The following is a 144,179-nucleotide window of genomic DNA, read 5'->3' as shown; positions in this document are numbered from 1 at the left end:
TAGTTTCATAGTATGTTGCTTATAGGATGTTTTCATTAGTTCCCCGAACAAAATATTCTGCATTTAACTCCCAAAAATATGGCTATAACTAACATTTCATCAATACTCTTCTTCATGCTTAATACAGTATTAGTCACAAATGAGCACTTGATAAATTTTTGTTCAACATTTTGAATATAGATTGTTTTCATGAGCCTTGGCTTTGCAATGTGAGACTTCCCAAAGATATAAAAGGAATTGAGATGGTATAAAAAACCTGGATCTCGAATTTTGTTAGCCTGGAACTTTGAGTTAGTCTAACTCTAAATAAGGTCACTCCTCTGTAAAGTGGGTAAATTAGTGTCTACCTTGAGGCATAGTTTGCATAAATGTATGTAATTAACTGATTGATAAGTTAATATTATAAAGAAAAGGTAATATTGTCATCATCATTATCATTATCATCATTATAATCTACATCTTTGTGTGCTCATCATCTACCATTAACAGGACACAGAGAAAACAAACTCAAAATAGGATCAGAAACACATAAAACTTATCTAAATTTAAAAATATGCATTACTCCTAGTGTATAGTGCCAACATTCAGAAGAGAATTCTGAATTATGCAAAGCTCTTTGAAGGAGGATCTGCAAATCTATTACTCACACTACTTGATATTCTAAAAGTAAATGACCCTTACGGTTGGTCTCAGCTAATTTTAAATCTATGTGTATTTAATAGCTCTCATTGTTCCCCAAGGTTTCTGATGGAAGGTACCAATCACAGACCAGACTTTGGCTAAAATCGAGCTAGTTTTGTGCATCAAGGGTGGGTAGCGTTTGACCTTGAGCATATTTATTGGGGTAATCTCGGTATTAACTTGAATCTATGGTTATGTATTAGGTACTCTATGGCTGCAGTGTGGAAAGTGACACTTCAGATACCATTTCTGACCTTTGGTGAAGAAAATTAATCAAAAACACATGATTTTTTTTTTAAAAAAAACTTTTTAATAAGGCCTACTACTAATAGAGAGGGGGAATCATTGTGTGCAATTGTGCAAATCAAAATGAATGAAAATGTTGTACGATTTTGAAAGGCATTTGTCAGGCATTTGGCTTTGGAAATAAAATTGATAGGAGAAAGGATGGAGAAATACAGCAGAACAGCTTTACAAATAGCTGGCTGCAGTTCCTTATTGCTGTTACCCAAAGTCAGAGGTACCAGGCCAAGTTTTAAAATGACCCTACATTTTTTTTTTCATTTGAGGTGGGCAATTTGTCAAAATTGAATGTATAAATGAACCAGGCTCAGCACATGATTTATATGAAAGTATGTGTGCATACATTGTATGTTTTTAAACTTTCAAGTTTATGCTTTTAAGAAGTTAGGTTGGTAGTCAGCATGCTCTAATATAGCAGTCACCAACCTTTTTCGCACTGGGGACTGACCAGTTTTGTGGAAGACAATTTTTTCCACAGACTGGGGGAGGGTGGGAAGGTTTTGAAATGATTCAAGTGCATTACATTTATTGCACACTTTATTTCCATTATTCTTATATTACAATATATAATGAAATGATTATACAACTCACCATGATGTAGAATCAGTGGGAACCCTGAGTTTGTTTTCTGAACTAGATGGTCCTATCTGGAGTGATGGGAGGCAGTGACGGCTGAAGCATGTGCTTATGACTAGTCTACTCCATAATGTCTTTTTGGTTGCTGCCACTGCAGAGAACCTTAATTTACAAAGATAGAGGTTGTTGGAAATGGAAGCAGGCTTTTCACTGCTTTTGTGGCAGTCTCAGGATATTGCACCTTTTCTTTAGCCTAGAATGCATGGATATTTGAAGTTGTCTCAAACATACTTTTAAAGCTACCAGCATTTGTGATCTCGTGCAGGTGATCTTCTTCTAGCATAGACAAAGTTGATTAACCTGGCTTATTCACAAATGGGTCCTGGATCCATTCCTTCCCAGTTTGGGTGTCTTTTGTGGTTGCGAAGTAATTTGAAAGCTGAGATGGCTGATCATGCACCAGCTGGAAGAAAGAAGGCCCTGGCTCAGTCTCTTTCAAAATCTCTGCTAATGTTTGAAACGTCAGAAATCCCAGTATTCACTCGTCACCCCCCATAATTCCAGTTTGGCTTTGAATGCAGCCACTTCATCTGCCAATTTGAACACAGCTGTCATTCTTCCCTGAAGTGATAGATTGAGTTTGCTGAGCAGGTTGAATATGTCATACAGGTAAGCAAGTTTTGTGATCCATTTTGTGTCACTGAAATGTGAGGCCAGTGGTGACTGTTTTTCTAAAAGAAATCATTGAGGTGGTTCCTGTAACTCAAAAACTCCGGCCAGTGATCCACCTTCAGAAAGCCATCTTACTTCTGTGTATAAGAGAAGATGTGTATGTTCTGTGTCCATCTCCTCACAGAGCTGCATGAATGGACATGTTAAGGGCATGCACTTTAATGTATTTGATAATTTTAATCACATCCTGAAAAATGTTATTAAGCTCAGATGACATTTTTCGGCTAGCCAGCATTTCTCTGTGGATGACACAGTGGGTAGACTCACATTCAGAAGTGACCTTTTGACCTGTGTAGTGAAACCAAAAAGCCATCCAGTCATGGCAGCTGCTCCATCATGAATACGCCAACAAAAAGTGACCAGTTCAGTTTTCCTTACATGTAATAATTCAAAGACTTGAACAGTTCTGCAGCTGTGGTGTTGGCTGGCAACAAAAGTGGACTTAACATATACTCATGGACATTCTCTTGAAAAACATATTGCACAACAACAAACATTGTTGCCTTGTTGTAAAGATTGGTAGACTCATTGACCTGGATTGCGTACCACAGTGACTCATTAATCCTCTCTAACAATCGTGGCTCAATATCCTCTGCTATTTCACCAATTAGTTTAGTTATGGTGCTAGCCAAAAGATGTACCATCTTTTGAACTGCAGCCTCTCCTAAAAGTTCATGACAAATATCCTTAGCAGCAGGCAGGATTAACTCTTCACCAGTAGTAATGGTCGACTTAACTTTAGCAATACAGTTAGCCACTAAGAATGATGCTCTCAGTGCAGACGTATTTGATGCAGCGGTGACCTTCAATAATTGCTTTTGTTGTTCGTGGTCACATTCATTTTCTTTTGAAAAACTCCAAAGGTTTGTTTTTTAATGCAGGATACTTGGTCCCCATATGGCCAAGCTGTTTTGAAGATTTCATGGCTTTGTTGAACTGCCACGTATTATACAAGGCAGACCTGGAGAATGTGAATCCCTTGCTGCAATGAACCCATAATTTTAACAGAACTTTTGATATTTTCTTTTAAATGCAACTTTAATTTTGTTGGCCGTCTCAGAGTTTTCTGCTGTCTCATCATTGCGTCTTTCCCCCTTTTCAAAGAAGCTATCCAAGGATGTTTGTTTTTTTCTCATTTTGGCTAGGGTTAGCTTGTGAGCTAAACCAAAACTGTGACTGAGACAAACGCACAGCATGGGAAAGAGGCACAAGTGGCAGTGGTAAATAAAATAATGGGCTGGCCATGCATGGACTAAAATATGTGTCAGATTCTGACTTAAACCCTGCTACCAGATGCAGCTGCACAGTTGAAGTACATCAACTCACTTGCCACCATAAAGCCTATGACCAGATGCAGCTTGTCACTTGCCACTCATTGTAGGGTTTTGATATGAGTCTGCAAGCAATTGATTGATTATGGTCTGTGTGCAGTCAAAGCTCTCTGCTAATGTTAATCTGTATTTACAGCTGCTCCCCAGCTCACTGCCTCAGCTCCACCTCAGATCGTCAGGCATTAGATTCTCATAAGGAGTGCATAACTTAGATTCTTCACATGTGCAGTTCATGGTAGGATTCACACTCCTGTGAAAATCTAATGGCACCACTGATTTGCTAGAAGGGAGACCTCAGGCGGTAATGCACACAAAGGACAGCAGCTGTAAATATGGATGAAGCTTTGCTCACTTTCCCTGTGCTCACCTCCTGCTGTGCAGCCTGGTTTCTAACAGGCCACAGGCCTCTATTAGATTGGGGACCCCTCTTCTGATAAATTTTAAAAAAGTATTTTTTGCTGGGCGCAGTAGCTCATGCCTGTAATCCCAGCACTTTGGGAGGCTGAGGCAGGCGGATCACGAGGTCAGGAGTTCAAGACCAGCCTGGCCAACATGGTGAAACCCCATCTCTACTCAAAATACAAAAATTAGCCAGCTGTGGTGGCATACGCCTGTAGTCCCAGCTACTCGGGAGGCTAAGACAGGAGAATCACTTGAAGTCAGGAGGTGGAGTTTGCAGTGAGCCAAGACTGTGCCACCGCACTCCAGCCTGGGCAACAGAGAGAGACTCCATCTCCAAAAAAAGAAAAAAAGTATTTTTATTGTTAAAGAGTGTCAAATGTGTCAAATATATAGTGGCTTATAAGAAGAAAAAGTAAAGGAAGATATGCTTAATGTTGGCTGATCATTTTTTAAATCCATTGATATACAGAAAATTTGAAAATTAGTAATAGAGATGTGTATTAGGAGAATTGTCTGTTTATACCTACACTAGTGGGACAGTTTTACACACTTAGGTAGACCCTACCTGTTTTTATTTTAAATACTTAATATTATCATTTAAGAATTTTATCAAATAGTTGCATGCAAGTTCATGTTGAATTCAGTAATCGTGCATGTACTAAGTAAAATGTATAAGAAAGAAAACAGCTCTCATAATTTGTAAGCCTTTTTTTTTATTAGAGAGGTGTCTCAGTAGTTATTTACTTTTCAAGATGTACTACTGTAAGTCACACTGACGAAAAGAAACAAGGCTCTATAAAAAGCATTAAGGGGGAATCAATTCTCTGCCAGAACATCTTGGATGCTGGATAGTTCACTATGTCAATAAAAATATAACTACATTTCAAAGGATTTTCTTTTGTTATCATGGTCCACAAATCTATGTGAAAGGCTTACATAGAGAACAGAAAACATGCCTGCTGTGTTTCTGTATTACCAAACTGTGAGCTCTAAAAATGTTTTTTACTCTAATTACTATAGAACAATAGGCAGTGTTAGGCTTAAGTTTAACTTCTACGAGTGTGATTTTCATTGTTATTTTGACCCTGAAATGTCCATTATGCCATGTGGAAACAGATTTGAGAGAATAAGGACTTTACAGCTGTAGGGTGCCTAATCTTTAAATCTTCTCTCTTCACCCTGTTTATTGCTGTTGTAAATTCACATTCTATGGCTATAACTGATTTCACAGCATTTGAAAAGAGGAAAATGCTCATATGAGATGTCAGTTTGATTCTCCCCCAATCTGGGCTGGGGATAATAAGACTTGTTTAAATACACTTTGAGAGAACCTAAGAGTTATGTATAAGCAATAGTAATGGAAAAAGCTGTTTTGAGTTTATACCAATAGCTAAATTTTGTGCTGTCAGACTCTTAAGAGAAACACTCTCATTGAATACACTGGCACAGACTAATAGAAAAAGGAAGGGAGCACCATGAGGGGATTAGATATGTAGTCAAGAGACTACATGAGAAACTTTATGTGTACAGCATATCTTGAATAAATTATCATATCCCAGAATATCATTTTATTTCCCAAATGTAAAATGAGGAATGACTATTTTGACTACCAAGTTCATCTCAGGTTTGTGTTGGGAACAGACCCCCAAATCTGGCCATAAACTGGCCCCAAAACTAGCCATAAACAAAAATCTCTGCAGCACTGTGACATGCTCGTGATGACCATGATGCCCACGCTGAAGGTTGTTGGTTTATTGGAAGGAGGGCAAGGAACACCTGGCCCACCCAGGGTGGAAAACCGCTTAAAGGTGTTTCTGAACCACAAACAATAGCATGAGCGATCTGCACCTTAAGGACATGCTCCTGCTGCAGATAACTAGCTGACTCCATCCCTTTATTTTGGCCCATCCCTTTGTTTCCTGTAAGGAATACTTTTAGTTAATCTATAATCTATAAAAATAATGCTTATCACTGGCTTGCTGTCAATAAATATGTGCGTCAAACTCTGTTGGGGGCTCTCAGCTCTGAAGGCTGTCAGCCCCCTGATTTCCCACTCCACACTCTGTATTTCTGTGTGTGTGTGTCTTTAATTCCTCTAGCGCCACTGGGTTAGGGTCTCCATGACCGAGCTGGTCTCGGCAGGTTTGTAGCGAACATTAACTTTTTTAAAAAATTCAAAATGGATTTATTATTGCTAGCCTTCAAATACTACCTGTGTTTCTGTTGTTACAATTATACCTCAGGGAAAATATCTTCACAAATTTTGTGGGATGATAAAAATTACCACTTATTGATTAAAATATAATTATGATAGTTCTAGTATATATTAATCCCAGAAAAAATTGACCATTGCACTCAGTGTTCTCTATTTGCCTCTCTCTTTCATTCTCTTTTGCTCTCTTCTTACCTCTCTCTCCTTCTTTGTTAATAAAACTTTGCTAAGCTCTTGACTCATCAGATTTTTAACAGGATGTTAGAAGAACATGAAATTAGAAAATTTGTGTATTGACCATTTATGACACACCAGGATAACATCTAAACATTTGCAAGAATAATCTCATTTAATTTTGAATGGAACCTATATGCAAGGGACCTATATGGAACCTATATGCAAGGGAAAATTAGTTCAATTTTCCAGGTGAGAAAGCTGAGGTTTAAAGAGGTCACATAATTCACTCAAAGTTGTACAGCTAATGTATACAGCAGATTTTTTTAATATATAATTGGGCTAAGAGATGCATAGTATGAGAAAAACCCTAAATTGTACTTTAGTCTATAGTGTTTTTAAGTTTATATTCGTTTGAGGTGAGGTACTTGAGTAAGAGGGCAAAATAGAATAAGTCAACATATAATGCATCATTACTTAAAAAATTAAGTGATATAATTCATATTAGATTGAAATTTCAGTTGTTGAAGACTGCAATAAACAAGTGAACTAGTTAAACAGTACAGAAATTGATAGGCAACATTTCTCAAATGCAAAGATTTGAAACTTGATTTACTACTACAAACATAAACATATTGTACAAATAATATTATTGAAGTAAAATTTATTTAGTTTCCTTAATTATTTATATTATTATATATATAATATAATATATATTATATATATATATTAATTATATATATACTTCTATATAATATAGTAATTACACAATCTGAAAAAATTAAAAATTAGAATATCAAAAACATGATTTGAAAAGTAAACGTTAAAAATACAAAAATAGTATGAGTGCTTAAAGTGTTAAAATACAAAAATGAATAGGTGAAAAGTTATGTTCCTTTTTCTTCTCACCACATAACTAAAACAAAATGTTAACAATTTAATATTTGTTATGCCAAAGCATCAAATATGCACATTGAAATATTTTATATACATAATTATTTTTACAAACAGTGAAGTATAGTATACCATATCTCTAATTTTAAATGAAAACAATCATAGATATTTTTCCTTTTCAGTGCATATGAACACAGATTATTCTTTTTCATAGTTCATAGTGTTTCAGGAAATGGTTGTGTTAAAATCAATTTAGCTATTCTTGCATTGATAGCTGTTTAGGTAGTTTGTAATGCTATAATGGACATCCTTGAACATGTTTTACTTTGTAATCTTTGCCAAAGAAATGGATTTGCTCAATCAAAAATAAATAAATAATTAATTAACAGGTACATGACACAGACCTTGAAAATCTTTGGCTGATTTATATCTATTAGTATTGTTGGAGAATATCATGTTCCCCACATATTTATTAATGCTAAATGTAAATCATTTTGTATTTTACAGTCTTATAAGCTACAAATGCTATCCCATTGTTTTAGTTTGAACTTTTCTATTCACTATGGACTTTATGAACTTATATCCATTCTTCAGAGTCATTTGTATCCTTTTCTCAAGAACTTCCTTTCGATAACTTTAATCTACTTTTCTCTTTGTTTATTTGCATTTTTCTTATTTATATGGGATATTTTAATATGGGAAATATTGACCTTTGTTTGTTTTTATAATTTTACCCTATTGGACCTTTAGTCTTTTGTTACTTACTTTAATTTTTGTGTACAAATTATATTGAATTTATATATATATATTTTTTTCTGTTCACACTTGGTAATTTTTAAATGATTTTTATTCTTGTCATAATAAACAAAACCTTCCACAGTTCTAGATAATAAAGACCAACTTTTCTATTTATCTTCACATACATTAATAATTTTATATATTTATATTTTGATGTTGAATACATTTGTATTTTTGTACATCAAACCTCTCTAAATACCCAACTGACCCTGTTCCATTTATTGAAGGCTCTATTTATTAAAATATTGAAATTATTATTTTACAATATACTTTTTATATATGTGTGTATATACATACATACACACATATGTATAGTAAGTTTATTTGACTGATATAGGTATATATGTACCTTTATCTGTATTTATTTATTTTTATTTATTTTTGAGACAGAGCCTCTCTCTGTCACCCAGGTTGGAATGCAGTGGCACAATCTCGGCTCACTACAACATTTGCCTTTGGGGTTAAAGCAATTCTCCTGCCTCAGCCTACCCAGTAGCTGGGATTACAGGCACCCACCACCAAGACAGGCTAATTTTTGTATTTTTAGTAGAGATGAGTTTCCCCCATGTTGGCCAGGCTGGTCTCGAACTCCTGACCTCAAGTGCTCTGCCTGCCTCCGCATTCCAAAGTGCTGCAATTACAAGCATGAGCCACCATGCCCAGCCTTTTCCTGTATTAAAAAAATATATATATTTTTATACCATTGTATCTGCTAAAAATCTCACTACAAAATTTTCCTTTTCTTCTCCCAACATAGTTCAGTAAACTTACACCATTACTATTCTAAATGACATCAGCTTAACAAATATAAATTCTTTTTAAAAATGCTGCTTTTTTTACTACAAGAGAATTTAATTCATAAATAAATTTGGGAGAATACTGACTCTTTCCATTCAATAATATGAAAGAGAGTTCCCCTATTTCTGTTCATGTTTAGCCAAAATTATTTTTCTTCATTTTTATACTGCTATACAATATAGGAATATTTTGTTTAGTTTAGCATTTGCACATGAAAAAGAATTACTTTGAAATACTTATCTTGTAACTGGATATTTTTCAAGTTGTTTTACTAGTTGTAAAAATATTTGTTCTCCTGGGATATCATTATATGCTTTTATGCTATTTTAATAATAAATAATATTTCCCTTTTCAATATTTATAATTTTTATTTCTTAATTCTTATTATATTGAATAGATTCTTCAAACATTGGTGAATATTGCTAAACACTATTATGTTTCTTGGTTAAATAAAATTTTCTTTTATTTTTGTTTTATATTTCTTTAATTTCTAGCAAATTCATTCAGTAGTAATTTCTGAATTATGATCTTATATTTTTCTTCTAAATGTACTAACACAGTAAATCAAAGTAATAGATTGTCAAATTTCAAACTATCCTCCATTTTCTAAAATAAATTCTAGCTTAATAATGGCATATTTTTATATATGTGTGTGTATATATATATATATATATACATATATATCTGCATTTTTTGCATATGTTATTCTTCAAATTTGCAATGTATAATTAAACTGCATTACCTTCATAAATTTTCCAGGTCATAATTTTCTTATTTTGAAATTAGCATTATACTACCATTGCAGAATATATTTTAAATGTTCTACCTTTATTGATGCTATGAAATATTTTATACAATAGAAAATATTAGCCCTTGAATATTTTATATCCCATTCTTCTTAAGTGAATTTCTATTCACTTTTGTCTCTATGTTATTTATTTATTTATTTATTTATTTATTTATTTTTATTATCCTTTAAGTTCTAGGGTACATGTGCACAACGTGCAGGTTTGTTACCTAGGTATACATGTGCCATGTTGGTTTGCTGCACCAATTAGCTCGTCATTTACATTAGGCATTTCTCCTAATGCTATTCCTCCTGTCCCCCAGCCCATGACAGGCCCCAGTGTGTGATGTTCCCCGCCCTGTTACCAAGTGTTCTCATTGTTCAATTCCCACCTATGAGTGAGAACATGTGGTGTTTGCTTTTCTGTCCTTGCAATAGTTTGGTCGGAATGATGGTTTCCAGCTTCATCCATGTCCCTGCAAAGGACATGAACTCATCCTTTTTTATGGCTGCATAATATTCCATAGTGTATATGTGCCACATTTTCTTAATCCAGTCTATCATTGATGGACATTTGGGTTGATTCCAAGTCTTTGCTATTGTGAATAGTGCCGCAATAAACATATGTGTGCATGCGTCTTTATAGTAGCATGATTTATAATCCTTTGGGTACATACCCAGTAATGGGATCTCTGGGTCAAATGGTATTTCTAGTTCTAGATCCTTGAGGAATTGCCACACTGTCTTCCGCAATGGTTGAACTAGTTTACACTCCCACCAACAGTGTAAAAGCCTTCCTATTTCTCCACATCCTCTCCAGCATCTGTTGTTTCCTGACTTTTTAATGATCGCCATTCTAACTGATGTGAGATGGTATCTCATTGTGGTTTTGATTTGCATTTCTCTGATGGCCAGTGATGATGAGCATTTTTTCATGTGTCTTTTGGCTGCATAAATGTCTTCTTTTGAGAAGTGTCTGTTCATATCCTGTGCCCACTTGTTGATGGGATTGTTTGCTTTTTTCTTGTAAATATGTTTGAGTTCTTTGTAGATTCTGGATATTAGCCCTTTGTCAGATGGGTAGATTGCAATAATTTTCTCCCATTCTGTAGGTTGTCTGTTCACTCTGATGGTAGTTTCCTTTGCTGTGCAGAAGCTCTTTAGTTTAACTAGATCCCATTTGTCTATTTTGGCTTTTGTTGCCATTGAATCCTCCCTAACTTATTTTATGAGGCCAGCATCATCCTAATATCAAAGCCTGACAGAGACACAGCAAAAAACGAGAATTTTACACTAATATCCCTGATGAACATCGATGCGAAAATCCTCAATAAAATACTGGCAAACCGAATCCAGCAGCACATCAAAAAGCTTACCCACCACAATCAAGTCAGCTTCATCCCTGGGATGCAAGGCTGGTTCAACACATGCAAATCAATAAACATAATCCATCACATAAACAGAACCAATGACAAAAACCACATGATTATCTCAATAGATGCAGAAAAGGCCTTTGACAAAATTCAACAGCCCTTCATGCTAAAAACTCTCAATAAACTAGGTATTGATGGAACGTATCTCAAAATAGTAAGAGCTATTTATGACAAACCCACAGCCAATATCATACTGAATGGGCAAAAACTGGGAGCATTCCCTTTGAAAACTGGCACAAGACAGGGATGCCCTATCTCACCACACCTATACAATATAATGTTGGAAGTTCTGGCCAGGGCAATCAGGGAAGAGAAAGAAATAAAGGGTATTCAATTAGGAAAAGAGGAAGTCAAATTGTCCCTGTTTGCAGATGACATGATTGTATTATTTAGAAAACTCCATCGTCTCAGACCAAAATCTCCTTAAGCTGATAAGCAACTTCAGCAAAGTCTCAGGATACAAAATCAATATGCAAAAATCACAAGCATTCCTATACACCAATAACAGACAAACAGTGAGCCAAATTGTGAGTGAACTCCCATTCACAATTGCTACACAGAGAATAAAATACCTAGGAATCCAACTTACAAGGGATATGAAGGACCTCTTCAAGGAGAACTACAAACCACTGCTCAATGAAATAAAAGAGGACACAAACAAATGGAAGAACATTCCATGCTCATGGATAGGAAGCATCCTTATTGTCAAAATGGCCTTAGTGCCCAAGATAATTTATATATTCAATGTCATCCCCATCAATCTACCAATGACTTTCTTCACAGAATTGGAAAAAAACTACTTTAAAGTTCATATGGAACCAAAAAAGAGCCCACATTGCCAAGACAACCCTAAGCAAAAAGAAAAAAGCTGGAGACATCATGCTACCTGACTTCAAACTATACTACAAGGCTACAGTAATCAAAACAGCATGGTTCTGGTACCAAAACAGAGATATAGACCAATGGAACAGAACAGAGGCCTCAGGAATAACACCACACATCTGCCACCATCTGATCTTTGACAAACCTGACAAAAACAAGAACTGGGGAAAAGATTCCCTATTTAATAAATGGTGCTGGGAAAACTGGCTAGCCATATGTAGAAAGCTAAAACTGGATCCCTTCCTTACACCTTATACAAAAATTAATTCAAGATGGATTAAAGACTTAAATGTTAGACCTAAAACCATAAAAACCCTAGAAGAAAACCTAAGAAATGCCATTCAGGACATAGGCATAGGCAAGGACTTCTCTTTCCTTTTTAAAGTTCCTTTATGGTTTCTTGGGCTGATTTCTGGGGTCTGTTCTACTCTTCTCAACTATTTTTTAAAAGATGATTTTACCTAGACCACATTGCTTAAATTTTTATAAGCCCTATTCATCAGATATATCTATGTGCTTTGTTTTAAATTATAGAAAATCCAATTCAAAATGGCTTAAAGAATAAGAGATTTATTGTTTTGATGGAATGATTAGGGACTGGCCCAATTTCTCACCTTAATGCTACCCTGTTCTTTGTGTTAACTTCATTATAGACTCACTTCCCTTTCAGCTGCCTGAGAGCTCTACACCCCCAGGCTTTCTGTCACAAAACTAAATACCAGAATATACTAATACCAATAACACAACAGATTACTGGTTGACTTGGGGCCATTTTAATCAGTCCAACAATATGGATGCCTCACTTTGGGATAGAGAAAGTGATAAAATGGCAAAAGAATAGAAAAATTAAATGATTGAAAGAAGTGACCAAAATATAACATTTATGTTTGAAGTATATTTTGATAGCTGGTAGAGCATGAGGGCTCCCTTTGCTGTTGTATAACATTTTAATTTAAAAAGTCTTTATACATTCTTGTGAATTTTGTTTCAACTTGTTATAAAAAATTATTTTAAAATGGTTGGAAAATTGACTTAGTAATTATAGTAATTAAGTGATAAGACCTGGACATCACAATCATAGCTTTGCTGAAATATCTCAGTTCTAGATTCCTGCACATAACTACATTAAGCATCTCTCACAAGAAACATTTGGGAAGTAAATAGGCATTTCTGAAGCATATAATTAACTAGTTTTGAATATTGTACCCTTTGTAGTATTTAATAAAGAAAGCAAAAATTATAAGTAATTGAGAATTGCTGATTTAGTAGTTTTTTTAATAACAAAGATCCTATGAGGGTTTTGATGCTTGTTTCATTCTGAAGGCTTAGAAAATTATAACTAGTAGTAAGAATGGTAACAGAATTTCGGACACACTCAAAATTGCATATGATTTGACTATTTATTGGCCTTCTGAATAATATGCGTGTGTGTGTTTTATACAAATTAATGATTTATTGCCTTAACAGGTACTGCAGATATAAAGAAATCTATAGATGATAGTAATGCCCTTAAATTTTGCCTCATAGATGAAAGCCTATCAGTATCTACTTAGAGCTCAGAGCATAATTGTTTTGCTTTGTTTTTCTTTTATTTAAAAATAGGAAGTATAGGGCCAAAAACTTGTAAATAATATTCCAGATGGTAGCAGCTTATTTTTATATTTTCAAAAGTATTTCACTGTGGTTTCCTTATACTGATCCTATTTTTAAGGACGTAATTATGTGATCAAATTCTGTTTGGGAATATCTTAGTCTGAAATTAAAGTCAATGACCATAAAAGTGTCTCTCTGTACCATCACTCAGCCCACCTTCCACCCAGCAAAAGAATGATTCTCATAAGACAACGTTAAACTCTAAATCTAATAAGAATATTCAGCCAATTTTTCTGCCAAATAAGTCAGAAAAAATACTGATTTATGAATTCATTCATAAGACATTTATTGTGAGAAGGTGGTAAACAAGGGACTCTTTAATGACAACAAAAAACCTTCAGGCATGCTAAGCAAAGAGCTAGCAGTCTGTGGTGATGGGCATGCATGTCTGACACTTTAATAAATGGTATGCAACAAGAAAAATGTGTGGTGGATCAGATTAGCTATACTTTTTCTCTTGCTAGTACTTTCAAGTGCTAAAAATTTATCCCAAGATGTTTTCAGGGAGTGGTGTTGGATGTTAGGATTAGACAATGAATCAGATTAGATCAATCAATGTCTTCATCCACTTAGACTCACAGACTAATTTAAGTCAGACTAATTAGAGCCCCTAGTGGGTCATTTACTCTGGTAGCAGGGAACATGGTTTCTTTCTATTGTTGCTAAGCTGATTGAATGTAAGTCTAGATCTGCTAGAAACCATATTTTCTACCTATAAAAAATTTTCCTGAAAATAAGATGACTCAATGGGAAGCAGAACTGAAAGTTGAAGAGAAAAGCAGTAATTCTGGTATCCTGATGCTATTTTAAATACTTGTTTCTGCCATTTCTGAAGGTTAGTCCGTGGGTGTTTATTGCATGTGTTAATATCTCTTCTAGTTTTAATTTGTGTTGGGTTTCTTTTCCTTGCAATCAGGGCCCAGCAATTTTATTATTACTTAGAGAAGAGACTTAATTGGCTCACGCCTGTAATCCCTGCACTTTGGGAGGCCGAGGTGGCAGATCACGAGGTCAGGAGATCGAGACCATCCTGGCTAACATGGTGAAGCCCCGTCTCTACTAAAAAGTACAAAAAATTAGCCGGGTGTGGTGGCGGGTGCCTGTAGTCCCAGCTACTTGGGAGGCTGAGGCAGGAGAATGGCGTGAACCCAGGAGGCGAAGCTTGCAGTGAGCCGAGATCGTGCCACTGCACTCCAGCCTGGGCAACAGAGCAAGACTCCGTCTCAAAAAAGGAAAAAAAAAATAAGAAAGAAAGGGTAATTCTACAATAAAGGATCAAAGGATACTCCATGAAATATATATATTTTAATGTACTTATGTATGTGAGAAATATTAATTGAGCATCTCCTCTGTGCCTGGCAATGTCTTACTTGCTAAATATGGAACATGCAAGAGGTAGGATTTGCCTACATCTACTTATAGTTGTGGCAGGAAAAAGTCATAAAGACACATTTTTTTAAGTAACATATTCAGACATGAGCCTTGAAGGAAACAAACAAGAAGCTGAGATGGAGAATAAGCAGGGCAAAACTTTCTCGATAAGGTAATGGAGAAAGGCTTCTCAGAAAAGGTGGCATTTATACTCAACCTGAAGGATGAAAAGGGACTGTCCATGTGGAGATTATGGTGAAAAGAGAGAGCGCGTATGTGAATTCATATGGGGAAGATTTGCAGATAATTATGTCAAACAAGATGCAAGAGATGTTTATTGCAACAGGGTCAAATTTTATGGGATCGTGTTTCTGAAAAAAAAAATGTTTACTGGAGGCCATAGTTAGTTTTCCAGAACGCTGGGCAATTTGCCTCTGCTTGGAGATTTTAGGTTAGTTACATTAGAATGTTCTCAGCTGTATCTGAACTAATCTGTTGACACACTTCAGTAAGTTCTCATTGTTTATGGGATTAAGATTTTTGTGGTGGATAAAGGCTATTTCTGGTGGGGGGTACTTTGATAGTCAAAGTCTTGAGGGATTCTCTTTAATATAGACAACTATGTAGTTTTAAATTTCAAGTAGCTGTAATACTCTCCTACCTAACTTGGCAGCTTAGAGCCATTCCAGGCAAATTTTGGTAAAATGATTTCACTTAGCCATTTCACACTTTACCTGATTTCTCTGGGTCACTATATTCTGTCAAATTTGTTGCTGACTGCATTGTTTGTGCTCTGCAACAATGGCTGAAGAAAATTATTGGGGAAAGAGAATGACAAAGCAAACCTGATACATTTGAAGCACATCCTTGGTCAAACGTCTACCAACGTTTTGTCTCTTACGTGTTTCTGCAGAGTAAGCAAGTTAACTCCTGCCTTGAAATAATTTTGTGAGAGGTTTACATCTTGACAGCTGCTGAGTCATAAAGTTAAAATGATCTTTCCATGTTGATTGTAAGATAAATCAGGTACACTCTTTGGTAGTGGTATTGATTCTGCATTAATCATTCAATTCCCTCGACATCATAGCAACTTTTCTAAGTTGTATGAGCCTATTATTTCTTCCAGAAATATGAAATAGAGATGTGTGCTTATGTAGATACAAATATAAATCTAAGTTATCTCTAAATTACAAATTTAATGCATAATATATTGTTATTTTTGTTGGTTGGTTTGCTTTTTTTTAATTTGCACTGATTGATCTAGTCTTTAAAATGCTAGAAAATTTATTTGTTGAAATACAACACATCACACATTACTAAATACCTGCAACTCTCAGTTGATTCTCCAAGTTAATTATGTATATGGAGGTGAAAATATCCTCTTTCGGCCGTTGTGTTTTTACACACTGTTGTTTCTTTAGAGTTTCAAACATCATCGAGGAGGATAAACCCAGAATTTTATTGTAAATTTGGCACTTATCAAAGTAAAAAGAGGCAAAATAATAGAATACATTTGTGTTCAACAAGTAAACTATCTCTTAATATAAAGAAAGTGCCATTTCTTTTAAGGCCTAACATTTAATGTTATATTCCTTTGAGGAAGGGGGAACACCTGATTATTTTTACCCTATTTACTTACTCTATTATTATAAATAAAGCAGTATATGCTAATTTGGAATAATATTTGAAAATAAAGTGCAAGACATAACTTCTTACTAGGATGTGCAACATCACAAGAGAATGTTTCTTTTTCCATAAAAACTAAAACAAGCAAAATATACTACAAAACCATTGTTTTTCTGAGACTCTCAGAAAGTGCTATATGCAAATAAACGATGATCTAAATTCTAGAAAGTTGAGTCTTTTTTCAAGCGAGAATTTGGATGTACCTTTGATAGAATGATCAGAGCATGAATAATTTGCTATTTGCTATTAATGGGAGTAGAAAGAAACAAGGGGAAATGATGAAATACTTTTAAGAACCTCATCATGGCTTATATGACAAATTAGAATTCCATGGAACTTCATACATAAAACAATTCTAGACTCATTCACTGATTATTCCATGAGTCTTCACCAATTGCATTGGGGTAATATTACACAGGCTGGGATGCAGAACAGGAAAGCTAAAAAAGATATCTCCAGGTTTTCATGGCCTCCCACAACTACAAAGAAACTGCCTTTCTGAAGATGTGGACAGAGCTGGATTCCTGAGATAATAAATCCAACCACACTGAAATAGGCACACTGAAATTAACCTGGCAAGGACTAGAGCTAAAACTACTTTTTCCTAGTTTGGAAAGTTTGAAGGAGGCTTTGAGACCAAATAAAATTTCCCAGAAACTGAAAAACCCATTTGTCTTGGTAGAAGGCAGAGAGAAGTATTCCACAAATTGGAAAGCTGATAGCTCAGCTATAAAGCACAAAGGTGTCTCTAGAACCTCACAAGTTCTCAGAGGTGAAGCTTCACAGAACAGAGATACCTGAGCTCAATCTCTAAATATATAAAACCAGTAATGAACTGAGAGAAATTAAAGCCACTCTAACAATGCATGCTACAAATCCCAGGCCTACATCAATACGGATCAGATTTAATGGGCTCCCAGTTATAGCAGCCTATTACAAAATGCCATATTCTTTATTCTAAGTGTAAATATAATTTATTTTTGCCTATACTATTACACAAATGATCAGCATATAATAAATTGATAAAACACATAAAAAGGAAAAAGAGAGAAAGTGTGTGTGAGAGAGAGAGAAAACAAGGTGAGCACTAAGTCAACAGAGAACACAGTTGATAGAAGTAGATACAGAGATGCCTCAAAGATTAGAATTATTATTATAATTATAAAACTATAATATTATTTAAAGTAACTGATAAAAATGCCAAAGTACCTAGTTCAAAATGTGTACAACATATATAAATATATGAAAAATTTTAGCAGAGACATGGAAACTTCAGTAATTTATAAAGAAAAGAAGTTTAATTTACTCACAGTTCAGCATTGCTCGGAGGACCTCAGGAAACTTACACATGGTGGAAGGCAAAGGGAAAGTAGGTGCCTTCTTCACAGGGCAGCAGGATGGAGTGAGTGCAAGCAGGAAAAATGCCAAACACTTATAAAACCATCAGATGTTATGAAAACTCAAACACTATCATGAGAATAGGATTGGGGAAACCACCCCCATGATTCAATTACCTCTCATGGGGTCCCTCCCATGACGATATGCGGGGATGATGAGGATTACAATTCAGGATGAGATTTGGGTGGGGACACAGCCAAACCATATCACTAAGCATATAAAATAATTACAGAATTTGAATACAGAGCAATACAAACTATCAAATAACAGCTAAAAGAAAAAATATGAAAAAATAGAACAGAAAGTCTAAGGTCTGTGGGAAATCAAATAGTCTCACATGTATGTAATTGAATCCTCAGAAGGAAAGTACAATGAAAATGGAGCACACACACATTCCAACAAATAATGTCCATAAACTTTCCAAGTTACTGTAATTGACACTAAGGATAAATTCCCAAGTCATTTTCTTCATATAAAAAGGATATTGATTATTGGTTCTGGAGAGAAGGCTGTAGTAACTTGCTGTTATGTTGTGAATTAATGGTTTCCCAATATCTACATGATTTGATGTGAAACTTTGTATTCTCCATCCATACCCTGACTCAGATGGTCTTTCAACCTGTTTTGGCTAATGGAACATAGCAGATATGACTGTGTATGAGTTCTGAGCCTAAGGGTCAAAAGCATTTGCCTGCTTAGCATGTCTTCTTATATCTTTAGACTGCCTTGCATTTACATTGAAGCCTGGCCATGAGAACATGCCAAGGTAGGCTCCTGGAAGGATCTAAGCGACACTCAGAAATAAGATGAAGGAATGAGAAGCAAGATGATCCAGTGGATAGCCAGCCATCCCAGAAAGCGAACTGCCTATCTGACTCACGACTCATTAAAGTTTTATGAGGGAGTCAAGCCAAACCAAGAAGCACCTAATCTGCTGACCCTAAAGAATCAAGCACTAAAACATGGATATTGTTTGAGGATATTAAATTCTTGTATGGTTGATTATTCACAATCCTCATAGAGATTGCCCCAAATTCTTCCTTATTATATTTTACCTTTCATTTACAGAAGCCATAGCTCACTGGCATAGTTACTTCATATCCCAATTTAAAATTACCAAAGATACAAATATTACTGATTTTCTTTTATCCATTAATTAGTTCACGTTGATTGAGATGTCCATCTATTGAAATGTAGGATATGCTGGGTGCGGCACATCAGGTAGTAAACACTACATGACTGCCTTTTAAACTGTAGGAAAATTGTGTTCCACAAAAGGGCAGATAATTGAGGGAAAAATGTATGCTCATTTTTTTCAACAATATTATATTAAAACTACCCTCTCACTGTTTTCCTACCAAAAAGTAAAGCTAACAATTTCAAAATTATTTAATAGCTCATATTCTTTGAGCACAATGCAAAAGCTAAATAAGCAAGCTATATTATAAGAATATTTCAGTTAAAAATATTTAGTTGCATAGACTATAATGTGGAAAATGCTACTATATCATTATTTTGTTAAACACAAATTCAAACTGTAATAAGATACTTTGAAAAGGGAATAATAATAAGACAGTACCTCCAAATGAATAGAATATAGATCATTTCTCATGGGCACTTGTTAGTGTTAAATATTTAGCTATTTAAGAAAATGAATTAAAAATAAAGTAAGCATTGAAATTTAAAAGATCAAAAAAAAAAAAAAACCTAACCTAACGGAACTGAATTTATGGAGAAAATAATGAAGATAAAATATCAGAAGTCATTAAATGTAAAGTGGTGAGGAGTCAGGGTTCAACAGTGTACAGGAAAACATACAAATATTTCTAAAACCTGGAACATTGCAAAACAACAGATATGTCTTTAACAACTATAATATAAAAAGGGGGAAATACAAAGATACTAAAATAGAAATAGGAAAGAAGCGTAAAATAAATAGATACTGATGAAGCTATTCAATGGATTATATAGACCTGCAGGTGTAAGTTCGCAGAGTGAACATTCCCCTTCTCAGTTCTGAAAGCAAAAAGAAAGAAAAAAGCAAAAATAGATTGAAATTTCATCTTCAATGGTAATAGAAAACACTCGAAAACAAAATCTACACGAAGCATAAAGTGTAGCAAACTGTAGTAAAAGACTGGGGAAAACAAAGAAAGCAGTACAATGAAACATTTAAAGTGATGAAGGGAGCCACAAAGATGGCACTTGTTCAAGGGAACAGAGATCTCCAAAGTGGGTAGTACATAAAGGCAGGGTCCCTCGGTGCTTATGCAGGCCCAGTGTGAGTTACCCAGGTGTGGAGGCTCCTGTTCCCTGTTTGACCCCACAGTCAGCCAAGGGAGGTCATGCTGAAGGATAAATGGCCTCGGAGGAAGACCTTTACACATGTTATCTGGGCAAATGTGTCACACACGTCACATAGAAACTTTGTGAGTGGAAAGTGGCACTGCAGATAGGGTTGTCAGAAAAAATACAGAATTTCCAGTTACATTTGAATTTCAAATTTAGATTTACACTTGTTTCAACGTAAGTACATTCAAAATATTGCATGAGACATATGCATACCAAAATGCTGTTTGTTGTTTATCTGAAATTCAAATATAACTGGGTTTTGTGTATTTTTATTTGATAAATCTGGCAACCCTACGTATAGCTACTCACCTTTGTCAAAGGAAACATTGAGTAACCTGTCTAATACTTATGCAGGAGCCCCTGAATCAAAAAAGAATTTGTTTGTGAGCCAGAAAGACTTTTCACTAGGGGGGGATATTGTCTTGGCTCTTCCTTAATACAATATATTCACAAATACCACTTATTTGGGAAAAAATCATCTTATTTAAAAATAGGCCAGGGGTAGTGGCTCATGCCTGTAATTCCTGAACTTTGGGAGGCCCAGGAGGGAGCATAGCTTGATCCTAGGAATTTGAGACCTGCCAGGGCAACATGATGAAACCCTTTTTCTATAAAAAATAAAAGAGAAATTAGCCAGGTGTGATGGCACCTGCCTGTAGTCCCAGCTACTCTGGAGGCTGAAATATGAGAATCACTTGAATCAAGGGAATGTCGAGGCTGCAGTGAGCCATGGTCTCACTACTGCACTCCAGCCTGGGTGACAGAGGGAGATCCTTACTAAAAAAAAAAAAAAAAAAAAAAAGAAAGAAAGAAAGAAAAGAAAAGAGAAAAGAAGAAAAAAACATGAAATAGTAATATATACGCACAAAAAACTTGGCTCTCCACAAAAATACAATTAGAAAAAGTACAAAAGGAACATAAGGACAATAGGAAATAAAGGTTACATAGCAATAAGATTTTACCAGAATGTTAAAAAGCAGGAAATATTTTTCCAACTCATTTAAAGAGGCCATCTCACCAGACAGAAACCTATTAACAAAAGAAATGGAAAACTGATATGTCTTATAAATACTGGTGAAAAATATCTAAACAAAATTTTAGTTAATCAAAACCAACAAGATGCAAAATGAGTATTACATCATGACAAAATGACGTTTATCTCAAAAGTGCAAAGTTAGTTTAGCATACATAAATCAATAATGTAATTCACCTTAGTAAGAAGTTAAAAATTATCATTTAAATAAACACCCACAAAACGCATTGTCAAAATCCAGCATCCATTTCTCACGATATCTTTCCGGAAACTAGGTATACAGGATACTTCTTCAATCTGATTGAAGTTTATCTATGAAAAACTTACAGCTGTCATCTTACTTATTGGTGACAGACTGGATGCTTTGCCTAAGAGTTAGAGTAAGTCTGGGAATCTCTTTCTACCATTTATTCAGTATTGTACTAAAAGATCTAGTCAGTGCAATAAGGCAAGAACAGAAATAAAAACATATATTGGAAAAGACGAAGTGAATGAGTTTTTAGTTTTAGCTTCTAATTTTATTTGCAGATTGCATAATCATCTATATACAAACGTTAAATAAATGTATAGATCTGTAAACATTTATGTCATTACATCATGGCAAATTTAATACATCACTCATATTTTAATTGATTAAAAATGAGACTTATTAATTCAAAAAGATTTACTAAGCACCTACAATGCATTAGATGCTCTTCTAAACATTGTGCCTTTTGAAAAACAGATGATAAAATTCTTGCTGTCTTGGAAGATACATTCTTTGGGTTTGGGGGAAGGAAGGACGAAAGGCAAATTACATATGTAAAAGTAAAATAGAAGAGGATAGCATAAAGTAGACAAGAGGGCTAGATTACGAGGAGTGGAGATAGTTGTAACTTCATAGTGTGACTAGAGATACCCTTCCTGAGCAGACAGAAAGGAGTTTAGGGAACAGATCTGCATCTGCTTGGTGGAAGTGTGGCTATCTCCTCTCTGCTGTTCTCCTTCAGTTTAAAAGCTGCTGGGCAGGAATTGGTTGGGAGAGAAGTTGAATATTACGTATGTGGAATTTCTCCATTATCTTTCATTTTTGGTTTTTATTCACTGGAGATCATTGAGAAGTTGAATTATGGTTAAGGTGGGAAAAATTTTGAAGCTCAATTTTCATTATGTAAGAATATGGATATTGTCAGGAGTTTATTCAGTTCCCTCTCTGTGTTCTCTCTCATGCTTACTAACCTCAAAAACTGCTGCCAATTTTTTTAAAAAAAAGAAAGAAAGTAAAGCAAAAAACGCTTTTCAGGAGTAAAAAACTAGTTTATTTCCTAAATCATAAAGACTACAAGGTAAGCATGCAGGCAAGTAAGTTGTTTTGTTTGTTTGTTTATTTCTTTTACAACAGCTAATTGAAAAATTCATCATCTGTTCTGTCAAGCTGGGCTCGATCCACAAGTATGTCAGTCTCGGAAATAACAACAAACCACGCTCTTCAACCTCTGGCCCTAAACAGATCATCAGTGCTCTTGTTAACTGTACCATGATGTTTTTTGTAGAAGTCCAGTGGGGATGATAGAATATTCTTGCTTCCTGAATGGCTCCAGACAGACTGAAGCATCACACTATTATTATTATTATTATTATTATTAATTTTTTTTGGAGACAGAGTCTCTCTGTCACCCAGGCTGGAGTGCAGTGGTGCAATCTCGGCTCCCTGCAACCTCCACCTCCCAGGTTCAAGCTATTCTCCTGCCTCAGCCTCCCAAGTAGCTGGGATTACAGGTGTGTGCCCACACCCAGCTAATTTTTGTATTTTTAGTAGAGACAGGGTTTCACCGTGATGGCCAGGCTGGTCTCGAACTCCTGACCTCAGGTGATACACTCACCTCAGCCTCCCAAAGTGCTGGGATTACAGGCGTGAGACACCATGCCAGACAGCATCACATTATTTATGTGACCTGCGGCACAGGATAACCAACTCCTTCAGGGACAAAGGAGACATTTCAGGAAAGCAAAACAAAGTATTTCTGATATCTGGAATGTATAATACAATATAAACTTTGCTTTATTGCTCCAGCTCCATAAATCTAAGTTATATTTGATTACCATTCAGTTCAAGTTTAAGCTCCTTTTTGTAGTTTATAAGATTCTACAATAGGGGGTAAAAAATGACTAGAATGAGAAAATTGTGAATAGTGGAGCTTTTGGAGGTTTGAAAATATGTGTACTTGGTTTTATTCCTTTCCACATTACTGTGTTGTGCAGACTTTCAATAGCAATTATGTATTACTTTTGTAATGGAAGTATTATTTATTAACATATTTTACATTCACATAACACTCCCATCTTGTTCAAATTATGAATACAAATTTTATCAATCATTTCTATCCAGTCACCTTGAATGGTTGATGACTGTAATTCCTGGCACTTCTGTTTTGTAATATTATTTTAATTGTTTCACAATGCCTGCTAACCATCTTCAACTCCTACTACCTTGCCCTTATTACTGAAAGTGAACACTATAGATCACCACTGAGACCTCACACAGAAGTTGTGTAAGAATGATGAATCTTGGTTCCCACACCAACACTGCTAAATTGGTCTCTGAATTGAGCAAAATTTCCAGGTGGTTCATGTGCACATTAACATTTTGGTGGGGCCTGACGTTCTGCCTTTCTCAGGAGCTCCCAGGTGGTACTGACGTTGCTTGTCTGTAGATCACGACATCCTCCTGTGGTGTCTCAGCTAACCTCTGACTGTAATTCTTTCCCTGTCCCAAACCATTTCGTACATTATTACCAATTGTCATATTAAAACAACGCATCTGTTAGTAAATATCAAACATATAAAAACAATTTTGTGGGCTCCATATCCTTCATGATAAAAAAATCTCAACTTCTCTACATATAATCTAAGGCCCTTCACAAGTTAGCCTCCAAATATCTATCCAGCTATACCTTTAACTGTTCCTCTTCCACGGCTTCTAATCACCCTAAATTTTTAGCTGTTCTCAAATATGTCTTTGAGCCCCTTCCTGTTACATATGATGAACTTCATGCTTAAAATTTCTTTCTTCTTATCTTTTTGATGAGCTCCTATTCATATCTTAAAGCTGTACTTCTGTGAAGGCTTTTGTTATTAATTTCCACCACTGACACTAGTAATTGAATACTTCCTTGTATATTCTCCCATGGTAATCTATATTTGTCTTATGTATTATACACATACATACATATATAACACACACGTATGTGTCTGCATATATATACACATGTATATCAGCATATATGTGTGTATGTGTATATACTGATATGTATATTTATTGAGTCTTTATCTCTGACAAAGTATGAGCTCTTACAAGATATGGACTTAGAAGCCATAGCTATTTTTGTAACTGAATTTGTTATTTGAACAGAAGTAACTCATACCAGAAACCCAGCCAGTGTTTCTCACCACCTCCTCCTCATGACACATATGCACACACTTATACACACAATTTTTATTTTTTTTTTTGTGAAAGAAAAATGAATTTAAAGTCACACAAAAATTTTGGCTTCAGCCATTCACATTACTTGTGTAAATCCACCACTGCTACAATTATTACAACTATTTATAAATGTTTGAGACTCGTTTTATAGCTTAAAATCCAGTCTATCTTTGTGAATGTTTTGTGTGGCCTTAAAAAGAATGTGTATTTTACTGTTGGATGGACTGTTCCATAATTGTCTTTTAGGTTGGTAAAATAATTTGGTTAATATTGTTACTCACGTTTTCTATAACTTTACTGATTTTCTATTTGTTCTACCAATTAATAAGTATTAAAATTCTCAGAAATAATTGTAGAGTCTATTTTTTTCTAGGAGTTCTTTTAGCTACCATATAAATAGGTAGCTATAAATAAATATTGCAGTAATAAAATGCCTCTAATTTCACTGCTCATGCTAGATTTGGTAATTCTCAATTTCAGCACTACAGAATATAAAATATTATAGCATCTTTGAATCAGTGTAATCACATCACAGCAGTGGTAATCTACCCGTGCTGCCAAGGTCATATGTAAGACCTACATAAGGTCTGATGTGGGATGTAATGGTTAGGATTCATTCAAATAATCAGAACTATTATCATCAATATGAAATAAGAGATTTATTGTGGAGATTAGCCCTTATGCAATTGTGCGAACTGGTGAAGAAATTTAGGGAAAGCTGTTGCATCTTTGTCTAATGGAGGGTCTGACGTTTCTAAAGGTCAAGAAAATCAGTCACAGGAAGAAATGGTGTACATGAGCCACAGAAGTGTGAGGACAAACTGATTGGTGTGAGGATAAACTCAAAGCCTCATTTGTCTTCATGGTCTCCCCTGCAGATACTGGTGGTGATGAACAGAAGCTAGTACCCTTGGCTGTAGAGGTACACATGAGCCTATCCTAGGTTCCTAAAAGTTAAATGGGATATCTTGGAATGTGAGGAGCTACAGGGACAGTTGCTGCACTATCCCTAGAAAGCAAACCAACAGTGGAGAACTTATTCTCTGTAAGCTGCAATAGTGTATGGTTCCCCATTCTGACCTTCAGTGTATAAGGGGTTCTGCTGCACTTTAGCCATAAAAAGGCTCATGCTAATTTCGCATGAACCAATCGTAACCTGGAATCAAATAGAGAAGGAATTTCTAGGAAACAGTTCCAGCTTAGATAAGTTCACTTAGTTGAAGACTACCTCTGATATATGGAGGATAATGGATTTTAAACAATGAATGTGGAAACAACTTTAAAAAATAAGATTAATGACTCAAATGTATACTAGTATCAATATTTATTTTTTATTAAAATAAAATTTTGAAAAACTTTTGGAGCTCAACATTTAGGCATCAATCAATTCATGGAATGCTATTATTCAATATGGACAATTTGAATAATTTCACATCAGGTTTTTTTTTTAATGCAGTTACTCCAAAAAGTCATTAATCTGAAATTTCTAAGTCCATTTATTCATAGACTTATCATTCATTCAACTCATCAAGGACCTACTTGAATAAATTACTCTAGCTGTATTTCCAAATATTCTTTCATTTTATGCTTCTTTTACTAGAAAAAAAGCCTAGCACAATATCTGGCACCTTGTAATTCCTTGGTAATGGAATCTCTTTGAAACTCTACATAAGATGATAAATTTAAGATGTGGAACATTAAGCAACCATATTCCTGTGGAATATTCAAAAGTAGATGCAGAAGACAGAATTCAAAATGCAAGTTTACATGATCTGTATCTTACTTGACCTCAATTAAAATAACTATTTTGTCAAAGATAGAGAGATGAAAAAGAAACCTAGAAGAATGTCCTTAGTCAATGTGGAACATTTGAGAAAGATATAGTGATGACAACAACAGTAAAAAACTATCATTTATTAAGAGGGAGACAGAGAGAATTGGTAAATTTTAACAATCAGAAAAGCTATGAATAGAATAATTTATCTTAATTTAAGATTTTAATATTAATGGCTATCTATTTCAGACAGAGTATTTTTGGAGTTTCCCTTAGAGATTTATGAATTTATGGAATTATCCTTTGAAAATTTTAGTCAGAGTTAGCTGTACTGAAAGACAACATGTCAAAAAACGTGAAACTTTATGTTAGTTATTGCTTATTTTCTTCAGATTTCAACTGGGATTCAGAGTCCAGATGATTGCCAGCATGCCTAGAATGCCAATATATTACTGACAGTGACAATCTCCAGTGAAGAAATATCTCTTTGCATCTTTTTACATGTCCATTAATTTACAGAATAAGTGTAGATGGGGGCCTATCTTGTTCTAGACCCCAGACAGGTGTTGGATACAAAAAGCCAGGTACAGTAGGGCTCCTGTCCTTAAGGGGCTTACAATTTAGCAGAAGCATGCAAATTGATCAGTAATCACCGACTGGTAAATGTTAAGGTAGACAAAGTCATAGCATATGGTAGAAAAAGATGTCTCTAACCCAGGCTGTGGGATCAATAACTATTTTCTAAGTGAAGTCATCATGAAACTGAGATTTGAAGTATCAGCAGGCTGAAGATGGCAACCCTAGACAGAGTATCCAGCATGTAGGAAGAATAAACTGTGAAACAATAAACAGAAGGTGTGGTGAGGTTAAAGGGGCTAAATAAGCAGTGGTGGTGGCAGTGGTGTCTAGGGCAAGATTCTAAAAGCTACTCTACACTAAAACCCGTGGAGCATTTGTTGACATGCAATAATTTTGGATTTAATAAATGCTTCATGAGGACATGTATCCCTGACTGAGAAACACAATTTAATTAATGTCACCAATGAAGTGTACACTGTGGCTATTATTCCTGTTTTTCTGTCCCTATTCTTCCCCATAACAGGTACAATAGCTTTAAAAGCATCTAAAATGATATAATGGGCAGAGAAGATAAAATTACTGTCCTGAAGGGCCTTATAATCCAGTCTGGAAGATAAAGCATATATGAAAATTACCTGAAGACAAGAAGACTAGATCAGAGGGAGAAGTGGTGTTGATGGTGTCATTGGTTCTCTGTAAGCCCCAAAGTGTTTTCTAATGAAATGTCTCCTGAAGACATTTTCCAGCAGTAAAGGACAGTGGCCCCTTATTTCTTTATCCTCTACAATCTTAGGGAGATACACTGTGTGGCAATTAGTCTATTTTTTAAGATAGGTTAAAGATTATGTTCATGGTAAGGAACTGAATGTAAATCACACAAGGATTACTCTGTCGACATGTCACCCCCTGCTTTTACTTCATTACCGGTGTGGACTTAATGTTATTTCTTAAGGGCTTCTCAAGTGCAGTAGGGCATAAGGGTGGGCTACATTTCTCCAAGAAAATAAAGTAATGATCATCAAATAGGGTGCTTAAAATGGGCCAGTTTTTAAGTACTTTTACACAGCTGAGTCTTTAGAGGCTACAAGGCATTTGTAAGTTGGCAGCAAACTTCACGAAGTAGAGACTTGGAAATTCTATTGTTTCAAGCCTCATCATGCATTGAAGAAGCCTCAAATAAAAATCTTGGAAAGAAGCTACAAAGAATCTGTAAACTAAAAATCCAGTGAGAGACTACAGGCCTCTTGGCAATGTTCACTTTATTCTCTGCTGAGAAACATTGCATTGAGTTTAAAATTGGGGGACCTAAAAAAAGCAAATAACAACAACAACAAAAACAACCCTAAAAACTATCTCCCTCCCTGCCTCTTGTTTACATTTTACCCCTGCGTGAATGATACTGGTTAAAAGATAAAACCAAGAACATAATTTCTTTATGTATAAAGTTAAATTAGAATGAAATAAGGCAAAGCAGATGAAAACTCTAAAATGATACTCAGAATAGGAGATGGTGTCGTAGTTTAGAAGTATTTTGAGCAAACCTTCCATCCTGCTCGCTTACCTCCATAGAAGTATACTTCCCCATCTTTGACTTGGAGAGAAGTCAATAGAATATTAGTAGACAGGATGAGAACAGAGGACTGATACATACTTGCATTCTTGGGCTGTGCCAAAGCCAGCTAACACTGAAGGATAAGTTTTCAGAGATTTTGCAAGCCAGTTGTCAAAAAAGCCATATTAAAAAATCAATAAAAATAAAAACAAAGGTAATACTCAAAACATATCACTTCTAACTATTTTACTACCTTTTACCAGTCTACTCTTAAGGTTACTTACATGTATTAAATCTATATCAGTGTATCTCTTCCTAATTCTGCCTTTGGACACATAACTTGCATTATCAAGATGAAAATCATTTTAAGTGATATGGCAGATATACAAATAATTTCGAAGAAGTTATACCTAAGGTAGCAGCAGAAAAGAGCAACATCAAAAGTCCTGCTTATAAGATTGGCCCTTGGCTAGTATCTAGGAACTTGGATTCCAGGAAACTTCTCACCATTTCTAGAAATTGAGACTAGTGGCTCACTATGCCTGAACTGTACAGTGTGGTTTATGCTGAACACCAGCTTTCCCTCTGGGAATTTGGAATTTTGGTACGTGCTAGGCAGAAGTTATGTGCATGAATTGCCTCCAATAAACACCTTGGCACTGAGTCTCAAATAAGCTTTCCTGGTAGACAACACTTCACATGTGTTATCACTATTTAATGCTGGATAAATTAAGTGCTGTACATTCTACGTGTGACTCCACTGGAAAAAGACTCTTGGAAGCTTGTGTCTGGTTTCTCTGGACTTCTCTCCTTGCACCTTTACTCTTTGATAAATTTACTTTGTATTTTTTACTTTCTGCTGTAATAAATCTCATGCTGATTCTTGTGAGTTTTTATAGCCAATGGCTGAACCTAGCAGTGGTCGTGAGCTTCCCAAAACAGCATTACATAAACTTAGTGAGAAAAGAATGTACAAACATAAAAGGGACTTTGTCTTCAGTAAACTCTTACCTTGAATTTCTTGATTCTGGTTCTGAAGATCTAAGACTGCTTTCCTATTTCATACGTGCAATGTTTAAACTTTATGAATTTAGTCCATAGATCCTAAACTAATTTACAGTGTTTGGGGGCTATATATACTGGAGATTTCAGTAAATCTTTTGATTATGTCATTGACTTTTGATGGTGAGTCACCATTGGGAGATTTTGGTTACATACTAATGCATGTAAATATGACCCTCCTCAGGACTTTTTTGTTATTTTCAATCAAGGACACAATCTACTTCTTTTAATATATTTACAGTGTAATGAGTTTATGAGAATCCCGCTATAAATATGCTTAAAGGCTAAACATAAAAATAGGGTGAGTATAGAAACTGACATGCATAATTCATTGGGTAAGGTATTATGCAAGTTTCAAGCTCTAGAGAATGGTTACATAAAATTTTAATGAAGGTTTTGCCAACCCAAAATTCATCTATGCTCTTGAATAGCACAGGGGAATATTACTTTTCTCAAAGGTAGATCTAGGCAGTTAAACCATAAACTGTCAAGAAGATGAGTTCATTAAAGTTCTTATAGACCTGCCCAAAAATTGGACTAAGTTTCCATGTTCTTGTTGTTCCAGCTATCTTTTTTAATACCTGTGTTGTTTAAAAGAATACAAACACCATTTCCCAAAGAGGCCAATTGAATGTATTATATTAATATTATTGCCAAAATTATTATTAATAATAATACAATACAAAGTATCTGACACTGGCTGGATTCTATGTATAAACCATCTAGGCTGAAGGCAACAAATTATGAGTTTAGGGTGATTATTCTTTAAATGGTGCCTAAGAGCTTGGCACATGCCATTAGCAAGCATAGGTAGGAGTCAATAATAGTTCATTAGCAACAAGGCTTACTGGTGAGACTTATCCTTTAACATCCACAACTGAAAAATATAGTTTTTAAATTAATAGAAGACAAAGATTGCATATGGAACTCAATACACAGCTGCCCGAATATTATACGTATGAAATGCATATATATTTAATACATTTTGATTTTCAAATAAATATTTTGTTTATTTTCTTATATTTGGATGGGTTTGGAGTTTGAGTGGCAAAGATCTGAAAAGTCGTAGGACACCATAAGATTCACACCATTGATGAGTTACTCTAGGCAGAGCTGCAGCTGCTGCAAACATAGGTTCAGTGAGAAACAAGGATATCAAGCCAAAGGTAAAAGTAAAAAAGTACAGTTTCTTTTTTTTGCCTTCTCCCCCTTGCTTTTATCCGAAAACTTAATTTTAAAGTGAAAAGTTTTTTGATCCCGATATTTTTCTTTGATGTGAATTGGTTAGCTGAAGGTTGACTGATTAAGATCACAAACTATGAGATTTTCAGAGATATTGGAAAGAGAGAAAAATGCCTTCATAGGCTAAAAAATGAAACTTTCTTGCATAGAGACTGAAATTCTATTATGTACGTAAGAAACCACTGGTTATGTTAAGTGAGAAAAGTGACCAACTTATTCTATAAGGCATGCTCTACCATTGTAAAACAGTATGCACCTGAAGGAAGAGAAGCCTTATAATTACAAACAATGACCACCTCTGGGTGTCGAGAGTCCATAGTCTTCAGAGTTCAGCAAATTTTAGCAAAGGAACATGTATTATTTTATAATCTGAAACAATATATTCCTTATATACCAAAACGCGTGGCAGTGTCTTTGTCTAGAACAAATATGCAGATAGGCATACCTCAGGGCATGCTCACTCCTACCATACTGCTCTTTCTGACTTGTCTGTCTTGTGGTTGAAACTAATGAGCTCCTACTGTTGACATCTGACCGCCACTTGTACAACTAACTTTAGCTTTAGACCCTACTTAACTATAAGGCTCTTGTTTTTGATTTTGCTGACCTTTTATAGAAAACGTTTGTTGAAGATTTTAAAACATCTCTGCATTCACCGTACCAATTGACTCTGGAATTATTTGGGGGTAATTACCTGGTCTCCCATGCACTAAAGCACATCTTCATTACCCCTTCATTATCCCAAGTCATGCTTATACAAACACATTTTTTTGTGAACATCCTTGAACTCCTTCTTTCCCAGACTTTAGAATTACTTCTTAGTAGGGGGCCTATCGGCCGTCTCCTCAGTCCTCAATTTAAACTGGAAGGTTGCTGTCTCCATGCATCCACCTTGATCTCTACTATCTAGTACATGTTAGGTTGTCATTAAATGTTAAAATTAAGGAATAAATAAAAGAATCATTTAGTACTTCAGAGAAGCCCAGCAGAAATATATCTGCCTTCTTGGGTTAGTACTTTCTTTCACTTGACTAAATGCTTCCCAATTTTTAACTCCTGGTTACTCAGAACAAGGATTTACTGTCTAAGGCAGCCCAGGGCCACGTCTCTGGGGAAGGCCTGCATCCATCTCAGATAACATCTTTAGTGTGCAAGCTGTTACAACTGCTCAAGGAAAATAATGAAAGTCAGGTTTTATGTTTTAATTTTCCAGTGAAGGGGGCTCAGTCCTAGAAACTCTCATTTTTAATTTGTACTTTCCCAAACCTGTTCGTGGATTCCTTATCCCCTGCTATTATGTAAAAATCATCAATAGCAGGGTAAATCTTGAGATCAGTTTGGATTTTAAGTTATTAAAGGATTACCCTTACAATTTGAGGATATAGGACCCCAGTGAACTATGGTAGATTTAGTGGTGAGGATGGAAATAGTAACTTTCTGATAATCTAAAATTATATCATATATGTTGCTTTCCAGGAGGCCTAAAATATTATTTAGGGTTCAACATATATATTAGTCTTCTAATAAGCTATAAATGTTAAAGAAGTAGACAGATAAACCAGGTTATTTCAAGTACAATATTTTATTAACTGTTCACTGAAGAATACACTGAGCAGTCAAATATGTGTAATCCAAAAGCAGGAAATTCTATTTTAATTTTCCTGTTGAGGGTCATAAAGAGTAAGATAATTGCTCTAAATTACAGAAGCAGGCTGTGTTTCACTTGCTTTGCTTTATTTTTCTGTTGAAATCAAACCATGTCTTTGGAACCTCGGCAGTTTTCAACCAAAAAAACTTAAATATATAATGTTTAGGCAAGTGTCTAAGAGGGATAGAGGCTGCACAAAGAGCAGCTTTTCCCAAAAACTGTGGAAGACAAGGTTTTTTTGTAATAAACTTTAGTTTAATTCTTGATCCCTACAGATTGATGGAATTGTAGAATGTTCAACTGTATTGTTGCCTTTTGCATTGAACCTGAGACTGTACTCTTGGTCCTTCTGAAATAATACTGGCTGTATGTGCTCCCAAAAGTTATTGACATTTTGGCCTGCCTGTGTTAGTCCTGGTCAAAGTGAACCCAGAACTCATTTGAAAATGAAGTGTCAAAAAACAATATGCATTTTTATGGAACATGGTTAGTTGTTTTTTAAGGGCACGCCTGCCATCAAAAGAAGCAGAAACTGTTCTTAGAATTGCACAAATGCAATATATTTTTATCCAAATGTGAATGTTTTGGCACTATTCTGGAACAATTCAGGTTATAAAATATCAGTATACTACACATTACAAGATTAATATTTAAAATATTTATGCTTAACTAAGACAATTGAAGCATAAGGAAGGTCATGCTGCAGACTTCTGAAAAGAGAAATTAAACTGACACGTCAGATTTGGTGACAGATTACTCACCATTCCAATTACATATACATTATTTTGGCAGTTTACTCTCTTGTGTGCCACTGGGTATTTTTTCTTCTTAATGGTAGTTTTGAGGCAGTGCTCTTTGCAGTAACAAAGTATATTGAAATGAAAACACTGACTACTACAAAGCAAACAAGTGTCTAATGGCCAGGGGATCCTGACTAGGGCAAAGCTGACAGTTCAATTATCCAAACAGGTTACAAATGATTGCATTGAAGACAAATGCCTGTGGATTTTGCTCTCTGAGTACTGCTCAATAAGATTGAAAATATGTCAAAGATAAGATGTCTTCTCTCCAAATAACTATATATTTGTGAAATGTGATAAAGATGTATATAGTGCGTGTATGTGTGTGTGTATGTGTAAGTCTGTGTGTGTGCATGTGTTTAAACAATTAAGAGGATCCAGAGTTTGGGACATTTTTAAAAGGCAAAGTTAGTAAGAGCAGATTACTAAAATTTTAAAATCTAAAAGAAAACAAAACAAAAAAAATCAGGGCGGGGTGCGGTGGCTCACGCCTGTAATCCCAGCACTTTGGGAGGCTGAGGCATGCGGATCAAAAGGTCAGGAGTTCAAGACCAGCCTGGCCAATATGGTGAAACCCTGTCCCTACTAAAAATACAAAAATTAGTCAGGCATGGTGGCCCGTGCCTGTAATCCCAGCTACTTGGGAGACTGAGGCAGAAGAATCGCTTGAACCCGGGAGGCGGAGGTTGCAGTGAGCTGAGATTGAGCCACTGCACTCCAGCCTGGGTGACAGAGCAAGACTCCATCTCAAAAAAAAAAAAAAAAAATCAGTTTACCTGTCACCTCTATGACTTTGCAACAGAAAGTATTGTCACTGTGGATACCCTAAAGTATTACAAGATTCAGATGAACCTTTAGAATCACCACATACAAATTATTCTCTGTCTAGTATCTAGTGTGAGTTGGGCATACAGTGATTCCATTTTTCCATAACTAGAAATCTACCAATGACTTTTAGGCTGATCACTACCCAAAATATCTTCTTAACAAAATACATTATTTTACTATTTGAAATGCTATTTTGCTAAAAATAAAAAGCAGAGCAAATGAAATATGTGGTTGAAGTCCTTCTCTTGTTTTTTCTGCAATTTTGTTGTTGTTGTTTGAATTGGAGTTGGACTCCATCTTAAAAAATCATTATATGAGTCAAAACAGAAGAAAACTATTGTTTCTTTCCTGTTTTATAAGTATGTGGGATGCTTAAATTAAACACATAGAATTTATAGAGCTTCAATTAAATGAGGAAACCACCATGGCATTATAGCAACAGCACACATTTTGGAACAAAGTTACCTTGAGGTCCAAACAGTAGTGCAGTCTTGGGCAACTTATTTAATATTGCTAAACTTAATTTTATTTGTCTTTAATGTAACACTGAAAATATTAGCCTTACTCGGCCCATAGGAATAAATAAAGAATGCTCATAAATTACTGGGCACAATGACAAAACATCATAGGTAATTTGTTGATGTTAGCTTTTATCATAGTGAATCATTCAGAGAGACATATAGTTGCCTGCTTAGGGTCTGAGTAACATGAACTCCTTATCTTCTTTCTTTAAATTATCATTCCATTCGTTCAACAGACACTTATTGAACAACCACCCTGTCAGATGCTGACTGATACCTGTAACAATGCATAAAAAGGCAGCGTTAAAAAGGATCACAGTCTAGTGTGAGATATAGGCAAAAAAAAGAGTATTTCAATCAAGGTAGAGGTAAAAAGCAGAGGCTAAGGGAGCAGTGATGACAGACGCACAAAATCTAGATTGGAACATTCACTAAAGAAAGACCTCCTGGTGATGATGGTGGAGTAGAACCTTTGAAGTGAGTAAGGATATTCAGGCAAAAGTGCTGGGACAGTAAATGAGATATGAAAACATTTGCTAACTCATTTGCGTTTGGGGAAGAAACCATAAAAATATGCTTCCTAGGGATACACCTGCAGACATCTAGTGTAGTAAAGGAACAATGGATCATTATAGACACTCAAAGCAGAATTGGAAAATATGTGAACAACATTTTTAAAATTCTATAAGTTCTTTTGTGTCTATTTCTCTACATAGGATTCTTTATACATTCTACTTGCCTAATCTAAGCCATATCCATTCAGAACAGCAAAATAGTATTACGGTTTGAGTATCCCCTATTCAAAATGCTTGGGACCAGAAGCGTTTCATATTTCAGACTTTTTCACATTTCAGAATGTTTGCACATAACATAATAAGATATCTTGGGGATGGGACCCAAGGCTAAACACAAAATTCATGTATGTTTTATATATACCATTATATGTAGAGCCTGAAGGTAATGCAATCTTTCTAATAATTTTGGGCAAGAAACAAAATTTTGACTATAACCTATTTCATGAGGTCGGGTGTGTAATTTTCAATTTGTGATGTCCTATTGGCACTTAAAAAGTGTCAGATTTTGGGGGTATTTTTGATTTTCAGATGAGGGATATCAATCTGTATTGCATTTTATGATAAACACTATCAGGATTAAACCAACAGATTTACAACATAATACCTAAGCAAATAGAAGCCATTACACCATTCTTGTGTAGACGAAGGAGTTTTTTAATGATGCTCTTGCTTATCCTAGCTTTATTGAGTTATAGTTGATGAATCAAAATTGCATATGTTTAAGGGGTATCAAATGAATGTTTTGATGTATGTATACATTGTGAGAAGATCAGCACAATCAAGCTAATTAGCATATCCATTATGTCCTAAAGTTACCATTTTTGTTCTGTGTGTGTGTGTAATGAGAACATTTAAGATCTACTCTCAGCAAATTTTGAGTATACAATACATTATTAACAACTATGGTCATGTTACTGTACATTAGAACTTGTTTATCTTATAACTAAAGGTTTGTACTCTTTGACCAATATTTACTCCACCCCCCAGGTCCTGCTAACCATTCTACTCTTTGTTACCATGAGTCTGATGTTTTTTAGATTCCAAATATAGGAGATGTTATGCAGCATTTTTCTTTCTGTGTCTGATTTATTTCACTTAGCATAATGTCCTCCAGGTTCATCTGTGTTGTTGCAAATGGCAGAATTACCTTCTTTATTAAGGCTGAATAATATTCCATCCTGTGTGTGTGTGTGTGTGTGTGTGTGTGTGTGTATATATATGATGGAATATTATATATATGTGTGTATATATATGATGGAATAATATATATGTGTGTATATATATGATGGAATATTACATATATGTATACATACATAATTTTTTAGATTCCAAATATAGGAGATATTATGCAGCATTTATCTTTCTGTGTCTGATTTATTTCACTTAGCATAATGTCCTCCAGGTTCATCTGTGTTGTTGCGAATGGCAGAATTACCTTCTTTATTAAGGCTGAATAATATTCCATCCTGTGTGTGTGTATATATATATATGTATACATACATATATATATGATGGAATATTATATATATGTGTGTATATATATGATGGAATATTATATATATGTATATATATGATGGAATATTATATATATGTATATATATGATGGGTGTACACATATTATGTGTGTGTGTATATATTATATATACACACACACAATACATTTTCCTTATCTATCATCTGTTGGTGAAAACTAAGGTTGGGCTCTTACTTTGGCTATTGTGAAGCATGCTATAGTAAATATGGGAATTGGATAACTCCCAATAGAAAGATACTGCTTTCAATTTGTTTGTATATATATCCACAAGTGAGATTACTGGATCCCACTGGTAGTTACATTTTTAAATTTTTGAGGAACCTCCAAACTCTTTTCCATAATGGCTATAACAATTTACCTTCCCACCAACAGTGTAAAATGGTTGCCTTTTCTTTACCTCCTCACCAAAATTTATCTATTGTCTTTTTGATAATAGCCATTTTTACAGGTGTGAGGTGATATCTCACTGTGGTTTTGATATGCATTTCCCTGAGGATTAGTGATGTTGAGCATCTTTTCATATACATGGCCATTTCTGTCTTCTTTGAAAACTGTTCAGGTTCTTTGTCAATTTTGTAATCAAGTTTTTTTTGTTATTTAATTGTATGCATTCTTTATATATTTTGGATATAAACCCCTTATCAGATATGCTCTGCAAATATTTTTCCAGTATGTAGATTGCCTTTTTATTTTGACTGTTTCCTTTGATGTGCAGAAACATTTTAGTTTGAGGTAGTCTCACTTGCTTATTTTTGCTTTTGTTGTCTGTGCTTTTGGTGTCAACTTCAATAAATCGTTGCCAAGTTCAAGGTCAGGGAGCCTTTCCCCTGTGTTTTCTTCCAGGAGTTTTATGATTTTAGATTTTTTTTGTTATAGCTAGTTCCTTTTATTTTCTTTTACTGTTTCAATCATGCAGGCATGTGGATATTAGTACTAAAAAGCAGTTTTATACATATCTGTATATACTGTAATCTTAAGCCTTATAAAAGGATAATTATATATAATTATATATGTATATATAAATAATTATGTGTGTGTATATATATATATAGGTCTTGCCTATAAAACATGAAATAAATGTGTCAGTATGTAGTATTGACTATGTATAATGTGTCAGGCAAATAACTAACCACACTGTATTTTAATTTTCAATTTTATAACTATGGCTTATAATTTTAAGCCATATTTCAAGATTGGAAACATTAAAATGCTATCTCAATTTTAAGACTGTAAACATTAAAACCCAAAGAGGATGAAATACTTGTCTAAAGTCATGTAGTTTCTTAGAGACATAATTCCGCAGCTCATGTCTTTTTCGACTACTCCAAGATCTAAGAGCAATTAATTATAAAAAAAAATAAATAAATTGAAAACTAAAGTTAAATTTTAATTAACTTTTATGTGAAGATTTTTAAATAAAAAACAGACACCAAATAATACTACAGTAATATTTAGAACTCATGGGAACATACCTCTCTTGGTTTAGTTCTTAGGTTGATAGTAACTGCAGTGACTAATATGTGTATAAATTACATTTATATCTAGCCCTTTCCTCCATATTTTTCTGTGCTTTCCATATACAAATTTATTTTTTCTGTTTGTCATTCCGTGAAAGCTTTCATTATTCCTTAAAGCCACAATATTATTATTACATTAGTCCTATAGTGGTATGATTAATAAATCTGCATCAAAACAAAATAAAATATCACCCATCACACCTGTTATAACATTTTGTAATCTATTACAGAATAGCAGCTGAAACATCTAAGAAGCTTGTTCACTGTGTCTTTGTTTTGTAATTCACAGATTTAAATAATAATTCCATTTAGCAAGACTTGTAGTGATCTCAAAGTGACAGTAATAGGTAGTGAAATCATGAGAAAACATTAAATTGATGTTCCTCAGATATTATCTGGTGCTATAATTACATGGATGAGTTTCCTGTAGTCTCTCTTCACCATTTACAAGTCATTTATAGACTTATGTTATTAGCGTATAAGCACATTAAGACCTATCTCATGCTCATTTTAGTTACATAAATGTAGTACTTTATTAAAAATACTAAGAATCATTTTGAAGAATGAATTCATTTTAAGCAAAAGTTCATATTTAATTCATTAATATCACTCCTACTTCCACTCAAAATGCTTAAATAAGTCCATTAAATTACTTTTTATAGTAATGAAAAAGTCACATTAGAAGTATAATTTAATTTGAATGCTGTAGAGACTAAATTTGTTTGCATTTCTAAATTGTTAAAGTTTAGTTCCTGAATTTTGCCCTTGTCTTCCTTTCTCATTTCCAATACATCCTTCTTTGCCTTCTTTGACTTGATGAGACTGGAAAAACTGTCATTATATTAGAAGGGTTCCCAAATTTCAATAAGAAAATTATGAGTGGGAGTAAAGAAGTGTAGACAAAATGGAAGGCTGGAATTGCAAAAGCCTATAATAAGCCTGTATAAAGGAGGCTTTGTTTTTAAAATAGAGTCATCCTCTATAGCGCCAGTGAAAAAATATTCCAGACTGGAATCTCCAGGTAGAAAAGAGAGATTGGATCAGATGTCTCTGACTTTGTTTCGGAATGTTACTGTCCTCCCTGAGTCTCTGCATTACTTACAATACCTAGGTCCATAATGCTTTTTAAAATTCTGGCCTAAGTGCAGGCAAAAACTCTTTTCCTTAGTTTCTCTTATCATAGAGGCTGACAGTTATGTCAAAGATTTTTGTAAAGATGAAAGTTAGAAAAATGGCAGCCAATTAAACACAATCCATTTGTTCATGGTTCAGATACTAAACATCTCAGTATAGAAATACAAACTCACACAGAATAAATTCCCCAGACTTCTGTGGTCCTCCTGTAACTTGCAGTTTGTACTCTAAGAAACGTGAGTATGAAATCCCCTAATATCTTCCATGGTCACAATTTATCATGAAAAGTGCACTGGATTTAGACAATTTAGTTCTGATTTTATCTTATAAACTGACGTTGTAGTACAACTTTAGCAAAAATCACTTAACTTCCCTGAATGCAATTCTTCTCTTAAAAATGGCAAAATTAAATGCATTCTGTATAAGATTGTCATTACTTTCAAATGAGATGCAGTATGAAAATAAAGCTCAATAAATGTTTGTTTAAAGAGCAAAAGCCATGACCTACCCTCAAGAAACATTTCCTTAATTTCTTCTCTTCAATTTTGTCCATACAGCAGACTCTATTAACACTGTACTAGAGAAACTTACCTTCCAGGATAAAACATTCCTCAGAACTCTCTAGAATTCTTCCAATTATCTTCTGATCCTTACAACATTTATTTTACAGTTTCTTTCTATGCCTGTGCTAAAACACATTCTTTAAGGCATAATTAAAATTAAAGTTTTTATCGCCTTAGTTATTACCTCAGTTCTTCTCTAGAGCATTTTATGATTATATATACAAGAGAATCGTGTTTCTCTCAGTCAGCTATTGACATACAGTATACCATCTTTCAATATTCAGGACATTATAAAAATCAATTAGATTATTCACTTATTAACTATAATTCAGATAATTATACTGTATTGGGAGACATTTTCAACTCAGTGAATTATCACTTAGGTATTATAGAAACAGTGCTTTCTTAGCCCTAAATATATGTTTTTCAAATTCTCATAGAGGTCTACAGAGAAACAATATGACCTTTTATGTAGTTATCAACAAATATTGCCTTAAATTTCATAGGCTTTGCTTAACCTGCTGTATTCCAGTGATAATCTACTTCCATTTAACTACTTAGCTGCCTATTTTTCAGCTACAACAGAACTTGGCATCCCTTGGACAATCATTTAGATTCACTTGATCAAGGAGATAAACTATTTTTTTAAAAATGCCTAACAATCCCATGTCTGCTGACATCAACTACTAAAGTCCTATGAGGACCTTAATCTCCCTACATCCTATTGTCCAGACACCTCTATACATCATCCCCTTTGAAGTTATGTGAGCTTGCATTTATCTTCAGGTGTATAGAAAAGTTCTAGAGCATTGTTGTGTAACATATAGTATTTTAGGATTAAGCAGATAATCAGTATGGCTAGACTATACGTTGTGAGGTAGGAAGTGGTAAGATTATATCAGTGATATAAGCTGAGGTCATAACACAAAAATTCCTGCTAAGAGTTTGGACATTTTTTCTCAGGGCAATGGGAAATTATCAAAGAGTTTTAACCATAGAAGAGATATAATCATATTTGGGTTTTAGTGAAGCAGCTCTGACTGCTCTATGGGAGATTTTTAGAGGGGCATCATGCATTTGGAGTACCATTTGACCTAGATCAGCAGCCTGTCTCACCCCATTCCCCCTGTGCACAGATCCTGGTGCAGGGTGTTCCTCTCAGCTCCATTCCCAGGAAGATGTCCAGGCATCTGGAGCAACCACTCTCCTGGATTGAGTTTAGGCTTCCCTCCATACTTATGCAGAAAACTTGGGGCTAAAAAGGTTTTTCAGTTCCATCTATACGCACTTTGGTGCTTGGTGGCTGCCTACTCAATTCTTCTTTAGCACTGGTGCTTGTGAATGGCACTGGGGGATCTGTAGGCACACCTACCCAAACTGGCCCAGCCCATCATGGCCCCCATGCCCCCAGGACTGAGCAGGGAGCTCAGACCACTGTGCATTCCACAAATCATTCTACAGCCTGATGCAGCAGAGAGCTTCTGCCAGTAAACAGGATCAGGAATATACCCAACTCTATTGGTCACAGCCAGTTCTTACCTGTAAGCAGTATCTATTGACTTATAGTTCAAATTGAACAACCCAATATAAAGCCTGCTGAAAGAAGTGCATAAGGCTATAGAAGCAAAACCAAAGACCCTACCCAGCATTCTGTACAGTCACACCTCCTAGGGACGGCGTAAAGGGAAAGAGAAAGGGAAAGAGAAAAAAATAATATTACAGGGAAGAAAGAAAAACAAAAACTCCTACATGCACAAAACCAATTATAGAAAGGAAAAGTGCTAGCATCTCCAGATGGGAAGGAACCAACATAAAAATGCTGGCACCATGAAAAATTTGAATGTAGTGACACCAACAAAGAATCATACTCTTAAGCAATGGTCCCTAACCAAAATGGAAACTGAGAAATGACAGACAAAAAAATTTGAAAATCAACACAACCCAGGAAATTAAAGAAGAGACAAAAATCTTAAAAAAAAATCAGCTTCAGGAATTAAACTCACTTAAGGAATTTCAAAACACAATTGAAAGCTTTATCAATAGACTGGAAAAAGGAAGAGAAAGAATTTCAGAGCTTAAAGACTGGTCTTTTGAAGTAATCCAGCCAGACAAAAATAAAGAAAAAATAATTTTATAAAATGAACACATTTTTTGAAAAATATAGAGTTATGTAAAGATACCAAACCTATGAATTATTTGCATTCCTGAGAGAGAAGGAGAAAAAGGAAACAACCTGGAACACAGATTTAGACAAATAATTCAAGAAAATTTAATCTTACTAGAGATAGATGATAGATAGATAGATAGATAGATAGATAGATAGATAGATAGATAGATACAAGAAATCCAGAGAACACCTGCAAGATGCTATATAAGGCAATTATCCCAAAGGTATTTAGTCACCAGGCTGTGCAAGATCAATGCTAAAGAAAAAAAATAATAAAGGCAGCTGGACAAACAGGTCAGATAACATTAAAAGGTTAACAGTGGACATGTAAGCATAAACCTTACAAGTCAGAAGAGATTGGGGGCCTATTTTTAGCATTCTTAAATACAATAAATTCTAACCAAGAATTTCATTTTTCCCAAACTAAACTGCATAAGCAAAAGGGAAATAAACCATTTTCCAGACAAGCAAGCACTAAGGAAAATCATTACAACTAGACCAGCCTAATATGAAATCCTTACGGGAGTTCTAAACATGGAAATAAAAGAATGATACATGCTATCACAAAACACACTTAAGTACACAGCCTACAGACACTATAAAGCAGCCACATAATAGAAACTACAAAGCAACCAGCTAACAATTTCATGATAGGATCAAAACCTCACATATCAATATTAACTTTGAATCCAAATGGTCTAAATGCCCCCATTTAAAAGGTACAAAAGGGGGGGCACGGTGGCTCACACCTGTATCCAGCACGTTGGGAAGATGAGGCAGGCAGATCACCTGAGGTCAGGCCTGGCCAACATGCCAAAAACCCGTCTCTTCTAAAAATACAAAAATTAGCTGAGTGTGGTCGTGGGCTCCTGTGATCCCAGCTACTCGGGAGGCTGAGGCAGGAGAATTGCTTGAACCTGGGAGGCTAAGTTTGCAGTGAACCGAGATCACGCCACTGCACTCCAGCCTGGGTGACAGAGTGAGATTCTGTCTCAAAAAATAAAAAATAAAATAAATACATAAATAAAAGCACAGAACAGAAAGTTGGAATAAAAAAATAACACCCATCCGTCTGCTGCCTTTAAGAGATGCATCTCACATGTAATAACACCCATAGGCTCAAAGTAAAGGGTTTTAGAAAGATATACTATGCAAACAGAAAATGGAAAAAGAGCAGAGGTTGCTATTCTTTTACCAGATAAAACAGACTTTAACCCAACAACAGTAAAAAAGAACAAAGGAGAGCATTACATAATGATAAAAGGTTCATTCAAAAGGAAGACTCAATAAAATATAAATGCACCCAAAATTGGAGCATTCTGATTCATAAAACCAGTACTTCTAGGTCTACAAAAAGATTTAGACAGACACACAATAATAGTGGGAGAGTTCAATAGCCCATTGACAGCATTAGACACATCATCAAGGCAGAAAACTAACAAATAAATTCTGGACTGAAGCTCAACACATGACCAGTTGGACCTAATAGATATCTACAGAATACTCTACACGTAAACCACAGAATATTCGTCTTATCTGCACATGAAATGTACTCCGAGATTAACCACATGCTTGGCCCCAAAGCAAGTTTCAGTAAATTCAAAAAAATTGAAATCTTGTAAACCACATACTCATATCACAATGGAATAAAAATATAAATCAATACCAAGAAGATCTCTCAAAACTACTCAATTACATGGAAATTAAACAACTTGTTTCTGAATAATTTTAGGTAAAAAACAAAATTAAGGCAAAAATTTTAAAAAGTTTGAACTAAATGAAAACCGAGACAAAACATACCCAAATCACTGAGATACAGCAAAAGCAGTGTTAGGAGAAAAGTTCATGTTTTTTCAATGCCTACCTCAAAAAGTTAGAAAGATCTCAAATTAATAATCAAACAACACACATAGAGAAACCAGAAAAACAAGAACAAATTAACACCAAAGCTACGAGAAAAAAAATTAAATAACTAAAATCAGATTGGAACCAAATGAAATTGAGATGCGACCATCCATAAATGAATCAACAAAACCAAAAGAGGAATTATTTGAAAGGATAAACAAAATTGATAGACTGCCACCAAGATTCACAGAGAAAAAAATAGAAGATCCAAATAAGCACAATCAAAAATGACAAAAGTGACATAACAACTAATCCCACAGAAATAGAAAAGATTCTCAGAGACTATTATGAACACCTCTATGTACATAAATTAGAAAATCTAGAAGAAATGAAATAATTTTTTAAAATACACAATATCTCAAGAATGAATCAGGAATATATTGAAACCATGAACAGATCAATATCAAGTTCTGAATTTGAATCAGTAACAAAAAACCTACCCACCAAAAAAAAGCCTTGGACCAGATGAGTTCACAGCTAAATCTGCCAGTCGTACAAAGAGAAGCTGGTACCACTTCTACTGAAACTATTCCAAAAAAATCATGAAGCAGGGATTTTTTTTGCTTAACTCATTCTATGAAGCCAGCAGCACTCTGATACCAAAACTTGGCAAAGGTACAATGAAAAAAGAAAACTACAGACCAATATACCTTATGAACATAGATAAAAAAAATCCTCAACAAAATGCCAGCAAACTAAATCCAACAGCACATCAAAAAGTTAATTACCATCATCAAGAGGCTTCATTCCTGGAATACAAGGTTAGTTCAACATATACAACTCAATAAATCGGACTCATCACATAAACAGTATTAAAAACAAAAACATGATAATCTCAGTACATGCAGAAAAAGCTTTCAGTAAAGTCCAACATCCTTATATGATGACAACCCTCAATAAACTAGCTGTCAAAGAATCATACATCAAAATAATAAGAGCCGTCTATGACAGACACACAGCCAACATCATAGTGAATGGGCAAAAGCTGGAAGCATTTCCCTGAGAATTGGCACAAGACAAGAATGCCCATTCTCACCACTCGTATTCAACATACCACTGGAAATATTAGCCACAACAATCAGGCAAGATAAAGTAATAACAGTCATCCAGATATGAAAAGAAGTAGTCGAACTATCTCTCATCATGGACAGTATGATCCTATACCTAGAAATCCCTAAAGGCTCCATCAAAAGGCTCCTGGAACTGATAAATGACACAAGTAAATTTTCGGGATACAAGATCAATGTATAAAAATCAGTAGCATTTCTATGGACCAATAATATTCAAGCTGAGAGTCAAATCAAGAACACAATCCCATTTACACCATTTACAGTAGACACAAAAAAATAAAATACTTAGGAATTTGGCTAACCCAGGAGATGAAAGATTTATGCAATGAGAATTACAAAACCTTGCTAAAAGAAACCAGAAACAGCAAAAACAAATGGAAAAATATTGTATGCTCATGGATAGGAAGAAACAATATTGTTAAAATAGCCCTACTGCCCAAAGAAATTTAAACACTCAATCTTATTTCTATCAAACTACCAAAGTCATTTTTTACAGGACTAGAGAAAATTATTATAAAATTCATATGGAACCAAAAAAGCACATGAATAGCCAAAGCAATCTTAAGCAAAAAGAACAAAGCCAGAGACAGCACATTACCTGATTTTAAGCTATATTATAAGGGTACGGTAACCAAAACATCAATGTACTGGCACAAAAACAGACATGTAAATAATGGAACAGAATAGAAATCCCAGCAATAAAGCTGCACAATTACAGCCATTGATCTTCAACAAAGTCAACAAAAATAAGCAATGAAGAAAGGACTCCCTATTCAATAAATAGTGCTGGGATAACTGGATAGTCATGTGCAGAAGAGTGAAACTGGACCCCTACCTTTCACCATATACAAAAATTAACTCAAGGAGGATTAAGCATTTAAATGTAAGACCTAAAACCATAAGAATCACTGAAGAAAAACCATGAAACTCTATTCTGGACATTAGCCTTTAGAAAGAATTTTTGACTAAGTCCCCAAAAGCAATTGCAACAAAAACAAAAATTGGCAAGTGGGATCTAATTAAAGAGTTTCTGCACAGCAAAATAAACTATCAACTGAGTAAACAGACAACCTACAGAATGAGAGGAAATATTTGCAAATTACACATCTGACAAAGGTCTAATATGCAAAATCTATACAGAATTTACAAAATTGAAAAAGCAAAAATTAAATAACCCCATTAAAAATGGGCAAAAAAACATGAACAGACCCTTCTCAAGAGAAGACATATAAGTAGCCAACAAACACATAAAAAACATTACACAGCACTAATTCTCAGAGGAATGCATTTCAAAACCACGATGAGATACCATTTCACACCATTCAGAATGGCTATTACTAAACAGTCAACAAACAACAGATGCTGGTGAGGCTGCAGAGAAAAGAGAACATTTATACACTGTTGGCAGGAATGTAAATTAGTTCAGCCACTGTGGAAAATAGTTGAAGATTTCTCAGAGAACTTTATACAGAACTGCTATTTGATCCAGCAATTCCATTACTAGGTATATATATCCAAAAGAAAACAAACTATTCAATCAAGACACACACATTTGCATGTTCTTTGTAACAGTATTTGCAATAGCAAAGACATGGATTCAACCTAGGTGCCTATCAATGGTGGATTGAATAAAGAAAATGTTACATATATACACCATAGAATACTATCCAGCCATGAAAAAGAACAAATTCATATCCTTTGCAGTTACATCAATGTAGCTGGAGGCCATCACTCTAAGCGAACTAATGCAGGAACAGAAAACCAAATACTCCATGTTCTCACTTATAAGTGGGAGCTAAAAATTGGGTACTCATGGACATAAGGACAGGAAAAATAGGAATTGGGGAGTACTAGAGGGAAGGAGGAGGAAGGGGGCAAGGGTTGAAAAGTATTGGGTTCTGTGCTCCGTACCTGGGTGATGGGATCAGTTGTACCCCAAGCCTCAGTATCATGTAATATACCAAGGTAACAAACTTTCACATTTACCTCCTGAATCTAAAATAAAGATTGAAAACGAAGATAAAAACAAAAGGACCAGATTATTCATTGACCATTAGTATTAAAGAAATTGTGAATCAAAAATGGTTGCTAGGTTACCCACCTGTGCAAACTTCCTGAAGAAAACAAAACCCTGAGGTCTCCCAGTTGGAACCCCAGGAACACTTTTTCGGAATGCCTAGGTTTTTCTGTGCCTTCTGTATAAACCATCCTTACCCTTTACGTTGTGGTCAAGCATCACTTTTCCTAGGATGCCTCCCTAGAGTCCTTCATGCTACAGAGACCATGGGGATAACTCCACAATTGCATTAATCAAAATGCATTGTAATGGTTAGCTTAATCACCTTTACTCAATATGACCTTGCAAGTTGCTTAAAGAAAGGGACTGAATCTCTCATCTCTGTGTCTCTGATCCATTGCATAATGCATGATATAGGGTATTCAATAAAGATTAGTTTAAAGGTGAGAGAAAGGAATATTATTAAGTTGGTAATTTTCTATAGTAAAAATAAACAACAACAACAATAACAAAATCTCATTGTCTTAAATCAAAAAAGTTTATTTATCATTCACTTTGTAGTCCTAGGCAGCTTGTCAAGCTATTCTGGGCAACTGTCCTGAGTATCTCTCTTTCAACTGGTGAATAAATAATAAGACTGCTTTCATCATGTGGACCCATCATCTTCTGGATTCAAGGAAATTCAATTAGCAGTTGGAGGAAGAAAGCATGGAGAAGCCAACCAGACACCCCCTGATCTGAAAATGCAACATATCACTGCTACCCACAATTCATCACAAGAACTAGACACATCTTAGAGCAAAGCTGCTTGGAAAATTTAAAAAAGTCATGAATAATGTTGAGCACTAACAGTCTTTAATACAGAAGGATATAAAGAAGGAGTAAGAGAGAGAGAAACTAAGTGATTGAATATGACTAGAGTACAGAAAATAAGAGTAACTATAACATTAAGAGAGCAACATTCAGTTATGTAATATGTAACTGGTGACTTAATAACCATTGTGGCAAGTGTGCTAATATACCTACAAAACAGACCCAGAATCAAGATCATGCACTGTAAAGTGAGCATATATGGTGACAAACTAATGTTTTATATCACTGTATGTGTAGGATGCTAAAATATGAATGTATTCATGGCTTTATATATTTCTGCAAATATTTCCTTTCTTAAACATGCTATTTCATGCATAATAAGTTTGAATTATATTGCTTGAGTTTTTCTTCTCTTTCAGGGAAAGGTTAAAGATTAAGAACTCAGAACAGACAATATTTTTGGTGACATAATATCAGATTAGCTATTATTCAGAAATGTAACATTGGTGTATGCAGAGCAGAGATTAATGTACATATACTTAAAACTCATAACCCGATCTTCTTTTTGCAGTTACTTAATGCAGTATGGTACCTAGAATTTATAGTATGAATTTTATAAGGATATGAACCTCAGTCTCGGGAGGTATCCTTGCTGGGCAAAATATTCCGCTAGTTATCCAGTTGTATTTATGCGTTTCAACAGATTTGTTTTGTGTATTTATTTTAAAAGATAAAATTAGGTTTTCTTGCTTGATTTTTTTACAGCAAAATTACCATATTCATAACATTGAAGGTATAATGTTCTTATTATTGAAACTCTGCCTCTAGAATTGCACTTTAGCAAATATGTATTAATGTGTATTCATGAAACTGTAACTGGCAGTGACATCGCATAATCTGAAACCACCCAAGATATGAATGGATGAGTATGCTAAGGGGAAAAAGTAGATCTAAAATCTAAATCCAGCATTTCAAGATCATTCTGCTACTTAAGAGGTTTTGGTAATTCACACAGAGGAGCTCATTAAAACCATTTTTTTCTTTTCAATTAATTTTCCTGATTCTCAGTTTCATCATTTTATTTACTATACAGATTGTTTTGAGGAAAATTTAAAAATGTAGAGGGACGCTTTAAAAAGTTATTGAATAATATTGTATAATAATTAAAACTAGTCTCTATAGCCAAACCCTTCCAAATTGTGACTACACGGGAAGTAATTCATAGCATCATGTAAAAAGTAAGTTCAAAACTAACATATCTGTTTATAATATTTCTTTCATGTGGTAGATGGGGAACAGAATTCTAGGCATTATAGTAGAACTAACACATTCTTATATCCTAGAATAACTTGCATTATTGTGACTTAACTAGATAAAATTTTGTGTGGAGTATTGACATCTCATTTGTAAGTAAAATTGATCTATAATGTTACTTTCTTTTATTATTTATGTCTTCCTTTTATATAAAATTATGCTAATCGGATAAAGTAATGTGAGGAGAATATTCCTTCTATTTTTATCCTCTGGAACAATTGTGTAAGATAAGGGTTATCAGATTCTTCAGGCTTTGGATAAAATTATCTGTAAAACAATTTGTGCCTGATGCTTGTGTATGTATGAAGGGGTAAGTTGTACCAAATTTTAGTTTATTTATTTAATTCCTTTAATTATTATACCTTTTTGGTTTTCTTTTTCTTCTTGAGTCATGTTTGCACGTTCGTTATCTTTCTAAGGTATTACTCATTTTATTTAAGTGGGTCTGTATGCTGTTAATTCTAATAAAACTTCTATGTGCCTTTGAATTGAATGGAATGTATATGTAGATATAAAGATAGAGATTTAAACATAGATATAAATATAAGCTTTAATTGTTGAATATGAGTCTATATATTTACAAAATCAAACTATTATTCATTATTACAATTTATGTTAATTTCTGAGGGACAGATGTTTAAATCCCTGTCTCTGGCTATAGATTTATAAAAATCGATTTGTAATTTTGTCTTTGTTTTTAGTTTTGAGTTTTAGCTGTTAGATAAAGATTAGATCTGAATTGTGATATTCTTCTGGTAAGTAGTTTATTTTATAATTATGTCCCTTATAAGAATACTTCATCCTTAATTATGTCTTTAAAGATGTATTTGTATAAGCACAGCAGCTAACCTTCGTTTGTATTTGCCCAGTGTATCTTGTCTTATCCATTATTTTTAAAGTTTTTGAGCCATTATATATTTTGAGTTACTACATTTACAAATATTTTAGAATTGATTACTTTATATCCCATTTGAGACTATTTGTTTTTCAATGTGTAGCCTTAGTCCATGCATATTTATTGATTACTGACATACTCAGTTTTTAGAATCATTTAATATTATGACTTCCAATTACTATTCTTTTCCTTGTGGTTTTGTTTTTGTTTTTACTGAACCATACCCCATTGCCCTTTATTCTTGTTATTGGTTTAGATATTATACATCCTAATTCTTTTATGTTTGAAGGTTACGTTTAAATTTTAATTCACATAGATAATAAAGCAGAAAATTAGTCATCTTTATCAGCGGTCCCCAACCTTTTTGGCACGAGGGTCCTGTTTTGTGGAAGACAGTTTTTCCACAGACCCAGAAGTGCAGCTGAGATGCAGGAGGTGGTTTTGGGGTGAAACTGTTCCACCACAGATCATCAGGCACTAGTTAGATTCTCACAAGGAACGCACAACGTAGACTCCTCGCATGCACAGTTCATAATAGGGTTTATTCTCCTATGAGAATCTAATGCTGCTTCTGATCTGACAGGAGGCAGAGCTCAGGCAGTAGTGCCACTGGCCTTACACTCACCTCCTGCTGTGTGACTCAGTTTCGAACAGGTCACGAACGGATACTGGTCCACAACCTGGGGGTATGGCGACCCTGATCTATATGATACCAAAAGATAAATAGATCTTAGCTCTAATTCTGATTTCCTTGCTCCACTTTCTACATGATTTTTTGTCTGGTATTTTATATATGTCTTGACTTCATATCAATAAGTTGCTCCTATTTCATATTATTCATGTCTAGTACATATTTTGAATTACACACGTATTTGCCAATTTATTTGCACGAGTCTAATTGTGAAATATAATTATTTTGACACTTCTCTCCAACCATCTGGGTTCAGAATATTTGTAACTTAAAAAAATCATTTAGGAGTTATTTCAGAAATAATCACTATTAAAATCTGTCAGTCATTCTCTATATGAAAATGTATTTACCTCTCTTTCAGTCTTAAGTAATAATTAAACCAATTTTCATATGTTAGCCTCACTTTTTTAATACACTGAAAATGCCATTCTACTGTTCTGGCTCTAGAACAGACTAGTTAGGTCCAACTCGTCTGTCCTAATTCTAGTTACACAAAACATATTTCTTTCTGGTGGATTTTTTGAGATTAATATATGTTAACTTTATAATTAAGAAAGGATTATAAAAATATAGTAGTAACATATTTATAAAGAAAACATACGAAGGTCATATTTACATTCTGATATCTGGACTTGAGTTTGCTCTATTAGTGTGATTGGTTGTGTGAACCTGTGAAACAGCTTCCTTTCCATCATATTTTAAAGAGTATTTATTGATTGACTACTTAGGTCCTGGCAGTCTGTGAGTTTCTATGAGAGCAAAGTTTAAAGACGTGAAATCTGCACGTAAGGAATCATTTACACTGACTTACAGATAATTGATAGTTATTTCTATTCCAGAGTAGGCATGCAAAACCAGGGGTTAAGTTTCCTAAGCTGTGAGGACTTCATTGTATGTAGTGAATTTCAGATTTGGCAAAGATTTCCTCCTCAGTTATGCCTCCTTTGAGCCATCATGTCTCCTTTCCATTCTCAATATTATCACTTTATTGATGTATAAATTATCTATTACTACCATACTGCTGTGTAACCAACTGCCAAGAAATTTAGTGGCTGAAAGCAAACATCATTTATTATTTATTACACGTCTATGGATTGGCAGGAAGTTCCCCTAGTTTTGGCTGGGCTCCCTCACGCATCTGTGGTCAGTTGAGTCTTGAAGGTGGCCCTGCTGATATTGGCTGAGTTTTCTCATATGCCTGTGGTTGGCTGGCTGTGGGCTGGTCTAGGTTGGCTTTGTTTTTCTCCATGTATCTTTCTCACATTTCTCCTGTAGGCTATTCTGTACATGTTCATGGAAATGCAAAGAGTACAAGAATGAAAACAGAAATACGCAGGTCATTTTCAAACTTCTTCTCGTGTTAAATTTGCTAATAACCCACTGGGTAAATAATGGAGAACAAGCTTCCCGTTAGTATAGGAGCATATTACCAAAAGGCAAGGATATGGAAAGATGGGTAAAATTAAGGCCATTTTTGGAATTCATCACTAAACTTGTTTACTGGAGTTTCTATACCTTCACAACCTGTCTTTGTAAACTCAATATGGTAGTGGCTAATCTCTTGGCAATCGCCTTTCAAACAGGTAGCAATGCTAAAAATTCGTTTTGAATCCAGGTCCTTCTGATTCAAACTGTCATATTCTTTTCTACTTACAATTCTTCATCTTTTGAAAATTTGGCATGTGTGTTATTTGTGTTTTTGTTTCCATTTTTTAAGCTAGTAAGATTCTTGTGATTATAATGAAACTTAAATATCAGTCAAAAGCATAAATCAATAATATTTCTGAGCATAAATTAAGCACAAATTCTACAAAAATATTTATTGGTTTTGCTTTAGTTTCTGTTTTTTGTTTTTTCGATTTTTTCTGCAGGGCAGTACACCAATAGTACTTCTCTTGTAGCACTCTGGTTCATTGTTTTGTCTGCTGTATCACATTGGAACAGCCGGTGGTATGGGTCAAGTATTTCTCAACTTTGCATCTTACTCTGCGTAACGTAAGATCTTTTAGACAGCTTTTTTATCTTTATGCGTATCAATAAAAATTTACAGAAAGAGTTCATACCTTCACATTAGAAAAAAATATGGAAGCTAATTCTTCTTCGCATTTTTATATTTATTTACATAGTAAACACGGCTTGAAAATATAAATAAAACTTATTGCTTAGAAGGTCATGGCCAGGTGAGATCTACTATTAAAGCAGTTATTCTTCTGTACTGCTTCTAGCATAGCTTGCATTTTAGATAAAAATAACCTTATTTTATTGCATAGAGTCATTGTTGCTTGTATTTAGTTACCTGAAGCTTATCAACTCATGCCTGAACTACTATAAGAATCCCAGAAGTAACTCTCCCTCATGCCCTTGCCCGTATCCCCACCTCTCAGGTACATACAACCTTTAGTCTATATCCTCTTTCTTCAATCCTTCATATTACACAATAAATATTATTTATAAACTTTTATTTTTCTCTTTTTTTATCTAGTTCATAACTCACCTAAAATACCCACAGGCTCATTTGTAAGCTGGCAAACGTTCTCCATGTACATTGATTGCAACATTAAGTAAAATTCATTTTCGTCCTCTACCTTAGACCACGAATTGCCTTTCTATAAACTTGGTGCCATCATTTTCTCATTTCCCTAAGCCAAAGTCATATCTAATCTCCCCATTGATTTCCCTTTCCTATCTCATCAATATTTATATTTACATATTTTATATCCTTAATCTCTTACATCACTACATCTTCAATCTAACTATTCTTCCCTATTTTAGTGCCTCATTGGCTCCCTCTTGCTAAATTATAATAGTCATTTGCCTAGTTTTCTGACTTTTCATCTTAACTAGCTTTAGCTTATATGCATCTTTCCCAGGCTGCCAGAATTTCTTTGTAAAATGCACAACTCATCATTTGGTTTCCATTTTCAGTGGCTTTTACAAACCACTAAAATTTAAGCATTTAATATTTTAACAATGTTGATAGTCCCTCCGTATCTTTGCATCTTTGTCTTTTATAACTTTCACCTTCTCCTGTATTAGCTCTAGGACTGCTGTAAGAAATACCACAAACTGAGTAACTTAAACAACAGGATTTGTTGTTGTTGTTGTTGTTGTTGTTTCACAGTTCTGGAGGCTGGATATCTGAAATCAAGGTGTCTGCAGGGGTTTTTTCCCCTCCCTGCTGAGTACTGTGGAGGAGAACCTTTTCCATGCCTTTCTCCTAACTTCTGGTGATTTACCAACAATCTTTGGTGGTGTTCTTTGACTTGTAAAGGCAGCACTACGATCTGCCTTCATCTCCATATGGCATTCTCCCTGTGAATATGTCTGTGTGCAAAATTCCTTTTGAATAAGGACACCAGTCGTATTGGATTAGGTTCCATCCAAATCTCATTTTTATTTGGTTATCTATGGAAAGAATCTGTCTCCAAATAAAAGCACATTCTGAAGTAACTGGGTTAGTTAGAAGTCTAATACATCTTTTCAGGAGGACACAATTCAATCTGCAACACCTCTTGTGTTTTTGCCCTAATGTGATGGTGATATGGTTTGGCTGTGTCCGCATCCAAATCTCGAATTGTAGCTCCCATAATTCCCACGTGTCATGTGAGGGACCCAGTGGGATGTCATTGAATCATGGGGGCAGGTCTTTCTCATGCTGTTCTCATGGATACTGAATAAGTCTCATGAGATTTGATGGTTTTATAAATGGGAGTTCCCCTGCACATGCTCTCTTGCCTGTCGCCATGTAAGAGATGACTTGGCTCCTCCTTTGCCTTCTGCCCTGAGTGTGAGGCCTCCCCAGCTATGTGGAACTGTGAGTCAATTAAACCTCTTTCCTTGATAAATAACCCAGTCTCAGTTATGTCTCTATTAGCAGGATGAGAACAGACTAATAACAGATGGATTACTTGTTCTGAAATATGTCATACACTCTCACACCTTAATTTACTTTTACATGCTATTCTTTCTACATAAATCTATTTTTCACTTAAGGTGAGATTTAAAATTCTAATATCAAGGTTAATTATCACCACCTATTATAAGATTCCATCTAAAACAACAACAAAATATTTCTACTGTCTATACTTTTAAAGAACTTCCTATATGATTGTATATTACATTGAAATTGCTTTTTATACATCCCACAAATGAATATGAGCCCTGTTAGTATAGGGCCTGTGTGATACTTATTTTTGTATCCAGAGTCTAGCACAGCATTAAGTAATACATCAGATCCTAAATGTATATTTTAGATGAATTAATGAGTGAATGTGTAGATGAATGGATGAACTCCTACCAGTGAACTTTTGTCACAAGAATCTACTCCTTAAAACAGTTAACTCTAAATGTTTTGCAGGAGGATGTTCAGGTTCCTTAATATAATTCCAATTACACTATAAAATATGATGGATTAAACTCCAGTACTTTCCAAAATAAATTGCCTGGTTGTGCCATTACCGTTTTATTACTCCTTGACCTAGTTACATACTTTTTCAAACCATTCTGCATGTTCTGTATTCAGCAGACAAATACAATTTTTGCTGTGCAAAGTAAAGGAACATAGAATTCTCTTCTTTGGTAGTACAGTAATGGGTCCTCTCTGCATCTGTTCCATCTCCATACCCATTTTCCAAAACTCACTTTATTCTTCATTCCAAGCACCTTTAAGTATGTTCTCCATTTTGCCCTTTCATTCTACAAAAGATTCTCATTTAACTCTAAGCAAAACTATACTTTGGCCATAACTGTCTCATTTCTCAATCCCAGTACCATGGTCTATCCACTTTTGTTTTTGGAATTCATTTCTTTTTATGATTATTAAGTGGTCATTTTTACCTCCTGTAGCTAACTGAAAGCCTACATAGGCCAGGTACCATTATAAGCATTTGAAATACACTCATAAATAAAATAGACAAGTATTTTTGCCTTCATCTAGCTTATATTCTACAAGGCAGACACAAAAATAAACAATAAGCACCCAAAATAAAATAAAATAAAATAAAACATGAGATTTTAGAAAGTGATAGGTGATTTAAAAACAAATAGAAAAATAAATCACAGTAAGGGAGATAAGAGTAACTGAAATATAAATGGTGGTTAGAATGGAGCTTGTTGGGAAGATGACACATAAGGAAAGATATGGATGTGAGGGAGTATCTGTCAGTGAAAAGAGTCAAACTCAGTAAAATATTTTGAAGAGATTCATTCTGAATCAAATATGAGTGACCATGGCCTGTGAAACAGCCCTCAGGAGGTCCTGAGAACATGTACCCAAGGTGGTCAGTGGCAGGCAGACATGAGACGTCGATCAAATACATTTAAGAAATACATTGGTTTGGTTTAGAAAGGTGGGACAACTCAAAGCATGGGGCTTCCAGGCTATAGGTAAATTTAAACATTTTCCAGTTGACATTTGGTTGAGTTTATCTGAAGACCTGGGATCAATGGAAAGGAACATTCAGGTTAAGATAAAGGATTTCAGAGAACAAGTTTTATTGTGCAGAGGAATCTCTCACATAGCAGACTTCAGAGGGAGCAGGCTGTGTATTTTTTTTTTCTTATGGGACCTAAAAGGGTGCCTGGATCTTAGTTGAATATCTCTCGGATCTGGAAATGAAGTTAAGGAAAACAAAAGGGGAAGGGAATTCACTATAGAATGTGAATTTTTCCCACAAGAGACTTTGCAGGGCAATTTCAAGGTATGGCAAGGAAATATATTTTGGGGTTAAATATTTTTTTTTTCCTTGTCTCATAATGTTATGCCAGAGTCAGATTGAAAAGTAAGTCGCAATATATAGGGTTAAATAAAACCCATCTGATGATAATTTATGGCTTGTGGAACATGAATCCCTAGATTCTTTGGGTAGAAATTCGGGCAAGATAAAAATTCAGAGCTTCGTCCTCATATCAAATATGAGTGAGAAGACTTCCAAGAAAAGGGGACAGTCAGTGCACAACCCTAATTGAGGAGATACCTGGCATGTTTGAGGGATAGAAAGGAGCCCTGTGGGTGGAGATAAGAGAAGAGGTGGGTGGGAAGGAAAAGTAGAAAATGCAACCAAACATAACTTGCAGATCATGTGCGACACTGGAAATCTTATGTGTAATGCCATGCCTAACTACATAATCATCACTTTCTATTTCTTTGGCCTGTTATGTTGTCTTGAGAGCACATATTACTATCTATATTTATTCAATTTATTTGATTGTTAAGGATCCCTAATTTTACTCTTCTCCTAGAATGGAAGATCCTTGGAACCAAGACCTTAACTCATACCTAGATTGATGCCTTAGACATGGTAATGTTCCAGTGTGTTTGTTGAAATATTAATGTTGCTTGATATCTTCTTACACTTGCTAACTGCCACTTCGCTAGTTAGGCCTATTTTGCCAGTCATTGATATTTGCACTCAAAATATATGTGCTGATTTGAACTACAACAATGGGAAATGAAAACAGCATAGTAGCATAGTAGGGATGTACTCCAAGTCTGTCAGCACAAAAGCTTTCACTGTGTTTATTTATTTATTTATTTATTTATTTTTCTACAATCTGTATGCCTGGATACACTGCAGCTACTAATTGGTAAGGATAAGCCTCTGGCCATGCTTATAATACACACAAACAAATAATAAACAAGCTGTTCTTAGTTTCTATAAAGATGTAAAGTTAAGACCAGTACTCTATTGTCCATATCCTCAGAAATTGGAACTCTATTCAGCTTAGAAATATCTTCTTAATGGAGAAAAATCAGAAATAAAGAAAGAAAAGAAAAAGAAAGAAAGAAGAGAGAGAAAGAAAGAAAGAAAGAAAGAAAGAAAGAAAGAAAGAAAGAAAGAAAGAAAGAAACTAGCCCTCTTTAATATTTGTAGATTTTGTAGATTTGTACGTTTGTAGTATTTATGGATAAAGTACTTGTTTAATATATGAATAAATAATAAAATAATGCTATATAAAATCAAAAATAAGCAGAATCATCCGCATATGTTGCTTATGTCATAGTTCAATTATTTTCTTTTTTCTGTTTTATTTAATTTATTTACTTATAATTATTATTTTTTAGATGGGGTCTTCCTGAGTACAGTGGCCATTTATAGACACAATCATGGCACACTACAGTCTCTAACTCCTGGACTCAAATAATCTCTCTGCCTTGGGTTCGCAAAGTGCTGGGATTACAGACATCTAATTTTCATACCATACATCCCAGCTTGTGAGTGTCACATGAACAATAGGAAGGATAGAGATAAGGCCAGTCAGGAACTATATGTTCAACCCAGAAATCCAGCAGAGAAAACTTATGCTACCATTGCTTCAGGATGTTAGAGAAAAGTACACCTTATTATGGGACTTTTGGAAGATAATATCTATTGGAAATAACTCAAATGGAGCTCTATGGAAAAAAATAGTAAGATTTTTAAATTGAACATACAGAATTAATTAGTGATAGTCCATTCAATTATTTCTGTAAATAAATTATTCAAAGAGAAATATAATGGGAACTAACATAATTTGAGAAGCAGCAAGGCATAGGGTTTAATTTCATGAACACAAAAGCGACACTGTGACTCAAACACTAGCAAAGCTGCTTCAAAAATCTGAGACCTTGGGCCAGTTACTTTAATTTCTCTGTATGTCAGTTTCTTTACGTTTAAAATGATGCTAAAAATAGTACCTCTCTCATGGGGTTGGAATTAACACACATGGAATGCTTAGAATACTGCCTAGTAGATAATAAGTACTATTTAAAAGTTTTAACTATTTTGAATAGATATAATAAATATGTGCCAAGATGTACTCATTATACCATTCAATTCTCATACAAATAATGCAAAATAGTATCACCATTTCTATTTTTAAAGGTTAGGAAACTGAGGCTCAACAAACTTACTAGCTCTGCCCAAATCCACACATATAGTAGATTCTGAAGCCAACGTTTAAAAAAAGCTCATCACATTTGGCAACTTATATGTAAAACTCTTTCATGCCACTTCCAAGTTAATTATAGGTCAATAATTGCTAATATCTAATTTATTGGTACTCTGTAGGTTCTTATGTCAAGCCCACATAAGCTTTTCTTTTCTTGATCTTTTTTTCCTTAATTTTTGAAATTGGCCTTATTTTCTGTGTGATGCTTCTTTGGATTCCTGTTTGCTCTTCCATAAATTCAGATTCCCTCCCTTTCCCCCACCCCGCATTTATTTTCATAATAAATTTACTTTATTGTATATGCGTCCATTCTTTGGAAAGAATTAATAACTGCCTCTCGGGAATTCCTCACTTTTTCAAAAAGAAAACATTTTTGGTAAGAGAACAAGTAATAAGATTTTTCTTGTAAACAAACAAATGAACAATATGGTCCTTTTTTTCTTCTCCTTTATCTGTAGCCGCTGTTAAATGCAAAGTATATTCAAAAAGGCTTTAGTGATTGTCTCACCTGATGGACACACATTGGGGATATATGATGATACAAAAGGCAGACATTCTGCCTCAAAACATTTTATTATGCATGGATTATAGGTAGCTGGTGCCCAAAATTCAGATAATTGGTAACATCAAGATGTTTAAATGGATTTTGAAGAATAGCTGATTCATTTAAATGTAGCACAAATTATTTGAAAATGACAAATTATCTACTTCTTAAAATGAAAATGAGAAATGTACCTGTGCATGCTTTCAATTCTAACATTTAAATGACATTGTAGGGTGATTTTTCTAAATGCAATGCTGAATTTTTATTTTATGTTGTTTATTCACTAAAATAAGCACTTAAAATATTTCAGCCACACATAAAACAAATTTAAGCTTCATTACATCTGGTAATACGTTGCAAAATAAAAGTTCGTTGTAGAATATGTTTGGGAATAAATTATAAAAGCTTAATAAAATAAAGATATAAATAAATGCATGTTACATAATAAATTGGATAATAAATTATTAAAGTTTTCAAGTAAATTTCACAATGATCAATTATAACCTGGAAAAATATTAGAAATTTAGAAGTATTCAAAAAATTTGAAATATGAAAGGATAAGCATAGCATTCCAAGTGCTGAAAATCTCATAAACAAAAGTTTAAATTTGGTAATGTGTCTGATACATGCTGTGATATGGTATAATGCCCATGATGATCAATAGATACAGTTTATGATAATGCCCTATGAAATGAAACTTTTTTGTTACCCTTCCCTTTTTCTACATGTAACACATGGGACTCCTCCTTCATTTGCTTAAATTACTGTAGCGATGATAAATTTTTGGTGTGAAGGTCCAAACAGGGCCCCCCTTTTTAAAAGCAACTATTATGTAATTTCATGTTTGCCTTTATGAAATTTAATTAATACTTTTCCTACCGTAACCTCTTCCATGAAAGCAAGGTCTTACTATTGATGATCGTTAGATGTATATATTGGACATTATATAGTCAAACCATATATTATAGGGCATATATATTGTAGAGCATACTTTATATATATACACAATATTATATATACTATATATATATACACATAGTACAGTAAAGTTTTGCTGAAGTTGTTTGAATTAGCAAACACATAACTAATATGAAGAACCCCCCCAAAAAAGTCAAGGAAGTCTGGGAAAAAGAGTGTTCCTGGCAAAAGAAACATGAGTTGAAAGGCTTTGAGTCTTGGAGGGTTGGAGAAATGAGAATATGGCAATGGTGACTGAAAAGGAATGCAGTTGGAAGAATTACAGTAGATGGGCTGGGAAAGGTACAGAGCACAGGTTCTATAAGACATTGTAGGATAAAGTAAGAGTCTGGATTATTTTCAAAGAGTAGTGAAACATTATTACATTGTCTTCAAAAAAAGAATTATGTGATATAATGTACATATTTAAAGGTAACTGTGTAGAGTGTTCTATTGTGTAGAGAATAGACTGTTAGGAGTAAAAGTAGAAATTTTGCCCAGTGACAGACACTGGTGTCCCAGACAAGGGTAGAGACAGAGTTATATTTTGGAGCTACAGAGACTGTGCTTGCTGATAAATTAGAAAGAGGGATAACTTATTCTATTTTATGGAATAAAGAGTTGCTTGATTCTAAAAAAAAAAAGGCGGGGGAGAAGGAAGAGGTGTAGGAGGGGTAGACACAGAGAACAAGAAGAATCTAATAAAAACTATCTAGTCATTTGGCTTGAGTAACTGGGTGACTATCTGAGGAATTACACCAAAGGGCAAGAGATGGCTGACTAATACACGGTTTGGGCACATGTAAATCACACGTATTATTTTGGGCATGTAATTGAGATTGTCAACTAGATGATTATACTTGAGCTTGAAATATGACGTTGATTATTAAAGATTATCTTAAATATCTGCAAAAATATTTTATATGATTGATAGTATATTAAATACAGAACACTTAAGTAACATAGTTATGGTTTTAATTATTAATTAAAATAATCATAGTTCAAACCCCAAGCTGACTCTCAAGGTAAGTTTGGTTGGTTTGTACCACTCTGCACTATGCGTAACCTGCAACGAAAGATCCAACATATATTCAGAAAGCAGTAACTTAAGAGAGAGTGTGACCAGTAAAATTTATAACTGAGAAGAAAGACTTTTTTTTTGGCTGGTGGAATGCATGAAGTCATTCTAAGAGAAATAGTTTGTGGGTTGAAGAGGTAGAGTTTCAATAGGTAAAGTTGGTAGCAAAGAGAGAATGTGGGGATGGGCACGGCAAAGGAGAAAGTGGAATGTTGATGCTAGATATTGGCTGTTATGGTAAATAAATTACATTTTCTTCTGAAAAGAAAAAGCTCTGTAAGTTTTTGAGTAGGGTGAGATGGCTGGCCATATGAAAGTATTAATAATGCACAGCATATGTCCCTGTTATAGAAAACCATTAAAGGTCTAAGCCAAATGGACCAAAATTCACCTATTTTTCATGTGATAAACTTGAAACTAAGATGAAAGTTTACTCACAAAAGATTATATAAATAGCTAATGGTTAATCTAGAATTAGAACTGAAGTGTCATGGTATATTGATTAAATATTTCTTGTATTCCTGGAGTGTAGTGACTATTCACAGGCAAAATCATTATAGCACACTGTAGCCTCAAAGTCCCAGTCTCAAGTGATCCTCTCACTTCAGCCTCCAGAGTAGCAGTGACTACAGAGTGCACCACTGTACCCAGCTATGGCACGGATTATTCATAATTGTCAAATTCTCTTAGGAAGGATCCTCCCTCCCTAACTTATGTGGAATATTTAACTTGATTACTATTAATATGTGAAAGTTTTATGTTATACTCATGTATTAGTTTGTTGCCACACTGCTATAAAGAAATATCTGAGACTGAGTAATTTATAAAGGAAAGAGGTTTAATTGACTCACAGTTCCTCATGGCTAGGAAAGGCTCAGGAAACATAAAATCATGGTGGAAGGGGAAGCAGGCATGCCTTACAAGGCAGCAGGAGGGAGAGAGCAAGTAAAAGCAGGGAGAACTGCCTTATAAAGCAATGAGATCTTGTGATAACTCACTATCATGAAAACAGCACAGAGGAAACCACCCCTATGATCCAATCACTGCCCCCTTGGTCCCTCCCTCCACACTTGGGTATTATGTGGATTACAATTCAAGATAAGATTTGCATGGAGACATGGAGCCAAACCATATCATTCCATCCCTGGCCCCTCCCAAATCTCACATCTTCACATTTATAAACACAATCATGCCTTTTCAACAGTCCCCCAAAGTCTTATCTCATTCCAGCATTAATCCAAAAATCCATAGTCCAAAGTCACATCTGAGACAAGGCAAATCCCTTCTGCATATAAGCCTGTAAAATTAAAAGCAAGTTAGGTACTTTCTAGATACAATGGGGGTAAAGGCATTGGATAAACACTCCTATTTCAAAAGAGAGTAATTGGCTAAAACAAAGAGTTTATAGGCCCCATGCAAGCCCAAAATACAGGAGACAGTCATTAAATCTTAAAGCTCCTAATTAATCTCCTTTGACTCCATGTCTTACATCCAAGTCATGCTGAGGTGGGCTCCCATGATCTTGGGCAGCTCTGCTCCTATGGCTTTGTAAGGTACAGCCCCCCTCTCGGCTGCTTTCATGGGCTGGTGTTGAGTGTCTGTGGCTTTTCTAGGCATGCAGTGCAGGCTCTTGGTGGATCTACCATTCTGGGATCTGGAGAAGAGTGGCCGTCTTCTCACAGCTCCACTAGGCAGTGCCCCTGTGGGGGCTCCAATCCCACATTTCCCTTCCTCACTGCCCTAGCAGAAGTTCTTCATGAAGGCTCTGCCTCTGCAGCAAACTTCTGCCCGGACATCCAGGTGACTCCATACATCCTCTGAAATCTAGTTGGAGGTTCCCTAACCTCAATTCTTGACTTCTGTGCACCTGCAAGCCCAACACCACATGTAAGCTGCCAAGATTTGAGACTTGCACCTTCTGAAGCCATGGCCCAAGCTATACACTGGCACCTTTTAGCCATGCCTGGGCCACAGTGTGCCAAGTCCAGAAGGCACACAGCACAGCAGTGGGGCCCAGCCCAGGAAACCATTTTTCCCACCTAACCCTCTGGTTCTATGATGGGAGGGGTTGCCATCAAGATCTCTGACATATCCTGGAGATATTTTTCCCATTGTCTTGGTAATTAACATTTGGCTTCTTGTTACTTATGCAAATCTCTGTGCTGGCTTGATTTCCTCTCCAGAAAATGGGTTTTTCTTTTCTGTCGTATCATCAGGCTGCAAACTTTCCAAACATTTATGCTCTGCTTCTCTTTTAAATATAAGTTCCAATTTCAGATCATCTCTCTCAAGTTCAAAGATCCACAGATCTCTAGGGCAGGGGCAAAATGCCACCAGTCTCTTTGCTAAAGCATAGCCAAGAGTGACCTTTGCTCCAACTCCCAAAAAGTTCCTCATCTCCCTCTGAGGCCACCACATCCTGTACCTTATTGTCCGTATCACTGTCAGCATTTTGGTCAAAGCCATTCAACAAGGACCTAGGAAGCTCCAAATTTTCGCACATCTTCCTGTCTTCTTCTGAGCCCTCCAAACTGTTGCAATCTCTGCCTGTTATGCGGTTCCAAAGTAGCCTCCACATTGTTGGGTATCTTTATAGCAGTAACCCACTCTACAGCCACCAATTTATGGTATTATTCCATTCTTGCACTGCTTAAAGAAATACCCCAGACTGGGTAAATTGTAAAGGAAAGAGGTTTAATTGACTCACAGTTCCACATGGCTAGGGTGGCCTCAGGAAATAGAAGCAATGCATGCATTACATGGTGGCAGGAAAGAGACAGCAAGCAAAAGCATGGAAAACTGCCTTATAAAACCATCGGATCTCATGGGCACTCACTCAATATCATGGAAACAGCATATGGGAAACCACCCCCATGATCCAATCACTTCCCACCTCGGCCCCTCCCTTGACACGTGAGGATTATGAGGATTACAATTCAAGATGAGATTGATGTGGGGACACAGAGCCAAACCATATCAATCCCCATTATGAAATCTAATAATATTATTTATCAACAGATTTTAATCTAATAAAATGAGATATTTATTGTTAAAAGATAATTATTAATGTATATTATATACATAAAATGTTGGTTTGTTACTAGAAATGCCACTTCAAAAGAGTAAGAAGAATCAATTACTAATCTGACTTGGACTAAAATTTCACATATCTTTGTCATAGCATTTAAACAATGTATGATATTTATTTGCCCATCTTGGAGATGTTACTTTTATATCTGCATTCCCTAGTTTAATACTTGATACGTTATATTTTCTGAAAAAGTACTACAAATTATTTGGATTATCCAAAAATACCTGATTATCATTACCAGCACCACTATTACCGGGCTATGCTGTGACTTGTCTGAGGCTTGCCTCTTTCATTTGTTTTATTTGAAAGTGACTGAAACCCAAAAGTAATCAGTCTACCCAAAAGGAAGATTTATGATTAACACACTGGGACACATCTGAATGACCCAAGGCAATAAGGGGCCTAAATGGGGCATTAGCTTCTTAATATGGTCCAAGTATCCAGAGTCCTCAGAAAGTCACTAATTTGTCCAGCTTGAATGGAGTGTCTAGCCACAAACAAATTTTATCTGCTAAGGGTCATGGACATGTTTTGATATGGGATGCCTATTACCATAATCATTCAAATAACTGAAGTTTGGAGATAAATTTGATAAGTTGTCAATTCAAACAAAATTAAGTGCTGAAAGCCACTTTCCTAAGTAATCAATTTTCCAGTTGATTAATATGTTAAAATTTCCAGTTGTTAAATATGTAAAATTCACCAAATATACTAGATATCAAAAATGTTTCCAACAGGTTTGATGGGTCAGTTTACAGCTTTAACAAGGATGTATACATTTCATCACTCCTGACACATAATTTAATACATGCACACAGAGACACATCTATACATACACATGTATCTTCATAAATATTAACTTTCTTTTTTTTCTTTTTTTATTTTTATTTTATTATTATTATACTTTAAGTTTTAGGGTACATGTGCACAATGTGCAGGTCAGTTACATATGTATACATGTGCCATGCTGGTGTGCTGCACCCATTAACTCGTCATTTAGCATTAGGTATATCTCCTAATGCTATCCCTCCCCCATCCCCCCACCCCACAACAGTCCCCAGAGTGTGATGTTCCCCTTCCTGTGTCCATGTGTTCTCATTGTTCAATTCCCACCTATGAGTGAGAACATGCAGTGTTTGGTTTTTCGTCCTTGCGATAGTTTACTGAGAATGATGATTTCCAATTTCATCCATGTCCCTACAAAGGACATGAACTCATCATTCTTTATAGCTGCATAGTATTCCATGGTGTATATGTGCCACATTTTCTTAATCCAGTCTATCATTGTTGGACATTTGGGTTGGTTCCAAGTCTTTGCTATTGTGAATAGTGCCGCAATAAACATACGTGTGCATGTGCCTTCATAGCAGCATGATTTATAGACCTTTGGGTACATACCCAGTAATGGGATGGCTGGGTCAAATGGTATTTCTAGTTCTAGATCCCTGAGGAATCGCCACACTGACTTCCACAATGGTTGAACTAGTTTACAGTCCCACCAACAGTGTAAAAGTGGTCCTATTTCTCCACATCCTCTCCAGCACCTGTTGTTTCCTGACTTTTTAATGATCGCCATTCTTACTGGTGTGAGATGGTATCTCACTGTGGTTTTGATTTGCATTTCTCTGATGGCCAGTGATGATGAGCATTTTTTCATGTGTTTTTTGGCTGCATAAATGTCTGCTTTTGAGAAGTCTCTGTTCATGTCCTTCGCCCACTTTTTGATGGGGTTGTTTGTTTTTTTCTTGTAAATTTGTTTGAGTTCATTGTAGATTCTGCATATTAGCCCTTTGTCAGATAAGTAGGTTGTGAAAATTTTCTCCCATTTTATAGGTTGCCTGTTCACTCTGATGGTAGTTTCTTTTGCTGTGCAGAAGCTCTTTAGTTTAATTAGATCTCATTTGTCAATTTTGGCTTTTGTTGCCATTGCTTTTGGTGTTTTAGACATGAAGTCCTTGCCCATGCCTATGTCCTGAATGGTAATGCCTAGGTTTTCTTCTAGGGTTTTTATTGTTTCAGGTCTAACGTTTAAGTCTTTAATCCATCTTGAATTAATTTTTGTATAAGGTGTAAGGAAGGGATCCAGTTTCAGCTTTCTACATATGGCTAGCCAGTTTTCCTAGCACCATTTATTAAATAGGGAATCCTTTCCCTATTGCTTGTTTTTGTCAGGTTTGTCAAAGATCAGATAGTTGTAGATATGCGGCATTATTTCTGAGGACTCTGTTCTGTTCCATTGATCTATATCTCTGTTTTGGTACCAGTACCATGCTGTTTTGGTTACTGTAGCCTTGTAGTATAGTTTGTAGTCAGGTAGCATGATGCCTCCAGCTTTGTTCTTTTGGCTTAGGATTGACTTGGTGATGCGGGCTCTTTTTTGGTTCCACATGAACTTTAAAGTAGTTTTTTACAGACAAACAGAGAGACAAATCATGAGTGAACTCCCATTCCACAATTGCTTCAAAGAGAATAAAATACCTAGGAATCCAACTTACAAGGGATGTGAAGGACCTCTTCAAGGAGAACTACAAACCACTGCTCAATGAAATAAAAGAGGATATAAAAAAATGGAAGAACACTCCATGCTCATGGGTAGGAATATCCTACCCATGAGGATATTCCTCATGGATATCCATGAGGATATCATGAAAATGGCCATACCGCCCAAGGTAATTTATAGATTCAATGCCATCCCCATCAAGCTACCAATGACTTTCTTCACAGAATTGGAAAAAACTATTAACTTTCTAATGACAATTTTAAATATAAACTGAACTTAATTAATATTATAGTTTGTTCCCAAAGATAACACATTATACCTGACATACTTTAAACTTGGAAAGTTAAAAAAAATCAAAAAGCCTCTAAAATATATCTAAAGTAGCTGAAAGAATCACATTATTTATTAAATGCTGGAAGTTTGGTTTTTAACAAGAAGCAATTGGAAACATTGACTTGCTGGCTGTGAAAAGAAAGATTCAATATCAAAGAATAAAAGTGTCCAAGTAGGGAAACAAGGCATGGATGCCCTGGAGGGATAACTATAATGGACCCCATGATAGAAAGGGACTAGAAAGTCACAGGAGCAACCACATCACATAATAAATTGTTGCAACTAATTTCTAAATGAAACAAGTGAAATTTAAAATGCTACCCAAAATTTCCAGATGAATCCTAAAGCCCTGAAAACTACAAAACTAAAATAAAGTGTAGTTGAGTTTGGTTTTTTAATTATATGAACCTGAAAATTTCCCATATAAAATAATGATGCTTTGGTTTTAGAACATACCATTTGCATTTTGAAAGAAATATATACACATATTTAGAATTTTAATATGAGTACTTTGAGTTGTAATGTTCATAAAGTTTTATTTCAGTAGTGGCAACATAAATTGTATATTCCTGTTAAGCTCTTAAAATGTTCCTGTTAAAGCATTTAAATTATTGTGTTAATTTGATAAAATCATAACCAAATTTCACAAATGTGTTAAATTGGTCATTTAGCAAAATATTCGTCAGAAAGATTGGTTTTTGGCAGAATTACTATGTGGCAAACTGAATTTCAGTAATTTGGTTTGGTAAATTTATCTTCAGCAAATTGGCTTGATTTCATGCATGGTTGGGGGATAATGTTTATTCTTGTGGATGTCTCCTACACAAAGATCTCAAATCATGCCAGTGGTAGAATACAAACAAATGACACTCCTCATACCCCTATCTCTAGTTGAGCAGATAGCCTTTCTCTTTTTTGTGGTAGAAAAATTATTGACGTGCCAGTAAGCTAAAAATGTCATGCTCCCTGGTGGGATTGCTAAAGGAGTTAAAACAAATTGAGTATTTAAATAATGCCTTTGGGGCACCTTTATTTATTTCCCCTGCAGTCAATCCAGTTTTTAGCTTCATGCCCATTATGATTCAAGTACTAACTCTGCCAGAAGGCTTGCCATCACATGGAAATAACCATGGCCTTTGTTAAATCCCTTTGCTTCTGTAGCTTGCTTTAAAACTTGGCAGAACAGAGGAGGAAGCTGCAAGCTGCTGATGCTGGTGTTCTCGCACTGCTGATCAGTTAGGCTACGTCTGATTCTTCAGTGCCCAGTTCTCTAGGATCTGGGGTCAATTCTAAACCCTGCTGTGAGCTCAGATCTTACTGGGGAAAATGTCTGACAAAATTTTGGCAGATGCATTATCTGAACACTCCCTGCCAAAACCTCTGCTGTGAGCAATGCAAAACCTGGCCAGCCTTGAGAAGGGTTGGCCAAGTTCCAACCCTTGTAATAACCCACATGTTCTACCTACTGTGCCATTTGGACTGCTCCCAAATGCAACATCATCTGCCAAGAGCAATGTATGCCTCTGTGCCTCCCAGCGGACTGCCTCCAGGAATCAGGACATCGTTTTCTTCCTCTATATTTGCATGCCCTGCATCCTGTGGTCCCTATTAAGCTCCAACTGTGCCATGCCCCACAAGACCATATTCTACATCATATATGTCCCTTCCAAAGGTACCTAGACTACAGGGTGAACCCACAGATCGAGCTCTAGCTGCTCTTTAGGTCCATAGGGATCCATGTCTTATGAATCTTGACTACCAGGAATGGGAGGGCATTATCTCACCCCTAATATGCCATATCCCTCTCCAGGGCCACATCCTGTTCCTCCTCCTACCCAAGCACCAGGGCCAGCACCACCTGTTTCACAGGATACTGTTTTGCCAGGAGCCTGTAGATTACCCTCACCATATTCTGACCATGCAGAAGCATATCCTACACCAGGACTCTATCTTATTCCCAATAATCTTTTCCAAGTGCCCCCAGGACCTTCTAGATCTCCACCGATGCCTGGTGGCCCTCATTCTTACTATTAGGTTAACAATAGATGAAGACATGATCTTTGCTTTTTTAACTAGATGTATATAAGCACAAATGCATATATAAAAATTGCTGGCTTCACTCTTCTTAAAGGGTATTCCATAAAGAACAACCCTTGTACCTCTCAGAGAAGATACCTGTCTCTTATACTTGGATATGTAGTATATTTGATGGATATAATCAGATAATGTAGAAGTAAATAATTCAAATGTGATTTTTATTTAGTTTTCATTGAAAGTTATACATCATTAAGTATTGAATAGCTCTTTTATACAAATTGTTTAAATTATAAAACTATGCACAAATCTAAACTGATGTGGATTATTGTTACAAACTGAAACTTTATTGGCAAATTATTTCAAGTATTTTTGTATAATTATCCCCCCAATAAATAAACTTTGAACACATTCACATTATGTCTTAACCAAATTATGCCTTTCAACATTTTGGACTGCTTTATTTATAGGATAAACAAACCTGTTTTTTTTGAGGTTATATTTTGGGTACATATTTAATATTGTCAGTAATTATTGTCAGATGCTGAGTTCATTAGCCAGCCAGTATTCATTTTTATCCTTGATCTTTCAGTAAAATCTTTTTTTGTATTTGTTTTATTTTTAGCCATATGGGTCATACAGCACTCAAATCTGCCATTTAAGGAAATAAACTTCTTTTCTTTTTAATCCAGGCCAACATGTATGGAAATTATATTCTTAGAGAATTGATGATCTCTTCGCATTGCTTTGGAATAGATTATGAAATGTTCAGATTGCTTTGGGAAGAATTCAAGTAAGGAAATAATTCTCTCTTTTGTTTTAAAGCTCACACTATATAAACTGTAGGAAATGGTTTATTGGAAGAAGTAATTTTAATGCCCAAAAAACCTGAGGAGGCATTTATTCTGCTTGGACTATTCCCTGTAGTCCCTCTCCTCCCCAGTTCTTTTTTTTTTTTTTTTTTTTTTTTTTTTTTTTTTTTTTTTTTTTGAGACGGAGTCTCGCTCTGTGGCCCAGGCGGGAGTGCAGTGGCGCAATCTCGGCTCACTGCAAGCTCCGCCTCCCGGGTTCACGCCATTCTCCTGCCTCAGCCTCCCGAGTAGCTGGGACTACAGGCGCCCACCATCACGCCCGGCTAATTTTTTTTGTATTTTTAGTAGAGACGGGGTTTCACCGTGTTAGCCAGGATGGTCTCGATCTCCTGACCTCGTGATCCGCCCGCCTCGGCCTCCCAAAGTGCTGGGATTACAAGCGTGAGCCACCGCGCCCGGCCTCCTCCCCAGTTCTTTAGAAGAAGTATTTCTCTTGATTCCTCTCTGATACAGAAAACTGGCACATTCTAGAGGTCTATCATAAAAACATATAGCAGTTATGTCTAGAGAGCCTTAAGTCATATGGACATGACTCTTCTCTTTGGTACAGGTGTGAATCAAAATATGCATCTATCTTTCAGAGTCTGGTTAAACTGTGTCATTTTCTCTTATGCAGTTGCCTGGATCTGCTTATAAAGTGCTTATGATTAACAGTTCAGTTCTATAGTTGGTGACAGGTAAATAAGTAGACTTGAATGTCGTCTTTGAAAAAAAAATCCTCTAGCTTTAGCACTGAAAATAATAACAAATTGTAGATCTTTGCAGCTGAGTTTAAAACTTTAAAATGGTGGAGCAAAGTGTCTACTTAGGTTTAACATTAAGGCAGGTGATTAATACAACTTCAGAAAATCATAAAGGCAATGATGCATATTTCAATGCTATAGATAAAAATCCATGTTTGGTACTAACAGATAACCTTAAGATGAGGGGGCGCCTTTTGTGTGTGAATGTGTATGTGTGTGTCCATGTATATGCATATGCATGCAGGCACGCATGTGTGTAGGCAAGTGATTGTGTTTTTAAGTTACAGATGTGATATTTGGTCATCCAAAATAAAAATAACGAAGTCAGAGGTCACCCAAAATTTGAGAAAACAGCATTCTTTTAAAATGAGGCCACCATTCACTGACTCAGCTGATCTAGAAATTAATTTATTAAACTAAATTAGTGTTTGCACATGCTCTCATAGACACCAAAACTGCAGCAGTGAGCAAAATAGACAGAAATCACATCTTAACAAGCTTGCATTAGAGTGGGAAAAATAATAACGCAGAAAAAAACTAATTATATAGTTTTTTTATATGTATAGCATGTCAAGTGGTGTTAAGAGCTAAGAAAAGAACTATGCAGGCAAGTGGATAGGCAGTGCCCAGTTGGGTAGAGGTGTGTGTTTGTGTGTGTGTGTACAATTGTGGCTATGTGATCAATGTTAGCCTTACTCAGAAAGTAAGACCTGGAAGACTTGAGAACTTCAAACATGGAGAGTTCATGGAGAAAAGTACTCCAGGGAAAAGGAAGAGTAAGTACAAATGCTCTAAAACAGGGGCTTGTCTGACACATTCCAGGAAGAGTAATGAGGTCAGTGCAGTTGGAGGGTAAGGGGAATATAAGATGAGATCAGGGAGATGAGTAGGGGCCAGATTGTATGGGAGCTTGAAGTCCTTATAAGGAATCCACTGTAGGGAATCATCACAAGGACTTGCAGGCCTCTTTGACAGTTTTCTCTCCTGCATCCCTGACATTCAATAAATCAATAAATTCTATAGATCTACTCCAGGAATGTCCGAATAATTCCTTTGCTTCTCTTGCTTTCTACCATCACTGCACTAGATCAGCTTTCATCATTTCTTGCTTGGGCAATTTCAGTAGCAGTCATGTTGGGCAACCTGATTTTTCTGTCCTCCCCATTGGCATTAGAGAAGTCTTCCTTAATCCCTTTAAAATCACAAATCTCATCACATGAAAACTTAAACACGTTTTCATTGCAACACGATAAGCCCAGAGGCTAACATGATATTCACAAACATGGTGGACAATCCTGTCTTAACTTTTCAGTTTTATCCCCAGTTGGTACATTCACCCCCAACCTCTCTATACCTACAACAATCCACTCATATTTAATTTGAATTAGATAACTGTTTCTCCACAATACCAGGCCTCAGTACTTTTGATCTCAAATGTATTTTGCACTTTCTTGTATTTCTTAATAATCTTTAGGCATCGGACTCCATGTGTTGTTTCTGTCTGTGTTACAAAGATGTTTTCTGCATGTGGCTTTATGCTGCATATTCAACCTAATAGACTATTTCTGGGTATCTATGGAGGGCAAGAGTGGTGAGATCACCTGGATACTCCTAGCAGAATCATTAAACTGCTTGATAATATAGAATAATCAGTGGGCACCTGTGATGACAGCAAATTTATAGGTACGTAACATATTTAAGAATGTGGGCTCTGGAGTCAGATTATTTGATATTGGGAAAGAGACTGAAATTCCTCTGTGTAAACTAAAATTAATAACAATGCCAAACTGGTTGGCTTATTACAAAGATTATCACAGTGCCTGTCACATCACATATTCTCAATAAATACTTGCTACAGTAGTCTTCCCTTATCCACAGGGAATACATTCCAAATCCCCTAGTGGATGCCTGAAACCATGGATAATACCAAACTTTATGTGTAGTGTACGCCAATTTGTTTTCCTTCTTTACTTCAGTGGAAAGAAGATTTGTTCTTATGATAGAGCTTAGCAATCTCATCCTACATTTTATTCCTTTGCTTATTAATTAAATGAAGAACTTTATTGTTTTCACTTAAAGGAAACATTTTACAGCTTCTCTTTGGCATGTTTGGATTGCCAGCATTACTACTCTTGTCCTTTGAGATCACTATTGAGTAAAATAAGGGTTACTTCAACACAGGCACTGCAATACCATGAAAGTCGATCTGATAATGCAGATGGCTACAGGTGACCAACAGGCAGGTAGCATATACAGCTCAGATATTCTGGACAAAGGGATGATTTACATCCAGCCAGGGTGGAGCAGAGTGTGAGATTTCATCAAACTACTCAGAATGGCACAGAATTTAAAACTAGTGAGTCGTTTATTTCTGGAATTTTTTTTTAATGGAGTCTCGCTCTGTCACCAGGCTGGAGTATAGTGGTGCGATCTCAGCTCACTGCAACCTCCGCCTCGCGGGTTCAAATGATTCTCCTGTCCCAGCCTCCCAGAATTTTTCATTTTATATTTTCACATCACAGCTGACCACGGGTAACAAACCACAGAAGGCAAAACGGGAGATAAGTGAGGACTAATGTATAGTGAATATTATAAGCCAGGTTTACCATTAAAAAGGTAGGGAATGAATTCACCCTGCTAAGATAGAGTCTTGCGAAGGGAAAACTTATGGGGTCAAGTGAAAGGTGTTAGATGGTTCAGAGAAAGATGAATACTGTTTCTGTAATGAGAGACTCCCAGAATAGGTATAGGCACAACATTGACTCACTTGATACACCCATGAGTTTATAAATTATCTGGGCAGTTTCAGGGCTTCTGGGCACGCCATTCAGAGATGGCCATAGCATACTAAACCAGCAACCACATACCTGCCACATGAGATCCATTTTTGATATACTGGGGGAGTTCTTACTACTTGGAAACAAAGTTAGTCAAAGAAGAGAATTTATCTTGTGGGTTTAGAGCCATAAAATGACATTTTGCACTATTTTATAATTCAATTCTATTCCAATGTTTGTGCAGCCAAGATAATGACTTGCTATTATATATATTCCTGGAGCCTATTTCAAGGAATGATATATAATAGGACTCAATAAGTTTTTGCTCAATGAATTAATGCTGAATCTTCACTTCCTCTTGGCAATCAATATTTTAATTACATTAGTGGCAGTTATGGTTAATTCATGAAGCACTAATGGGAAACAAGCACATTCCGCAGGAAGAAAATATAGAGCAGAATGCAACAAACAGCATTAGGATACCATTAGGTAAATATATTAGTCTCTTCCCACCCTGCCCCATCGCCTGTGTAGTATAATCTAAATCCCATACGGCATAAAACAGCAGTGCTAAACACCTTCTGTTAGTGTCATTTCTATTCATTTTACAAATCTTCTAGCAGTCATTGAAGCTCAAAATCATGTTCAAAACTTTGACTCCCTATGTACCCTCCCTGTTATTTTAATCAACTTACTGAGTTAAAGTTATGAGTTAAAGTATCAATGATAAAGGAGAAAGTTCATGTTCTCAGTGTGCTCAAGTTTTGCTGTGAGGAGAGACAAGTGAGCAGAAAAAATAAATGCTTGAGAAATACATAGAGAACTCTGCAGATGTAGGATATGAAACCTGGGCTGGATCTTAAAGGATGAACCAGGCCAAATTACCTTCATAATACATCTTTCTGAAATATTTGGTGTCAATACACTTTTTCCTGGCAATCTGTTTCAGATGTTATTTTTAAAGTAAGTTTTATTTATCTTCACAGATATATTACATCTCATGATACCTTTATGCTGCACTCCATGTTGTATGAAAATGGCATGAAGATGTGACAGGTGGAATAACCATCCATCTGGGTTTGATGAGAAAGTCCTGATCTACACCTATTATCCAGTTTAATTAATAATAATATCCTTTCCATCCCTAGAGTATTTTGGCTTAAGCAATAAATTATATGGTCACCCTAAAAAAGACTGACCAAAATGGTCTCAATGTTTTCTTGAGCTTGAACTAGACTAAGTTATAGACAGGCCTTACCCTGCTTCTTGGTCCCTGACTTCTCTCTTATCACTGACTCCCACCCTTAACTACAGCACCTTAGCCAAACTACAGCAGCTTCCTCTCCGTTTTCTTTTTTTTTATTATTTTTTATTATACTTTAAGTTTTAGGGTACATGTGCACAACGTGCAGGTTTGTTACATACGTATACATGTGCCATGTTGGTGTGCTGCACCCATTAACTCATCATTTACATTAGATATATCTCCCAATGCTATCCCTCCCCCCTCCCCCCACCCCACAACAGGCCCCAGTGTGTGATGTTCCCCTTCCTGTGTCCAAGGGTTCTCATTGTTCAATTCCCACCTATGAGTGAGAACATGCGGTGTTTGTTTTTTGTCGTTGCGATAGTTTGCTGAAAATGATGGTTTCCAGCTTCATCCATGTCCCCACAAAGGACATGAACTCATCCTTTTTTATGGCTGCATAGTATTCCATGGTGTATATGTGCCACATTTTCTTAATCCAGTCTATCATTGTTGGACATTTGGCTTGGTTCCAAGTCTTTGCTATTGTGAATAGTGCCGCAATAAACATAAGTGTGCATTTGTCTTTATAGCAGCATGATTTATAATCCTTTGGGTATATACCCAGTAATGGGATGGCTGGGTCAAATGGTATTTCTAGTTCTAGATCTCTGAGGAATCACCACACTGACTTCCACAATGGTTGAACTAGTTTACAGTCCCACCAACAGCATAAAAGTGTTCCTATTTCTCCACATCCTCTCCAGCACCTGTTGTTTCCTGACTTTTTAATGATCGCCATTCTAACTGGTGTGAGATGGTATCTCATTGAGGTTTTGATTTGCATTTCTCTGATGGCCAGTGATGATGAGCATTTTTTCATGTGTTTTTTGGCTGCATAAATGTCTTCTTTTGAGAAGTGTCTGTTCATATCCTTTGCCCACTTTTTGATGGGGTTGTTTGTTTTTTCTTGTAAATTTGTTTGAGTTCATTGTAGATTCTGGATATTAGCCCTTTGTCAGATGAGTAGGTTGCAAAAATTTTCTCCCATTCTGTAGGTTGCCTCTTCACTCTGATGGTAGTTTGTTTTGCTGTGCAGAAGCTCTTTAGTTTAATTAGATCCCATTTGTCAATTTTGGCTTTTGTTGCCATTGCTTTTGGTGTTTTAGACATGAAGTCCTTGCCCATGCCTATGTCCTGAATGGTATTGCCTAGGTTTTCTTCTAGGGTTTTTATGGTTTTAGGTCTAACATTTAAGTCTTTAACCCATCTTGAATTAATTTTCATGTAAGGTGTAAGGAAGGAATCCAGTTTCAGCTTTCTACATATGGCTAGCCAGTTTTCCCAGCACCATTTATTAAATAGGGAATCCTTTCCCCATTTCTGGTTTTTCTCAGGTTTGTCAAAGATCAGATAGTTGTAGATGTGTGGCATTATTTCTGAGGGCTCTGTTCTGTTCCATTGGTCTATATCTCTGTTTTGGTACCAGTACCATGCTGTTTTGGTTACTGTAGCCTTGTAGTTGAGTTTGAAGTCAGGTAGCGTGATGCCTCCAGCTTTGTTCTTTTGGGTTAGGATTGACTTGGCAATGCGGCCTCTTTTTTGGTTCCATATGAACTTTAAAGTAGTTTTTTCCAATTCTGTGAAGAAAGTCATTGGTAGCTTGATGGGGATGGCATTGAATCTATAAATTACCTTGGGCAGTATGGCCATTTTCACGATATTGATTCTTCCTACCCATGAGCATGGAATGTACTTCCATTTGTTTGTATCCTCTTTTATTTCATTGAGCAATGGTTTGTAGTGCTCCTTGAAGAGGTCCTTCACATCCCTTGTAAGTTGGATTCCTAGGTATTTTATGCTCTTTGAAGCAATTGTGAATGGGAGTTCACTCATGATTTGGCTCACTGTTTGTTACTGGTGTATAAGAATGCTTGTGATTTTTGCACATTGATTTTGTATCCTGAGACTTTGCTGAAGTTGCTTATCAGCTTAAGGAGATTTTGGGCTGAGACGATGGGGTTTTCTAGATATACAATCATGTCATCTGCAAACAGGGACAATTTGACTTCCTCTTTTCCTAATTGAATACCCTTTATTTCCTTCTCCTGCCTGATTGCCCTGGCCAGAACTCTTCCAACACTATGTTGAATAGGAGTGGTGAGAGAGGGCATCCCTGTCTTGTGCCCATTTTCAAAGGGAATGCTTCCAGTTTTTGCCCATTCAGTATGATATTGCTGTGGGTTTGTCATAAATAGCCTCTGTTTTCTTAGAACGCTTGTCATTGTAAATTCTGTCTCTGCCACTTTGAGATGTACATCTTTTGAAGGATTTTTGACAGTTTTAAAAGCCAGGAATGTCTTTCTCAAGGAAATAGGAGCCATTCTTATGAAAGATAATCATCAAACTTCGAAGATAGTACCTGTATTAATCCATTATTGCATTGCTATAAGGAACTACCTGAGACTGGATAATTTATGAAGAAAAGATGTTTAATTGACTTACAGTTCTGCAGGCTGTACAGAAAGCATGGCTGGGGTGGCCGCAGAAAACTTACAATCATGGCATAAGGCAAAAGGGAAGCAGGCACATCTTCACATGGTAGGGCAGGAGAGAGAGAGTGAAGTGGGAAGTGCCACACACTTTTAAACAACCAAATCTCTCATGAGAACTCACTCACTATCATGAGAACAGTAAAGCGGAAGTACACCTGCATGATTCAAACACTTCTCACCAGGGCCCCTCTTGTAACACTGGGGATTGCAGTTCAACATGAGATTTGGGTGTGGACACACAGCCAAACCATATCAGTACCTGGATGACCCAGTCTCTGTGGGGGGTAGGTATTTAATTTCTTCTCAGTGGCCACTTCATTCCAAGTTATCAAACTACCTCCTATCATAAAGATATGAGAAAGTTGACTTTTCCTTGGGCAAACACAAAATAATGGCCTAAGGTCCCTCCCCATCCCAGCTCTTAAAACACCTCTTTCCTTTTGTTCCTGTGGAGTTCAGTTCTGGTCTCTCTTTCTTATAGCAACAGCCTTGAGTAAAATCTCCCTGGCTTGTTCCACTTTGTCCAGTGCAATTTTTGCTCTGATGAGATGATGTTATGTGGATGTGGAGGTAAAAATCAAAGTGAAAATTCTGGCATCTTCCATGAACTGCCGATTCATGTATCTAACTCTCCACTGAATATCTTCTTTTGGATATCTGAGAGGCTTCTCAAACTTAGCATATCTGATATATCACTCTGGAAATTCACTAATCCATCCACTGCTATCACCAGATGCACAGAAGCAGTACGCACTGACTGATTCCTCATGTCAATGAATGAAAACTTTATTGTTATGGTTGTTCAGGCAATAATTCTTGAAGTCGTCTTTAACTTCTGTCTTTTTTCTCTTACATGTGATCTGCCAGAAAATCTCCCTGGGTTTAAATGCAAAATATATCCAAGATATATTTTTCACCACATAAACACCCACCATCCTAGTTCAAGTCACCATTTTCTCTTATTTGGGTTATTAAAAATTTATTCTTAACTTTATAACTTGCTTATAAACTTGATCTCCTCCCTCTACCACTCCCAAGAAAGACAATTTTTAACCAACAACAGGGTTATCCTTAAAAGGAATCTTCTGTTCAAAACTTGTTTTGGCTTTCAATGTCAATCAGATGAAAAGTCAGAAACCTTCTAATGTCTCTATGGTAGATTGTATGATACAAACTGAAGCTTGGGGTACAATAATTCAAAGATGTAGCTGAAGATCTTTATTAAGACCTCAAAAAAAAACTAAAAAGGCTGCCTAATTTCCCTTTTTAGTATCATTATTGCTTTCAGGGGCTTGAAAGCTACAGCATTTTATGAGGTTGTTTCAATTCTCATGTTTTCTCATTTTAGTATTGGATAGTTCATTTTCTGCACAGTTTTGTTTTAATCCTCTAAAGAAGGGCATAGTTTTGTATTTAAAAGATTATACAGATTTTTTTGTGTAATAGAGAAAAAGCTTCATCATAGTCCATCTCGTTCTTGATGCAAAGCACTTCTTCATTTTATATTGTCAACTGACATACTCTCATGCCTCCACTGTTGCATGTTTGATTAAAATAGAGTCCTATCAAATGGTATTGCAATTATTTTTTTTTTTTATTTTTTTTTGAGATGGAGTTTCACTCTTGACACCCAGGCTGGAGTGCATTGGCATGATCTCAGCTCAATGCAACCTCCGCCTCCCAGGTTCAAGCAATTCTCCTGCCTCAGCTCCCTGAGTAGCTGGGATTACAGGTGTGTGCCACCACGCCTGGCTAATTTTTGTATTTTTAAAAGAGACAGACTTTCACCATGTTGGCAGGATGGTCTCAAACTCCTGACCTCAGGTGATATGCCCACCTTAGCCTCCCAAAGTGCTGGGATTACAGGTGTGAACAACCGCACCCGGCCTGGTATTCCAGTTTTAATCACCCTCCCAATCCCTCTTTCCCTACCTTCTCAACTCTATCACTTATCTCTAGAATACAGACTTCTGAGTTGAAAAATGCTAGAGCGGAAGCTCTTCTCTGACTAATCACTGTAGATAAATGCTGGCAAGAGGCCTCTAACATTTCATGCAACTTGACTTTAAACAATAAAGACTAAATAGTAATTATAGGAAAGGTAGCAGGCAAAGATTGTTCCTTTTCATTACCTGGTACACCATAGACTCTTTAAACATAGCCCAATAGTTACCTAGAGGAAATGACACTAATAACTTATATGTAGTTGGCTCAAGGATTAAATGTATTTTTTTAAAAATAATAAAGGTTAAAATTAAACAAGTCATAAAGTTTACCAGAAGCTTTAGGAACAGATTAATAACAGGTATTGTTAATAGGAATAAGTGTGCTTGACAGAGAGTTATTTTTAGTGAAAAAAAAAAAAGAAAATATTCTGATTGAATTTAATAGTGAAAAGTCAATATCTTCAAAGCAGGTTGTTATAGTTTGCTCCTCAGCTCTGTCTTCCCCTCCTTTTCAGATATATCAATAAAAGTGAGATGAAGTACTGGAATGCCAATTCAGGAACATCTTCTCAGGAATGATTGAGGTGCTTTGTGGGTAAGATCTGACTACTTAGGAAACAGAGCCAAGCAGGACAATCATGATCATTATAAAAGTGTCTTAAAACAGTACTTACATGAAGGAAAGGGCAATTTTGAGAATAGCATACTGTCTAGCACACAAATTTACCTCCCAACATGTGCACTTATGGAGATTGTAGTGGGAAAGGGAAGAGTGATAAGTAAAGCATTGAGCTTCAAAGTTCAAATAACTAGCATCACTAGTCATTAGTTAAGGTTATTCTGTCTCCTCAATATTAACTAGCTTGGCATCTTCAACTTTCCATTTTTGCTTACTGGTGTAGGCCAACCCTCTTCCATTGTCAAAATTAATTAAGTTATGTATTTATTTATTAGGCTTTTATTTTAGGTTTAAGGGTACAGGTGCAAGTTGTTATATAGGTAAATTGACTGTCAGGGGGGTTGTGTGCACAGATTATTTTGTCACCCAAGTGATAAGCATAGTACAGTACATAGTTCTTTGTTTCTCATGCTCGTCCTACCCTCCAACCTCAAGTAGGCCCTGGTATCTATTGTTTCCTTCTTTGTGTCCATATGAACTCAATGTTTAGCTCCTACTTATAAATGAGAACATGCAGTATTTGCTTTTTTCTCCCTGCATTATTTCACTTGGAATAATGACTTCCAATTCCTCATTATTGCTGTAAAGGATAAGGATATGATCACATTCCTTTTTATGGGTGTGTAGTATTCCATGGTGCATATGTACCATATTTTCTTTATCCAATCTACCTTTGATGGGCATTTATGTTGATTCCATGTCTTCACTATTGTGAATAGTGCTGCAATGAACATATGATTGCATGTGTCTTTATGGGAGAAAGGCTTATACTCTTTAGAGTATATACCCAATAATGGGATAGCTGGATTGAATGTTCAATTGTTAAGTTCTTTGAGAAATCAGAAAACTGCTTTCCACAATAGATGAATTAATTTCCATTCCCACCAGCTGTTTATAAACATTGCCTTCTCTCAGCAGCCTTGCCAGTATCTCTTATTTTTCGACTTTTTAGACAACAGCCATTCCAACTGGTGTGAGATGGTATCTCAATGTGGTTTTAATTCGTATTTCTCTGACGATTAGTGACAATTATGTGTCTTGGGGTTGCTCTTCTCGAGTAGTAACTTTGTGGTGTTCTCTGTATTTCCTGAATTTGAATGTTGGCCTGCCTTGCTATGTTGGGGAAGTTCTCCTGGATAATATCCTGCAGAGTGTTTTCCAACTTGGTTCCATTCTCCCCGTCACTTTCAGGTATACCAATCAAATGTAGATTTGGTCTTTTCACATTGTCCCATATTTCTTGGATGCTTTGTTAGTTTCTTTTTACTCTGTTTTCTCTAAACTTGTCTTCTCACTTTATTTCACTAATTTGATCTTTAATCACTGATACCCTTTCTTCCACTTGATCGAATTGGCTACTGAAGCTTGTGCATGCGTCACGAAGTTCTCGTGCCATGTTTTTCAGCTCCATCAGGTCATTTAATGTCTTCTCTGCACTGTTTATTTTAGTTAGCCTTTCATCTAACCTTTTTTCGAGGTTTTTAGCTTCCTTGCGATGGGTTAGAACATGCTCCTTTAGCTCGGAGAAGTTTGTTATTACCGACCTTCTGAAGCATACTTCTGTCAACTCGTCAAAGTCATTCTCCGTCCAGCTTTGTTCCATTGCTGGCGAAGAGCTGTGATCCTTTGGAGAAGAAGAGGCACTCTGGTTTTTATAATTTTCAGCTTTTCTGCTCTGGTTTCTCCCCATCTTCGTTGCTTTATCTACCGTCGGTCTTTGATGTTGGTGACCTACTGATGGGGTTTTGGTGTGGATATCCTTTTTGTTGATGTTGATGCTATTCCTTTCTGTTTGTTAGTTTTCCTTCTAATAGTCAGGTCCTTCAGCTGCAGGTCTGTTGGTGTTTGCTGGAGGTCCACTCCAGACCCTGTTTGCCTAGGTATCACCAGCAGAGGCTGCGGAACCGCAAATATTGCAGAACAGCAAATATTGCTGCCTGATCCTTGTCTGGAAGCTTCATCCCAGAGGGGCAACCACCTGCATGAGGTGTCTGTCAGCCCCTACTAGATGTCTCCCAGTTAGTTTACACGGGGGTCAGGGACCCACTTGAAAAGGCAGTCTGTCCATTCTCAACACTCAAACGTCATGCTGGGAGAACCACTTTTCTCTTCAGAGCTGTCAGACAGGGATGTTTAAGTCTGTAGCTGTTTCTGCTGCCTTTTATTTAGCTATGCCCTGCCCACAGAGGTAGAGTCTATAGAGGCAGTAGGCCTGGCTGAGCTGTGGTGGGCTCTGCCCAGTTCAAGCTTCCTGGCCACTTTGTTTACCTACCCAAGCCCCAGCAGTGGCAGATGCCTCTTCCCCTACCAGCCTGCAGCCTCGCAGGTCAATCTCATACTGCTGCGCTAGCAGTGAGCAAGGCTCTGTGGGCATGGGATCTGCCGAGACAGGCACAGGAGAGAATTTCCTGGTCTTCTGGTTGCTAAGACCATGGAAAAAGCCTGGTATTTGGGCAGGAGTGTCCCATTTTTCCAGGTACAGTCTGTAATGGCTTCCCTTGGTTAGGAAAGGGAAATCCCCCAACCCCTTGCACTTCCCGGGTGAGGTGATGCCCCACCCAGCTTCGGCCCACCCTCCATGGGCTGCACCCACTGCCCAACCAGTCCAAATGAGGTGAACCAGGTAGCTTAGTTGGAAATGCAGAAATCACCCGTCTTCTGTGTCGATCACGCTGGGAGCTGCAGACTGGAGCTGTTCCTATTCGGCCATCTTGGAATGATACATCCCTATCTCTGACAGTTTTTAACATCAGAATGATGTTTGCTCACTGAATGAGATAGAAAGGAATACCTCCTCCTCACTTTTTTGGAATAGTTTCACTAGAAATAGTACCAGATCTGCGTTACACATCTGGCAGAGTTTGGCTGTGAATCCATCTTTTCCAGGGCTTTTTCTGGTTGGTAGGCTTTTTATTACTGATTAATTTCAGAACACATTATTTGTCTTTTCATTTTTTCAAATTCTTTGTAATTCAACCTTTAGAAGTGGTGTATTTCCAGGAAATTATTAATTTCTTCTAGGTTGTCTAGTTTGTGTGCATAGAGGTGTTCATAATAGTCTCTGAGGGTTTTTTGTATTTTGGGGGGCCAGTGGTAATGTCCCCTTTGTTATTTATCAGTGTGTTTATTTGAATCATCTCTCTTTTTTCTTTGTTAGTCTAGCTAGCAGTCTATAAAAATTATCTTTTCTCAAAGAAGTAATTTTTGATTTTGTAGATCTTTTGTATTTTTTGCTTCTCAATTTCATTCACTTCAGCTCCAATTTTGGTTAATTTTTTTCTTTTGCTAACTTTGATATTAATTTACTCTTGTTTTTCTAGATTTTCTAGGTTGATGTTATGTTGTTAATTTGATATCGTTCTAACTTTTCAATGTATGCATTTAGCACTATAAACTTTTCCTTTAACGCTGTTCCAGAGATTCTGATATGTTGTCTCTGTTTTCATTAGTTTCAAAAAATTTTGTGATTTCTCCTTTAATTTTATTATATATCCAAGAGTCACGCAGGATCAGGTTGTTTAATTTCCATATAAGGGCATAATTTTGAGAAATATTTTAATATTGATTTCTATATTTATTGTGCTGTGGACTGAGAGTTTGGTTGGTATGATTTTGGTTTTATGAATTTGCTGAAAATTTTCTATTAGTTTTTATATGGTTTATTTTATTGTATGTGCCATGTGCAGATGAGAAGAATGTATCTTTTGTTGTTTTGGAGTGGAGAGTTCTGTAGATATCTGTTAGATCCGTTTGGTCAAGTGTCAAATTCAAGTACTGAATTTTTGTCAGTTTTCTGCCTTGATGACCTGTCTAACATTGTAAGTTGGGGTGTGTAATTCTCCCACTATAATTTTGTGGTTATTTAAGTGTCTTCACAGGTCTCTAAGAACTTGTTTTATGAATCTGGATGCTCTAGTGTCAGGTATATATGTATGTATATGTGTATTTAGGATAGAAAACTCTTATTTTTTCATAGTTCTCTTTACCATTATGTAATGCCCCTCTTTGTCTTTTTTGATCATTGTTGGATTAAAGTCTGTTTTGTCTAAAATTAAAATAGCAATCTCTGCTTTTTTTCCATTTGCTTGGTATATATTTTTTCATCCCTTTACTTTGAGCCTATGGATGTCATTGCAGGTCAGGTGGGTCTCTTGAAGACAGCATAGTGTAGAGTCTTGTTTGTTAATTCAACTTGCCACTCGGTGCCTTTTAAGTGGGGCATTTAGCCCATTTACATACTGTTTTATGCAGATTTGATCCTGTCTTTGTGATGCCCGCTGGTTATTATGCAGACTTGATTGCGAAGTTGCTCTATAGTGTCTATGGTCTATGTATTTAAGTGTGTTTTTGTGGTGGCCAGTCTTTTGTTTCCATATTTAGTACTCCCTTACAGACCTCTTATAAGGCAGGTCTGCTGGTAATGAATTCCCATAGCATTTGATTGTCTGAAAAGCATTTTCTCCTTCACTTATGAAGTTTAGTTTGTCTCAATATGAAATTCCTGGTTGAAATTTCTTTTTTCAGACTGCTGAATATGAAACTGCATAGAGGTGTTTTCTTAGAAAACCAGAAATTGACTCTTCTTGTCTTAATGCTTAAAACTTACATTTTTAAAATCTGAGTTCCTTACTCAAGAAAGGATCCACAGACTTCTCAATAATTATCAAAGAACTGAAACTCACAAGATCATCTTAGCCAGACAATGAGACACTAGGTCTCTTATTCATCACAATTGCTTCCTTACCTCTCCTTATCTTTATTTTTCTAACTGATTGTCTGCTTCTTGTAGACCACCTCCTCTTCCTTACTCCCTCTCGGTGTTCCTGTTTTCCTACACATAGTTGTATTTCTTCTTTGCTCTATAAACCCCTAATTTTAGTCAGTCAGGGAGACGGATGTGAGACTGTTCTTCCACATCTCAGCTGCAGCACCTGATTAAACCCTTCTTCACAGGCAACACTTGTTGTGTCAGTGATTGACTTTTTCACAACAAGCAGCAGGAGCTAGGTCAAACCTCTGAAATTTTTGTCACAAATAAGCCCCAATCTCTTCTGGCTTCTAGGTTTTTTGTTGAAAAGTATGCTGTTAGCCTGACAGAGATCTTTCTTTAGGTGACCTGCCCTTTCTCTCTAGATGCTTTAATATTTTTTCTTTCATGTTGACTTTGGGGAATCTGATGACTATGTCTTGGGGTTTGTTGTCTTGCATAGTATCTCACAGGAGTTATCTGCATTTCCTAAGTTTGAATGTTGGTTTCTATAGTGAGGATGAAGAAATTTTCATGGACAATACCCTCAAATATGTTTTCTAAGTTGCTTGCTTTTTCTACTTCTCCCTCAGGGATGCAAATAAGTCTTAGATTTGGTCTCGTTACATAATCCCATGTTTCTCAATCATTTTGTTCATTCTTTTTTTTCTTTGTTTTTCTCTGACTGAATTGACTTAAAAAAAGTAGTCTTTGTGCTCCAAGATTCTTTTCTCAGCTCGATTTACTCTGATGATAATACTTGCAATTGTATTGTGAAATTCTTCTAGTGAGCTTTTCAGCTCTATCAGTTCAGTTTGGTTTCTTCTTGAAATGGCTATTTTATCTTTTATCTCTTGTATCATTTTATTGGATTTTTTAGATTGTTTGGATTAGGGTTCAATGTTCTTCTGAATCTCAATCCTCTGTTCCATTCAGATTCAGAATTTTATGTCTGTCATTTCAGCCATTTCAGCCTAGTTAAGAAACTTTTCTGAGGTAATAGTGCAGCCATTTGTATGTAAGAAGGCATGCTGACTTTTTGAGTTGTCAGAGTTTTTGCCCTGTTTCTTTCTCATCTATGTTGGCTGATTTTCCTTGAATCTTTGAAGTTGCTGTCCTTTGGATTAGGCTTTTTGCTTTTATATTTTTTCATTCCCTTGAGGGTTGGATTGTGGTATGAGGTAGGTTCAGTAAACTCCCTTCATTTCTGGAAGACTTCAGGGAGCCAAGGCTCAGCTCATCACTCTTGGGCTGCATACCACAGACCCCTGGGGGTTTGGTACTACGCCCCTGGATTTGTTTTCTTGCCACTTGAAACATGCTACACTGGGGGAGTCAACGTGTTCCCAGTCTTCTGGCCACAACATTCCAATTGGGTGTGCTGGCCAGTGGTTCATCAGGGCAGTGGCAGCAAGATTTGTGCAAAGGAGCATGTGCCAGCAGGAGCATTAGGGTCCACACATGTCAATGGAGGTGAATCACTGACTGCGGCAGGGTGACAGCAGGGCATGGCAGGGTGCTCATGCATTGACAAGGTCTACCTGGTAGTGTCTATGTGTGTGTGCCTACGTTGGTGGTGGTGGGACAATGGGCTGCACAAATGTGTTGCTGGTGGGAGAAGGGAAGCCTTCCTAACTCATTCTATGAAGTCAGTATCACCCCGATACCAAAGATGAGAGGGATACAATAAAAAGGAAAACTATAGACTGATATCCCTGATGAACATGGATGCAAAAATCCTTAACAAAATCCTAGCAAACTGAATCCAACAGTACCTTAAAAAGATAATATAACAACAATAAAGTGGGTTTTACTCCAGGGATACAGGAATGGTTCAATATATGCAAATAAATAAACATGATTCCTCTCATAAACAGAATTAAATGCAAAAATGACATAATCATCTCATGGAGGCAGAAAAAACATCGATAAAATGTAACATCCCTTCATGATAAAAACTCTCAACATATTAGGCATAGAATAAAATATATTTCAAAATAATAAAATGCATATGACATATATGACAAACACATCCAACATCATACTAAATGATGAAAAGTTGAGAGGAACCCCTCTAAGAACTGAACCAAAACAAGAATGCCCACTTTTACCACTTCTAGTCATCACAGTATTGAAAGTCCTAGGCAGAGAAGTTAGGCAAGAGAAAGAAATAAAGGACTTCTTAATTAGAAAAGAGGAAGTACATCTACCTCTTTTTTGCTGACGATATCATTTTATACATGTATAAACCCTAAAGACACTTCCAAAACAACTTAGATTTGATAAATAAATTCAGTAAAGTTTTAGAATACAAAATCAATATACAAAATCAAATGTCATGTCTATACACCAATAACAATCAAGCTGAGAACCAAATCAAGAAAGAAATCCCTTTTATCATAACTACAATAAAAACCTAGGAATATATTTAACCAAGGTGAAATATCTTTACAAGATGTTTCTTCTTGAAATGCCTATTTTATCTTTTATCTTTTGCATCATTATATTGGATTTTTTAGATTGTTTGGATTGGGGTTCAATGTTCTTCTGAATCTCAATACTCTGTTCCTCTTCAGAACTACACTACAAAGCATATAAAAGAAATCATAGAAATCAATTGCTATTAATCAAAATAGCAACATCACTCTTCATAGAACTAGAAAAAGTAAACCTAAAATTTATATAAAACAACAAAAGAGCCTGAATAGCCAAATCAATCCTGAGCAAAATGAACAAAGCTAGAGGAATCACATCACCATACATCAAAGTATACTACAAGGCTACAGTAAACAACACTGGTATAAAAGTGCTGGTATAAAAATGGACACACAGATCACTGAAACAAAATAGAGAATCCAAAAACAAAGCCACATATCTCCAGCCTGCTGATCTTTGGTAAAGTCAACAAAAACCATATACTGGGGGAAAGGATATACTTTTCGTCAAATGGTGCTGGGAAAATTGGACTGCGATATGCGGAAGAATGAAACTGGACCCCTATCTCTCATATACAAAAATCAGTTCAGGAATAATTAAATACTTAAATGTAAGATCTGAAAGTATAAAAATACTAGAAGAAAACTTAGGTAAAACTATTCTGGACGTTGACCTAGGCAAATAATTTATGACTAAGAACTCAAAAACACAACCAACAAAATCAAAAATTGGCAAATTGGAGTTACTTAAATTACAAAGCATCTGCACACTGAAGAAATAATCAACAGAGTGAACAAAGAACCACCAGAAGGGAAAAAACATATTTTCAAACTCTGCATATGACAGGGGACTGATATCCAGAATTTACAAGAACAACTCAACAACAACAACAACAAAATAACCCCATTAAAGTAGACAAAGGACATGAATAGATATTTTTTAAATAAGACATACAAATGATCAACAAACATGTGAAAAAGTCCTCAACATCACTAATTATCAGAGAAATTCAAGTTAAAACCACAATGAGATATTATTTTACACTAGTCAGAATGGCTATTATTAAAAAGTCAAGAAATAACAGATGTTAGTGAGAATGTGGAGAAAATGAAATGCTTATACACTGATGGTGGGAATGTAAATTAGTACAACCTTTATGGAAAACAGCACGGAGATTTCCCAAGAAACTGAAATATGGAACTACCATTTGATCCAACAATCCCACTACTGCATGTATACCCAAAGGGAAAGAAATCATTATATCAAAAAGATACCTGCACTTGTATGTTTATTGCAACACTGTTCACAATAGCAAAGTTAAGAAATCGACCTAAGTATCCATCAGTGGGTGACTGGATAAAGAAAATGTGGTGTGTGTGTGTGTGTGTGTGTGTGTGTGTGTGTGTAGACATGGGAATACTACTCAGCAATAAAAAAATGAAATAATGTCCTTTGCAATAACATGGATGAATCTGGAGGCTAATATATTAAGTGAAACATCTCAGAAACAGAAAGTCAAATACCACATGCTCTGACTTACAAGATGAAGCTAAATAATGTGAACATATGGACATAGAGTGTGATATAATAGTCATTGGAGATCCCAAAGGGTGGAAGGAGATGATGGATGAGAAATTACTTTGTGGCTCCAAAGTACAATATTTAGGGGATGGTTATACTAAAAGCTCAGACTTCACCACTACAAAATATATCGATGTAACAAAACCTCCTTAAATGTATACAAATTAAAAAACACAAAAACCTGGAAACCACTATGCTACATGAAAGAAGCCATCATAAAAGACTATAAATTGCATGATTGCTTTTATATAAAATGTTTTGAATAGGTAAGCCTGTAAAGACTGAAAGCAGATTAGCAATTACTTTGGCCTGGGGCCAGGAAGAGAGACTGGGGAGAAAAGCAATGACTGATAATGGTTTTGGGGTATCGACAGTTTTCTAAAATCAGATTTTTGTGACATTTGCACAACTAAATGAGTATACTTATAAAACATAAAACACTTTAAATAAGTGTTTTTTATGTTATGTGAAATTGACCTCAATAGAGTTTAAATGGTAGAGCTAGAATATATACCCAGTCTGACTGTAGTCCTGAACTTGTAACTAATACACTCATCAATCTTTTTCTACTCACATATGGGAATTGTCACCATTAGTTGGCCACTATAAACTGCAAAAGACACAGTTTCCATATCTTCTCTTATATCTTAACTTCATCTAAATGGTAGTTTGTCCAGTGTTCTACCAATCAAATTAATTCTTCTCAGATTCACAATAAGAAACCCCATTTTCTCATTTTCTTTTGTGGAGACAACATCCTTTATCTTTGCTAAAGGAAACTGCTTCACTTAAGTTCCTTGGTTTATTCTCTTTTTTTTTTTTTTTTAACAGAAAACCTTTGCTCCATTATTGGCTTTTCTGTAGAAATTCTTTTTCTTTCTATTGATTGTTTTCTTGCCCAAAATATTCTCAGGTGACCTTTATGCTTCAAAGTAACACACAACAAAACAAGAATCATTTCTGTGCCCTTCCTTTCCTCCTCAACTATCACCTTACATTTTATTGTATGGCTGCTAAATTTCTTGTAAGAGGTCACTTGATATTTCCATTTCTCCAGCTTCTACCTAGGCAAAACCCAAAATGTGCAATTACAATGTGGCTTTCACCCTTATTGATTACCTACTCTCTAATTTTACCCTCTAGTTATTATTTTTTCATTAATTTTTACTGAGATAAAATATACATATATAATTTACCATCCTTACCATTTAAAAATGTACACTTCAGTAGTCCTAATATTTTTATATCTTTTTTTTCTTCTTTTACCCCTTCAACCCTCCTCTGATTACCTTCTAATGGCAAAATCCAATAGACTTCCTAGACTCCAAAACTGGATGCAAAGTAGAGTCTTACAATGATACACATTTAGGCCTCGGTACTAAAATCCAAAGTCTACCCCTCTCTGAATCTAAATTTTATTACTTTAATTAGTATAGAAAAAGGCATTGAAAATGTTGTGTGTCAGAAACACTCATCAACCTTACAAAGTGTTCAACATACACTGACACATATGTTTAACAATTTGAGTTAACACTTGTGAATTTCAGAGAATGAAGAAACAAATTTCACCTAACTTAATATTTAAGTTATATTGATGTTGGCTTAAATAGAAAAATAAATAAGATGAAGGAAATAATGCTATTTGAGGAAAAAGAAAATGATTTCTATATGTTTCACTTATTTCAGCCTTTAATATGGTATATGACAAAGGATCTTTAACATACTAAATTACAGTATCAATTTAAGTTATAATAATAAATATTTTCTGTTTCTTATCACAATCAAATTCTGGTTATCTTATTTTCACTTGAGCAAAGCATGCTTACTGTTCTTATGGGTTATTTGCGTAAGTTTAAATATACTTGGATAGAGAGAAATTTCAGAGCTCTTACTATATTTTTCTAACCGTATAAAGCCAAGGCTTTTAAAATTAATTTATATTAAAAATATTGCATGAAGTCATTATCAAGTGGGAATAATTACTTCTAAAACCCAGTGATTCAACAGAGGCTGTGGATGATATTTTAACAACTATATGTAAGGTTAATTTTTTAAAATATCCAACCCAGTATCCCCATTTTCATTCTTTATGAGATTAGAGATGTTTTGCTGGAGGTTAGAGGGTGAAGAAATGAGCTAAGGAGAAATCTCAGTACATTTAAGCTTCATTTAGCTTGATTGTTGGTATCAACTCACTACTAGGGCAATACTTTTTTAAAATAATGGAAGGAGAATTTTATGCTCAATATAATTTCTTATACTCATTTCAAGTTAAGAGCCTGTTGTAAGAAGAATTCTGGCACCCATAATCTTGACCTCCTGGTGTTACTCCCGTGAATACACAGAAAAGGGTACTTTGCAGATATAATTAACTAATTACTTGACTTTAAAAATTCAAATATTATCCTGGATTATTCATATGGGCTTAATATAAACATGAGTCCTTAAAAGATTTTTCTTGGCTGGTAGCATAAGGGAAATTGGACATTTGAAGGATAGAGATTCAAATTTTATCCCTATGTTTGTTTGCTTGAAAATGAAAGGAGCTTCATTCCCACAATTTCAAGCAATTGGATTTTTTCAATAACCTGAGTGGTCATGAAAACAGAGTCTTCCCTACGACCTCCAGAAAGGGGGCCAGCCCATCCAACACCTTGATTTAGTTCTGCAAGACGTTGCACAGAGGTTCCAACTGTACTTAGACTTCTAACCAATGGAAATATGAGGTAACAAATGAATCTTGTTTTAAGCCACTAAGATTGTGATAATTTGTTATGGTACCGATAGAAAAGCAACAGAGAGCCTTACCAATAATTTCATAATGATTTGACTATCTTTGATGTGTTTGGCATTGGATGCATTTGACACTGAAAATGACAGAATGTAAGATTTTTAACTTGCAATCTGTTCGTGAATTCATACATATGCTACCTTTCAGAGAGAACTGAAAGACATCATTGCTGGAGTAAGTATTTTTTGTGTTTTATATCCCTGCATGTGACAGAAAAAGTAATATGTCTTTGCTGAATATATAGCATGGTGTTATACTTATGCATAAAATATAAAACCAAACTATCTTTGATTGGAGTATACTCGTGAATCCAATCTCTCAATATATAGCCTTTATGCTTCTCCTGAGAATGAACAAATTAAACTTGGTCTTCAACGTGTTGATTCTGCACATATAGCCAATACAAAACAGCTGAGGTGAAAATAATTCTTCTACCCAGAAGTGATAGGGAAACTATTTGAATGGTTTCAATTGTTTTTCAGTGTGATAAGCCCTAGTTATGTAACTGAGAAATATAGTCTTTGTCACTCTTTAAAAGATCATGTACTGTAGTTGAATCTTAATGGAAAATTCAGTGATGGTTTAAAAATCTGTATGGCTACATTTTAGCTGTAGTTTGATACTGCTTTGTCAGAAAATTTCAGGATCCAAGTCGAAGGGAGAATTCAACCACTGTGAAAACTTAGTACCTGTCACACAGGAAAGTATATAACTATCTTGAACCTATCAAGTGAGTTGCTCTGTAGTAAAAATTGAGAGTTTCAGGATCAAGGGAATTGAATGCAGGTAATCTATTCTCAGGAACAACTTGTTCTATTTCCTCATCCCCAATGTCATCAATATAGTATTATACTTTCAAATTATATTCATTCATTCAGTAAAAATTTAGCTAGTACCTATTATGGACAAAGAGCTCTGCTAGGTGGTGGGGAAACGGTTAAATATTTGGAAAGGTTATCAGCACCACTCTCAAAAATAATTCTCTGTAGAAGGAAAGACATGCACAATATTAACTGAAATATAATGTGACATATGTTAAAATACAGGCAAGTATTAGATAACTGTGTACCAAAATAAAAGTTCTTAATATAATGTCTTGGGGAAAGGAAGTCTTCACAGATGAAGAATGCTTAGAGGATTTTTAAAGACAAGAAGAAATAGACAAAAAGTGCACAATTTCATACGTGTATTTTAAGAAAGTATTTGGAGAAATAATGAACATGTTTGACTTTAATCAGACCATGAAAATACTTCCATTTTCTGCATACAATGGATTTTGGACCATATAGGCAGTGAAAAGGTATAATCAAAGGAATATAAGGCAAAATCTGTGTTTTAGAAATATAATGCTGACCGAATTCAGGGAAATGCAAGGATTTGAGAACAGCATTCCATTAGTTATTGCTGAGTGTGAAGTGATAATGGGATCATAAAATAAAAGGGTCCATTCAGAAAATGGTAATCAGCATGGAGGTGAAGCCTGACACAGGCTCAGCCTTAACAAAGGTCAGTCACATAAGAAAGAAATAGTAGACATTAAAGTACAAAATGAAGAACTTAGCTTTAAGAGAAGTACTTGTTCAGGAGAAGAAAGGGGGAAAAATAAACAATGCAACTGTATGGATAAAGGAAATAAAAAATGTGTAGAACATTATAAATGCAATGGCTTGGAGGCAAGGTAGAGTGAATTTCAGAGTAGACAGCAAAGGGTAGATTTTTACAGAGCTATTTCCTTTAACATCGAAGAGAATGAAGATGGGGATAAATATCAGATATGGGATATGTCATTAAAAATGCTTCATAAAACATACTGAAGGACTATGTTATAATAATTAACAGTCTATGTTCTATTACACAGATCTAAATTCCTATATTGTCTGATAGTAGAAATGTTCAATTAACAGTTTATACTTATTGTTAAAGTTAGCATCAGAATGTTGAACAAAAAAAGAGATCTAAATAAATGTAAATGGTCACTGGTGATGCCAATAAGCATGAATATAGGTTTACTCTTTTATTTTTTATTCTAAAGAAAATTAACATCACAGAGTAAATAGTAATGAAGATATATCCACATGTGTGATGTAAATAACATTCTGGGAGGCATTTTATAGCAAATATTCTACCAAAACTGTTTCCAAGGTAGTGATCATTTTCCCAATGAGAAAATAATGGTTGATGGTCTAATTTTAAAGTAACTGTTGTGGCAGTGGGTTTTGTTCTGATCTCCTAATGTTTTTCTAATGAAACTTACGCATGTTTTAGTATGAAATATGGAATTGCATAAGCATGAGAAATAAAGTATCATTCATCATCTCAATTTCTGTAAATAAAATATATCTTGTCAATTTCTGTGCCTGATATTTCTATTATTTCTTAAACTACACGAACAATACTAGCAAAGTACCCCTTGAGAAAATCTAGATGATGGAGTAGATATTTCTATGATCTACTGGTCTAGTGGCAAAGATTTCAATACGATGTCAGAGGGTTTAAAGTATACTACAACCAGTCTCGGTTACCTCTCAGTTGGCCTTGCTATTGAATACATAGAAGAAAAACATGTGGACTAGTTACAACCATATTTCTTCCATTTGTGAAGATGAAAATCAACTTTGTTCATGGTTTTCAGCATGTATTTATTATTTTATAAAATTTAAAAATTCTTTTGGTGGTGAAACACAACACTCTGACACTCAAATAGTTGAGAAGCAGAAACCTTTGTTACTCTGTGTTCCAAACAAGAGAAGGCTGTTGTCAAGGGTCACACAGGCGATAGCACTCAAGGTTGGGATAAGAGCAAGTTGTTATTGTGAGAGGCAATTCATGTATGCCAAGTGAGGAGAAGTTAGCTAGGTTTCCCAAGATTCCCGTAAAATGAATAATAAGTGATTTCACAAGCTCCAGGTCATAGGGTCTATCCTGTGGTACCTGGTCTCAGGATAGTTAGGCTCGGTGCGTAGTGGCCCCAGAATGCAAGAACCCAACAAAGAAAGTGCAACCAAATTTAATCAGTTGCTTAAGAAGGGGAACTAACCAGCCTCTAGCCAAGGCCACAAATTCAGTCAAGACAGCATTAAATAACAAATAATAATTATTATATAATTATTGGAGAATTATATAAAATTATTATATAATTATTGGAGAATTATATAAAATTATTATATAATTATTGGAGAATTATATAAAATTATTATATAATTATTGGAGAATTATATAAAATTATTATATAATTATTGGAGAATTATATAAAATTATTATAGAATTATTGGAGAATTATATAAAATTATTATATAATTATTGGAGAATTATATAAAATTATTATATAATTATTGGAGAATTATATAAAATTATTATATAATTATTGGAGAATTATATAAAATTATATAATTATTGGAGAATTATATAAAATTATTATATAATTATTGGAGAATTATATAAAATTATTATATATTAGAGAATTATATAAAATTATATAATTATTAAAAATTATCTAAAATTAAAGCTATCTATTGAATATTCACAATAAGCTATGAAATAAGAACTATTGCTAACTTTGTATTATAGTTATAAAAATAAGGCTCAGAGAAAATACGTAAATTGTTCAGGGGTCACAGTAGATGTAACTGACAGGTTAAATTCAGCTCAATTATCTAGTGTCATATTTAATATACGCTCTGGTGTGTAGATCTAAATGGAGCCCTCCTTGGTTCTGAGCTTCTAAGTCCTCTTCCTCACTCATGAATGTATTCTACAACCTGCCAAATCTTCATGACCAGCACCAAGCTAAAACAGGAAGAAAAACTTAAGCAATCTTGTCTCCATATCCTGGGGAAACATATTCACTGAAAAATCTACATTTAATTGTATTTGCACTGTATCAAGTTGCCCAGCTCTGATCATTACATTTTATCTTGGCACGTAGTTCTGCATTTTTCATCCAGCTGACCTGTTTAATAATGGGATGCTACAAAACAGGAATGAGCATAGTGTTATGGAATAGCATTGTAGGTTACAGTTAATTCCTCTTGTTAAGGGCCATGACCATTCACAAGAAGATTCCTTAGAAGAGTTACAGTAAGTTGAAAATGGTTAAAAGATCCTCAGCTTTGGAAAGAGAGTTCTCAAAGACAGACAAGTAAAAGTCACTGATGTATTCAGAGAAATGTTAGCAAATAGGTCTGGTTATATGTCACACATTTAGGGTAGGGACGGTAGAAGAAACTTGACAGGCATATGGAAATGTTACACCATTGAGACTTTTCATACCATGTCAAGGAACTTTGACTTTACTCTTTTTTTTTTTTCTGCACATTGTATTTTATGCATCTAATTATACTTTAAAGCAGCAATATAGTCACTTTTACAGATTAGAAATACTACTCTGTCTATACTGCAAATGAGACATTGGGGCAGAGAGGGAGTACAAGAAAGACCAATTGAGAGGCAGAGAAAAATGAAAACCTATATAGCACCAGTGGAAATGAAGAACAGGGCAAAGACTGACAGAAGGAATAAAATCAGCTTTGAATGGAGAAACACAGTACAGTCTAAGACAAAAGATCAATTTGTTGGAGAACATCTGTGTTTATTAGAAGCCACATCAATTCTGATAATTGAAGGCAGATATGCTTGGGTCACATTATGATGTGTGTGTTTTCTCTGTTGTGGAATGTAGAGTTGTAGGTCTTCTAGCAACTGGTATACCAGGTTTGACTATCCGTGTGCTCTTGAACTGTATCTCTGCAGCACGTATCCCCCGAGAACAAAAGGTCTGTGAGTGCGGTTGAAGTTAATATTTGAAAATATAAGTTATATTTACATCGAAATCGCATTTTAGTGAGGTAGAATAAACTGAAACGTTTTTTGCTGTTCTTAGCAATAATGCTATATTTAGTGTTCATTTGGGAATTTTAAACAGAAAAATATATTGTTAGCAAAAAGAAATTAAGTAGCTCTTGTCTGATATGTTCTTGGCAGTTTATTATTTTTTAATCCAAATTTTATTCTATGTTTGAAGATTCTATGAACAGCAGAAAGAAATGTAGAAAGATGTAGAGAGATCCAATATCCTTCTTCTCATTAGAAATTCCTTACTGATAATATGGCTTTTCCATCAAAAATTATCATCATAAAAAGAGATATAAAAGAATCACTTTCTCTTTTCTTTTCCAAAAGTATTTCTGCTGTTCTTTCATGAAGCACTTCTCTGAGCCAAACCTTACAGTTGAAGATTGCATTTTTAGCCATTTAATATCTTAGTACCATCGTTCACTTAACCTATTATGCTGAGGTGTTTAAATATTTATAATGGGAATATTCAACATGGAAGAACCTATACTTTCCGAAAAAAAAAAATAAGATTTCAGGTATTGAGGCATGTGAAATAGGAGGAGAAAGATAAGGAAGAGATTACCACCAGTAGTCTTCTGATGATGAAGTCTTGAAGGTATTTGAGCTATAATTCCAGATGAAGTCTGTCTAATGTTGGCTAGTTGCCTAGGCTACACCATTAGTACAGCAACTGTTTTAATCCACATTTGTTGAATTATTCTTAATTGTAATATTACCCTTTGTAACTGCTGATGTCTTTTTCTTAAAATTCTATTTGTCTGATTTAATATTGTAATATATTTTGTGGTTTAATTTTATTTACTTTTGCTATCCTGTCTATACTTCCTATTTTTGTTTAAGAATCCTATAAATGTGTGTCCAAGAAGTAACTCCTGCAAGCTGCATGTAGCTAGAATTTTAAAAGTCCAATCTAAGAGGCTGTATTGCCACAAACTTTCTCAGTTATCATTTATTGCTGTTAATATGTTTATATAAATTGATTTTTTCTACTTTTTTTTGCTTTTTTTGAGTAGAATTTTCTGTACCTCCTGCTCTTTTCTAAATGCTTTAAGTGAAAAATTGATTATTATTTTACAGACAATATTGAATTTAATTTACAAATACATTTCAGCATTTTTTTAATTGCACTATCTTTTTGTTTGCACCAGACTTCTGTACTGCTGACTTTTCTTAATGTGGAAGCACCTCCTTTGGTATTTATTTCAAGAAAGTCTATGGGTGATAAACTCCCATTTAATTTTACAGGTCTAATTGATTTTTTTCCTTACTTGCTCCTAAGTCTTGACTGATAGGTTGACTATATAAGCTATAATGATGGTTATTTTCAATCAACATTCTGAAGCTACTAATCTATTCTCTTCTTGCTTATACTGTTGTTAATGAGAAGTCTCCTATTTGTCATCAATATATATGTAATTTGTCTTTTTACTTGCTAGTTTTTCAGATTTTGTCTTTAACCTTAATGTTTTGTAGATTTTACTACAATGTGTATAGTTATAAATCTATTTTGACTTGTCTACTTGGCACTCAGTAAAACATGCCTGTTTTAATCTGTTGACTATTGTCTTTCTTATGTTCTGGAAAATTCTAAGTCATTTTCACTTCTAAATTACTTCTCTTCCATTCTCTCTAGTCTCTTCTTACAGAATGCCTAGTGAATAAATATTGGAGGCTGCTATTGAATTCTCTATAGCTTTGAACAACTTATCTTTTGAAGTATTCTGGTTGCATTCTGGGTGAATTGCTCAGTACTGCTTTTCAGTCTCAGTGACTTCTAATAGTTTCTGCTTATAAATCATTTTTTTAATTTTGTTTGCTTATTTATCAGTATTCTTTATTATTTTTATTAATGCTATTCCTTCATATATGCCTTCAATAAATTTAATATTCTTTTCTTTAAAATTATTTTAGAAAGTTATTTTTGTCAGCTGCCTTTTGAATATGATTGTTTCTCGCTTTTTTATTAAGTTCTGATTTGCAGGATCATCTTAAATGGGATTTTGCTCCTCTTTCTCTCTCTCTCTCTGTATTGTGCTACCTTTACACTCATATTTCTCTTTCGGTTGGTTATGAAGTAACCTTTACACGAGCCATCAAGGTTGCTATAATAACACTGGGTCTCATAGAGTCAGCTCAGGTACCTCATTGACAGATAGAATGAAAACATTGTGAATCCAGTCATGGAGCCATCATGCAGCTGAGCCTAGGCTGTGGCTGGTGAGGTTATGGGGCTAAGCCTTCTTCCTGTTGTCTCCTCAGAAAACAGCTTTATATAATATAAGCTATCATGTCGGCTGGTGAATATCATTTGCGCTTGTATTTTAGCCATCTTTTACCAGTTGGGGAGCTCTCACATATTCCTGATTTTAAAATGTGAGTTTGACTCTTGTCTCCTGTGTGTAAGCACTAGTTATTCTCATATCCTTAAAAACAAAAAGAACAAAAACTGCCTTCATGTGCCTACAGATCTGAGGCCAAGCAGTCTCCCAGTTTTAACACATTTTACCTCCATACCTTCTGCCCTATTTCCTCAAGATACAAACGAGAGGAAATAAGCCCTGAATTGTTGGTGTTATTATTTTTGACTTCCAAACATCTAAGTTGAGGATTCTGGACCTCTTGTGTTCTTATATCTAAAATAACTCTGTTATTTCTTGTATCAATAGACATTCCTAGATTTGGGCTGATATCTTTTTCTGCAAGCAAATGTCTCTTGACCTATTTCTGGTGTCTTCTGACTATAAAAAAGGATAGTGAGTGACTTCATTATATCTGAACTTCATATTTGACCTGATGATTCCCAGCACAAAAAACTCCTGAACACTCTCTGTCTGTCTCTCTCTCTCTCTCTCTCTCACACACACACACACACACACTCACACACATTTGGCAATAAAAGAAAATAAATTTGAAAAAATAGAGAATTGTGGGATGGCTGAGGTCGAATAAGGAACGGTCATAACTATATGCTGTTTTGTTGTTGGTTGTGGCTCTCTGTGTGTGTCTTTTACTTGATAGCAATGCATACTTGCAAAAGTAACATTTCCTTTAATCAGGTCCAATACCTTGGAAGAGAGCCCATGAGAGAATAGTTGATGATTGAATTCCCACAGCTTTCAAAATACTATTTTCCGTAGTTGAGCTGTCAGCCATCAAAAGCAGAAACTGTAGATTGTTAATACATGGCTATAGTCTAAGTAGTATGACATATTCCTCAGTCTTGAGGAAATTGAAAAAGAAATCCCAAGTTGCCCATAGCGTGCAGTGGTTTCATGTTCAAAAATCAAGAGGAATTTCCAACTGGAAAATTTATGGCTGATAGGACCTTAGTAGAGTGACAGAAGCTCATATGGAAAAACTATAAACAAATCTCAAGTGAAGTCCTAACCCAAGCCTATAGATTTTATATCTTGGGCTAAGGGGTCCAGGAGCATATTTCAAAGTTAACAAAATGATACATAAAACTGTTTTTGTGGCAGCACAGGCTTCCTTTCCCAGGTCTATTTAAAGTGCTCTATTTCTGGGAGTGAGTAAAGGTCAATATTAAATATGTCTCTTTCTCTCCTCTCTCTCTCTCTCTCTCTGTGTATGTGTGTGCTTTAGTTTAGTTTTGTTTTTACTTTATATCAAATTTTTTGGATTTTATCTTGGTTCCCCAAACTTTTTTCAATATATTTTATTATTAAGTACTTTTTGGTTTATAGCAAAATTGAGCAGAATTTGTAGAGACTGCTCATATGCCTTCTGCCCCCAATATCCATAGCCTCCTTCACTATCAACATCCCACACAACAGTGGAATATTTGTTACAATCAATGAACCTATACTGACACATCATTATCACTCAAAACCCATAGTTTACATTAGGGATAACTCTTGTACATTTCGTGGGTTTTGACAAATATTTAATGACATATCCACAATTATAGTATCATACTGAATACTTTTACTGCTCTAAAAATCCTCGAATTCTGCCTATTCATCCATACCTGCCATCACCAGTGCCTGACAACTATTGACATTTTTACTGTCTCCATAGTTTTGCCTTTTCCAGAATGTTGTATAATTGGAATTATACAGTATATTGTCTTTTTGGATTAACTTATTTTACTCAGTAATATGCATTTGATATTCCTTCATATATTTTCATGGCTTAATAGTTCATTTTCTTTTAGCCCTGAATAATATTTTGTTGTCTGGATGTACTTATCTATTTACTTATCCACAGTTTGTTTGTTCACCTACTGAAAGACATCTTGGCTGATTCCAAATGTTGGCAATTATGAAAAAGCTGCCACAAACATTCATATGCAGGTTTTTGTGTGGACATATGTTTTCAGCGTTTTTGGATAGATACCAAGGGCTTGAATGCTGGATCACATAATAAGAGTTTAGCTTTGTAAGAAACTGCCAAATGCTTTTCAAACGTGACAATACCATTTTGCATTCCCACTAGTAATGAATGAAGCTTCATGTTGCTCCACATTCTTGCCAGTATTTGTTGTTGTCAGTGTTTTAGATTTGGGCTGTTGTATTAGGTGTGTAGTAGTATGTCATTGTTGCTTTAATTTTCAATTATCTAAAGACATATGATGTTGAACATATTTTCATATGCTTATTTACCATCTCTATATTTTTCTTTCATGAGGCACCTGTTCAGGTCTTTTGTCTATTTTTAAATAAGGTTGTTAAATTTCTTATTGTTCAGTTTTAAGGATTCTTTGTATATTTTATATAACAATCCTTTATCAGATATGTCTTTTCTAAATATTTTCTTCCAGTTTATGACTTGTCTTATTTTTTGACAGTGTCTTTTCCAGAGCAGAAGTTTCTAATTGTAATGAAGACCGTATTATCAATTATTTCTTTCATGTATTGTGCTTTGGTGTTGTATGTAAAAAGTCATCACCATATCCAAGGCCAAACCAATTTTCTCCTGTTACCTTATGGAGTTTCATAGATCAGCATTTTATATATAAGTCTATTATTCATTTTGAGTTAATTTTTGTGAAAGGTACACAGTCTGTGTCCAGATTGTTTTTTGCATATACATGTCCAGTTGTTCGAGCACCTTTTGTTGAAAGAACTATCTTGTATTCCACATATTGCATTTGAACTTAAATCAAAGATTAGTTGAGTATATTTATGTAGGTCTATTTCTATGCTCTCTGATCTTTTCCATGTATCCATTTGTCTATTTTTTTTTTACCAGTACAAAATCGTCTTGATTACTATATCTTTACGGGAACTCTTGAAGTCAGATAGTGTCAGTACTCCAACTTGATTCATCTCCTTCAGTATTAGGTTGGCTATTCTGTGTCTTCTGCCTCTTCATATAACTTGTGGAGATTATAATTGGGATAGCGTTTAATCTGTAGATCAAGTTGATAAAAACTGACATGTTGACAAATTTGAGTCTTCCTATCTATGAACATAGAATATCTCTCCATTCATTTGCTTCTTTTTGATTCATTTTATGAATTTTATCATTTCCCTCATATAGATTTGTATTTTGTTAGATTTGTACCTAAGTATTTTATTTTTTAGATACTACTGTAAATGGTATTTTGTTTTAGTTTCAAATTTTATTTGTTTATCGATGGTATATAGAAAAATAATAGACTTTTATATGTTAACATTATATTCTGAAATCTTACTATAATTGCTTTTCAATTTCAAGACTTTTTTGTCAGTTATTTTTCATTTGCTACATCAATAACCATGCTAAATTTGAACATGACAGTTTTGTTTCTTCCTTTCCAATCTGTATAACTTTTTATTCTCTTGTCTTATTGCACGAGCTAGGACTTTTAGTACAATATTAAAAATATGTTGCTAAGAGTGAACATTCTTGCCTTATTTCTAATCCTAGAAGGAAAGCCTCCAGTTTCTCATCAATAAGTATGATGTTAGCTGTAGGTTTTTTGTAGATATTCTTTATCAAGTTATAAAAATACTCCTCTATTCCTAGTGTGCTGATAGCTTTTATCACAAATAAATGTTGGATTTTCTTCAAATGTTCAGTCTACATCTGTTTATATGGTCACGTGATTTATCTTCCTTAACCCGTTTATTCAATAGAATACATTAAGTTTCTAATGTAGGACCAACTTTGCATATTCATATTCAGAAGAGATCCCACTTGGTCAGAATATATTATTATTTGTGTACATTGTTGGATTTGGTTTGCTAAAATTTTGTTGAGGGTTTTTACGTCTATATTTATTAGATTTATTGCCTATATTTTTCTTTTCCTGTAATGTATTCATCTGGTGTTGATATTAGGACAATTCTGGATTCAGAATGAGTTACAAAGTATTTATCTTCTGGAAGAGATTGTAGAGAATTGGTATTTTTTTCTTAAATGTTTGCTAGAATACACCACTGAACATATCTGGGCCTCCAATTTTTAAATACATTTAAATTAAAAAATATTTTTTCACTTGATTTCACTTAGCACCACCATCTTATTCATGATATCTAATGTTAATTTTTTTCTTGCATGTCACTTTGACTTAAAAGAACAATAAAATAAACATTATATGACTCTAGAAGAGATTAGATATAATATTAATAAGTATTGAAATACTTTTAGCTTTTAGCTAGGTACATAGCTAGTGGATCACACTACTTATAAATTAAATCTCAAATTTGATCCAATTATGTGTTAACTAATTTTATTGTATTATATAATCTTAGTAGAATGCATGCTAAAGGTGTATGTTGCTGTGTATTAGAGCAACATAAAAATGTGTTAAGATTGATAAATACAAACCCCTAAGAACCAATTAAGACCCAGTGAAAAGCACATAATGTGTTTCACAGTAGCATCTTCCTGCATGTAAAAGTCACAGATATGTTAAGTTTGAGTAATACCAAGTCTCAAATAATTCTGGCTTGAGTAATCTTTTAGAGTCTCAGGTAAATAGGTTTTACTACATTGCTTCCATATAGCTGTGCTACATAAATCTAATCTTAATTTTATAATTATCAGGTACATTCACTTCCACAAAGTTTTTTTCAGTTTCCACCATGACTAAGATATTGTTTTAGTTGCTGGGAGAAATACAAAGATATATATGTTATTGATCTTTTCTGCAAGAAGCTTTGGATCTAGTGAGGAGGTAAGATACATATTAATAAATAAATGAAAAGAAAATTATGATAGGCATTTTAATAAACACTTGATAAAATGCTAAAGGCTCATAGGGGAATGAGAAATTAATTTAGATTGGAGATAATAGCCGAAGGTTTGCTTCAAGAAATAAAATTTAATATGCTATATGTAATAAATGAATTTCCTAATAGGAAATACCTGAAAACTTGAATATTATAATGTTTGAAGAGATATTTATTCAGGAGCCTCAAATACTGCTCTAGATTGATTTTCAAATTAAATCTGTCAACATGTGCTATGTTGTTAAGAGGCAGAACAATACTTAAAATGATGACATTTTAATGCATTTTATTACATTATTAAACTTCCTTTGTATTTTCTGGATTTCATCTTAATCTAGTCCTATCATCAAGAATATGTTATTCTTATATCTCACATAATGAAGGTAATAAAGGGGAGAATAATAGAAATAGCTGTGAATAGTTAGTAAGTGTTTAATGGTTATATAGGTTTTAAACAGTATGCTAAGCACTATATATAAAATGTATATATGTTAATTCTACAACAATTCTATGAAGCATATATTATTATCTCTTCCTTATGGATATGAAAACTTAAAGAAATATTACCTTGCCTACAGGTAAGTTCTACTTTAAAAACTTTAATGTATGAATGCTGATATCTGCATATAAAAATTAGTTTAAATAAATTAGTTGGACATCATGTCACATGCCTGTAGTCCTAGCTATTTGGTTGGTAGGATGATTGCTTAAGCCTAGGAATTCCAGGTTACAGTGAACTATGATCATGCCACCACACTACATACTGAGTGACAGAGTGAGACCCTAACTTGAAAAATAAATGAATAAATAAATAAATAAATAAATAAATATAAATGAGCAGCAATTGTTTGCACTGAAAAATTTTATAGGCACTATTTTACAACTAATTTTCCAGGCACTGAGGTGGGGGCTGGGTTAGGAAGAAAGTTTTAAAAAATTACTTTTCCTCAAGAAGATTACTTTCTAAAAAATCTGAAAAATAATAACAATGTGAAAATATAATAATATAAAATTATAAATAACAAAATTGTATAAATATTGTCATGAAGTAGCACTTCCACTCTCAGTAGTCTCCTATAACTCTCTTTGGAGTTTGGACTTTGCAGTCAAACTAATATGCCATTGATATTTATCAACAAAAAGTTGTATAGGAAATAAAATATTAATCATTATATACTACTTGGCAAAACAGTACACAGTATTTACATAATGAGAATTAATCTGTAAATGAAAAACCTATTCTTGATATCTTTGTATATCGAATGGTAATAATATTTTCTACCATAAAATATGATTGTAAAAATTAAACTTGATGATGTATATAATTTGCCTAGTATGGTATTTAGCATATAGTAAATATTCAATAAATTATAGATATTAAAAGAAAGAATCACACAGAGAGATGAGAATATATTGCACTCATAATGTAAGAACATTATTGAAGAAAGAAACAAGAAACAGAAAGGTTTTCTGAAATCATTGATCTTATAAATGAGGCTTAACATTTCTAGTAAAACTCTTAGAGTATCTCTGATGAATTAGAACAGCAAATGTGAAAAAAAATGAAAACTGGGAGATAGAATACATGAAAATGAAGAAATCCAGTTAACAAGGACTATAGAATATAAAAAGTGCATATTCTCTGAAAATTAGTATATTCCAGAACTGAAGGATAGGAATCTTTATATTTATGGTTTCATAGAGGGTCCAGTACAATAAATGAAGAAAAGTAAAAGACTCACAATAATGCATATGAGAGTAAAATTTCACTACACCTGGGTAAGGTACTAACAGATTCCAGAAAAAGACAAAACAGGCAAAAGCTCAGAATGACATTACACTTCTGAACAGAAACACTGGGACCTAAGGGACAATGGAACAATTGCTTCGAAATTCAGAAGGACAGAAATTTCTAAATTATAATTCTTGACTGAATATATTGTCAATACATTATATAAAGGGAACAAAGACACTTTGAATATTAGTGGACTCAAAAATTTTGCCTCCCATACACCCTTAATTAAAACATACTATAAAAAAGTGAAGGAATAAACTAAGAAAGAGCCAAACACGGGGTCTAAGAAATAGGTGGCATCACACAGAAAAGCTGTCAAGAGAAAAGTGTGTTTGGTAATAAAAATAATCCATGGTATGCATTTGTGTAGCCATGACCTAGAGAACAGCCCTTTAAATTGGAGCAAAAGTATAGGCCACTATGGGGTCTGGGTATCTCTAAGATACCCAGAAAGGTGGGGAACAAAAATGTACGTATGTAAACATGGATATGAGAAATTTCCAGATGTATTTGAATATTTGGAGTACTCTCCAAATTATTTCCTAATAATTTAAATTTTATTTGAATATTTGGAAAATAATGCTAATATGTGTTTGGAATATACTATTTAAAGATTTAGAAAAATATTAATCTTTACATAAAAACTCAGACAAAAATAAAATAAGAATATATAAAATCTAGCAAGAGCAAAATGTATAGGAAAAGAAAGCTTACTGATATGGGAGGTGGCCAGAGAAGTGCTGGGAGGAGAAGGGCAGGTCCCTGGCAAGGGCTGCACTCCTGGGCCTGTTGACCATGGACCTAGGTGAGGACAGGCACTCCTGCCTTCCTGCCAAATGTTGCATTTTCCAAGACCACCCTGGCCTGCTATGCCCCCATCCTGTGCCTATAAAAACCCCGAGACCCTAGCAGACACAGACACAAGTGGCTGAACGTCAAGAGGAACACACCAGCAGAAGAGCACACTGACAGGCACTGGCAGGCCATTGACTGGTGGAACCACATGGAGTTTGGCCGGAGGTGGTGGGAGGAGAGCCCTGTCACTGAGCTTCCCGACGCCAGGAGAAAACCACCTTCCCACTCCATCTCCCTTCTGACTCCCCTGTCTGCTGAGAGCTACTTCCACTCAATAAAACCTTGCACTAATTCTCCAATGCCACCTGTGATCTGATTCTTCCAGTACACCAAGGCAAGAAACCTCAGGACACAGAAAGCCCTCTGTCCTTGCAATAAGGCATGGGGTCTAATTCAGCTAACATAGCTGCCTGCTGATGGCTAAACAAAAAGAGCACACTATAACACACGCCTACTGGGGCTTCAGCTGTAAACATTCACCCTTAGATACTGCCATGGGGTCGGAGCCCCAAGACATGCCCGTATACAATTACATTGAACTTTTTCTACCTATTGAATAAATATAATGTATTTCCATGAAACAGTAATTATTCAGCAAGTTCACCTGATTAAGTTGTTATATGAGACTCTGTTCAACATTTCCAGAATGTTATCTGTAATGATGAAGTCAGAAAAAGAGAACCCAGCATAACTGGTACTTTACCATGCCAGCTGATCATTAAGCTTTTGTTACAATGGAACTCATTCCTGCTGCATATTAGAATTCACTTGGGCCCTAAAAGAGTGAATGATTTGAATAGATCAGCCCTGAATGCAAAGAAATCAATGCAGTTTTACTCTCACCTGAAACATCTATGAATAATCAGAAGCTATGAAGTAAGAGGTGCAGACTTGGGTATTATTTATGTGGGTAAAGGGCCTAAGTTTTGATATAGTTATTGTGGAGGGTGACTCCCCAAATTTTCAAGAACAGAAAACAAGATTGAACTGAAATGCCGCAGCCCCATTGAGGTTGATGATTGTTTGTGCTTGCTTTATCCCCAACTTTCTCTCAATATGAGGCCTTGGGAAAGTCAATCTGAAATCAAACTCTTTGTTTTAACAATACAATCAAACAAACTTTTTTTTAAATCTGTAAGGTGAAGGAGCTGGTTTGTATTTTAATTATTTCATCCAATGATAGGAATGCTATTCATTAGTAAGTCATTGGATATAATGCTTGAGAGTTGGAAGTAAACTTTCACAAGACAAATTCCTGCTCACAAGCACTTTGATGTCTTTGTAGACAAAATATATATTCTTACCAAAAGCACCAGACACTCTGCCTGCCTGCAAACATCATATTGACTACAATATGTTCTTTCAGGTTAGAAGTCATACTGCTATTATAACTGATGATATATTTTTAGTTCTTAAATCAGTGTTTCTCAGGGCTTTGGGGAGTTTAATGAATGCCGTCTGATATTTTTCTCCTTGTGCTGAATGTTTCCGATCAGATTTCCTGCCACAGTATTTTGATTATTTCTGTTTTGAAGCTTCATCCTCCAAAGTGCTTTTTGGGGCGGGGATCTGCAAGAAGATAAAAGTATGGTTTGTAATCTCACAGAGTGATTCAGGGATTAGAGCCCTGGTGTTGAGTGCCTTGCTTATATACTGCTTAGTTTGCCATATGAAACTCTGTTCAAAATGTTTGCAGTGTCATCTGTGATGATAACACTGGATAACAGAAAACCATCCTTTTGAACTTTGAAATGTCAGCTGTTCTATGTTGCTTTTCCTCTGACTTTAAACTTTTACTATAGGGTTCTTAGCACAGATGAATATCAGTGTTACCCTGGAAGTTTTTATGATGTCAAAGCCTTATCCTTACAGATTCAGTTGGTGTTGAATATGTCCAAAGCATTATTTTTTCTTCTTAAGATTTCCAGGTGGTTTTCATGTGCAGTAAGGATTGAGATGCATTGTTTTAGTAATAGAGAAAGGGTAAGGTAAGTGAGTAAGTTATAGAGCACCTTGGAAAGTATACAAAACATCTGTAATCCAAAATTCTTTGAAAACATTCTCTAAGACTTGCTAAATAAAAAATATCCAGTGATATAAAGAGTAGAAAAGGAGATGTTCAAGAGAATGTGGGTTAATAATACTTAGGGTTTGGAGCCAAGTAGGAGGGAGGATGGAGAGTTTGGGTGAATTTCTTTAGAATCTGAAATTTCTCCAGAGCATAGATATTATATGCACAATTTCTGCATGAAGCTATCCATAACAAGGCTTGAGCAAAACTAGGTTTATTTAAACATACTCCTGATATTTTGCAGTACACCTTCCCATGGCACTTGGTATAAGTATGATTCAACTAAGGGCCTGTGTACCAGTGCTAATTTGCATGCTCAGTCCCTTAATAATAACAGAAGTCAAAGCTTTGGAATGCTCCCTCTGTTGGTATGACAAAACTGAAATACCGATGAGTTTTTTTACTTTTCCAATGTAGAGCATATTACTCAGAGTGGCAATACTCTGTTCAGAGCTGGCTGACTCTGATTCTGTACTGAGTCCTTTTTATTTTATCAGAGAGCTGTCAGTGGTTCAAAGAAGGTAAAATCGTCTTTATAGGACACTGTCTTTTCCTAATGTTTCCCTTCTGGAATTACTCTTTCCCTATGTGTTTAATCTTGCTCTCTTTGTCATCCCAACGTGAATGATTTCTCTATCTCTTTGTTTCTGGATCTGCCACAACTTTGAAGATTTCTGACATAAGAGTCACAAATTCAGCATTGGAGACTTAGGAACTGTGTAAAGTTGAAGCAGGAGTTTAGATTGAGGCAAATATCCCTTGTGAGCAGGCAAGAATGCCATTTATTTCTAATTCTTGTTTCTCTAAACCCACAGGAAATAAATATGAGTAATATAATGAAAGGATAGAGCTCCGAATTCTAAATGGTGGTTCCCTGATGTGGGAAGTCACCCTGTCTTTTCCCACCTGATGGAATTAGCCATTTTAATTTATATCTGAGGCAGAATTGGGGGTGAACAACTTCTTTTATTTTATTTTTTGCTGTTGGAAAGGGAAGAGAGAAGGCCTCCAGAGTCCATTTTCCCCACAGAAAGGCTTTAGCTAAAGTGAAAACCCTGCTCGTAGTATACTTAATGTATATATATTGTAAAGACTACTTCCTTCTGCTGCTAATTGTTGTGTGGTCCATTGATGTTGTGAGCCTGGGAGCAGCCTCACTCCTGGCCACTCACTTAGAGATGCATAGCCTGGAGAAACACAAATTTCCATCCAGCTCTGTAGAGTAATGAAACTGTCTGAAGAGTTGTGAACTGAGGACTTGTACATACACAGTTGTTCAAATGAATTTTAACTTAGTTTCTGATTCATAATATCATTTAATGTTTTCTTCTTTCAGTTCAGTTTTCTGTAAGATTTTAAATGAATTATTTTGTTTTACAATAGGGTTAATACACTACGAACGTTTTCCTGGATTTTTTCCTTCTTTTGGTGTATCTGTAATTTTATTTTTATTTTTTAAACAAATATTTCTAAAAGCTGGAGCATTGTCCTGAAATCCTGAAGGACATCTAATCTTCTTTTTGATGATGGGGCTGTCCTGAACGATATGAGGTACTTTAGTGACTGTAATCCTAAACCTCTCTGAACTAGTCCCCGAGTGTGCAGGGCACTTCAGGATTATATATCCCCAGGTATTTAGAGGTCTCCAGTCTTTGTCAATGTCAGCTTTGCATTATTTGACATTTCAATTACTTTACAGACTTTTTTCCCACAGTATCTTAGGTTCAAGTTTATTTTTGACATTGTTTTCAGTTTTCAGATATAATCGGCAAATTAAAATCATGTATATAATTGACAAATTAAAATTGTTTTCATATTGTATACATTGTAAAATAATCATTATAATAAAGCTAATTAAGATATTGATTATATCATATGATTACCATTTTTTTGTAGTAAGGGCACTTCAGATGTACCTAAAAAACATTTTTAATTATAATCAAACTGATGTATATTAGATTTCCAGAACCTACTCATTTTGCATCACTAAAACTTTGTTTGTTTTGACCAACATCTCATTTCCCTCTTCCCCAAGGTCCTGGCAAACACCATTCTATTTTCTTCCTTTTGGAGTTTGACTTTCTCAAGTTCCCCATATAAATGAGATAATGAAGTATTTGTCTTTCTGTGCCTGGCTTATTTCACTTAGCAGGATCTTCTCCAGGTTCATCTATGTTGCTCTGTTGCAAACAGCAGGATTTTCCTGTTTTTGTGTCTGAAAATATTTCATCTTATATTAAATAAATACTATTTTTATGGGTCTTATGGTTATGGGTCTTATGTTTAAGTCTGTTAAGTCCGTAATTCATTTTGAGTTGATTTTTGTATAGGGAGTGAGAAAAGGGTCTAATTTAATTCTTCTGCTATGGATAGTTGGTTTTCCGAGCATCTTTTATCGAAGGTCCTATGCTTTCCTCATTGTGTTTTTGTCATCCTTGTCAAAGATCACTTGACTGTCTTTTCTTTATCAATTCATCTATTGATTGGCATTAAGAATGTTTCTATGTCTTGGCTATTGTGAATAATGCTGCAATGAACATTTGGGTGCAAATATATCTTGAACATACTGATTGCATATCCTTTGGATATATACTCAGAAACAGGAATGCTGGGTCATATGGTAGTTATATTTTTAATTTCTTTAGAAACTTCCATACTAGTTTCCCTAATGATTGTGCTAATTTACATTCTCACCAGCAGTGTACAAGGGTTCTCTCCACATCCTTGACAAGACTTGTCTTTTGTATTTTTGATAATAGCAATTCTAACAGGTATGAGCTAGTGTCTCATTGTGGTTTTAATTTGCATTTCATTGATGATTAATGAACATTTTAAAATATACCTGTTCATCATTTGTATATCTTTTGAGAAATGTCTATTCAAACTGTTTTCCTTTTTGTTTTTTTTTTAAGTTCACAAGAGTTTGTAGACAAGGCTTTATTTTCAAGGTCCTATACTTTTTTTTTTTTTTTTTTTTTAGTTTTTACTTTTTTCCATCTTTCTTTTATTTATTTATTTTTAAATTTTACTTTAAGTTCTGGGATACATGTGCAGAATGTGCAGTTTTGTTACATAGCTATACATATGTCATGGTGGTTTGCTGCACCTATCAACCTGTCATCTAGGTTTTAAGCCCTGCATGCTTTAGGTATTTGTCCTAATGCTCTCCCTCCCCTTGCCCCCCACCCTCCGACAGGCCCTGATGTGTAATGTTCCCCACCCTGTGTCTATGTGTTCTTCTTGTTCAACTCCCACATGTGAGTGAGAACATGCGGTGTTTAGTTTTCTGTTCCTGTGTTAGTTTGCTGAGAATGATGCTTTCCAGCTTCATCCATGTCCCTGCAAAGGACATGAACTCATGCTTTTTCCTGACTGCATAGTATTCCATGGTGTATATGTGCCACATTTTCTTTATCCAGTCTATCAGTGATGGGTATTTGGGTTGGTTCCAAGTGTTTGCTATTGTAAATAAATAGTGCTGCAATAAAGATATGTGTGCATGTGTCTTTATAGTGGAATGATTTATAATCCTTTGGGTATATACCCAGTAATGGGATTGCTGGGTCTAATGGTATTTCAGGTTCTAGATCCTTGAGGAATTGCCACACTGTCTTCCACAAATTTCTTTGACATACTGATTTTATTTTCTTTGGATTTCACCCATATAGAGGAATTGCTAGATAACATTATAGTTCTATTTTAATTTTTTGAGGAAACTCCATACTGTTTTTTGTAATGGTAATATATTTTAAAGTTAGGCAGTGTGATGCTTCCAGCTTTGTCTCTGTATTTTTTTGTTTCTTTGTTTGTTTGGCTCAAAGTGCTTCAATTAGTCAAGGTCTTTTGTATTCCCATAAAAATTTTAGGATTTTTTTTAATTCTGTGAAAAATTACATTGGAATTTTGAAATAGATTGCTTAGAATCTGTAGATCAGCTTGGTAAGTATGAACATTTAACAATATTAATTCTTCTAATTTATGAACATGAAATATGTGTATGTTGAACCAACCTTGCATCCCAGGGATACAGCTTACTTGATTGTGGTAGATTATCTTTTGAATGTGCTGCTGGATTCTGTTAGCTACTATTTTGTAAGAATTTTTGCATCTATGTTCATTGAGTATATCAGTCAGAAGTTTTCTTTTTTTGTTTTGTCGGTGCCAGGTTTGTTTTTAATTATTATACTTTAAGTTCCAGAGTACATGTGCACAAGGTGCAGGTTTGTTACATAGGTATACATGTGCCATGTTGGTTTGCTATGCCCATCAACGCATCATTTACATTAGGTATTTATCCTAATGCTATCCCTACCCCAGCCCCCCACTCCATGACAAGCCCCGGTGTGTGGTGTTCCCCGCCCTGTGTCCAAGTGTTCTCATGGTTCAATTTCCACCTATGAGTGAGAACATGCGGTGTGTGGTTTTCTGTCCTTGTGATAGTTTGCTGCAAATGATGGTTTCTAGCTTCATCCATGTCCCTGCAAAAGGACATGAACTCATCCTTTTTTATGGCTGCAGAGTATTCCATGGTATATATGTGCCACATTTTCTTAATCCAGTCTATCATTGATGGACATTTGGGTTGGTTCCAAGTCTTTGCTATTGTGAATAGTGCAGCAATAAACATACATGTGAATGTGTCTTTATAGTAGAATGATTTATAATCCTTTGGGTATATACCCAGTAATAAGATCGCTGGATCAAATGGTATTTCTAGTTCTAGATTCTTGAGAATCGCCACACTGTCTTCCACAATGGTTGAACTAATTTTCAATCCCACCAACACTGTAAAAGTGTTCCTATTTCTCCACATCCTCTCCAGCATCTGTTGTTTCCTGACTTTTTAATGATACCATTCTAACTGGCATGAGATGGTATCTCATTGTGGTTTTGATTTCCATTTCTCTGATGACCAGTAATGATGAGCATTTTTCCTGTGTCTGTTGACTGCATAAATGTCTTCTTTTGAGAAGTGTCTGTTCATATCCTTTGCCCAATTTTGATGGGGATGTTTGTATTTTTCTTGTAAATTTGTTTAATTTCCTTGTAGATTTTGGATATTAGCCCTCTGTGAGATGGGTAGATTGCAAAAATTGTCTGCCATTCTGTAGGTTGCCTGTTCACTCTGATGGTAGTTTCTTTTGCTGTGCAGAAGCTCTTTAGTTTAATTAGATCCTATTTGTCGATTTTGGCTTTTGTTGCAATTGGTTTTGGCGTTTTAGTCATGAAGTCTTTGAGCACACTTATGTCCTGAATGGTACTGGCTAGGTTTTCTTCTAGCATTTTTATGGTTTTGGGTTTGAATTACTGACAAAGTTGGAATATAAACCACCTATCAGATATAGGCTTTGCAAATATTTTCTCTCATTCTGTATATTGTTTTTTCACTCTGTTGATGGCTTCCTTTGTTGTGCAGAAGACTTTTTAGTTTGATGCATTTCTACTCACCTTTTTTTTTCTTTTCTTGCGTTTGCTTTTAGGGGCAAAACAAAATAAAAGTGTAGCCTAGAACAATATCAATAGTGTTTCTTCTATATCCCTGTGTTTTCTTCCAGTAGTTTTATGGTTATGGGTCTTATGTTTAAGTCTGTAATTCATTTTGAGTTGATTTTTGTATACGGAGTGAGAAAAGGGCCTAATTTAATTCTTCTGCTTATGGATAGCTGGTTTTCCCAGCATCTTTTATCAAAGATCCTATGCTTTCTCATTGTGTTTTTGTCATCCTTGTCAAAGATCAGTTGACTGTGGAAGCATGGATTTATTTCTGTGTGCTCTGTTATGTTTCATTTATTTATGTCTGTTTGTATGCCAGTACTATTCTGTTTTGATTACTGTAGCTTTGTCATATATTTTAAAAGCAAAAAGTCTGATCATGATGCTTCTGGCTTTTATTTTTTTCAAGATTTCTTTGGCAATTTGTTGTCTTTTGTGGTTCCATATGAATTTTCAAATTTGTTTTCTCTTTCTTTGTGTTATCAATGCCATTGGAATTATAATAGGGATTGTATTGAATCTGTAGATTGCTTTGGATAGAAATATTTTACCTATTAAGTTTTCTAATCTATGAGTATGAAACATTTTTCCATTTATCTTTATCCTCTTTAATGTCTTTCCTCAATTTGTTATAATTTCCAGGATACAAATATTGCCCTAGTGTGGTTAAAATATTTTAAGCATGTTCATTTATTGTTGTTACCATTGTGAATAAAATTGTTTGCTTAATTTCATTTTCTGATATTTTGTTTGTATGTAGACTCACAATTGATTTTTGTATTTTGACTTTGAAACTTGCAAATTTCCTGAAGTTTTTTCTTAGTTCTAAAAGTCGTTTTGTTGTAGCATAAGGATTGTCTACATACCTGAACATGTTGTCTGCAAAGAGCTGTAATTTAACTCTTTTTTTCTGATTTAGATGCATTTTGTTTCTTCTTCTGGTCTAGTTACTCTTGCTAGGACTTATAGTACTAAGTTTAATAGAAATGATGATACTGAGCATCTTTGCCTTGTTACTGATCTTAGCAGAAAAGTTTTCAGTTTTTATTCATTGACTATGATATGAGCTGTGGGCCTTCCTCAACACATATAGAAACACACACATATATATATAATATATTATTATATATATAGAGAGAGTTTTTATCATGAATTAACACTGAATGTTATTAAATGCATTTTATATTTCTATGTGTTTTCCTTTTTTTATCTATTCATGTGTGTACCACATTGATTAATTTTTGTATGTCAAAACATCCCTGCACCCTGGGGATAAATCATATTGGTCATGGGTTGTGACCCTTTCAATGTGCTATTAAATTCAGTTTGACTTTATGGTGTTGAGAATCTTTGTATTTATATTTCTCAGGAATATTGGCCTGTAGGTTTTTGTGGCTTATTTGTCTGGCTTTGTTATCAGGGTAATGACAGCCTGATAAGGTGAGTTTAAAGTATTACCTCTTCTATTATTTTAAAGAGTATAACTGATATTAATTATTCTATAATTCACCTATTAAACCATCTGAGTCCTAGGCTTTTCATTTATGGAGGCTTTTGATGACTGATTCAATTTCCTGATTTCTTGGGTTTCCTTTTTATTTTCCACATTTTATTTTAGGTCAGGAAGAACACATTCAGGTTTGTTACATAGTTAAATTGTGTGTTGCAGCTGCTTGGTGTACAAATTATTTTATCATCCCAGGAATGAGCAAGTACTTTTTGATCTTCACATGCCTCCCACCCTCCACATTCAGAGAAGGCCTGGTGTCTATTGTTCCCTTCTTCGTGTTCATGTGGTCAATGTGTAACTCCTCACTTTTAAGAGAGAACATGTGGTATTTGGTTTTCTGTTCCTGACTTAATTCACTCTGGATAATGGCCTTGAGCTCAATCCATGTTGCTGCAAAGGGCATGTTCACTTTATTTTTTATGACTGTATAGCATTCCATGGTGTATATGTACCACGTTTTCTTTTTCCGTGCCACAACTCATGGACATATAGGTTGATTCCAATTCTTTGCTATTGTGAATAGTGTTGCAAAGCACACACATGTTGATGTGTCTCTATGCTAGAATGATTTATATTCCTTTGGGTATATACCCAGTAATGGGATTGTTGGGTGAAATGGTGGTTCTGTTTTAAGATATTTGAGAAATTTCCAAACTGCTTTCCACAATGCCTGAACTAATTTACATTATCACCAGCAGTGTGTTAAGTGTTCACTTTTTGCCACAATCTCACCTGCATCTATTATCATTTGAATTTTTAATAATAGCCACTGTGATAGATGTGGTTTCAATTTGCATTCTCTAATGATTAGTTGATATATTTTGGATGTGTCCCTACCCAAATCTCATCTTGAATTACAGCTCCCATAATTCCCATGTGTTGAGGGAGGGACCTGGTGGGAGATAATTGAATTGTGGAGTCAGTTTCCTCCATACTGTTCTCATGGTGGTGAATAAGTCACACAAGAGCTGATGATTCGATAGGGGGTTTCCCCTTTCCCTTGGCTCTCATTCACTCTTGTCTGCTGCCATGTAAGTTGTGCCTTTCGTCTTTCACCATGATTGTGAGGCCTCTCGAGCCACGTGGAAAATTGAGTCCATTAAACTTCTTTTTCCTTATAAATTAACCAGTCTCAGATATGTCTTTATCAGCAGCATGAGAACAGACTAATACAGTAAATTGGTACCAGCAGTGGGGTGCTGCTGTAAAGATGACCCAAAATATTGACATGACTTTGGAAGTGGGTAACAGGCAGAGGTTGGAAGAGTTTGGAGGGCTCAGAAGAAGACTGAAAAATTGGGAAAAGTTTGGAACTTCCTAGAGACTACTTGAATGTCTTTGTCCAAAACGCTAATAATGATATGGACAATGAAATCTAGGTTGAGGTGGTCTCAGATGGAGATTAGAGACTTTTTGGGAACTGGAGTAAAGGTGATTCTTGCTATGTTTTTGCAAAGAGATTAGCAACATTTTGACCCTGCCCTAGAGACTTGTGGAACTTTGAACTTGAGGGAGATGATGTAGGGTATCTGGTGCAAGAAATTTCTAAGCAGCAAGGCATTCAAGAGGTGCTTTGGGTGCTGTTAAAATATTCATTTTTATGTATTCAGAAAGCTATGGTTTGCAACTGGAACTTATGTTTAAAAGGGAAGCAGACATTAAAAGTTTGGAAAATTTGCAGCTTGATGATGCAATAGAAAAGAAAACAATTTTCTGAGGAGAAATTCAAGCTGGCTGCAGAAATTTGCATAAATAATGAGGAACCAAATGTGAATTGCCAAGACAATGGGGAAAATGTCTCCAGGGCATGTCAGAGACCTTTGTCGCAAGCCCTCCTATCACAGGCCTAGAGGTCTAGAATAAAAAAAAAAAGTAGTTTCATGGGCAGGGCCCAGGGCCTCCCTGCTCTGTGCAGTCTAGGGACTTGGTGTCCTGCATCTCAGCCACTCTACCCATTGCTAAAAGGGGCCAAGGTATAGCTCAGGCCATTGCTTCAGAGGGTGCAAGCCGCAAACCTTGGCAGCTTCCATGTGGTGTTGAGCCTGTGAGTGCACAGAAGTCAATAACTGAGGTTTGGGAACCTCCACCTAGATTTTGAAGGATGTATGGAAATGCCTGGATGTCCAGGCAGAATTTTGCTGCAGGGGCAGAGCCCTCATGGAAAACCTCTGCTAGGGCAGTGTGGAAGGGAAATGTGGGGTTGAAACTCCCACACAGAGTCCCCACTGGGGCATTGCCTAGTGGATCTATGAGAAGAGGGCCAGCATCCTCAAGACCTCAGAATGGTAGGTCCAATGAAAGCTTGTACCATGCACCTGGAAAAACTGCAGACACTCAGCACCAGCCCCTGAAAGCAGCCAGGACGGAGGCTGTACTTTTCATAGCCACAGAGGCAGAGCTGCCCAAGACCTTGGGAACCCACCTCTTTTATCAGCATGACCTGGATGTGAGACAGGGAGTCAAAGGAGATCATTTTGGAGTTTTCAGATTTGACTGTCCTGCTGGATTTTGAACTTGCATAGGTCCTGTGGCCCATTTGGTTTGGCCAATTTCTCTCATTTGGTATGACTGTTTTTACTCAATTCCTGTGCCCCCATTTTATCTAGGAAGTAACTAACTTGCTTTTAATTTTAATGTTATATCCTCATAGGTGGAAGGGAACTGCCTTGTCTCAGATGAGACTTTGGACTTTTGAGTTAATGCTGAAATGAGTTAAGACTTTGGGGATCTGTGGTGAAGACATGATTGGTTTTGAAATATGAGAACATGAGATGTGGGAGGGTCCAGGGGCAGAATGATATGGTTTGGCTGTGTCCACACCAAATCTCACTTTGAATTGTAGCTCCCATAATTCTTTTGTGTTGTGGGAGGGACTCAGTGAAATATAATTGAATCATGGGGTCAATTTCCCCCATACTGTTCTCGTGGTAGTGAATAAATCTCATGAGACCTGAAGACTTGATAAAGGGTTTCCGCCTTCCCTTGTCTCTCACTTGCTCTTGTCTGCCGCCATGTAAGACATGCCTTTTGCCTTTCATTATGATTGTGAAGCCTCCCAGCCACATGTAACTGTGAATCCATTAAACATTTTTTCCTTAATAAATTACCCAGTCTCAAGTATGTCTTTATTAGAGTATGTCTTTATTAGCAGCTTGAGAACAGAGTAATATTTTAGTGATGTTCAACATTTCTTCATATGCTTCTTGGCCATGTATATGTCTTCTTTTAGGAAGTGTCTGTTCATGTACAGAGTGCCCATTTTTAAATACAGTTGCTTGTTTTTTGCTTGTTAATTTCCTTAAGTTCCATATAGACTCCGGATATTAGGCCTTTGTCAGATGCATAGTTTGCAAATATTTTCCTCCAGTCTGTAGGATGTCTATTTATTCTGTTGATATTTCTTTTGCTGTGCAGAAGCTCTTCAATTTAATTAAGTCCCACTTGTGAATTTTTGTTTTTGTTGCAATTGCATCTGGCATCTTCCTCATAAAATATTTGCCAGGACTTATGTTCAAAATGATATTTCCTTGTTTTTATTTTCTAGAGTTTTTTTAGTTTTAGGTTTTACATTTAAATATTTAATCCATCTTGAGTTGATTATTGTATGTGGTGTAATGAAGGGGACCAGGTTCCATCTTCTGCATATGACCAACCAGTTATCCCAGCACCATTTATTGAATCTGGAATCCTTTCTTTAGTGCTGGTTTTTGATGATTTTGTCAAAGATCTGATGGTTATAAGTGTGCAACTTCATTTCTGGGCTCTCTAACCTGTTGCATTTGCTTGGGTTTTGGTTTTTGGACCAGTACAATTCTTCATAGGTTTCTAAGAAATTGCTTTGTAAATGTGGGTGCTCCAGTGTTTGGTGCACACATATGTAGGATAGTTTAATTATCTTGTTGAATTAATCCCTTTATCATTATATAATGCCCTTCTTAGTCAATTTTTCCACTTTGTTATTTTTTTTTGTCTTTTTGATTGTTGTTGGTTTAAAATACCAGCATTGGTGGTATGTTGGTGGCAGTGAGGTCTGCACCTATGTGTGCTGGTGGTGGCCTGATGGCAATGTCCCTATGGGCATGTGCACAGGCAAGGTGGATAGGGAAGTCTGTGTGCGAGCACATGCTGGCATAGTATTGGGTAGTGTCTGGATGGTCTATGTTGGTGGGGTCGGTTTACAGAACATCTCTGTTGGTTAGAAAGAGTTTACTGGGGAAAGAACTCTGGTGCTGGCCACTGGGAAGAGCACTTGTTTTTCATCTGAGGCTGTGCTGCAAGCCGGTGCAGCCAGATAGGGACTCTGGGAAAGGCCAGCAGACGGGATGCTCAGATCAGGCTAGCCCCAATCCATGGGCTAGATAGCTCTTTTCTGTCTAGGTCTGACAGTCTAGATAGGCCAAACCAACCTTCTGGAGCAGGGCAAACCTGGGAGGATTTGCTGTCCTTAGCCATGCTCCACTGCAGCCATTCCTATGCTAAACCAACTGGGCTCTGCACAGGCTGTAATTCTGTCCCTGCCAACTCTCCAAGCAGCTCTCCAAGCCAGTTCAAATGTTTGCATGTGTTGTGGGATTTTCTGCAGATAGACTTCTGGAGGTCTGTGGTAAGGGTGGGCTACTCCATGCCTGTTTAACTCACCCCTTCCGTAGGAGTGCCCTGGGCCAGGGACAAGTCCTGGTGCTGGGCAATCTCATGCAGGGTTTGCAGCTTTCTATCCTTTCAGCTTGGGGTCTGCATCCTTCCTCCATTTGCTCTCAATGCCTTCCTTCTGAAGATCTGCTTAGAGTGCACCAGTCTTCTTAATGGTCTGGTCTTTTGGTGCGAGAAGGTCTTCCTGGCTATGTTTAGTCAGCCCTTCTCCCTTAATTGTTATTAATCTGCTCAATCTTTCTGTTTCTTCTTGATTCAGGTTTTGTTCTTATAGTCAGAGTTTACTTCTTTTTTGTTTCATATCCATTAACAATGTTTATGGTAAATTGTATTGTGTATATTTTAGGTTTACACCATGACATTATAGGATACATATAGAGAGTAAAGTGTTTACTATAGTGAAGCAATTGAACATATCTATCATGTCACGTAGTTACATTATTATAGATGACAAGAAGAGCTAAATTCTACTTATTTAATTAAAATACCATACATTTTATTATCTATAGTCCTCATGTTGTACATTATGTTCCTAGACTTCTTTATCCTACATACATACTACTTTGTATCTTTTGACCTTTTTCTCCCTACTGCCATCCCTCACTGCTACCTTTGGTTAATCACTGTTTTGTTTCCTAGCTTTGCATATTTACATATTTTTAAAAGATTTTACATATTTGTAAGATCATGACATATTTTTCTTTCAATGTCTCACCTATTTCGCTTAGCGTAATGACTCCCAGTTCTATCCATGTTGTAATACATAGCAAGATTTCTTTTTTAAGTTTAATAATATTCCTTTTATACATATGCCACATTTTCTTTGGCCCTTTATCCATTGATGTACACTTAGATCGTTTTCATATGTTGATTATTGTGAATAATGCTGTAATGAATATGGAAGTGCAGATGTCTTTATCAGGTAGTTATTTCATCTTCTTGGGAAGTTTTCACCCAGTGGAGGTATTGCTGGGTCATATAGTATTTCTATTTTTAATTTCTTTAGAAACATCCATACTTTTTTCTATAATGACCGTACCAATGTACATCCCCACTAACAGTTTACTAGGTTTCTTGTTTCTCCAGACCCTGGCCAACCTTTGTGCTCTCTTGTCATTTTGATAATAGCCATCCTAAAGGGTATGAGGTGATAACTCATAATGAGATAATTTATATTTAATTTGCATTTCTCTAATGATTACTGATGTTGAGTACATTTTCATATACCTATTGGCCATTTTTATGTCTTCTTTGGAAAAATAATTTTCAGGTACTTTGTCCATTTTTTATTCAGGTTATTATTTTCTTGCAATTGAGTTGTAAGTTTTTTAAATAAATTTTTGATATTAACCAGTTATCAGATATTAGGTTTGCAAATATTTTTCCCATTCTGTAGGCTGCCATTTTATTTTGTTGATTGTTTCCTTTGATGTGCAGAATCTTTTTAGCTTGACGTGGTTCCGTTTATTTACTTTTGATTTTGTAGCAGGACTTTGGGTGTGATATCGAAAAAAACCATTGCCAAAGCCAATATCAAGGAACATTTTCCTTATATTCTCTTTTAGGAGTTTTATGATTTCAGTTCTCACATTTGGGTCTTTTATTCATTTTGAGCTTTTTGTGTATGGTATAAGATAAGAGTCAAATTTAATTCTTTTGCATGTAGAAATACAGTTTTCCCAGAACTGTTTATTGAAGAGACTGTCTTTTCCCCACCATATCCTCATGGCACCCATGTCAAAAATTTGTTGAGCATATATGTTTGAATTTATTCTGTGCTCTTGCTTCTGTTTCGTTGGTCTTTGTTTCTGTTTTTAGGCCAGCACAATATGAATTTGATTAATATATCTTTGTAATATAATTTTACATCAGAAAGTGTCATGCTTCCAAATTCATTTTTCTTTTTCAGTATTGCTTTGGATATTCAGGATTTTTTTGTAATTCCATAATTACTTTAGGATTATTTTTTGTATTTCTGCAAAGAATAATATAGAAATTTTAATAGTGATTACATTAAATCTCTTTATTGCTTCAGGTAGTATGGACATGTTAATAACATTAATTCTTCCTACCCATGTACATGGAATATCTTTTTATTTATTTTTGTCTTCATTATTTTTTCATTAATGCTTTATAGTTGTACTGTACAAATCTTTCACCTTATTGGTTATATTTATTCCTAAGTACAGTTTGTATCAATGGCGGATTAGTTTCAGGACCCCTGCAGTTAAAAAAATTCACATATATTCAAATCTCCAGTTGGCCCTGCAGAAGCTGTGGAGACAAAATTCAGTCTTTCATATATACACAGGTTTTGCATCCTGTGAATACTACATTTTCAATCCATGTTTGGTGCAGACACATAACCTATGAATACAAAGGGCTGACTATATTTTTAAAAATTCACAGAGAAACTTACCCATGCAGTTTAAACCCAAGTTGTTCAAGAGTCAATTACATACTTTTTAATGATATTGTAAACAGGATAGTTTTGTTGATTTCTTTTTCAGCTAGGTTGCTATTTGTATATAGAAATTATATTGATTTTTGTATGTTGATTTTGTACTCCTGCAATTTTACTTAAAGTTTATTACTTCTAATAGATTTTTGTGGAATATATGTGGTTTTCTATGTATAAGATTATCTCAATTGCAGATAGAGATAATTTTACCTCTTTTTTTTTTTAATTTGGAAGCTTCTTACGTCTTTTTCTTACCTATTTGTTCTTGCTCATACTCCCATTACTATGTTGAGTAGAAATAGTGAGAGTAAGCATCTTTGTCTTGTACCAGATCTTGAAACATTTTCAATTGTTCCCCATCAATAATGATGTTAACGGTGAATATTTCATAAATGGCCTTTATTATATTATGCTAAGGAACTTTTCTTCTATACCTAAGCTGCTTAAAGTTTTTATCAATTAAGGATGCTGAACATTGTCAAATGGTTTTTCTGTGTTAACTGAGATAATAACGCGTTTTTATCTTTTAGTCTGGTAATGTGATGTATCACGTTGATCAACTTGCATATGTTAAACGAAACTTGCATGCCAGGAATAAATCCCACTTGATTATGATGTATAATCTTTTTGTTGTATTGTTGGATTTTATTTGCTAATATTTTACTAGGCTTTTTGCATCAATGTTTATTAGAAGTATTTGGCTTGTAGTTTTATTTTCTTGTGATATCTTTGGCTTAGATATGAAAGTGATACTGACCTCATAAAATGTGTTTGGAAGTATTTTCCATAGCTTTTTTTTTTTTTTTGCAGGAGATTTAGAAGTATTGGAAATAATTTTGTGAATGTTTGGTAGAATTTCTTTCTTTGAGAGAAATTTGGAAGAATTGGTAGAATTTCTAAATTCTACCAAACGTTCAAAGAATTATTACCAATACTTTTTTAAAACTTTTTTTGTTGGAAGTTTTTCAATAACTTCTTTAATCTCTTTATTTGTTATTGTGCTGTTCAAGCCTCCTATTTATTCTTGATTTAATTTTAGTAGATTATATTGTTTTAGGAATTTATTCATTTCCTCTGCTTGTTAGCATATAATTTGTTGGCATATAATTATTTATTTCTTTTATATTCTTTTTATTTCTGAGGCATCTGCTATAATGTTTCCATTTTCATTTCTGATTTTAATTATTTGAGTCTTGAGTCTTTTAGATTTCTTTTAGTTTGCCTGCTGTTTTGGGATAGAAAGTTCTATATATGTCTGTTAGATCCATTTGGTCTAAAGTGCAGTTGAAGACCAGTATTAACGTATTAATTTTTTGTGTGGTTGATCTATCTGTTGTTGAAAGTGGAATATACAATTCTCCTACTATTAGCGTATTTCTCCCTGATTCTTCCTCCATGTCCATTAATATTTGCTTTACATGTTTAGTTGCTCCAATGTTGGGTGCATAAAATTGTTATGTTCTTCTGATGAATTGAGCCCTTAATCATTAAATAATGACCTTTTTGTTGCTTGTAACAGTTTTTGTCTTGAAGTCTATTTTATCTTATGTAAATATAGCCACCCCTGCTCTCTTTTGGTTACTTATTGCATGAAATATTTTCTTCATTCTTTCAGATACAGCCTATATATGTCCTTAAAGCTTAAATGGGTCTCTTGCTGGCACAAAATAGTTGATTATTTTAAAAATCTACTCAGTCACCCTTTGTCTTTTGATTGAAGCATTTAATTCACTTATATTCAAGATTATCATTGATAGGTAAGAAATTCCACTTGACATTTTGCTAACTGTTTTCTGGTTGATTTATAGATCATTTTTCCTTTCTTCTATTCTTGTTGTCTATCTTTGTAATTTGGTGTTTTTCTGCAGTGTCAAGCATTAATTTGCTTCTCTTTCTGTTTTGTGTATCTGCTGTAGTTTTTACTTTCTGGTTATCACGGGGCTTACATTAAATATCTTAGAATTAGGATAGACAACTTTCAACTGATAATAACTTAAATTTTGCTCATATACAAATGCTCTAGACTTTTACCCTCCCCCACAATTTATACATTCTGATCTTGTATATTTCTTAAAAACTTATTGTATCTATAACTATTTTTGATCATTTTAGCTTTTACCCTTCATAGTAAGGATTCGAATGATTTACACACCAATATTACAGTAATGATATACGAATTTGACTATGAATTTACCTCTACCACTTTGTTTTATAGTTTCATTTGTTTTATTTTCCTTTCATTTCTGGTTAAAACATTTCCCTAAGCATTTCTTGCAAGGCCAGTCCAGTGGTGATGAATTCCCTCAGCTTTTGCTCATCTGGAAAAGTCTTTATTTTTTTTGTTTAATTTGAAAGAGCAGCTTTGTTAACTATAGTGTTCTTGGCTGACACTTTTTCTTTTCTTCATTTTAAATAATTATATTCCCATTCTCTTCTGGCCTGCAATGTTTCTGCTGAGAAATCTGTGGATATTCTAATGGAAGTTTCCTCATGTGTGATTTAATGCTTTTTTATTACAGCTTCTAGAATTATCTGTCTTCCAAATTTTTCCTGTTTGATTATGTTGTATCTCAGGAGAATCCTATTGGGTTGAATCTAATTGGCATCTATGAGCTTCCTAAATCTAGATGTTTATATCTTTCCCAAGATCTGGAAATGTTTCAGTTATTATTTTATTAACTAGGTTTTCAGGACATTGTTTGAAATCTTTTTTCCTCTGACATCCCTATATAGTGAATATTCGTTTGCTTTATGGTAACCTGTAAGTCCCATAGGCTTTCTTCATTGTTTCTTCTTATTATTTTTTTCCCTCTAACTGTAATATTTCATAAAACTTGTCTTTAAGTTCAGAAATTTTTTCTTCTGCTTGGTGTTTAAGTTCTCATTTCATTCATTACACTCTTTAGTTCCAATATTTCTTTTTTTTTTTTTTTTTTTTTTCTTGAGACGGAGTCTCGTTCTGCTGCCCAGGCTGGAGTGCAGTGGCACCATCTCGGCTCACTGCAAGCTCCGCCTCCCGGGTTCACGCCATTCTCCTGCCTCAGCCTCCCGAGTAGCTGGGACTACAGGCGCCCACCACCACGCCCGGCTAATTTTTTTTTTGTATTTTTATTAGAGACGGGGTTTCACCGTGTTAGCCAGGATGGTCTCGATCTCCTGACCTCGTGATCCGCCCGCCTCGGCCTCCCAAAGTGCTGGGATTACAGGCGTGAGCCACCGCGCCCAGCCCCAATATTTCTTTTTTTAATGATATCTCTTTGTAGATTTTTTCATTCAGATTATGAATTATTTTTCTGATATCATTGAATTACTTTTTCATATTCTGTTCTATCTCATTGCTTTTTGGGTATCTTTTTAAAATTTCTTTTTAGGCATTTCATAAATATTCTTTTTGGGAATCTGTTACTGGAAGCTTATCGTGTTCTTTGAGAGGATCGTGTTTCCTTTTTGGTTTTTTGTTTGTTTGTTTTTTGTATCCCTACATTGATGTCTGTGCCTCTGGTGAAACAGTTGCTTTTTCTAATTTTCTGGAGTAGCTTTTGTAGCAAGAGACATTTTTCCTGCAGATGGTTCTGACAGAGTCAGTTGGGAACAGTGCATTGGCTTTGGTTCTTGTTGGACTTAGGAGCATGGATTCTGTGAAGTTTCTTCAGTTGTAATGTTTGTCTGTTATGTTTGCAACTACTTCAGTGGTCTGGGCTGAAGGAGTCTGTGATGAAAGTGGCATGGTTTTGGTTAGGGGAGGGGCATTTATCTGGTTTATGGGCCAGACACAGGCAGGCTGAATGTCAATGCCTTCAGGGAGGTGCAGCCATCACTGTACTGGTTGTCAGGCCCATGACCCATGTGGCAGGGCAGTCTCTCTGATGGGAAGGGCCAATGCCAGACTGGCTGTCAGGCCAAGTGCAAGAATACATAGGCACAGTAGACTGGTTAGCTGTGTGGTGGATTTTTCAGTAGGTGGGACTGCCACTGTGTTGGTTGTCATGCTTGATGTTTGTGCACATGGGTGTGGTGGTTTGTCTGCGAGTTCAGCAGCTTCCCCACTGTCCAGTTACACCGATTTTCTGTGGTGTTTCTCTTTGGATTTTGATGCAGTGGTGTCTCAGTTCTTTCATCAGTCCTAGGTTCCATGTCATTTGTTGTAACATAAATGAACTTAGAGGATATCATATTAAGTAAAATAAGGCAGATACATAAAGAGAAATACCACATGATAACACTCACAATTTCTAATCTAAAAACAAAATAGGTTGATATTATAAGTAGAGTGTGGAGGATAGAGAAAGGTTGGCCAATGCGGACAAAGTACATCATAATGGGAGGAATAAGTTCTGGTGTTCTATTGCACAGTGGGATAAATATGGTTAAGAGTAAGATATTACATATTACAAAATAGTCAAAGGAGAGGCGTTTGAATATTCTCACCACAAAAAATTTAAAAGCATGAGGAGATGGATATGGTAATTACCTTCATTTTATCATTATGCAACATACATATTTATTGAAATATTATATTGTACACCATAAATATGTACAATTATAATGTGCCAATTAAAAAACATTTTGAATTCTTTGTCAGGCATTTCAAAGATCTCTATTTCTTTGGAACTTCTTTTCTAGAGACTTTTTTTTCCTTTGGTGTTATTATGCTTTTATATTTCTTATACCCTTGTGCACTTGTCTGTGCACTTGAAAGGGGAGTCACTTCTTCCTGACTTCATGGACTGGCTTTGGTGAGAAAATATCTTGCCTATAGGTAGATGCAGGGGTGCTGGCTAAGAGAGGTGTATAGCAACATCTGGTCCAGGGTTTAGATATACATGTTGGCAGGCAGTGCCAGGGCTCCATCCGAGGATAAAGATTATAGTGGTGGCTCTGGCTCTGGTAGGTGGTACAATGAAAGGTCTGGCTGGTTGGGGGACATATCATCATGGGCTCTGGAACAGCTGTCAGCTGGGTTTAGCATTCACAAAGACTGCAGGGGTCCTCTGTTGTGGCATGTGTGGGTGTCCATGAGATAACAAGGGCTTTTTAGTTCTCAGCATTGAAGGCTATTGAAATTTTTCTACCCTTCTTTTTCTCCATGTAGAGAAATTGCATCTAAAGGATGCATGAGGGTATAGGGCAATGCAGGTAAAATGCTTCCTGCCATTTTCTATGCTACCATTCTTGTTTTGTTGTTGTTCCACTGAGTTGCTGCAGCATTTTATTTGTACTATGGAGCTCCTCCAGAGCTATTTTAATTTCTGACTAGTTGTTAAAATTGTTTGGTTTTAGACAGGAAATGAGCAAGGACTTTTTAGCCCTCCATCTTGCTGATGTCACTTATCAAGCCAATTTTAGAAATGCAGTTATTACCAAACTCCATTGTTTAACTTTACGAAAGTCCACATAACACAAACAATGTCTTTAAGTTTGAAGGTAAATGAAACGCTCTTATGGAGATTGTTATGTTAAGTGAAATAAGCCAGGCACAGAAAGACAAACATCACTTTCTCACTTATTTGTAGAATCTAAAAATCAAAACAATTTAACTCATGAACATAGAGAGTAGGAGGATGGTTTCCAGAGGCTGAGAAGGGTTGTGGGGGGTTGGAGAGGGTGGTGGGGATGGTTAATGGGTACAAAAAAAAATAGAAAGAATGAATAAGACCTACTATTTGGTAGCACAACAGGGTGACCATAGTCAATAATAACTTCCTTGTATATTTAAAATAACTTAGAGAATGTAATTGGATTTTTTCTATTTGCTATTAACAATTTTTGTAACTTGGAGTAAGCTGATTAATATTGATAGTCATTCTTTTATTTGAATATTAGTATTATTAAATAAAATATTTATTTAGAATATCTAGCACAGACATAATCATAGGACAAGAACTGAATAATGAGAGATATTACTATTGCTACGGAAAATATGAAGACTATGAATTGAAGGGTGGTTGGGGGGTGGCTCTTGACTGAAAATGTGTCATAAGATACTTACTGAGATGACAGTTCTGTTCTATGCCTTGATCTAAGCATTTTGGAAATACTTTACACCTTGACTTAAGTCATCTGTATATGTGAAAGTTAATTATATGGTGTACTTATGATGTATGCATCTTACTACGTGTTTCCCTGTGGGGTTTAATGGTCTGGTATCTCAGTTGTTTCATCAGTTCTACATTCCATGTCACTTGTTGTAACATAAATGAACCTGGAGGACATCATATTAAGTAAAAGTAAGCTATACACAAAAAGAGAAATACCACATGATAGCACTCACATGTGGAATCTAAAAAAGAAACGGTTGATATTACATAAGTAGAGGGTGGAGGATAGAGAGAAGTTGGTCAGTGGGCACAAATTACAACATAATGAGAGGAATAAGTTCTAGTGTTCTATTGCACAGTGGGATAAATATGGTTAAGAGTAAGGTAAATATGTAAAGTAAGTATGTAAAATGTGTGCTTTTTGAAAGCAGTGTATTATTTCTTCATTGCTCTGACTTCAGAGTCTTCCTAAACATTGATGTGATTATCTTAATAAAACTGATATATTAGTGGAATGTATAAAAATAAACCAGTGCAGTTAGAATATAATGTATTTGCCTATGTTTGTGAGTGAGAAGTAGCAGTTTTAAAAATTATAACATGTAGTGCGCTTTGATTATAAAGTTTTCTATTTTCATTGTATAAAATTTGCAAAAGGAAAATTTTAAAGCCCACAACAAAAGTAACTCATAATAAGAAGTCATAATGTTATCATCTAAAAATAGTTAATATTTTGTTAAATAAACTTTTTGCACCTATGCACATATATTCATATATATCTCCCATATATTTTAATAATATGTCATACTTGTGTAACTATTTTTATTTAACAATGTATTATATTCTCTGCATTTTAGAAATGTTTACATTATTTTTAATGTCTTCAAAGTTCATAGTAGAAGCATATAACTTATAAATAATATCTTATTCTGGCATTTAGATTGTTTCTTTTCTGATTTTATTTAATTATAGTCATGCCGCAAGAAACTTTTTCTTTAAAATATTGAGCACATCTACCTAGAAGTACAATTGCTGGAATAAAATATATGTACATTTAAAAAATTTTGATAGCTATACCCAAATTACCCTTCGAGAGACTTGCAGTTATTTATATTCCTGTCTAAAGTGAATCAGAAGCCATTTCTCCACATGCTTGTCAATGCTGAATACTAAAAAGACTAAGCTTTGCCAAAGCAATAGGCAAAATACATTTGTTCATATTGTGTTGGCTGGTAATGGTGTTAAAATATATTTTACCTTCTTTCATTACTACATATACTTCTGCCTACTTTATCTGCCACAGTATTCATGTTATTATAACCGAGTTGCTTGAGCTAGTTACATATTTAAGGTTTCAGGATTTTACCTGGACAACAGTATTATATAATAAATACCGTTGCACTAGGATTTGGTCAAAGGACAACAAGTCGTTAAAACTCCACATGAGATCATATTCTTATATTCCCATAATTCCCCTGCATCACAAATTGGAGAGATCTCTCTAATAAGAATAGTGGTTTTTTTTTCTCTTTCAGTGAATACAAGGTGTCAAATCTCCACAAACCCTGGGGTATTCTTTATTGGAAAATATAGTCATTCTCCCATCAGCTTTGTTGGTGATCAAATGGTGAGACCTAAACATAGCAAACAGTCTTTCTTTCTTTGTCTTCTTTCTATTATTCTGGAGATCAGTAGCAACCATTGAGCTATAGACAAAGCCATAATGTACTAAATGTAGTAAAATACTGCCTTAAACATAGGTGTTTTTGGAATCTGTACGAAGAAGTGGGGATAAAAAGGAAAAGAAAGGGTGGCCCCTAGAATTTGTTGGGCCCCACTAAGTATAATTTGTAGCACCCCTTGACTACGTGAACACTTTTATTAAACAACGTATTATAACATTCATGGATCATGTAAAGTATAGGGATTTATTGGCAAAGAGGCAGCAAAATAGATAAAGAATATATGGGCATGTATTCATTTGTTTACTATCTTATTAGTCAGTACCTGTGAAGAATCTTGGTATTTTCCAAGCAAACCCTTTTCATGTTTTGGTCCAGGAACCATCTCTTTCTTTTCTTTATGTTTAGCTACACAGTTTCTGCCTTATTTCTAATCTCCTATCACCAGAAAGGTAGCAACATTATTTCTCATGCACTATTATTGCTTACAATGACATGGCTCTTTGGAATTCCTATTGAAACAATATAGATCTCCTTGCCTCTGCAGTTCCTAGTATCATTTGTTTAATGTTGGTTACACAGTCATGATGCTGTATTATTCATTTTCCCACCATTGACCACTGGCTGCCAGTGGATTTCTCTGTTCTTGTGCTTTGACGTGACCACCAATGCAAGTTTACCCAAAGTATGTAGGAAAACGTGAACAATAATCAATTTTCTGGTCATGTTAAATTTATCACTGGGAATTATATAGCACAAATGTAAAAACATAACTTTTCTTGAACTCTTTAGACCATGACTATTGGATTCCTAGAGTGATTTCTGTTAATGTCGACAGCACCTCTACCTCCTGCACTTGCGTGGAGATAGAAAAGGGACTTGAGGACAGAGCGAGAAAAGCGATCCCATTCATGCAAGGAATGTCTGTCTCTCTACTCATCAGAAAATAAGGCCAGCTCAGGAGAGAACAATATCACCACATTGATGAAACACCAGTGAAGGTAACAGAAGAGCCCTTTTTGTTGCAGTGCGATGGTTTAAAAATCCCTTGAAGGAGATAAGGAGGACTGCTTGACAGTGGGTGCAGAGCTAACAATGTGCGTGGAGTGTCAGACCCGGATTTAGCCATAAAAGGCACATGGAGTTAAGGCATCTGCTCCAACGCCTGCCACAATTGGGTGCTGTAGATTCAGGCATCACCATGGTAAGAAAATAAACCAGTGAGAACCAGCACATACACACAAACGTGTAGATTATGCCAAAGGCCAGCAGTGGACCATCCCATTGGAAGAGTTGATATATGAGATTTCCTATAAACATCTTTTTGAATCTGTTTTCCCTTGAAGTTTAGAGTGAGAGAAGCTACATATATTTCAGGTTTCTAGTTAACATGAAGGATTGGGGTTATTTTAGATGTCTTTCCTGAATTTGTACAACTAAACATGCTATTCTTTACAATTGTTATTTCTTAGCTATTGAATTGACTACCCATCTCCTAGTTTAACAACCATTATGCATTATCTAGGAATACTTTATGGGGCAGAGGGCAAGCCAGCTTTGGTCACTTTGCTAGGGCTTAAGATCTCTAATTACACTATATTTACTTTAAATTAAATTTTTGTTGATTTTTAATTTAGAAAAACAGAATCCCACATCTCTTAGGATGGAGATGACAAAAATTATCATAATTATTTAACTTCTATGGAATAGTTTTTTACCATGTAGAAGTGTCCTTTTCTTACTCTGTTTATCCAATTTCAACTCTCTTTTCAATGCTCTGTCCAAATCTTTCTGTTGCCTTGAGTTTTCTTTTTTATTTTCTTACTTCTCTAAATTCACACAAGTCTTGATCATTTAAAATTTCTTTTTTTCCTTTTTTAAATTTTATTATTATTACACTTTAAGTTTTAGGGTACATGTGCACAATGTGCAGGTTTGTTACATATGTACATACACACACAAACTGGCATGTGTCCAGTTTCTAGTTAAGCTGTACTTAGAAAACCATTAGAAATTTTATATATATAAAATTTTATATATAATTTTAAAATTATATATAATTTTATTTAATTTTATTTAATATATAATTTTAAAATTATATATAATATATAAAATTTTATATATAAAATTTCTAATGGTTTTCTAAGTACAGCTTAACTAGAAACTGGACACATGCCGGTTTGTGTGTGTATGTTTAGATGAGTGGTTATTTAATTGATCATACCATCCTGAGTCTTGAAGCCTTGGTCTAGAACCATGGCAATAACATTTACTAGCTATGGGACTCTGGGCAAGTTACACAACTTCACATTGCTGCATTATTTCTTCTATAAAATAAATTCCTTTTCAATTTTATTTTGTGGCTTATGTCATATACATATAATGTAAAGTGCCTCGTTCTGATAAGCGCTCAGTTTATTTCTAACTTTTTCTCTCGTGGTTGTTGATTATGTTTTGACAAAATAAAGTGTTTGGTTTTTTTTTTTTAAACAAGTGGTATTGGCTACACTTCAAGCGTCTTGTAAAATTAAGCGTCATGTATTTATCACAAAGCAAACTCTTGGTCCAGAGAGAGTTGGGGCTTAGTTTCTAAAAAATATTGCTAAATAAGGTTTGTCATGTTAAATCAGGCTTATTTTCCTGCCTTGCCTTTTGGCTTTAGTGTTCTTTCCCCATCTATACTTATTGTAGTTTGTTGTATTTTTTAAAAAAATATTCAAACTTTGTCTTTGCTCTTCTAGTTCTGTTAAAGACTAAACTTGTTACTATAATATTGTTTTGATGACTTCTAATGAAGCATAATTAAATATTACTCACTTAGTGTTGGATGTTAATTGTTTTTCTTTAGCTAGATGCTACTCAGTTCCCCAACATAACCTAAGACAGTATTTGGGTGAAAAACAAATAAGATTAATTGGAAGTAGTAAATATATATATTTAGTTATTTTTGGGAATTCATTTTGATGCTATTCATAGGAGTTAAGCAATCATAAAGTTTGACTTTCTAAGAGCTAAAATATCCAAGTGGTCAATTCATGCAATAATTATGCTTTTATCAGCATGCTAAACTATTTGTTCTAATTCCAGCTGTGATGATTATGTATTCTGTTGCTCAAGGGCACATTGCCTTGCTTACAGGAGAGAAAGTTTCTCTTTTGAAACTGTGCAGCAGTGGCACACAGCTAAATCTCCTTTGTTATTTGTCTAGAAAGTTTAGTCTTTAAATATTTTATCTCAATCACAAAAGACAATTCCCCAGTGGAGAAATTCAAAATCACAAAATATTCTGAATGCTCCTGGAAATTATTTTATTTTCTCACATGTGAGATAGCTGGTTGAGGTTGTTGATGAAACCATGCCTATAACAGTTTAGTAAATACTGTTATTATTCATTTGGTATTGTACATTCTTTATAAAACACAACATTAATAAAAAAGTAATATTATTGAGTGGAAAATTATAAAACAAATGACAGATAAAGAGATAATGTCTATACTACAAAAAGGTTCTTACAAACTGTTAATAGGTGAAAGATGTAAAAGAAAAATAAGCAAAAAATGGAAATAGGCAATTGACAGAAAATAAAAACTAAATGGTCAGCACAAAAAATAATACGGTTGAATTCAGTATTGATCAGGGGCTTACAAATTAAAGTAACCATGAGATAGTACTTTTACCCAACAGAATGGCAAAATTTTAAAAAAGAGTGTTAAGAACTGTTGCTGGCACAGATATGAAAATAAAGTACACTTCCATTAATTTCTTCTGGATATACAAATGTTAATCTCAGTTTTAGCAACATTAACTAAAATTAAAAATACCTTTAACTTCAGTAATGTCACTCTTGGGAATCTATGCCAAAGAGATAGAAGTCTTAGTCAAATATTTTAAACATAGGCACATTTATTAAGGCAATGTTTATAGTGTATCCTTAGGTAAAGCAGATGATTATCAATAGGAGAACAGCGAAGTGAACTATGTGCACCCACAAAATGAAATATTATGTAACCATTTAAAAATAGAATTATATCAGGTGAAACAACACTTTTCATTATCATCGAATAAGCAATATAAAACACAATAGTTTATAAAAATAATTTCTACAATAAATATGCATATTTACACAGACATTTTGACTTCGTATGTAACTACGAGTATTTGCAAAATGTATCATTTTAAGCCATACTTACATATGATTAAACTAGGAACAATGTATGGAAGAAAACAAAGATGACCACCAGGTTTTTAAAATGAGTACCAGTGACTTGTAGTGGAAAGTGGAAGTGAGTAGGGGAGAGGAAAAGAGGAAAGTGAGAGGTAAGTAAAGAAAAAAAACTATAGCAATAAAATAAAAAGAATGTGTACTATAATGCCAATACTATATAGGTGATAATGCACATACCAGTGTATATATGTTTATAAATATTATAAAAACATATTAACCAATATGTAATGACTTAGGGGGTATATGATATATCATGGAGATAATTAAAACAAGTTGCTCAAAATTCAAGATATTAACTCTCTCTTGAGAGAGGTATAATTTTGAGTAGGATTAAGAGGTGGGGAGTACAATCAAAGAAAAGCACCTAAGGTCTCCAAAGCTATTACCAATGTTATGAGAGTATTAATTTTTATATTTTATATATAAATGCTATATATTGGCTTATATATGTAAAATACAACATAATATTAGCACACATTTTTACATGCAATATAAAAATAGCCAACTAAAGGCCGGGCGCGGTGGCTCACGCCTGTAATCCCAGCACTTTGGGAGGCCGAGGCGGGCGGATCACGAGGTCAGGAGATCGAGACCATCCCGGCTAAAACGGTGAAACCCTGTCTCTACTAAAAATACAAAAAATTAGCCGGGCGTAGTGGCGGGCGCCTGTAGTCCCAGCTACTTGGGAGGCTGAGGCAAGAGAATGGCGTGAACCCGGGAGGCGGAGCTTGCAGTGAGCCGAGATCCCGCCACTGCACTCCAGCCTGGGCGACAGAGCGAGACTCCGTCTCAAAAAAAAAAAAATAGCCAACTAAATGATGATGTGTATAACAGACAAATTTTTATATAGATACAAACAAAAATAAACTTAAAACTTATTAAAACACACACACACATATATAGTCAGAAATTTCATGTATTGTAGGTTTCTAGTTAACGCGCAATGCATGAAGACAGAAGGGTTGTGTCTATCAAGGCTTTAAACATTGAATGAAGCTTCAGAATGAGGCTGACAGAGGTTTAGTGATCGGGCAGGTGAAATTTTGTTGTTTTTTTGCCTTTGTGCACGTTTCCATTGTATTATCTCCTTTGTATAACAAGCATTACTCTGATTTCTGTTGCAATTTGAAAAAAAAATACTTCATGGGAGAACATTAAAAAAGGAAACTTGATCACGCGCCGTGGCTCATGCCTGTAATCCCAGCATGTTGGGAGGCCGAGGCAGACAGATCACAAGGTCAAGAGGTCGAGACCATCCTGGCCAACATGGTGAAACCCCATCTCTACTAAAAATACAAAAATTAGCTGGGCATGGTGGCGGACACCTGTAGTCCCAGCTACTCAGGAGGCTGAAGCAGAAGAATCACTTGAACCCGGGAGGTGTCGGTTGCAGTGAACTGAGATCACGCCACTGCACTCCAGCCTGTGCGACAGTGAGACTCTGTCTCAAAAAAAAAAAAAAAAAAAAAAAGGAAACTTGTGTAACTAAAATGGTAAGGTTAATATACAATTAACTAAACATCTTTTTATACTCTCTAAATTTCAGCTTAAAGTGAATCCAAATAAAAAAATCATAACAATAAGAGCAGAAATTAAAGAAATAGAAAATAAACCATAGAGAATAACAACTCTATTTCTTTAAAGGAAAAAAAAAAACCTTAATAAAATAGACAAAGCTTTAAGGCACCAAAAATGACACCAGAAATAATAAAGAAACTTTATCTATGGTAACTATATACACTATAAAAACCATAAGGTAATCTATGCCAATAAGTTTGATAGTTTAGAGGAAATAGACAATTTCCTAGAAAATTATAACTCCCAAAACCTACTCAAGGAGACATAGAAAACATAAATAATACTATGATTTTGAAAAATTAAATGCATGGTAAAAACTTTTTCTAAAAATCACTAGGCCAAACTATTTAATTAGTTATTCCCATCAAAATAAAGGAACTAATAATTCTTGGCTTGTATAATGTATTACAAAAATAAAATAGAAGGCCAAGTCTCTAATTCCTGGTATGAGGCTGGAATAATCTTGTTATAAAGATTGGTCAAGGGCATTACTAACAAAGAAAATTGTACGTAGTTTTCATTTATCAACACAGGAGAAAATCATGAATAAAATAATAGCACTCCAAATCAAGGAATGAAAAAATGATCCAACATTAATGATTTGATGTAATACATCTATTAATGTTATTTACCACATGAACAGATTAAGGAAAAATACTACATAATTATTTCAAAATATGTAGAAAAACATGTATTACAATTCAACAGTCATACAACATAAAAGAAAAAACCTTTAATAAAGTAGAAAATAAGGAAATCTCCTTAGAATGACATGTTAGAACTAGTTGTTGACAAGATGTGGATGTCTACTACCACTGTTTTTGCTGAATATTGTACTTAGGGCCCTTATCAGAGCAATAAGACAAGACATTGGACCATAATAATAAGGGCTGGAAATGAGAAAAACACACTTTTTTTCTTCAGAGATGACATGAATGTCTACAGGGAAAATTAAAGAAACTACAGGTAATCTGTTGACACTAACAGAAGAACATTCAGTAGTTGTTAGAGACAGCACAATATACAGAAATTAATAGTATTCTTAAAAAAGCAGTGCTGTAATAAATGATAATCTCATGTTAAAAAAAGATAACATTCACAATATCATCACAAATTGTAAGGTTATCAGGCCTATAACTAAAACGAAAAAAGACACTGTCATGGAGAAAATTAAAAATCTTTATTGCAAGGTCTACAGTAAGATGGAAGTAAATGTTAAAGCAGATCACATTCTTGAATGAGGAAACAACATTGCAGTAGTTTTAATTCTATTTTAAAATGTATAACTAAGTTATTATTGCCAATAGAACCCCATTGTGCTATCACAAATGTAAAGAAAATATTTAGGAACATGTGTACATATTTTGAACTCTTATAGTAGCACTGATAAGGTTATTATTATCTTGCTTGAGTAGATAAGGAAATTGAGGCAAAAAATAACTTGTTGAAGATCACAGAGCTAGAAAATATTGAAACTCAGATTTAATTCAGGCAGTCTCAGAGTCTGTGTTATATTACTTCTAAATAGGAGGAATACTATTTAAAATTTTAAAAAGAAACTCACTTTCCTCTGTGCATAAATGATAAACATTAAATACAACATTGTTTTACTTTAACATTTGTGTATGCAATCTTCCAAAATATTTCACAGTGTATTTGTGATTTATGCTAATTAAAACATCTTTCACTTTTATAAATTGAGTAAACACAGAGAGTTCTTGAGTTGGAAATGATTTTACAAATTCCTCTTACAATAAACTTTCACTCAAACTAATGTTTGCTTCTATGATCTCTGTGATATAATCCAGCTATGACTCAAAGAGTTTCAGTGCAAGAGGAACTGTCTACCTGTGTTCAGTGTCACATTTGTATTCCAATCATTTCTGGAAATGAATACTTTTATTAAAAAAAAAGTTTACTGGAAAAAGAAGTGATTTTAAGACACATTTATAAAGAGTACTTTAGCCTATCTGTCATAGCTCTGTGTATGCATCTGCCCTTACGTTGTAAATGTTGTACTGACTAGTCTTTCAAGCTCCAAACAAACAAACAGGTAAAAGCCAGCTTCTGGCAATAGCCCCGGTCTCAGGTTGTTTATTTATCTTACCCTTTAGTCCATCATCTCTTTTCCTTTACTCTTTGAACTCCTGATTTGGTGCCTCAACTCCTGATATCTGCCTGGAGCCTACTCTGGAAAGGTGCTGGACACTTTAGAATTTCAACTGATAACTAATGTCTACATGGCAATCTTGAGCTAATTACAAGCTGCTCATGTTAAATGTTTCTAAACTACCTTTCCTCAGGTTGTTAAAATATATATTATGCTTATTAGGCACTAAATCACGAAGATCACTCTTTCCTGAATGTGCCCTACTTTTTCAGGGACCTTCAAATTCAGACCTGCTGAGAAGAGTTCTTTCTTCAAGCCCTGGCCACCTCAGTAAGTGTGGATGGCTTCTTCCTCCCTCACCAACAAAACTGATATTATTAGAGGTCCTGTTACACTGTTGTCAAACATTGAGTGTGCTGTCAGTTTTATCCTTACATTGTATTGGTTTATTTTGTCCTATTACCCTCTTTTAAGCCAGATCTATTTCATGCCCTTCCTAATCAATTGAATCTTTTCTTTTTTTTTTTTTTTTTTTTTTTTTTTTGACTGAGTCTCACTCTGTCACCCGGGCTAGAGTGCAGTGGTGCAATCTTGGCTTACTACAACCTCCTCTGCCTCCCAGGCTCTAGCGATTCTCCTGCCTCAGCCTCCCAAGTAGCTGGGATTACAGGCACCCACCACCATGCCCGGCTAATTATCTGTATTTTTAGTAGAGACAGGGTTTTACCATGTTGGCCATGCTGGTCTCAAACCCCTGACCTCAGGTGATCCACCTGCCTCAGCCTCCCACAGTGCTGGGTTTTACAGGTGTGAGCCACCGTGCCCGACCCCAGTTGAATCTTTTTTAAGAACCACAATGTGAATAGTGCATTGATGAACAACCTAGGAGGTGCTTATCAATGTATTTTAAAAAATGTGGTACATATATGCCATGGAATACTATGCAGCCATAAAGAATAGAAAACTCATGCTCCATATGGATGCAGATGGAAGCCATCAACCTAAGTAAATTAATGCAGAAACAGAAAATCAAATGCTACATGTTCTCACTTGTAAGTGGGAGCTAAACATTGAGCACACATGAATATAAACATGGGAACAATAGACACTGTGGATTACTAGAGAGGGAGAAAGGCAGGGAGGCCATGGATGGAAAACCTACCTATTAGGCACTATGCTCACTACCTAGGTGATGGGATTCATACTCCAAACCTCAGTATCACATAATAGTCCCATGTAACAAACCAGCACATGTACCCCTGTATCTAAAATAAAACTTGAAATTTCAAAAAAAAATGAAAAGAAAAACACAGTGAAGTACTCTATTCTAAGTTCTTTGATATAGTTGCTTAAATTAGTGCTGGATGATAAATGCTGAGATCTCTGACTGGCACCATATGTTTTAAGTATCCCCTATACCTACGCAGCATCTGTGAATTTGATATACATGCCTCCCGTGTTCCTTCATGTCAGTGATATGCAAGTTTACTAGAATGCAAATCAAACACTCACTGAGGGTAATTGCTTAGTCTGCTCATTGGTAATGTCATTTCTTCTATTCATTTATTCATACATTCATTTATTCATTCAGTATTCAGTTCTTGAAAGCCAATTATGTATGAGAGATTGTGTTATGTAGTAGAAACATAAAGAAATAGAAGATAAGTTTCATTTCTCCAAGGAATTCACAAATGATAGGATGCAAACAAATGAACAAAATATTATCATAGAGGGTTAAAGAGCAGCTTGGAGAGTATAAAAGAGACATTTCTTGAAAGAAGAGATTGCTCTGTTTTCTCTTTTCAGCAACATAATACCTGACACAAAGAAAGTATTAAATGCATATTTTATGAATGAACATCTATTCATAATAAATGTTATCCATAATAAATAATATATCATTTGATTAGGGCATTTTCTTTTTCATTATAAAACTTAAAGCCTCCATATATTTTAGCAACGTCATGAAAACATTTCTACGAGCTCTGGTGAGGTGTATGCCATCCTTTTGCCAAAAACTGCTGTAATAATATCATAAACTACGGTCCAGTAAACCAAATTCAGTTTTTCAACACCATCTGTGTGCTCTAGGTGTTTACATTCAATTTACATTCAATTTCCTCCTTTCTTTTCCAAAGTCACAACATTTCACTGGAAAAAGTCATAAAACACCACCTGTGTCCCAAGATCTTTAAATTTCTATTCCAAACTTCAAAATAATAAAGTATACATTCCAGGAAGTTATTTTATTTTCTCCTGTCATAATTTCTTTACACTTTGTATCAGTCAAGACTTTTTAAACAGACACAACAGAAACTGACTTTGGCTGATGCTCAAAGAATCAAATGGATTTATTAAAATGATAGTTGGTATGTTACAAAATTAAGAAGAAAGATTCACCGCCACAAAGCAGTTTGAGGGAAGGTACCACAGCCATCCCCACAGAGCAGTGGACCACGGCGCTTGTACCACTTCCATGGACTTTATCCTGCTGTCATGCTCTGGCACTGCTACCCATGGAAGCGCAGCGTGTTGCTTTGGCCACCTTCCAGCAAAACCCGTGCTAGGATTATGAGGATGAACATATCTGATTGTCCAAACCTGGGTTTTATGTCTATGTCCTAGTGGCAGGATGCTATGTTAAATGCATACTCTTCTACTCACAAAGGTTTATTATGAAAGGATTATTAAAACCTGGAGAGCAATTCAGCACTGGGTAACTCAAGACAGTGGGGGTGGGGGACAAAAAGAAAATGTTCATTACACACATGTTCCAAGTAAAGTATATGATAGAGAAGAGAAAGATTAAAAATTGGGACAAATATGAACAGAGCATTCCAGAACAAAAGCACATGCCCTCATTAGGCTCTGTATCACTATAACCAATACTAAATATGTCTCTTTCTTCTAAGGGGGTTCCTACACCTCTTTGTATGTGTAATACATTTCCTATATGTAACATTTCCTTAAACCTCATAATTCTTGTGGATTTTCTGTATGTTGCAGAAAGCTGTGGAATCTTTTCCAGGAAAAGGTACATACTTGTCTTACAAGTATTCCATTTTAATTGTAGAAAATAGTGAAGATGCAGTATTGCAAAGAGAGAGAAAATTACATGTGATCCCATTACACTCAAACAACCATGAGTACAGGTTAATAACTCTCCTTCTAGATATTTATGTCCATGTGTGCCTCTATATTCATAATACAAAAGCTTCCATGTATTCGTGGTTTATGTGATCATACTATATGCTGCTTTCATCTTGACTCTGTAAATTAAGAATGTATCAACTGAGAAAGTATCTTCAATCTCAAATTTCTATATTATTCTACAGGAATAGATTATTTCTTCTTTTCTTTTGGTTCTTTTCACTTTTTAGAAATTGCCTGCTCATGAAGTACCTGAATTTGCCTCTGCCTCCTCAGGAAAATAAATTATTTCTATCTTTTTGTTTTGCATGGTTTATGCATACCGTCTCTGGACATTTTTGTCTTCTTGAGAGATATTATTCAAATCAGGTAAGAAGACCAGTTGGCATTTTCACATAATTGGTGAGTTCCTGAGTCAAGAAGACAAATATAACACATCCCCTGCAGGTCGTTGAAGCATTTCCCTTGGTGTTCATACCTCCAGGGTTTCCAGATGGACTTTCGACCTTCTTGTTAATCAGCAGCACACCTTACCTAATCCCTGCTGCAGGCAGTGGCTGGGTTTTGACACCTCAAACCCTTTTGAGTTTCTCGCTATCTGAACACTCTGAAAACTGCTGCTTTGCCTTTTCTGTCCACTCCTCTTGCTAGTCTCTGTTCATAGGAGTGAGCTAATTTCTCTACAGGGAAGAAAGTAAGTGGGTTAAGGAACAGTGGTTTATATTACAGCAGGCTGAGATTTTTGAGATGGAATGGACAGAACAGAATGAGTACTCTTGCCAGTGTCAGTCAGATCTAAGCTGAAATCCCAATGCTTCTACTCAAGAGTTGTGTTTCTATTGATAAGTTACTCAAATTAGCTGAGGCTCCATATTCTCATCTACAAAATAGGAGTAATATATATCCTAGAGTTGTATAATTCTGTTGACCTCATGAACACTAACTCGTATGCAGTAGTAGCTAATACAAACTATGTTAACCTATACTGAACACATAGAAACTCACCCCTGAATATTTTCAAAATGATCTTACCTATTACTCACTTTTTAGCTTAACATATTCGTGGCAGGTTCTCTTATATAAGTAATTTTAAAAATAATAAAAACCACTAAAACTGTGTTTTATTATATTTAAAATTAGCCCCTTGGTTGTGAATGACTAAAGCAACACTATAGAATAAACTAGAAAGTTTACTTTTATAAAAGCAATAATTATTTAATCTCTCCTTTGTGCCTCCACCCTCATTCTTAAAAAACACAAATATACTGAACTGAAATAAATGTACTAGAAAAACCAGACTCTCACCAAATTTTAGCTACAGAATAAGACTTTAAAATATTAGCTACATCTATTTCCATATAGAACATTGAAGATTTGGATTTTTCTCTCCTTCATTTTTTTTTCAAAACTTAAGCAACTTAAAGTTTGACATAACCTATCTCTTTTTCTCTTAGCCACATGTAAACATTTTTTCTCTAACATAGTCAGGTCCTACAAGTTATTTTTTTTCTGCTTAGTAACCTTTCTTTAGAAGAGTGGGTACACTGTTTCATAACCACTGCAACTTAACGATAGCTAGCATTTGAAAATAACTTAAAGTTATTTTGCATGGCATATTTTATCATCAAAATTAATTCACTCTTGTATATAGGAAAGATTATTATTGTCATTATCATCATCATCATTCCCAACTTATATCTAAATGGACTAAAACGCTAATCATCTCAAAAACTGACTTGGGATCACACAGAGATTGAGCCTTAAAATGTGTGCCTGTTGACACCAGTGGTCATGCTTTTGTCATGCAGCTAGATATCCCCATAAAGGAGGCTGAAATGAAAATATTAATCTTCTCTGTTTACATTTTACATTTGGAAAATTCACTACAGATTGATAGATGATAAATACAGATATGAATATATATGTATATATATTTGTGTGTGTAATGTATTTGCATTATTATTGTTTAAAATAACTGTTTTTTTATTAATGACATGGATCTATGCACCATGAGGGATTACCTATTATCTTCATTCACTTGCATTTCTTTTTAGAACCTATGGTTTTTTAAATAACTCAAGTAAAGCCAACAGGGATTATTCTTTGCTTTAGCTAACAGTGTTTAGGGACTACTATGTCCTGAATTCTGTGCAAATTAAGAATTTAAAGATAAATAAGACGATATTCCTGACTCTGAGTACTTAAAGTCATGTGAACCACTGTAATTCTGGCGATTTTCTGGTGTAATGCAATACATGTATATATTAAGCCATGAGAGTGAATTACGTCTGTGGGAGTCATAAAGTTTCATTGTAAATACGGTATTATAACTAAGTCTGAATAAGTAAGTACCCCCTGTGGAACAGATCCATATGTTTCATCAGATTTGTATAAGGGTTCAGAAATCAAAGAAATTTTAAGAAGTGCTGATATTTTGATAAAGAAAAGGACTGAAAGTGTTAAGGCTAATTGGATAGATCAAGGCCAGACAGCTACTGGCTTATAACTCCAATGACAAAGTTTAGACTTT

This window comes from Homo sapiens, chromosome 17 (assembly GCF_000001405.40).
Source record: "Homo sapiens chromosome 17, GRCh38.p14 Primary Assembly".
In the NCBI taxonomy this organism is placed as follows: domain Eukaryota; kingdom Metazoa; phylum Chordata; class Mammalia; order Primates; family Hominidae; genus Homo; species Homo sapiens.
This window is presented reverse-complemented; position numbering follows the sequence as displayed.